The sequence below is a fragment of the Engystomops pustulosus genome, chromosome 4 (assembly GCF_040894005.1).
Source record: "Engystomops pustulosus chromosome 4, aEngPut4.maternal, whole genome shotgun sequence".
NCBI lineage: Eukaryota > Metazoa > Chordata > Amphibia > Anura > Leptodactylidae > Engystomops > Engystomops pustulosus.
The window spans coordinates 176,947,777-177,078,582 of NC_092414.1; the positions used below are offsets into that span (position 1 = coordinate 176,947,777).

General features: G+C 44.4%; 1 protein-coding gene across 5 annotated transcripts; it reads right to left on the minus strand.

Moving 5' to 3' along the window:
* Window positions 1–4,076: 4,076 nt before the first annotated feature.
* Window positions 4,077–93,998, minus strand: DENND4A (DENN domain containing 4A). 5 transcript variants are annotated; one of them, XM_072148680.1, is made up of 34 exons: window positions 93,849–93,998; window positions 51,691–52,023; window positions 48,743–48,992; window positions 46,190–46,259; window positions 41,299–41,468; window positions 39,853–40,094; window positions 39,543–39,609; window positions 36,835–36,893; window positions 34,267–34,411; window positions 32,059–32,234; window positions 30,887–30,987; window positions 29,159–29,377; window positions 28,888–29,033; window positions 28,345–28,383; window positions 24,405–24,538; window positions 22,693–22,822; window positions 22,281–22,487; window positions 20,813–20,941; window positions 20,354–20,498; window positions 20,133–20,261; window positions 19,903–20,016; window positions 19,307–19,447; window positions 16,511–17,580; window positions 13,207–13,411; window positions 13,034–13,128; window positions 11,755–11,930; window positions 11,563–11,670; window positions 10,758–10,962; window positions 9,261–9,509; window positions 8,324–8,441; window positions 7,830–7,856; window positions 6,943–7,105; window positions 6,537–6,601; window positions 4,077–5,812 (listed from the first exon to the last, which is right to left on the minus strand). In XM_072148680.1, exons 1-34 carry the CDS (start codon window positions 93,854–93,856, stop codon window positions 5,676–5,678), a joined length of 5,772 nt encoding a protein of 1,923 aa, XP_072004781.1. In that variant the 5' UTR covers window positions 93,857–93,998; the 3' UTR covers window positions 4,077–5,675. The 5 variants fall into 5 exon arrangements, with proteins under 5 accessions (XP_072004781.1, XP_072004783.1, XP_072004785.1 ...); XM_072148682.1 differs by lacking the exon at window positions 93,849–93,998 and adding an exon at window positions 78,656–78,769; XM_072148684.1 differs by lacking the exon at window positions 28,345–28,383.
* Between the last annotated feature and the right edge of the window lie 36,808 nt (window positions 93,999–130,806).

Here is a 130,806-nt window from a genome sequence, read left to right on the forward strand (position 1 = left end):
TCACCATAGAACTTCTGCTAGTGCAATGACGTGCAAAGCCAGAATCATGACTTTTGACTATTAGTTGCAAAAAATGGGCATAGTCATTCCAGCCAGGGGCGCAACTTGAGGGGGTGCACAGGGTGCGGTCGCAACCGGGCCCAAGAGGCTTAGGGGGCCCATAAGGTCTCACTTTCCCATATAAGAAGACTATTACTATAAACCATACATTATAGTTTGGGGCCTGGCACAGACTTTGCACTGGGGCCCATCAGCTTCTAGTTACGCCACTGATTCCAGCCCACTGCTGGTGTACGTGCTGAGACTTTTTATGCATTTTGCGCCTTTTGGAAGAAAATTCCAGGCCAAAACACCTTTAATGAATGATGAAGACAGGCGTATAACTGTCCCAAACCTGCCTAATGATAAATAACCCCCCATGGTACCTACGGTGCAGTGTCCACAACATGAATAATCTGTACATTATCACAAGAGAATTGTTCATTATTGTGTAGAGGTGTCTAATTCTCTGCCAATGACATTCCCAGGGCTGTATTTCCCATTAGTCACTCGTAGAACTGCGCCAAGGGCGTCCAGTGGCGAGCGGCGTTCTTAATGTTTAAGAATTTAAAAAAATAGTAATACTTCCCATCTGTATAGCTTTAGGCCCCTTTCGCTTTTTCAGACTTGCATTTTTTTTCATGCACACACACATTTTTTTATGCCTTATATGCGCGTTAAAAAACGCATAGCAAACACCAAAAAAAAGTGTGTGAAAAACTGAGACACTGAACAAACACTGACTGAAAACTGATTGCACTCTGATCAGACTCTGACGTGATCTGCAACGCAAGTGTGGGAGGGGCTTTAGATCTCTCATTAAATTTGCAATACCTGCATTGACCATAAGAAAAATGACCCTTGGGGATATCTTTTCAACAAAACCACTCTTAGATTTTTTTTTAGTCACTTTACATAATTTGGGGTCTCTTTCCAGATTGCCCTAATTTTTCTGGATAGTAAAGTTACATTTTTTTTTCTCATTTTTTATTAAGCAAAGCTTCTCAATAAGGCTTTCTGATACGTTTTTTCTAATTCTTTTTTCGCGTTCTAATGACTTTTTTTTTTTTTTTTTAATTCAATGCAGGTTTTGCAAATTTAATGAGCAATCGAAAGCTGTACAGATGGGAAGTATAACTACATACATGGATCCAGCAATTTATTAACTGTGAAAGCACTTGTGCTATATGTTATATTCTGCCCCTGTAGACGATTCTGTATGGGAAAGACAATTAGACACCTCCATATAAGACTCAGAGAACATTACAGGTCTGTCCCTTCAGGTAAAACATACTAGAGGGCTGGCAGGCAATCCGGATGTGCTCTCTGCGGGAATAGAACGAGGGCGATAGTTGGAGGACAGCTGAAGATAGTAGATAGATAGATACGAGTCAAGATGGATGATGAGGACCGAACACTTCACAATTCTGTGAATAATATGATTAGACTAAAGAAAGTGATATATATATTTCAATTGTGCATTTGTTTTATGTATCATAAATTGTTATTTTTCTTGCTTATAAATTTCTATACATTAGTCACTGGAGCACTCACCCATGAGCCCTGATTTCTCTCTTCTGGTCGCCTGCTCAAGTGACTAGGACACATTGCATCATGTGATAAATTCTAATTAGACGCAGGTTTCACTATTTAACTACCCGTGTTACATGGAATTATATGTACGGGTTAACGAAGCGCAGGCACATTGCCGAGAGTGCCGCCTGGTTTGTCCTCTGTTTATTTATTTGATGTCCGAATAAAGAAGAGTTTTGGCGAGTGCTGCAGTCTTTTTTTCTTCTTCAAAGGTTTGTCATAAGCTCTTACACCTCATGTCCCCGCTTCATCCTCATAGACTGTAAGCTCTTGTGTCCCCCTCATCCTCATAGACTGTAAGCTCGTGTCACCCCTTCATCCTCATAGACTGTAAGCTCTTGTGTCACCCCCTCATCCTCATAGACTCTAAGCTCTTGTGTCACCCCCTTATCCTCATAGACTGTAAGCTCTTGTGTCACCCCTCATCCTCATAGACTGTAAGCTCTTGTGTCACCCCCTCATCCTTATAGACTGTAAGCTCTTGTGTCCCCCTCATCCTCATAGACTGTAAGCTCTTGTGTCACCCCCTCATCCTTATAGACTGTAAGCTCTTGTGTCCCCCTCATCCTCATAGACTGTAAGCTCGTGTCACCCCTTCATCCTCATAGACTGTAAGCTCTTGTGTCACCCCTTTATCCTCATAGACTGTAAGCTCTTGTGTCACCCCTTCATCCTCATAGATTGTAAGCTCTTGTGTCCCCCTCATCCTCATAGACTGTAAGCTCTTGTGTCACCCCTTTCATCCTCATAGACTGTAAGCTCTTGTGTCACCTCTTCATCCTCATACACTGTAAGCTCTTGTGTCACCCCCTCATCCTCATAGACTGTAAGCTCTTGTGTCACCCTCTCATCCTCATAGACTGTAAGCTCTTGTGTCACCCCTTCATCCTCATAGATTGTAAGCTCTTGTGTCACCACCTCATCCTCATAGACTGTAAGCTCTTGTGTCACCCCCTCATCCTTATAGACTGTAAGCTCTTGTGTCACCCCTTTCATCCTCAGACTGTAAGCTCTTGTGTCACCCCTTTCATCCTCATAGACTGTAAGCTAGTGTGTCACCCCTTCATCCTCATAGATTGTAAGCTCTTGTGTCACCTCCTAATCCTCATAGACTGTAAGCTCTTGTATCACCCCCTCATCCTCATAGACTGTAAGCTCTTGTGTCACCTCTTCATCCTCATACACTGTAAGCTCTTGTGTCACCCCCTTCATCCTCATACACTGTAAGCTCTTGTGTCACCCCCTTCATCCTCATAGACTGTAAGCTCTTGTGTCACCCTCTCATCCTCATAGACTGTAAGCTCTTGTGTCACCCCTTCATCCTCATAGATTGTAAGCTCTTGTGTCACCACCTCATCCTCATAGACTGTAAGCTCTTGTGTCACCCCCTCATCCTTATAGACTGTAAGCTCTTGTGTCAGCCCCTCATCCTCATAGACTGTAAGCTCTTGTGTCACCCCCTTCATCCTCATAGACTGTAAGCTCTTGTGTCACCTCCTCATCCTCATAGACTGTAAGCTCTTGTGTCACCTCCTCATCCTCATAGACTGTAAGCTCTTGTGTCACCCCCTTATCCTCATAGACTGTAAGCTCTTGTGTCACCTCCTCATCCTCATAGACTGTAAGCTCTTGTGTCACCCCCTTATCCTCATAGACTGTAAGCTCTTGTGTCACCCCCTCATCCTCATAGACTGTAAGCTCTTGTGTCACCTCCTCATCCTCATACACTGTAAGCTCTTGTGTCACCACCTCATCCTCATAGACTGTAAGCTCTTGTGTCACCCTCTCATCCTCATAGACTGTAAGCTTGTGTCCCCCCCCATCCTCATGTCCCCTTTGATTTGTAAAGCGCTACGGAATATGATGGCGCTATATAAAGATTGTTGTAAGATTATTATTACAGGCTCCCAGCTGTCATGGAAAGCAATTGGCGTCCATATGGAGGGCACCCATATGCCAGGGGCCAGGATCATTGTGGGCAAGTTCCCCCTCCCCTCCCCTGGTGACACCCAGCTGTCTGTTATTCCTCTTATACCAATTTCAAGCCTAAATTATTGGGGGTTTCCGTCTTCTTTTCACCTTATGCTCCTCATAGTTAATTTCCAGACCATTATATTCCATTATTTATAGAAGAAGAAAAAAAAAAAGATGTAGATGTGAACTGAGCCTTAGAATTATTATTCTATTCTATTATATATGGTTATTATTAAAGAAGAATTCAAGTATTAACCAAAAACTCGTAACAAGAGACAAGCAACTTCAGACATATTTGTGCCCCCCGTAAAATAATGTGGAGTTTCTTAGCTGGTGCCTTATAATTCTCCCTGGAAATGTTCCTACTTAGTATTGGATGATAAGAAAGCGCTGGGACACTCTCAGCATGGATTGGACTGGGTCATGGAGCGTCGGGGCGGCCACTTCAATGAAACACAAGTCACAAAATCTTCCATTTTAAAAGACATTTAATTAAATAAAAGTAACACAACAAAAAGGTCACATGGTAAGAGCCAGGACGAGATGTTACGTGTCCCCTTCATCTATACGGTACCTACCAGGCAATGCTTTGTGCGCCTGTAGGTGGTCCGGGCAGTAACTAGTGCTCCACTACACGTCTCACCCAATCATCTCCAGAACCGAAATGTCTGACCAATGTAAACGCGCCTCTGACCAGAAAAATAAAAGGGATTTCTATAATAAACTCGTCTCTTCTCAGTATATTATTTCTGGGTAATATTACAAATCTACAGAATGTACAGCTCCAGACGCTACCGTAAGACACAAGGATGAGATGAAGAGCCACGTCTTCCACTGAAGCTGATGATGGCCGCTTCTCCAGTATGGAGGCGCCGTGTATTATTCCCTTACACAAGAAGGGGACAGTACTAAGCTTTATATACCGTTCTTACAGTATTTATAGTGCAAAGCAAACGCTTCATATACTCTATAGCATCGTCATATCGGGAATGTAACAGCATTAAGTGCACTAGGATCATCACCAGTGTGTAAACAAGGTGCTACCTGAGGGCATATCCACTCAGTGTTATATATGGGAGGATATCCAGTCTGAGGGGTAGAGACCCGCATGTTATTCTAAGGAGTCCTACAGGCTTCCAGGGATCATTAGTAAGTAGATTAAATCAAGCAGGAGGTCTAGTTTTACGACCTAGTCCATACCTGACCCTTTCAGACATAAAGGTAGGGTGCACTACACCCTGGTATATGGACACAATTCATCCCTAACTAAGTGGTTGGGTACCTATATAATGGAATTGAATCAAGTAGGTTTTACAGTCCCCAGTAGGACATCTGCCGATGTGTCAGATGTGTTACTGGGATGATTTACCGGTTATACCATCATGATCCGCATCTGTATAAGTAATAAGAAAGCATCCGAGACACAAGTTACAGTAACACATGGCAAAAACAGAGACAGATACTCTTACCTAGCTCCGGTGGGGACAATGAGCCACCATCATGGCCAAGCTTTACCACGTCAGTGTATTTATTGCTGCTCCAATGCAGAATTGATCCTCCGGTTCTAGTAATCCGGATGAAGATGCTGACAAATGGATAGATTTGTCTTTTCCACTGCAAATACCAACACAGCACCCGGGATTTCTAATAAATGAAGAGATGACGTCTACTGTAAAGACAAGGTGGTGCCTGCACATGAGGCACGGGAACGTATTGCCCTTAAGACATGTTCATCACTCATCAGAAAATATACAAAATGGAACAGGAAGGACCTACTAGGTATTTCTACCTACTGTACACAAAGGTGAATTATAAATATTCTGTGTAAACTACAACACTCGGAATGATGGAAATCTCTCGCCTTTCCACACACCGCAGGGACATGAACCCTTGGACAGACGAGGTTATGTAGAAAATCGACCCTGCCAGCCTCTCATCATCCACTTTACACACAGTCCCCATGCGAACATGAAACTCTCCTGTATTGCTTCTTCCCAATGCTGGATCTCGTGGAACACACATGTATGTGCTGAGATCTGGCTCCAGTATCAGTGGTGGATCACCAGGCCTCAGAGGAACGGCTGCCCAAACGTCTTCCTGCATTCTGTGACGCCTGTGCTCGGGGGACGGTCACAGATCTGGGTGCACTTCACCTGATCAGGGGTCAGGCGATCATAAGCCACTTTGTATTCCCGATCAAACACATCTAAGAAAATGGTAAAAGCAAATTACAGTCACAAACATGACCTATAGGTGGTGCTCAAAGGTTATGTCTAGAGAGGAGTGGATGGGTAGCTTCAGTTTGGGTTCAGCTGCGCGACCCAGATGTATTGCCGTATCGGTGGCTGAAAAGCCAATTCTGGCAAATTGACGCCCCTTGCTGCTAGTCATGGACTGGACACTTATGGCCAGGGCTAGCAGCAAAAGGATTCAATTTGCTGGATAGGGCGTTTGGTGCCAATCCATCCAGGTCACACAGCCTAACCCGAACTGAAACTATTGATCCGATCATCCCTAGTTGTGTCCAATATGAACCCATTTTAGCTTGGAGTAGAGGAGGATGCAATACTAGACTTAATATTAACATTCAATGGAATCCAAGGGAAACAGGGTACAAACCAAGAGGTAAGGAGCAATGGCCAAAGGTAATGTCCTCCTCAGTATAGGTTGTCCTATAGATAACATTGGTGGGGATCTCAATGACAGAGCTGTGGAGCTCCTCAAACCGGTTTTAGTTCTGATCAGAATATTTTATAAATATCGGATCCCATCACTTATTTGAGAGGTGGTTATCCCCCCCATCTCCCCCAGGGTTTTGTGGCTTCTAGGAAAGGATAGGTGCCGCTGTATATCCATCATCATCTTCATTGGCTTCTATGGGAGTTCTTGTCATGTGAGGAAAGGAATGACGATACAAATCAATCACTTACCTATGTCAATGTTCTCTCTCCCCAGAGCTACCAGGGTCAGGAACAGAATCTCCCTGTACAAACTCCTACAAAACAGAAATACAGAAAGAGTCAAATCACTTATCACATAGAAACAACTTCACATTAATTTCAATCCTAAAAACGTGAACACCGGACGATCCGACTGATTCGGACTGAGCGCAGGATTTAACTTTCAAATTGTGTCGCAACCCCAAGCACTTACATGCACCACTAAAAAGATGGTGAACTCTGTCGGACATGAGCGGGGAAGTGTCATGTGCAGGATATCGGGCGCACAATCTTAGTGATTCGCGGCACAGTGTATTATACACGGACAATTCTGTGAACTCCAGCGGCCGGGTATGTAATTGTGCCCCATTGTGTGATGCATCGCTAGTGCCCGTACCTCTGTCGTGAATTCTTTGGACTGTCCTGCAGGGCCTCCAGTATCCGGCTCATCGGACCGTACACGTTGTTGCACTTTATGCTCCTCACCAGACCTTGGAGAAATTCCTGGTTGAACGTCTCCTCCTGTTTATGCTGGGAAAGGGCCAGTGGGTGCTCCTGGGCTGCAGAAAGGAAGAAGAGAGGATTGATAGTCTAATAGAGAGAACATTGCTCTGCTCACACGTCTGCGACAATTTGTAAGAAAAGAATTAAATGTATAATAATCTCTAATAAACTACAAGACATCTCTAGGAGGAGATTCTCTATCCCCAGGTTTCGGTTATACATCTGTAATGCGGTGACACCCAACAGACACATAAAAACACAGTCATCATAGACACTGGGCCTGGAGTATGACAAATGGTGCAGGCCTTCAGGATCTCGCTCATCTACGGTGACTATCCAGAAAACCTGCTGGGTGAAAATGAGAGGCTGACAACAGAGAGTCATAGCGGGCAGAGCTCTACACCCGTGCAGACAGCAATCACAATGACACAACAGATCTGAAGCTTTTTAGAGCCTGTCCTAGTCCAGATCACTCATATTCATCTATAAAGATGCCACATGGATGCCAATCAGTCATGAAACGCCATCAATTTGTGTGGACATGTGAATATCCCCTAAAGCCAATGTTATCCATCGTGGAGATCCACTATAGATCCAGTGCTGATTGCATATTGGGTACAGCACAAGGTTTCCATATTATTAGGAAACATGTGGCCGTATTACATGAGGTGCTGCTGTGTGCATGGATAATCTACTCATTTTGGGAAGGACTATTGACAGTTCTCAAGAAACATAATAGCCATGCAAAACTGGACAACCCATCTAACAGCAGGGACTCACTCTCATAAACTACAGTGCAGTTCTGACCTGTAGGCAAGACAAGATTAAAAGTCATTACGACCTCAAGAAATAAGGAACATTAAAATCACTGAGATTTGGAAAAACTGAATTTTCAAAAATGACTTTATCCCTTGAACATTTCCTGTAGATCAGGCCACATGGCAACCGCAATGATAAGCTACAATCCTGATGTTCAGCTCACGCACATTACATTATGTAGCGAGCCCTGACTTCTGATGTACAGGAAGTGACCGGACACGGCTGGGAGGAGACTTGCCATGAGGAGCAATGCTCCAGGGTCCATTTTATAATTCACAGGAGCCGCTGACTCATTTCAATGTCATCATGCAAAGCATCTTACTACAAAAAAATGAGGTAGTACCATCAGTTTTGGGGGCAAGAAGTGGCTGACAGGTAGGTGCAGGAACACTTAGGAGAGGCAATAGACTCCCTTTTAAAAATCTTCTGAGTGAACGGAGTCCAATAAAACCTACTTAATGTGTTCCACAGTATGTAGAGCGGCTGCCGCGGGTCCTGGTGTAGCTTCAGATTGTCCCATAAGACTTGAATAAGGACGTGTTTGCTGTCTTCAGATATTGAGGTCCTAGGAATCTGTGGAGTCAAATACAAGAAATAATAAGAACTAGATGACGGCACTTGATTCCCAGATCAGCCACAATGGCTGCTGAATGATCTGTGACTGAAATGCAGATCACTATTTTATGTTATAGCATAATGCATGGCTGCCATTCAGGGATATGAAGAGCTGCAGTGTAAAGTATGAAGGATGGATTGAATACAATGAGATTTATCAGTGGTCTATTAGACCAGAACTGTTCTAGTTACCCACGATAACCAATCAGAGCTCAGCTTTCATTTTCCTACGGCTGCTTATAAAACTAATGCTGAGCTCTGATTGGTTTGTATGGGCAATAAGAACAATTTTACCTCAGAAACTTCTGCTATATCTCCCCCAATGTGACTAAAAGGCAGCCAAAGAGCCAAAATCGGCAACATTTACGAGTATTACTTGTGGGACAGTGACCTCAACTCAAATATTGCTATTCCCTCTTCTAAATATAACTTTTTATATTTAATAAATTAAGCATATAAATAAATTAATCTTTATATAGCACTATAATTTTCTGCAGCGCTTTACAAATCGTATAGGACATATACAAATAGACATACGACATAAGATAGTAATTACATACTCAGAGGAAACCTATAGGAGTAAGGGCTCTGCTCAAGAGCTTACAATCTATGAAACTGTAATTATCTGTTCACATTTCATTTTTTGTTTCAGCTTTTTTTTTTTATTTAGCACTTCCTGCTGGAGCTTTGCAGACATAAAGGTTAAAATGTAAAACAAATCTGTAAATGGCCCCTTAGAGCACAGGTACCAGGGTCACCCTGATCGTCTCTGCTCACCTTAGAATATCTGTTACAATGTTCTGAAGATAAGATTAATCCCGGCAGACTGCTAGGAAGGTCCAGTCTCCTAAAATACCACACCAAGTTCCAGAAAACAATGGGGTGATGGTCCACAAATCCTGGCACGGTAATAGCTGGGTCCCCTTCATTCTCCAGTAGGCTCTCCAGTTCTTTCCACACTACCAGGGGGCTGAGGTACGGGACAGTGATAGGCTCAGGGTGCGACATCCTCCATTCTGGAGACTCCTGAGGTCAGGGGTGAGAGTAGAAGTAATGTTACTTACAGTATATTATCTACATATACAGAGTGGCAGTAGTACAGACACCTCCATATGTTACACTACAGCAGACATTAGGAACGTTTCTTCTTCATCCTGTGTTAGTAAAACTGACATTTACTGACATAACTAAAACGATGAAGCTTTGATTCTATTGGCAATTAGAATACAATAAACACTTAATAGGTGCCTCATAACAAATGATCTTCCCTGGACCAAAAATGCATACAGTCTACCAGGCTCTCTCCATGCCCAAACGTAAGTAGTCACCAGATGTTACTGCATTAAACTACTTGGGTAGGGGATGAAATGTCCTTCCTACAGTCCCCTCTTTATGTCAAATCCCATCTCTTAACCTATATAAAATCTCCCCCAAAGTCAAAATAAGCAGAGAAGAGTTATCTTTTGAGAGGAGTCAAATTTAGAAGCTTCAGGGGAAGCATCAATTCAAACAAAACTCTTTGGTTCTATAGTAGCTAGTAATATTTTGGTGTCATACTACAGACAAAAATTCTTCTTTCACATCACATCAGACTTGTGATTATGTGATCTACACAACCAGAGAAACAGATGGGACTGAATGTTTATCTGCAGATCGGATTCCCAGCTATACTTTGACCATCTCTGGTTCTGTATCTCACAGATCCACAAACTTCATGTATCTACGTACTATAGAACTGAAGATCGATCTGAAGTGACTCTCCCTCTGCAGACTCTGATGTGACTCATTTCATGCAACTATGACTCCCTTCTGGTCCCGTTCATGTGACTTTGGAAGACATTTTTTTTTATAGGTAAAGGGCCTCATGCACACGACCCACAGATTTCTATTAGACTCGGGTGCGGTGAGGACATGGGAGAGGGGAGTCCATGTCATTTGAACTGCAACCAACGGCACATGAACTGTTGTTTGCAGCCCAAATTTTGCACATGGTCGTGTGCATGATGCTGAAGGGCAAGATTTCACATAAAAGTATGAATTCTAAGAAGCATATTTATTACCCGACCTGACGGGGCAAGCGGTGTAATGGAGTAAAACCTGGTAACACATTCCCTTTAAATGATACTGTGGAGACGATGACATCTTCTCTAATTCCTACGTAATACATTACATAAGATAAGTTGTGCTTCTAGACTGTGGTCAAACGTGTTAAGAGAGTGGGTGTGCAGACGTGATTATAGGAGAGTGTAATGGTAGAATGACAGGGTCACATACAGCGGATGTCTGAAGGTTAGTAGGCAGGCTGCCAGTGGAAACATGGCTCAGATTGCAAGATGGCTTCTCATCCAAAGGGCTGAACGTACTGATGCTTCTCACTACAGGGAGACTTGGAGATGTTGATTCGCTGCTATTATTCTTCCTCCTTCCAGTCGGGATCTGTATAATTCTGACATTAGTCTCCTCTGATTTTGTTTTGTTACTGAAAGTAAAACAAAAAAATATCTAAGTGGTGACTTATCTGACATATATATGTTTTGTGAACCCCCAGAAAGTGACTGCATTACTCATCCTAGTGCACTACCTCTTTATCTACTGCGCGATTCTGTATTCATCCCCCCTTTCACTACAAAGGGGCTGCACGTAGCAGTCAGACAGGTCAGAAGATGTGCAAAGTTAAAGAGGACCGGTCACACCCATATGGGACCATAAACCAACCATAGGTCTATATGGACCTGTGGTTTAGGTTCCCAAATCAGCCTGTATTAGGTTTCTACATGGCTCCAATGTTAAAAAAAAAAATAATAATTATACGTCCCTAAATGTGAGTCCGATGTGCCTGCAGCTGGGTCCAGTGCGCACCTCTTCTTGCAATTGTGCAAGTGCTGTACCCACAGTACATGCAGAGTGAAGCCGGGGTGTACTACTCTGGCTTCACTCGCAGCAGAGCTCAGGAGAGAAGGTAAGTACAAAGTACCTCAAAGAGTACAATTCAGGGAACTAAACAATAAGGACGTGTGGGTGGTTTAGGGTCACGAATTAAACCTTCCTCTTAATAGTTCTATTAATGCAAAATACCAACCTTGGATGTAGAGAAAATGTTGGACTAATAATTGCAGACTTGGGTCTTTGAGAAGAAGCAGAAGGAATCGGCATGTATTCAGCAGACGGGCTGGCTTTCACAAAATATCTAGTAGAGAGACAATGATCAGAATAATGGTTAGAACAGCAGACACATTACAGATCCCAGAATTTTCTATGACCGTATCCTTACCTTCCAGGACGGCGCAAATCTCGGATTTCAATATTTAGGAATGGTAGGAAAGGGCTGCCACAGAAGGGACATGTTGTGTTCAGATTGGAGTCATCTGCTGTCCAGCCTGCCATGATCTCTTCATCGTGAACAAGACAATCACAGGTCAGACACCGTGAACAGCTGGAGATCAGGACCTTCAAAAGAAAAGTGCAGAAAATTCTTAAAGTCAGGGTGGCAGATTATGCCTTTTGCTCCAGGGGCAGTGCTCCAGACATTTCCTCACTCTGCCCTTACTAACATAGACTCTCTTTAAATGAATACTAGTTATCTTCTGCGCTACTGCCGAGGAGGTTCACGTAATTACATTGTTGTTAACATTTGTGTTTACAAAATGCAGTGTCAATGCAACGCGTCAACAACATGTTAACATTGTGTTTAGAACTATGTAATTGGGCAAATTTTCTCTCTTCAGCTATTGCATTGCGCTTCAAAAGGCAATGTAAATGCAACGTGTGAATGCAGCCTAAAAGTGAATATGCGAATATATGAATTGATTGCGGTTTTCCTGAGGGTGCGTTCACACGTGGCATTATTAAACGCATGCATTTTTACTCGTTACTATTCATTTGGCCGGTTTAAAAGTATTTTTTTATTATTGCTGGAAGTGTAAGCAGCTGTGTTAACATTAATGAAGAAAAACACAGTAATTTGTAAAAAATAAAAAAAAAATAAAAATGCATCCAAAAACACCACATGAGATTGAGGTGAGGTCCTCAATCTGCTGGCTGAGTCAAATTTCATCTGTAAAAACCTCTCATGTGCTTTGAGGGTGCAGTCACAGGTTGAATTTAAGGCATGCATTTCAAAATGCACTGCAACAGCTGAAGAGAGATTTACCTAATAAAATAGCTGTTAACAATTGTGTTTACAAAATGCTAAAGTCTTGACCGCATGTGTTAACATTGCATTAACAAACCCATGCGTTATCGCTGTTGCAATACGTATTGAAATGCATTTGTTAAGCACCACATGTGACTGCACCCTAAGGGACTTCAGCAATTATTGAAGTTATCCTTTACCCACAGGATAAGGGATAAGAGGATGATCGGAGGGGGGGTTTAACCGCAGCCGATCACAAGCACAGGACATCAGAGTCCCCTTCTCAGTATTGGGTGGACCAGCAGGTGGAGGAAACGTTCTTCTGCTTCATTTAATACTATGGGAGTGTCGGGTATTGCTTAGCAGGTAAGTGATCCATGCGAGATCAGATAGATAAATATTACTTCTCTGAGCGTACCTCCATGGCATAGTTCTGGAAGACACTGGTACTGCTAGAGCTGCAGGAGGAATGAGGCTCAGGTTTGTAGTTTATTGTGATCCTAGAAGGAGAGCCTGCGTAGAAGAGTAAACAATGGTAAGTATTATTTTTACATCATCCCCTAGAGAAGCTTTCCCGTCAGTAGCGCTTACTATTGTTGTAGAGCTGCTTGCCGCTGCCCTCCTGGGACGTGTTGCTCTCCAGGCTGGTCCTACTCATCCCCACCGAGCTGCTGGCGGCGGTGAGGTCGTTGTCACGTGAGGAGCTGATGCCTTCAAAGTCCTCCTCATTGATAGAGCCCGATTCTACATCCCCTGCCCCACTCGAACACAGGCTCATACGGTCAGCGTTCTGATCCTGTGAGAATACAGTATACAGTAAGGATTTCAGTACACATGGTCATACTGAAAGATGCACCTGAGTTACTGTGCTGTTAACGTATATGCATAACGCCTGCAGATAGGAAAAAACATATAAATTGCTCAGTTTCTCCTGCTCTATAACATGCTGCCTGCAGATACGACACTGTACAATCTGCTGAGCTTCTGCTCTATAACATAGAAAAATACTTGTTTGTGGTGCATAACTTGCCCCCTGAGGAGCTACTCACGGCACAAGACCAATGCCCCGGAAGAAGCCTCACTGGCGAAACCCTGGGTCGGGCAAACAAGAAAGCTAGCGTCCCGCTATTTGAACTGTGATATGCACATTTTTAACTGACTCTTGTGAGTATGATGTACTTGAATAAATTTTAACTTTGTTGGAACGTACCACACCATCTGCCTGCATAACTCTTCCAGTTAAAGTTCTGTATAAAAGAATTAAAGGAGGATAAAGAAAGTGCAATGGTGGTAGTCTGAATGGTGGCATACTTTCAGCAGGAGGAACTAAGGATTGGTGCTGTTCACTGTCTGGTGGTTAAAGACAGAATAACGAGGGAGAAGAATAATATTTGGAGCTCCGGCCATCGTGAAATATTTCTTTCTCTATTACTTTGGATTGCTCTATAACAGTGGTGGCGAACCTTTGGCACGGGTGCCAGAGGTGGCACTCAGAGCCCTCTATATGGGCACCCTTGCCATCACCCCAGGGCAGGGTTTGCCAGATTAAACTCAAGGCCTCTTGCAGTCCCAGGCAGCCCAGGACCCTCGAAGGAAGCTACAATGATAAGCCAAACTTCCTCTCCTTCTTTCTACTGCATTGGTGTCCTCAGGTGCCTATACAATTTAAACCTGTGAAAGAGCAGGGAGTAATAAGTTACTGCTTAAATTGTTGCATTGGCACTTTGCGAAAAATGCGTGGGTTTTGGTTGTAGTTTGGGCACTCGGTGTCTAAAAGGTTTGCCATCACTGCTCTATAACATGCTGCCTGCAGATAGAACACTATGTACAAACTGCTGAGCTCCTCCTGCTCTATAACTTGCTGCGCCACAATCCGATCGCGTGCGCCAAAATCCCCGGGCAATACAGGGAAAATTGGCACAAATCGGAAATATTCGGGTAACACATCGGGAAAACGCGAATCGGGCCCTTAGTAAATGACCCCCCACTATGTGCAATCTGCTCAGCTCCTCCTGCTCTACAACATGCTGCCTGCAGATAGAACACTATGTACAATCTGCTCAGCTCCTCCTGCCCTATAACATGTTACCTGCATATAAAATGCTATGTACAATCTACTGAGCTCCCCCTGCTCTATAAAATGCTGCCTGCATATAGGAGAACATGTACCACTTGCTCAGCTCCTCCTGCTCTACAACATGCTGCCTGAAGATAACAATACATTGTTAGAAGTTTTTATGCTACAGAAAATCAGTCAGTGAAAGCACATTGCCATTCACCTGAACGGACCTTAGCTTAGGCAACACATTTCTTATTCCTCCTGTGTCTGTTTCTTCTAGTAGATTGTAAGCTCATGTGAGAGAGGTCCCATTTTATTTGTAAATGCCCTCCATGATTTGTTAAGCGCTGCGGAATATGCTATATAAATAAGGATTTATTATTATGCTGAGCCGTGCCAAAGGGATTCAGGCACTCTGTTCATGACAGGCTGTGGTCCCATTAGTCAGACCATTGGATGTGTAATATGTATTTTACATTATATATAACACATACATACACTCACCGGCCACTTTATTAGGTAAACCATGCTAGTAACGGGTTGGACCCCCTTTTGCCTTCAGAACTGCCTCAATTCTTCGTGGCATAGATTCAACAAGGTGCTGGAAGCATTCCTCAGAGATTTTGGTCCATATTGACATGATGGCATCACACAGTTGCCGCAGATTTGTCGGCTGCACATCCATGATGCGAATCTCCCGTTCCACCACATCCCAAAGATGCTCTATTGGATAGAGATCTGGTGACTGTGGAGGCCATTTGAGTCCAGTCACCTCATTGTCATGTTCAAGAAACCAGTCTGAGATGATTCCAGCTTTATGACATGGCGCATTATCCTGCTGAAAGTAGCCATCAGATGTTGTGTACATTGTGGTCATAAAGGGATGGACATGGTCAGCAACAATACTCAGGTAGGCTGTGGCATTGCAACGATGCTCAATTGGTACCAAGGGGCCCAAAGAGTGCCAAGAAAATATTCCCCACACCATGACACCACCACCACCAGCCTGAACCGTTGATACAAGGCAGGATGGATCCATGCTTTCATGTTGTTGACGCCAAATTCTGACCCTACCATCCGAATGTCGCAGCAGAAATCGAGACTCATCAGACCAGGCAACGTTTTTCCAATCTTCTACTGTCCAATTTTGATGAGCTTGTGCAAATTGTAGCCTCAGTTTCCTGTTCTTAGCTGAAAGGAGTGGCACCCGGTGTGGTCTTCTGCTGCTCTAGCCCATCTGCCTCAAAGTTCGATGTACTGTGCATTCAGAGATGCTCTTCTGCCTACCTTGGTTGTAACGGGTGGCGATTTGAGTCACTGTTGCCTTTCTATCAGCATCGAACCAGTCTGCCCATTCTCCTCTGACCTCTGGCATCAACAAGGCATTTCCGCCCACAGAACTGCCGCTCACTGGATGTTTTTTCTTTTTCGGACCATTCTCTGTAAACCCGAGAGATGGTTGTGCATGAAAATCCCAGTAGATCAGCAGTTTCTGAAATACTCAGACCAGCCCTTCTGGCACCAACAACCATGCCACGTTCTAAGGCACTCAAATCACCTTTCTTCCCCATACTGATGCTTGGTTTGAACTGCAGGAGATTGTCTTGACCATATCTACATGCCTAAATGTACTGAGTTGCCGCCATGTGATTGGCAGATTAGAAATTAAGTGTTAACGAGCAGTTGGACAGGTGTACCTAATAAAGTGGCCGGTGAGTGTACATATATACAATTGTTTATTACAGTCTTAATACAAAAACAGTACGATGCTTAACCCCACGAATAACCACTTAACACCAAGCAAACTAGTTAATGCAGCAAGACACATGACATTACCTTTCCTGGGCCGCTGTAGCTTGCGATCCTCGAGTACCATTTAGAGGCCTTCTCAGCAACTCCTTTTCCAGCAGAGAACATGCTACTCTTCAGCACATCGAGCTTAGGTGTAAGAATTGTGTCCAAGTTGAAAGACGTTGGAGACATCAAAGCTACCGTAGAGTCTGGAGGGTGCTCCGTTTTTGGACTTCCCAGTGAGTATGCAGGAGAGGACCAGAGACGGCCACGCTGCCGCTCCTCAGGTTTTGCATGGTAAGTTTTGGACTTCGTTAGTCTAGGTGGCTGTGGTGGGGTGGAGGGAAGACTTGAGCGTCGGCAGAGCGGTATAGCTTTAGAGCTTTTATACTGATCTGAGGCGTTCCCTTGTAGGTCCATGCTCGGGGCTCTGCTGGTCAACGGGCTGCTCATGTTGTTCATGTACATCTCAATCTCTTCTGCAAGGTCCCTTTTTGCAGACGTGGTCAGTAGGGTTTTGTCCGGCTCTTCCTCAGGTTCTTCTTCTGGCTCGGTCTCTGCTGCTAACATTGATAGAGGGTCTGATCCAACTTTTACATCTGTCTTCTCGACAGGCTTGGCTGGGAACACAGATACAGAGGAGCTGGTGCTCATGTTGCCATTGCTCTTTAGTGGTCGGCTTTCTACAGTGTCATTATCAAGATCTTCAAGGTCAAAGATAACTGGAGAGTCAGCCTTGTCCGTATACCCCTCCTCTAACACTGGGGACTCCTCATCACTCCACTCCTTGGTCATACTCACTATTTCCTTCCTTGGAGATGCCTTCTTGATGTCCAAGGTCTTTGGCCGGGGAATGCTTTTCTGTAGGGCTCCGCTGAGTATCTTAGCATCAGCTCCTAGTTTATGGAGAATTTTGCCAGCTTTTTCCTCCTGGCCACTGCCACCGATCAGTAACCCTGCAATATCGCGATTAGCTTCCCATTCTAGCTGATTATTCGCACTTGGTTCCTTAGCACTCTTGTGCCTCTTCCGTAAGCTCCAGCTTTGGAATATTTCCCTTTGGCTTTCCCTGGCGTCTTCAAACGAGGAGGAAAATAGTAGCCCAGCTGCATTACCTAAAGAATATGTACATATTACATTATATAATAAAATATTACATACAAGTTCAATTTCATTCTTCACTAATACAAAATTGTAGTCCGGCACCTGGATGATACTGATCTAACTATGGAATATGGGGCCTAGCTACCTTACATGTCCACAGACTGATGATTATTTACTACTGATAATTTTAGATTTAGTGAGAACCTCTGCAGTAAGATCTAAGAATGGGGTGCGTCTGTCTCCCAAATTAAGCTATGTACTGTGGAAACTGCTGTAACCACTTAAAAATCTCTGCACATGTAAGTCTTCATACATAACTGTCTATTTAGCACTATGACAGATGTCCACTAGAGGGAGCTGCCATAGGAACTAAGAGGAAACTGCACTTTTATATTACTTCTATCTATAAGTGGGGTACAAGTAGATTTTGTTTATTCCAAATACAGCAAGACAAAGCATTGCATTCACATGTTAGGTTTTATATATGTTCAAGGAGGATCTTACTGGAAACGGCCAGAACTAAAGAAATGCCTGATGACAACCTGAAAGCATAACCCCATTAATAAATTAGTAGTATGTACCGTCTTATTTAATGAAAAAAGTGTTCAATGAGATTCATAAGCTTAGAACAAAGAATTTTCATGGAAATGATGATATTATGTAGCATTTTCTAATTTCCCATTTTCATAAAAAATACAAAGAAATCAGAATACCAAGAATAAGTCCTTGATGTCAGAATGGTAATGCTAATCTTATGCATATGCTCAAAGTATGTAATGGACTGGGAGACTACTGAATAGAGGTGTTGAACTCTTTACTTGGTGTCTATCAGATTAATTTAGATACTGACCCCCGAATGTTTATTCAAGGTATTGTGCCGGATCTGGAAGTGTGTAACCTGACCACCCAAAAATTTTAAGTGATTTGGGACCAGTGTTTGTTCATTCTGGACTTACCATCTGGTCCTTTACTGGCAATTAAGAAGAAACCACTTTTTTCAGTACAGGATTATTTTAAAGGACACCCTAGGACAGTGGTGGCGAACCTATGGCACTGGTGCCAGAGGTGGCACTCAGAGCCCTTTCTGTGGGCACTCAGGCAATCACCACAGGACAGAGATCACCAAACAGGACTAAATCCACCAAATCTTCCAGCAGTCCCAGGCAACTTATGAGATGCTGCTCTCAGCACTATTTTAAAGCAACACTTCATTGGCTGTTTGGAACTGCAGGAAAACTGAGGTGGTGTTGTCAGAACCGCATTATCTTTGGAGGTCCTCCTGCTGGACCCACCATTCTTCCTCTACAGAGTTACTGCTTAAAATGCCGCATTGGCACTTCACAGTTAATAAGTGGATTTTGGTCGTAGTATGGGCACTCGGTCTCTAAAAGGTTCGCCATCACTGCCCTAGGACATTGGGACCATTTCTCTACAAGATGGATTCTATTGTCTAGAAAATCTGCTCTATTTTAGCAGCAGGTTTATGTCCTGAAGGATTGCCAGGCCAGGGACCATTACTATTATTTGTTCCTATTGTTTTTCATCTGTGACTGTATTTGTTTGGCTCTGGCTTTATGTTTATACCAGAGATGTAATTGTCTATGTGCACTTTGTTTATTTCCAAAAAAATGGAATTCTTTCTGCCTTAATAAAAATGAAGAAAAAAAAAGCCAAAAATACATAAAATGGTGCTGTTGGTCTTTCTGTGCACAGTATCATAATGTGAGCTCTACTTGCCTGTGCCAATAGTTTCAGCCATGTTGTCAGGTTTCACCTCCTTACGAACGATACTGGATGTGGATTTGGCAGCTTGAGAAACAGGGCTAAGGAGCTGGGGGAGGCCATCTCGGCTGCCCTTAGAGCTCTCGTTCTCAGATACTGAAGAAAAAATAGATATCAGGTTAAATCACAACAAATCAACAACCCAATTAAAGGGCTTTTCCCCCCATCTAGACTTCTTATAACATATTTAGAGGATATGTCATTAAAGGAACACTTCAAACGCCATGAGTTGTCTTCCCCTCAATTGTTCCTCCTCACTCAGGGAACCGGGGAGAGGTTGAGGGAGGGGAAGAAGGGTGAGGAAGAGAGAAAGGATTGAGGAGAAGATGACTTGTGTTGTGTAAACTGAACAGCAAAGATAAGACAAGAGACCAGGGAACCAGAGAAGGGGAGAACAAGAGGGAAATGATGCATACAGGCAGTCATAGCAAGAAAGGAGAAAACAAGACTGTCCTAGACATTCGTAAGAGGACTAACTACTGAAGCATGAAGAAAGCAGCCATGTTTTACTAATCCATCCAATTATTTGTAGAAGTTATGTGTGGACATACATGAGCTTGAGTCGCTCCCTCTGGAGTCTTCCTGTTCTTCTTGAATATCGTGCACGGCTCCTCTGCGGACCTCTTCCTTGGATAAGGAGCTGTATCCCAGATCAGACTGGCCACCTAAAGAATCAGCTGTTGTTTAGTCTAGATTGAGTTTAGTCTAGATTTATTTAGCTATTAGTGTACATCTCCAATGTCAGGGGAAGACACAGTGACCATGGTCCCCCACTACAGACCTGTGCTGGATCTGTCATCTGCTGGGTCGGTGCTGGTGACATCGGTAGTGAATGATGGCTGATCTACGGTATTCATGTCTATAGAACTGTCCATACTGCCGTGACTAACTGCGTCCAGATCGCTGCCATCTGAAGAGGACATATGGAGGGGGAAAAAGGGGTTACAGCCTGGATTTATGACTCCTGTGACGTTAATATGTGTAGTTAGTGCTCGGACGTACCTGAGGGAGTAGCGTGTGGGGCTGAGGACTGAGGCTTCTTCAGGGCTCTCTTAAACTGGGCCACACCATGAAGAACATTCCTGACCTTTATCCACAGGAAATAACCTCCTCGGTTCCCAGAGGGCCACACACTTTCCAAAACAGCCTGAAGAAGGATGAAAACTGTTACCAGCATAGACAACTGGAAATATACCGAAACCTGATATGTCCTACAAGAACTTATTCAGAAAAAACACCAGGTCCTCCAAGATGAAATTTGTGCACTATATTCACCTTGACATTCTTGTTTCGCACCTCCAGATGGGCAGCCGCACCACCATTACTTTGACAATAATTTTTATCCGAGTACCAAATGTACAAGCGAAAAAGTTGAGCAGAATACCATCCATATGAATATAGATATAAGGTACATAAATTTACACACCATCTCCTCTTTATAATCATTATTCCTGTACTTACTTTATTGTAGTATCCATAGGTGATGGCATTGGGCTGCACTCCTGCTTTCTTCATTTCAAATAAAACCTTTACAGCAAGAACAGGCTGACCGTACTGACCACACAGCTGCATGAGGACGCGATAGCACACCTAGGAGAGACAAATACTATCACATATAGTATGTTCCACTTGGTGTAGCTGTTTAAAAGACTTAGAGGGGTTACAGGAGCATTCCCACGAAGACAAGATTCCTGAATGTACTCAGGATAATGATATTACACATTCTCAAATTCATTGTTATTAGAAAAAATACAGCATTTCTCAGATATAATTCTAACCTGTCTCTATCAGTCCTGCTGTACACAATTTTGGTTGCCCCAGGATCCGACTATAAATCTTCTGACTATGGTTGGGTCATTCTTCTTCTGAATAGCTTCTCATGTCTGCATGCTGCAGTTTGATTTCTGCATCCTGCCCCTCCTCCTGCATTACAGGACCTGCTCCGACACTGAAACACTTCCTGCCAGAAAGCAGCAGTGTGCACAGACTTACTCTACAAACTGCATATAAGATAAGATCTTTTGGGGAAGGAGGTATAGCAGTGTTTACTGTGTGTTATAGTAGAGATGTAGCAGAGCTGAGAGTGACATTGTGTTTTATATCCATTTCATGGATCTCATCATCTCTCTTGTTCTATGTCAGAAACTAGTGAATGTTCAAAAGCTAAATGAAAGTGTAGATAAACCTGTACCCTGATAATCTAAGCACATTGTCAGCTCACAGCATCTCAGAGGGATCATAATGTGTCTGCTTTAAGAGTCCCCACTCAAACTATCGAATCTTACACTGACCATCACTGAGTTATAGGAGCTAAAACAGCAATAACTGAGTAAAACTGTAAAGTAAGGCGGTTAAAATTTGAGCATGGGATTTTCCAGTACATAGTGCAGATTTGCATGATGTAAATCAACAAAACTTGCCGATTCCAACACGATTGGTTGACTTGTCTGGAAGCGGCTTTCTGCCCCTTCCTTATTGAGAACACATGTTCTGTTGAGCCAGGTGTGCATGTGTCTGTCAAGCTTCTAGAAAAACCTGTGGCTATATAATGGGTATGGCCATGTTCTCCCTCAACCACACCGTACTCAAAAGGGTTATCTCATTATTAATCTTTATAAATATATAATTGGGTGATTGTGAGTTCCCCTGATCTGCTCTGTGAGCTTTGGCAACGCTGTTGGATGTAGCTCCTGCACGGACCTCTTTAGGACTTCCAGCGAATACCGGAAGCCCAAAGCAGATCAGGGAACGTGCAAATTTCCATTATTCCATTGCAGAGGGGGATTAAGCATAATAAAGGGATCTTGTAGATAGGACCATAAATAATGTCACATCCCCTTAAAAGATTTTTGAAATGTAACTACTATTCAAAACTACATTAACTAAGTGATACATTTTTATTTTTTTTTTAAATTCATACATCCGTTACCTCATCAGGAGAGTCGATTTTCTTGGCCTGCATCTTGCGCAGGATGTCGTAAGCGGTACGCAGGGCTCGGACTTTGGAATGACAGACCTTGACATAGGCAGGCAGGCATATAAACCACAGGCCGTAGCAATGCTTTAACAGACATCTGGACCACATCTGGGGGATGGACGCATACTGCTTTGCGATTTTATGCGCCGACTTGATCTCCTACAAAAGGGACATAGCAGAGTTACCTTCTTCAGACTTGCACCAGCAATAGGTCGATTGTCCTGATAACCACATCCCCACAAGTTATTCTAAAAATAGTGACCTTCAAGGCTTCCAATGGAGTTAGAGAAGTGACGCCTGATAACTTTAGGTCATTATCACTCCCCAAACTTAAGAACTGAAATGAAAAGTAAAGACGACATACCTGTTTAGTTCTCCTGAACATTGGAGAAGGACTGCAGGGTGCTGGAACTTTAGTGGAAAGGCGATGTGTTTTCAATAGCCCGTCTGGAGTGTCAAAAAGGTCCAATGTCAGAACAGGAAAACCGTTGTAGCTGAAGATCAGAAATAGGCAATAAATCAGATGTCTTATTATCAGATCTCAGGGGTTAAGGCACATGCAGAATATTCACAACATACTGTAATACACTTGGACCGCAGCATATTGTATGAGCAATCAGAACCCCAGGGTCATAAATAAACATGTTACAAAAAAAAGAAGCGTGAGGCAGCACTATAATGAAGACTGGAGTGCTACCTCGCACTTCTTTTTTGGATCATATCTCCACAAGATTCGATCAGTCTTCTTTGGACAAGCACCCAGCTTTCCTACATTGCATATGCTGCTCCTTAGAAACCTTTTAGTTGTAATAAACATGCTAGGTTATCTCTGCACCTCAAAATGTCCATAGTAACAAACTATGCTAATGATTATCCCATGCGGCTGAACGGCGTAACATCCAAATGTCAGGTATGCCACGCCTAGAAATATGAATAAACGTGATCAAAGGGTTGAACCCAAAATGATATTAAAAATGGCAGGCAGAATGAAAAAGTTAGAAGCCAATACAATATTTGTGAACAATGTATTAAAACATACAGAAATTAGGTATCTCCATGGTGGTACTGACCCAAGGAGTATAAGGGAGATGTCATGTGGATATAAATTAAGAATATGTTGCATATGTGGATTATTAATTGGCGTGGAGGAGGGCAGCAAATCAAAAAAGCAAGGGGTGCTTGAGTTTGAAAAAAAAAGCATCTTTGCATTGTCCGACTCCAATGCACTGAGCTGCAATTCACTAAGATCGTGCGCCCGAAATCCTGCATGTGTCACTTCCCCGCTCAGGTCCAGAGTTCACCATCTATTTTATGGTGCAGGTAAGTGTTTGGGCTTGTGACACAATTTGAAAGTTAAATCCCGCGCTCAGTCCGAAGCAGTCGGATCGTCCAACCGCACATCCCCTAAATTGAGTCGCATGGAAGTCAGCGCAGCTGTGCCAAAAATGGATCGCGTGCAGCAAAATCCTGAAGCAGACAATTGTTAAATACCTGTGCAAGCCGTGTAATCCCCGAAAAAAGGTGCACAGTCCGACGAAAGTGCGATCCACGACTCTTAGTAAATGAGCCCCATTGAAGTGATAAATATGGCTAGATGGTTGACAGAGCCGCTTTCCCTAAAAAGATTTTTATTGATAAACCATAAGGTTGAGCTTTGAGGTTTTTGATGAAGAACACAAAAGTGAATCATGTGGACAGATGCTACATGTCCTGCAATTACTAAGTGTTCAGAGGAATCTACAGCCAAAATGAAGCAAATGCATCAGACACGTCAGTCTGATAGAAGATCAGTTATGTCTGTGGTAAATGTTTGTGATCTTTTAAGTCACGTCACATAAGCCAAGCATTTACACTTGGCCAATGGGAAGTTGAAAGAATTTTGGGAATGCCGCAATACACAAAACAGATATAAGGAATGTCAGAGATCCAAAATATACCAGATCTTTACCTAAACTCTCTATAAAACACTAACTTTTATATAAATTAACAGGGAAGAGAAGTTCAATGACTTGAACTGAATATTGGGCTATAGAATAAACTAGATAAAATGACAATTTTTGTGAATGCAGTGCCTACCTGTATCTCTTTGGGTGCTCCTCCCCGTTAGGTAAGTGAGGGATCTCCGGGGGTGTAATAAACACCGTGTGCTCACTTCTGTGAGACTCATCCAGCTCAATGAGACGCACATCTCCAGACTTGTCTACATCCACCTGTAGGTTACAAGATAAGGTTATGTCACTGGTATACTGTATGTCACCCCCCTGGACCCCCATCTTATCACCATACAGGAGGGCAGATGGGTGGCACCAGGACAATGTGATCAGAGGGATTGCTTGTAGTCTGTTGTAGCACATAGGTATGTATGACAAACTTTAAAAGGAAATCTGTAATGTTGTGATGGTTATTTTCCCCTGTAAATAAGTTTAAAAAGATTATCCGAGGGTCCGACTGGCAAGCATAGCGCTCGGCTATCTCCGTCACTCTCATACTATTGAATAACGCGGGAGGACACCTGCTCAAAACCATTAGAGAGAAAGGAACCCTAAGTCTCCATATTACGGGGGGCCCATTCTCCTGATCAATGGGGATCCCAGAAGTTGGACCCTCAGTGATCACCTTGTTTCCACCATCCATAACTTCAAAACTTGGGACAGTCCTTTAAAAGTTTTAAGGGGTTTTCCAAGGTATTCACGCTAATGGCCTCTCATACTGAACAAAGGAGCCCAAAATAGAGAACAGTTGTTCCATTTCTTAATAAATAGCAATGTGTAGCCAACAGAACACAATGGGGCAGATTTACTTACCCGGTCCGTTCGCGATCCAGCGGCGCGTTCTCTGCACTGGATTCGGGTCCGGCCGGGATTCATCAAAGCAGTTCCTCCGCTGTCCACCAGGTGGCGCTGCTGCGCTGAAGTCCGCTGGAATGCCTCGAAATACACCGGCCTATCCAGGATGAAGGTGAGTGAAATTTTCGCGACACAATTTTTTTTTTAAATGCGGCGGTTTTTCCGAATACGTCGGGTTTTCGTTCGGCCACGCCCCCCGATTTCCGTCGCGTGCATACCGGCGCCGATGCGCCAAATTCCGATCGCGTGCGCCAAAAACCCGGGGCAATTCAGGTACAATCGGCGCAAATCGGAAATATTCGGGTAACACGTCGGGAAAACGCGAATCGGGCCCTTAGTAAATGACCCCCATTGTGGCTGGTCAAAGAGGACCAGTCTGTTCCCCTACTAATTTTAGGTGATATATGCACTGCCGAGGAAATAAATATTATGAAGCTTTCTCCATTGGAGAAATAAATAGTGTGACACCTGTTACCATCCTCCTGGACATTGTGTTGTACTTTCAGTACTTGACAGTATTAGACCATATGGGGAAACAACAGAGACCCAGATACAGGCAGTCCCCGGGTTACTTATATGAAGTAAGTCTGTAAGTTTGTTCTTAAGTCCAATTTGTACTTAAGTTGGGACTGGTATATTTTCTCACTGTTAACTCCGGACAATTTTTTTTGGTCTCTGTGACAATTGGAGTTTAAAAATGTTGGGTTGTCATAAGAACCAGGATTAACACTAAAGCTTCATTGCTGACACCTTTGATAACTGTTATAGCTGATCATTGTAGCCTAGGGCTAAAGTACAATAAATTACCAATATTCAGAGGTCCGTTTGTAACTAGGAGTCGTCTGTAAGTTGGGTGTTCTTAAGTAGGGGACCACCTGTATTCATTAATCAATAAACTGCTAGGAGGAACGACAGAGGAACATCTGAATAGAGTTCTTATATAAGATGCCTTTGTTTTCTGGAGTCTCTTTAATCCACGTTATTGGACAAAAAGCAAAACCTCTCTGCCAAAAATGTACCTCCTCTGTACCCTACTATCCAAGGGAATGTTTTTGGCTGGTCAGGTAATTGCTCTCCCGTCCCTGCATTGCGGGTAGATTACAAACACGTTCTTTTAATCTGGTGAATACCAGGAAGGTCACGGAGGACACTCTTCTATATTTCTGGAATAGATTTTCTCTCGCTGTAAAAACTTCCCTGATTAAAGGCAAAGATTCATTATGGACGGCCAGAGCATAAAATGAAGATGTAATAGTAATACAGAAGATGTATAACCTGGCTGGATACCGATTTTCTGAAAGCTGAAGTAACCCAGCAGAAAATCTATCATTTGCAGCTGGTTCTGCTCTCCTGTATTCTATACTGTAGACTTTTAGAGTTATGGATTATATAATCTGCATTAATTCTGGCCGGAAGGACAGATGGGTGACCCAGTTTTCAGGGAATCTAACATCATGGACTAATCCTCTTAAAACGTCTCTGTCGGAGACAATATACCTCACTCCTACAACTGAAGGGAGTTCAATAAATTAACTTTGTGCGTCCCATAAATATTAAATGACATATGTCAGCTACACTTCATCGTGGGAAGCCCTGAGCACATACAGTATCACCGCATGATCTATAGACAGAGATACCATAGATACAAGAGGAGGTGCTATGGTTGGCCAATGATTCAATGTAATATACAAACAAATGATTGGGCACTTGAAAATTTCTTTAAAATGTCCCGAAGTTTATTTTATATCCATATTGATCTTGACACAACGATTATCAGGTGCACTAAATCAAGGAAGCGGATCCATAGGATTTATACGCAGAAGTTATGGAGCCATGAGTAAGGACGCATTGCATTGGCGGCGATTATTAGACACTATCTATCCCTATGTCAAGATTTTTATGGATATGAAATAAACTTTGGAAAGTTTTACAGAGAATTTCAAGTGTCATTTGCTGGATCCTTGTATATGACTCCGGTATATTATGTTTTCCTCAGTTATATGCAGATTTATCGATAATGGCTTGGTGAGCAGGTTCAATTGTTTTTATGGATAAATGATTCAATGTAACCAGGACTCCTAGAGAAACCCCAAGAGTCCTGCTGTGACTACCAATACACTGGTGACTGTGGGATTTACTGACCGGGACGGGAGGATTGGTACTCAAGTTCTCGTTGGATGATATCCCTGATAATACCATCCAGCTCTATCCTATGCAGCTGCATACATTCATATGCAGCCGGCCCCAAACTGTAATGTTTATAACTTCTAGTAATTAAAATGCTGAATATGATGAGGCAACTGCAGTTGCTGGTAGTCTGAGACACTTCCCTTGCTCATGGATGGGCCAGTACTGATAACAAAAAGGGGGTCGTGTGTGTGTGTGTATCAGCCAACAGGATAAGCCACAGAAGCATAATAGCTTGTGGATGACACTAGAGCTCTCACCACCTATCGGGGATAGGGGGCTGCCGACTACCTATTGCGAGCAGAAGTCAGCTCTTTCTATGAAAACTAGATTTTTGCTGACAGGTCCCCTCTAGAGAGGAGCTGTAAGCTGTAACCTTAGGGTCCTAATGGACTAGTGGTTAAGGGTCCCAAATCAACCCATATAAGGACTGTAGATGGAGAAAAAAAAAAACGAAAAAAAAAAAACTTTTATACTTACCTAGATGCAAGTCTAATTTGACCAGCACCTCCTCTCGCGATACGGCACCAATCGCAACGCCGAAGGAAATGGGAGGCAACTTTAAAGGGGCTTTTTAAAGAAAAAAAATATACACATCCACTTAAAAAATAAAAAAAACCTACAGGACGTTTGGGACACGAAACCACCAGCCCACAAGGACCTGTGACTTACATGTTCCCTTTAAAGAGGATAAACAGCCAAACAGCAACGCAAGTCACACATGCTTAAGATGCGATTACTGCTTTTTTGCATTAAAATACAACAGAACATAATAGTTTATTTTAATAGTTAGCGTTAACTATATGGACGACACCTAACACTGCATGTAAAGATGATCTAAAGTATATTGTTTTTTTAATGTTAAGGAAAAAAAGAAAAAACTATACAGTGTGTAATACAAATGGGGTGGGGGTGGGGGGTGAATGGATTGAAGCACGGTAATTATCTAGTGTACCAAACCCAAATGCACAAGGTCCGCTTACCTTGACCCCTTTCTCTGCACAATTCCTCTCTGAGAACAGCTTGTTAATGAAAGAGCAAAGCAAATATCAGAAAGTAGCCCCGTGCTGCAGCGTGCCAACATTTCATAAAACATGTGTCTCCTCTCATATCTGCTGAAAAATTAAACTTGCTATATAGAAATGTGATTTTGGCACTAAATTTGGGGAAAATTAATGGCAAGTGCCTGCCATCAAATATATAGATTTCTTCTCTTCTTCTGCTCTCTATGGATAACACAGTATTAGCCTCATATTGTAGCTCATTCCCAATGTACAGAGCTGGTAAACAATAAGGAGGATGCAGTGTGGACCTTTAAACCGGATGATACACAGAAGTCCTACATGTCGGACCCTCCATCGATCTCATACTCATGGCTAATCTTAAGGTTTGTCCCATTTTTAATAACCAGGGAATACTCTACAATTACACTAATGCTCATGCAACTCCATTCTCATTTTTAATTGAAAAAAAATAAAAAAAAATACTCCAAAAACGGTAAGCTTTAGTGAATCTCCATCACTTACCTTCTCCACACAGTCATCAAAGAAGGCCAGGCTGGCGTCCTTATCACTAACAAATGAGCACTCCTCAATGAAACGGATGAACATCTGGGTTTTGGTCATCATGTTGTAGAACTTGTGATGGGAACGGTCCCGGCTCTTTAGAAAACCTAATAAAGAACAGAACAGATGATAATGCTATCCCTTAGACTGGACTCACCCCAAGCACTTGTGAGGGCACTTGCATTTGTTTAAAGAGCCATACAGCAACCATAAGTGTGATGTACATTGTTACCTTGGAGCTCAAAAAGGGAGCTGGCATCTGTGGCCGTCTCAGAGGGGGCCTGGGTAATTGGTCGGAGATAGGCTCTGTAGCCCTTCAAAATGGACGCCATGAAGCATAGAAAGGCTTCCTGGATCTCCATATCCAGCTGATGGAGTCGCTTTCCCGAATTGAAGTCATAGTCGTTCATAGCCAGTTCAAGCAGAGCATCCTCTCTGGGTCTTTGCTGTACTAAGAAGCGAAAAAATATAAATTTATTGATCCACTCAAATCACTCCAATGTAAATGAGACAAGGAAGCCACATAAGACGATGATGTACAGTAGATGTGAGCACTGTGCTGCTCTATGTAAAGGGATGGGGCTGCTCACCTATTAGGGAAAATAAAGCACAACTGATGTGCTGTTTGGTGTTTAAAGGACATCTACCACCAGGATGAAGGATTGTAAAGCAAGCACACTGACATATTGGTGTGTGCCCTCTTTGGCAGGATCTGCTCTTCTTTATGCTTCTTATGCCCTTGTTTTTAGGAAGAAAGGCTTTAGAGATAATGCAAATGAGCCAAAGGGGCTCCAGGCTCCTTTAACACCTATGGAGCATGTAGCCCCTCAGGCTCATTTGCATAATTTTAAAAGCCTTTTTTTATTAAAAACAAGGGCATAAGAAGTGTAAAGAAGAGCTGATCCAGCTAGAGGGGGGACACACCAATATGTCAGTGTGCTTGGTTTACAATCCTTCATCCTGGTGGTAGATTTCCTTTAAGAGTGAGTGATAAGAGAATACAACGGGACCTTGTGTATCAAAGGGTCTGGGAATAAAATTGTATATGGCTGAGGGCGGCTGTAAAAATAATAAACCTGAAACTCGCCTCTTCTCTGCTCCTGTATACGCACAGCACCACCTGTCACTGCTAGGTCTCTGTTGGCATACAGAGACCAGTGGTGGCATCTGGACCACAATCATGCACCGTTTCAGGAAATAGTCAAGCGGTGGTCTAACGGCCTTTGTATACAAAGAGATCGGTAGTGATGAACAACGCTGCTGGTGAACAGTAGTGCGTATCGAGGTTTACAGTGAAAGACCCATGTCTTTCCCACACTTAGCTAGTAATAGTTGTGTAGGAATATAATGAATCAGATAATCAATGGAGGGAAGACATATGTATTCATGATATGCAGCTTTGCTTTTTCTCCCTCCACCTTTCCCCTCATTACCAGAATTGGTAATAACTTACCCTCAGTGGTTGGAGGAAGGAGAAGAAGTTGCATATTGTGAATATATCCCATTCTAGAACAGAACTGCTCTCCATAGTGACTTCAGGCCATCTACATGCTCGGATTTGGACTGAGCGCTGGATTTAACATTTAAATTGTGTCGCAAGACATACACTTTCATGCACCAGGAAGAAGAAGGTGAACTCCTGCATAACTGAGCGGGGAAGACACACAAGCAGGAAATCGGCCGCACAATCTTAGTGAATTGCGCCGGAGTCCATGATCGTCGGACAACACACAACGGAGATCGCGGCAGGACAGAGGAAGTAAATGTGCCCCAATGTGTTTGAAATGCATCTCATTCCCTGAAGACAGACGCGTTAAGAGCTAAACGCCTGCGTTTGTGAAGTAGCAATGCGAGTTCTGCAATGTAAAAACGGGCAAACACACATTCCAGGACGCAATTCAAGTGCATCATGTATATGCGGCCTTACAGACAGCATAGACAACATATTCTATATGCTTACACTCTGCCAGTTGCTGATACAGGTTGCTGAGGGTATTCAGGAGGTTCTTGCAGGCCTTCTTAGGAAGAATCTTCCAGCTGACATTTCTCTTACACTCCGATCTGTAGAATTAGAGATCCAATGATAAATCACAGACATAAATGCTACGGTATTTCTATATCAGAAGACAAAAACATCCTAAAACCTACAAAATAAACAATACAAATACATCATAAAGATATAGGCAGGTTGTAAATCCTAGAAGTTATTTATGTCTGTTTTTGTGGTGGTCATATTTGCACAAAAAAAATTTGCAACTTTGTTTTTGGTGCATAATAAATTAAACAGCAGAAAATCACACAAAGTAATTGTAGAACAAAATGACACAATGACAAAATGGTAAGGATAAGACTTTATATAAATTTGGTGAATCTTCCTGTCGCGCCCTTCCAGTTTAGGCACAGTTCACACCTGCGTTCGTCTGTTTCCCCTTCAGTTATGAAATAGCAGAAAAATAGCTATTTTTTGTCTGCTGTTATATTGGAAGTGAAATGGAAGGCAACCTGCCAGACATCGAAGTCACTGGCGAACAGAAGGTAAATGGAGACTTACTGTTCACATTCCGTTTCTTGTTCCGTTACGCACCCCTAAAAAAGGAGAGTGTAATGGAAACCCCTGACGCGGGTATGAACTGAGCCTTAGATGTTTCTAAATTGCTGCTAGGTCCATTGATTTCTCACCATTTTAAGCTGAACACCAGAGCCCATTGCATTTTTAAATGCAATTTATTCCCATTGAGATGGAGTTAAAAATAGACAAAATATGTGTTGCCAGTTCCCAAATGCAAGAGTTAAGGTCTAAACGCATCAGCGTCTGGGAGTAGCTCCTGCCCCATGAGCTTGAACTGCTTCTCAAAATGCAATTCAACCAAAATGTATGAGCGCAACCTTACAGGAAAGACCAGTAACACATATTACAGTATACCTATTAGACTGGAGACCCCGTTACAGATTCTGCATTTTTGGACCAGGAGTGCAGGTTGTTGCAGCTTAACCCCCATAAATGAATAAGTAATCCTTCCTGGCCCCATGCACACTCCTCAGTATATGAATCCAACTCATGCTGGAGGGTTTAATGTATGGGAAATAACATAACAATCTCCTGCCGTGGTAGAATAATGAAGGAAAACTTACTGAGAGATGGTGTTGGTATCTAGGTCAACGCAGCTCACATCCGGAGGGGGCTCATACAAATCAAAATAGCGAGAATCAATTCCCACAATGAAAGGACATGGGGCACTCAGCACGTCCGCCAGGGCCAAAGGGCAGAGAGGAATATAGGGGCATGGCCAATGGAAGGGGAAGATCATCTTTGGGAAAATAAAGAAAGAAAAATGTTATTTAAGTTATTAATGTTGTATAGAAGACAAATATTCATAGTCCAGACTTCTTCAGCTGCCAGTATATGTCTATGGATACATTCAGCGTACACGCCAGGAGCTTTCCTGAGCATATTTAAAAAAAAAAATATGGAGGTGTAAATGTAACCTAAAAAGATTTAATTTTGCACAAAGTAAAACCCATCCTGAAAAGGTTAGCTGTGATCGCCTCATATACCCTGTGTAAATGAACACTCCCTGTTCCCGGGCACATGACAATATGTCACGGTTACAGGTTTTAAGCAGTGGATATTATTCTGGCTCACAGGAACTGGCTGTGAATTCTATGAACTCTCTGCAATATGCTCCGGCATGAGAAGTAGAACAGCGAAGCACCGATAAGCTCCTCCGCCATATGCCTCGTTCACGCATACTTTACAGGCTGGCTCAGGAATACGCCATTTGGATGGAGTCCAGTAACAGGAGCCCGAGAGCAGCCAGTTAATGCCATGTAAATGAGCCGCGGAGCGTCTCAATCTGCTTCTAACATAACCGTGCAAGCATTGCAGGAAATACCTGTGGGATCAGGAGATGCACAATAGAAAGATACTTACACTGGCATAGGGTGCTGGAACAAGGATGCGAAAAACCTTGCACAGCTAAAGCAATACACATAAAAGAGAAGCCAGGATCTGCTCTGCATGTAGATAGGACTAGCAGAATTGTTACACAGGTCATGGAAAGTCAGTAGTGTCCTTCTCATGGATTGTTATGACTGTCACTAACTAATATGACACATAGACTATATGATGACCACATTTCACGTACCCAGCACTGCTATGGGGACAGAATTCCAAGCATCATAGATATGTGTGATGAGAGGAGTCCCTGCATCCTCGCCGCGTCTTACTAGATACAAGATTACATTACTGCCCAGAAGTCCAGTGGGAATGCAGGGATCTCCTTGCATCACATACAACTATGATGCTTTGGCTCCCACCATGCACAAATGTCCGGTCCATTAAATGGGACCACCATATAGTGTTTCCTTGATTAGATGTCAAATGTATCTAAAAGGTAAAGGGCGATAGATTGTCAAATTTGAGCTTTGTCAGTATAATATTTTTGGTGCTTTATTTAAGACAACGATGGAAATGACAGACAGAACGGGTCATGTTGTCATCGGGGCCTCCCAATAGCTCCGGACTAGTATTTTTCTTAAAGGGAACCTGTCATCAGCAATTGACCTAATAAACCACTACCAGATTATTGTCAATCAGCGCAAACCCTTCTAGTTATTATTTCTTTCACGACCCAGTGTAGTGAAATCATCCAGAAAATCTACTTTGAACTGAGAAGTAAATTGGTTTTATAAAGTCAAGGAGGAGGAGAGTTTAACACTGAAGTCGAGGTTGGAAGCTCTGAACGCCTCCTTCTCTGTGACTGACATCATTCATCAGACTTCAGGAGATCTGGTTAGAGAGGTCTCTGGATGCAGGGCCATTCATTACAGTGATAGGAACTTTCTGAGAAAGAGAGAACTTGACTTCAGTCTTAAAATATCCACCTTCTTGACTTTTACTTTGAAGTGAGATGTAAACTGATTGTATAAAGTCATGGAGGTGGATATTTTAAGACTGAAGTCAAGCTCTCTCTTTCTCAGAAAGTTCCTATCACTGTAATGAATGGCCCTGCATCCAGAGACCTCACTAACCAGATCTCCTGAGGTCTGATGCATGATGAGGAGGAGGCGTCCAGAGCTCGACTTCAGTGTTAAACTCTCCTCCTCCTTGACTTTATAAAACCAATGGATGATTTCACTACACTGGGTCGTGAAAGAAACATGATCTGGAAGGTGTTCAGCTGCTTGACAACATACTGGTAGTGGTTTATTAGGTCAATTTCTACTGACGGGTTCCTTTTAAGTCTAAGCATAAACCTCAGGATGAACACCAAGATCTTTTTTTTCTTTCTTACTGAAATGGAAATTTTTTTTAATGGTATTTGGGTAAAAGCCACTTACAGACACCAAAGCTTCAGTCACACTGGTGAGAACAGACGGCCGTAAGGAATGGATGAGAATCTTGTGTTCTGTGACAGCGAAGACCAGGAGAGTGACTGCATTCTCAGGGCCCAGATTCTGCAGTAGTGTAGAAAACCTCCCTCCACTGTTAAGGACAACATAAAGATATAAGGAGGCACAATATGCAATAAAAAAAGCCACATGCTACGCCATCCACAGCCACTTTGGCTAATGTTACATTGTGTGTTGCACAGAAGTAAAAGAGAACCCGTCAGGCAAAATAACCCCCTAAACTAAATATATTTTCCCAAACTGCCATTAGAGAGCATTGGCTCTATCCCTTCATTGTCCCTCTACATGCCTGTAAACCTAAGCAATGAGGTCCTAATGCTGTATGCAAATGACCTGTGAAATGTCCAATGAAGCATTAGCATATTCAAGCTGTCCACCTTATTCATGAGTGGGAGGTACAGCCACACCCCCAGTGCTTGACTGACAGCCTGTATAATGATGTGCTTCCTGGTGCTGGCAGTCCCTGCAGTCTGTGTGTGTGTGTGTGTATAGGAGAGATACAACAGCTCCAGGCTGCAGCCATCTTATAGCAGAACATGGCAGGTACTTGTCTCACATGTGTATTAGGAGGATGCAGCATGTCAGCAGATGCAGCACACACACTAGCCATGCTTTACTATACATTACACACAGACATGAGCAGGGGGAGGAGAGGGGAGGGGTAACAGGGGTGACCTCACTGCCTCTGACCATGTGACCAGCCTCATTTACATAATAAAGAATAGATGATTTTACAATGAATAATGTATGAAATAACTAGATAATGTCTGGGATGGGATCCGTGTGAGCTGCTCCAACAGGTAGTAGTGACAGGACAAGTGACACAGACCTGATGACAGGTGTCCTTTAAGTACATGTGGTCTCATGGAGATCTGGGACGGCTGATTTTTTGTTCCCTATAGTCACAACGTGACCATATTTATTACTTTTAGGTGTAATGTAGTAGCTCACCCTCATATATAGCACAACTTATAGCATTCAAATGTGAAAATGTCCCATTATGATTATCAAGGAAGAGGGAGCACTCTGCTCATGAATACATGGGACTCATGAGATTGTGTCTGATGTATTCGCATATTTTTTAAGTCACAAGGTATATAATGAGAGATGAACTGTCCCTGTATCATGTAGTGCCAACTATACATACTCCAGCGACTGATAACAAGTTAATAGTGTGACATTAGAACTAAGACAATTTGTTACACAATATTCCAGCCAGGTTAAAGTCTAGTTTTTCCTTTAGTACCATATTTGCTTAAAGGGAACCTGGTTACTATATTTTTATCCCACTAAAGTAGCAGCACCCTCAGGTAGGGGATGAAATGTCCTTTGTAGAATTCACTCTTCTACATGAAGTCTTACATTTACATATAAAAAAATCTCCTGCAAAATCTCCCCGTTGGTCACACACAAGCACAACACACACAGCTCTGCTACATCCATACACTCACACGCAGTCTGTTGTATCCATTTATTCACACACATAGCTCTGCTATACTTATTCACACACAGCCTGTTACATCCATACACTCATGCACAGCTCTGCTACACAGATTCACAACACGGCTTGTTACATCCGTTCATTCACAAACAGCTCTTCTACACCGTTACACACACACAGCTCTTCTACACCGTTACACACACACAGCTCTTCTACACCGTTACACACACACAGCTCTTCTACACCGTTACACACACACAGCTCTGCTACATCCTTTCTTTAACACACAGCTCTGCTATAGACAATTGAATCACTGTCTTCAGCTTATTTATGTATTTAACTGCCTGTATCTCTGGTTTTATAGATCGCAGACCTACTTTCCCCATGTGATCTGAAAGCTGATATTGTTATCTTTAATATGAAGAAATAAAAAGCATGTCTTCTAGAAAAGAAGATAGGCACATGTGAATGACACCACCCGTGAAGCCTCTAAACTTGACTCATCTGAGGCAAAAAGTGACTTTTCTTAAGCATTTTCACATGGCTTTGGAGGCTATAACAATAGTGACTGCAGCTAAAGAGTAATTAAACAGGAGGTCTGTACGCGGCCAGTGAAGGTCGTGAGACCCTGCTTGGAACGACGAGCTACCAGAACAAATAATAATAAAAAAAAAAAGATAATTATTCAACACTAATTAATTTCCCAGCAATTAAATGTAAATGTTACAGCTATTATGCAGCAGAGGAGAGTGACAAATCACTGTCCTTTCATTTCTTGGCTGGTTCTCTAATGAAGGGCGGCTTACAGTCCCCGGCTGGTCCTAGCGCTGCCTCCTGTGACACAGTGTAAGGGGAGAGACGTCGCACTGCGGGGGAAGAGGTTGCTAAAGTAACCAAACTCTGACTGTGCCGGCAGGCTTACAAAACATGGCCGACACATGACAGCACCCATCACATTCAATTAGCTCTGGTGCCGCAGTGTTATGCAATGCTAATCCGCATTAGTCTCCTGCACCTGGATGTGTCTGCGCGGGCACAGAGTGATGTGCACTTACCTCAGGGGAAGCGGTGAGGACACAGGTTGGCTCAGGATCAGGGTATCGTGCGGGGACAGCTATTCGAGGAGACAGCACATTGTGTTTGATCAGCAAAGCAAAAGAGCTTGGATTTACATGAGAAAGATACAAAGCACCAAGCACAACAGACATTTATTACTGGAATTATCATTGCAACATCGTGAAGAGCTACAGCAAAAACAAACCTGGGGAGATCTAACCTAGAAACCCTTCCATTTATCTTCCAGATATAATAAAATGCTGCCTCGGGACTCAATCACTGAGATGTTTGGGGACATCTACCATCAGATTGACTGATGGAAGACTAGTCCTAGTCACAAGCTCCTCCGGAATTCATCTCCTCGGAACTTCTTTTATTGTAATCCTGAACAACACAATTTTTCCCAAAAATATGCAAATTAGTCTGGGGTGCTCCGGAGCACCTTGGCTTATTCACTCCCCCTCTTTCATCCAGTCCCATCTGGTCCCCGACATCAGAACAAACCGGGACTGGACGAGTGAGGAAGAGTAAATAAATTAGAAGATGATGTGCTCTGATGACGTGATCCAGAATGCTTAAGACTAATTAGCATAATTTTGCATGACTATTTTATACAAATGTCTCCTTTAAGGATTTTGATAAAAGAAATTCCACGAAAAGTAATCCCGAAGGAGCTTATGTGTAGGACTAGTCTGCTGTCAATCTGATGGTAGATATTTTGTAAAGGGGTGCTCCCCAATAGCAAGAGGATCTGATTGTTGTTTTGTCTGACTGCTGGGGTTCTTACAGATCCCAACATTAGAGATCCCGAGCCCTCCAGTCTAGCAAGACACTGCATTTAATTGTATAGTGAAGTACAGGGTGCAGATATATTCTTTATTTTTGACTTAGGACCCGTGATCAGTCAGGGTTCTCTGCTGATCAGACACTTTTCTCTTGTGGCAGGTTCACACCTTGCTTGTAATAATACATAAGTATGGGATAAGTCTTGCTGTTCCTCCCCTATGAAAGCGGGAGGAGAAGGGAACACCGTCAGTGATTGGCTACTGTCAATGTTCATGGTTAATGTCATTGTCCTTACACGGACAGTCACATCACTGGGGACCTCCCAAAGTGCATACACAGCGGAGGTCGGGTGGTGGTTGCAATACTTTGCATCCGCCTTCCCCCACTGCCTCCAATAGCCTCTGCCGAGCATAGTCACTCAGCAGGAAGGAAAGATACAGCTCCACATACATTGTTCTTCTTATCTTCTAACTCTATGGATAGTACAATTATTTATCTATTGTTAGTAATAAATGAGTTCATATTTAATCATTTATCGACTACATTTATTTATTAAGCGATCATGTAAGGAGAGTCCATGGATTGTCTGTACATATTAGTCTTTTCGGTCTGACACATAAAAAGTGCCTGTGTCTTATCGTCCAAATGTAAGGAGATTTCAGCACTGCCAGACCCTCCTTACCGCTGTCCTGGAGATCGGCATTTCCCCCATTCCCCGAGAGAGAACAGAGCGTCTGCACTGCTCTACCTCTCCTGGCATGAATATTACAGCAGGACCTAGTGTAATGCATGTAGGAAACATGCCACTGATCACATGCTATGTATGTGAACGAACGCATGCAGCAGAGCCGAGTGTGAACGAACGCATGCAGCAGAGCCGAGTGTGAACGAACGCATGCAGCAGAGCCGAGTGTGAACGAACGCATGCAGCAGAGCCGAGTGTGAACGAACGCATGTAGCAGAGCCGAGTGTGAACGAACGCATGCAGCAGAGCCGAGTGTGAACGAACGCATGCAGCAGAGCCGAGTGTGAACGCATGCAGCAGAGCCGAGTGTGAACGAACGCATGCAGCAGAGCCGAGTGTGAACGAACGCATGCAGCAGAGCCGAGTGTGAACGAACGCATGCAGCAGAGCCGAGTGTGAACGAACGCATGCAGCAGAGCCGAGTGTGAACGAACGCATGCAGCAGAGCCGAGTGTGAACGAACGCATGCAGCAGAGCCGAGTGTGAACGAACGCATGCAGCAGAGCCGAGTGTGAACGAACGCATGCAGCAGAGCCGAGTGTGAACGCATGCAGCAGAGCAGAGTGTGAACGAACGCATGCAGCAGAGCCGAGTGTGAACGAACGCATGCAGCAGAGCCGAGTGGGAACGAACGCATGCAGCAGAGCCGAGTGGGAACGAACGCATGCAGCAGAGCCGAGTGGGAACGAACGCATGCAGCAGAGCCGAGTGGGAACGAACGCATGCAGCAGAGCCGAGTGTGAACGAACGCATGCAGCAGAGCCGAGTGTGAACGAACGCATGCAGCAGAGCCGAGTGTGAACGCATGCAGCAGAGCAGAGTGTGAACGAACGCATGCAGCAGAGCCGAGTGTGAACGAACGCATGCAGCAGAGCCGAGTGTGAACGAACGCATGCAGCAGAGCCGAGTGTGAACGAACGCATGCAGCAGAGCCGAGTGTGAACGAACGCATGCAGCAGAGCCGAGTGTGAACGACCGCATGCAGCAGAGCCGAGTGTGAACGACCGCATGCAGCAGAGCCGAGTGTGAACATGCGACTGTGTCTGAGCAATAGGGAACTTTCAATTGATTTTAAATACACTTTTCCTTTTTGGATGACTAAATCTGGGGTCAGTCTTATAGTCCGAAAAAAATTCATTAGTTTTAGTCCATACAACAAAGTAGCTTTAGATTTACCTGTACTAATATTCGTGGTCTCTGCGGAGAAGGAAAAGGAACTTTATGCATGAAGTGACAGATGTGTCTGGACGAGAGAAAATAAAATAAAATCCATTACATTCACATATAAAACAGAAAACATTTACTTCTGCTGAATGAAGAACGGGCAGTAACAATCATGTACTGTACTGAAAGTGGATACGGCAGCGTGTACAGTAAGTCATGGGTGACAGCGGGAGTCAGGCTGCTCAGTACAGCGTGTATTCATGTGAGCAGACAGAACACAATGGCTGTGAATTATTTACAGCCTCCAGTAAGGATAACTTACTTCTCTATTGGGAGCACGTGAGGTCCGGAGATGGAATAGCGATAAAGGAAAGTGAGAAATTTCTTGAACGCATCAAAGAAAGGCCAGTGAGACAGGAGGCAGATGCACTTGCTGACATGGATGCTCTTAGATGTATCCAGCTTTCCCTCTGTCCGGTTTGTAGGTCCTAATTGTACTTTCTGTTTCTCCGTCAGCTGCTCGTGACCATATGGCTCGTAGAACTGTATGGCCGCTCCGTACACCTGCAAAAAATGCAATCTGTGAAAATCACCCAGAGAAAAGAACAAGACAAAGTAATAGGAACAAAGAGAACTTTTCCTATGCTGCAATTTGGATGATCACTCTACTGAACTGAAGTTATAGCAATGGACATTTAACTTATGTTGCCTATGGGAAGACCTATAGGGCATGAATTCAGCCTTTCCACTTGAATAAGCTTAAAGCTTAAGGCGGGAATCTGCCTTAAAGGGGTTTTCCCATGAAGCAAGTTTGCCCATTTCCACAGGATAGGGTCTAACTTGCTGATCGGTGGGGTTCTCAGTCATGGGACTCTCACAGATCACCAGAACAGGGGTCTCATGTACACCCGTTGAACCCTGTGATGACCGGAGCATGGGTGGACAGCCCCTTTCATCTCTATAGAGCTTACAGAGATTGCTTGGCAATCTCAGTCAGCTTCATAGAGACGAACAGGGCAACCGGGGCATGTGTGACCGGCTGCTCCACTCATCTTGGGGTTTGACGGGCATACACCTGTTCCTGTGATCTGTGGGGGTCTCAGTGATGAGACTCCCACCGATAAGCAAGTTAGGCCCTATCCTAAGGATAGGGCCTGTAGATAGGGCCTTACTTGCTTCACGGGAAAACCCCTCTAAAATAAGAAAGTTCCCATGTATTATTTATCGAGATCAATGACCTGGTTTGACACTGCCTGCAGTAGAACAAGATCCGCGTTCACCACAGCGTTTGAATTGCATTGCAAAACGGGATTCATAGGCAGCGAGGAGGAGCTGGATCTAATCGCATACGTGTTCACACTAAAATGCTTGCAACTGGGAACAAGGACCACGTTTTTCCAATGTTGACATGCAAAATGTAAGGACCCATCACAGGCCCCATATAGTCATGTGCATTGGGCCTTATTGACTGTTCAATTGAATGAGTTGCAGTAATGCTTCCAGACCACTACATAGTGTATGGAGTAATCAGCTTCCAGCTCCAGACACGATGCTCATATTAGCCCATGTGTCTGACCTCCATCAATCTCCAATTAATGACCTCCACAAGGCCGTAAATGACAATTAAAAACTCAGCTGTGTTAGGGATGTATAGTAGCTAATAATCTCCATTATTCTTATCTATATGTAGATACCTGTATATAAGCATAATGAGTACCAGTATATATAATACACACATACGGGCTGAATGTAATACCTCTGTTCATACCTTTTCAGCAGACGCCCCAGTTAATACAAAAGTAGAAAAGACTGGAAGCGGATAGTTACTGTTGGACGGCCAGGATTCTATGGTCGCCCCCATGGGCAGGCAGAAGAGAGGCACAGACTCTGGCAATGGAAACGACTCGTAATCCTCTTCTGGATATCTGCATATCAAACCTGCACAAACAGAAACATGGTGAATACTGGAAACCAATACACTGATGGCAGGATGGACTGAACCATCTGTCAATGGGAATTTGTTGTTAGGAACTCATTTGATCATGTATAACTCACATCTCCTATGCAGATATTTCATGGTTATTATCCATCCAATTTTGGAAAACCCATGAGCTATGGGGTTTTCATAAGAGGCGACATGCCTCTAGTCACTCTGTACAACTAATGTAAGGAATTGGTTCTCATTGCGGAGATCCAGCTTACAGCAATACAACAAGGGAAATAGTCAAAATAATCCCAATTCTAAATGGAAAAAAAAATATTATGCTACAACATCAAAGTGAATGTCCAACCCATCAAACCCTCTTAAAACATGCCTGTCCTTGGGGGACAGTGGCGTCTGCAGAGCCTCTTGCCAATAGAGGAAGCTGGCTATAGGTGGCACTAGAAAGGTGTTGTAAGTAATAACAAGGTGAAAATCTGACTGTTGGGACCCTCACCGATCACTACAAGGATAAATCTACTCCATTTAATAGTATGGGAGTTTGAAAAATTGCAGAGCACAGCGCTCGGGTATCTCCAGCACTAACAATTACTGCCTAAATAAATGCCATAGCGCTGTGCTCTGCAAATTCTGACACTCCTATACTAGTGAACGGAGCGACAGGATGTATACCCGTGTTCTCTGGATTGTTGCAAGTCCCGTTCTCCTGATAGGTGGTTGTTCCAGCAGTCAGGCCATCACCAATCACCTGGTTATTTCATACCCTGGTTAAAGGAGATAACTTACTAGCTTGGTACAAGGAGAAAAGGCAATGCTGCATCCCCTCTAAGGCATCCAAAAGCCTCCTAAAAAGCTTTACAACAACCTACTTTAGTATATGCAAAGCTAGAAGAAAAATACCCAATGGTATAGATTGGCTTCCTCTGAGTAATGTATAATATATATATATATCTTCCCGAAAGAATAAAAACTCCCATATAATCTTGTATTATTTGAGATAAGTTATAAAATTACACTATAGTATTTCCCAGGCAATCACAGCTAATAAGAGGAGCGTTCACCTCAGCCCGGGCCTGATTACCCTCATTACTGTAACAATGGGGAATTAGCTCAGGATAGTAACAAGCCTTCCACACCTACTTAGCTAACACTCTAATTGCTGCTTTAAGCCTGAAAAAATTCATTTATGATTAGCATTATCCAAATACTCTGCTGGCAAAGGCACAAAACCAAAATTAGTAAGGTACGGAATCACAGATACGATTCTCCCCAGACAGCGGGATTATACGGTAGGTCCCACAGCATGTTCAGACATACGGTAAGTTATTTATACATGGGAAGAAATAATCATTGTATTTTTATACATACATACATACTACTCATTTTTTCTGTATTCAGGGCAGTGGGGCATTACAAAGGAGGACGCAAGGAGTCATGTACACGACACTATACATGTCAGACTTACTGATCCTGGCAGCTCTGTGTGATCACCTATTGCACTGGTGGCGAACCTATGGCACGGGTGCCAGAGGTGGCACTCAGAGCCCTTTCTGTGGGCACTCAGGCCATTGTCACCAAACAGGACCAAATCTTCCTGCAGTCCCAAGCAACTTAAAAGATACTGCTCTCAGAGCTATTTTAAAGCGACATTTCATTGGCTGTTTGAACTGCGGGAAAAGTGAGGTCAGTGGACAGAACTGCATTATCTTTGGAGGTCCTCCTGCTGGACCCACCATTCTTCCTGGATAGAAGCTATAGTATAATGATGGTTTGAATTTGCCCACCTTCTTTCAACTCTACTGGTTGTTTTTAGGAGAGCCAATACAATTGAATGTTGGTAGCAGTAAGTTACTGCTTGAAATTCCATGTTGGCACTTCATGGTAAATACCGTATATACTAGAGTATAAGCCGACCCGAGTATAAGCCGAGGCCCCTAATTTTACCACCCAAAACTGGGAAAACCTATTGACTCGAGTATAAGCCGAGGGTGGAAAATGCATTGGTCACAGCCTCCCAGTATACAGCCTTCCAGCCCCCAGTAGTACATAGCCAGCCAGCCCCCTTGAAGTATACAGCCTGCCAGCCCCCTTGAAGTATACAGCCTCCAACCCCCTTGAAGTATACAGCCTCCAGCCCCCTTATGTATACAGCCGCCAGCCCCCTTATGTATACAGCCGCCAGCCCCCTTAAGTATACAGCCTCCAGCCCCCTTAAGTATACAGCCTCCAGCCCCCTTGAAGTATACAGCCTCCAGCCGCTGATGACGTCATCAGCGGCGACACCGTCGCGCGATATTGTGCGCCAGCCGGCAGATCGCGTGGACGCGTGTCTGCCGGCTGATACAACACAGAGAAGACCGGAGACCGAAGACCAGCTGCGGGGAAGGCAGAAGAGGAGCCGCTGAACATTGGGCCTCCAGAGGGTGAGTATGGAAGTTTTTTTGTGTTTTATTGACTCGTGTATAACGCGAGGGGAGGTTTTTCAGCACATTTTTTGTGCTGAAAAACTCGGCTTATACACAAGTATATACGGTAAGTGGATTTTGGTTGTAGTTTGGGCACTTGGTCTCTAAAAGGTTCACCATCACTGACCTATTGTTTGCAGTAAATGTTTTGGGAGACCAAGATCAGATGGTGAGATTTTAATAACCAGCTGATCCTCTGTGGGAAATCAGCCCCAAGCAGACCTTTTTTGCTCTCCCCATTCATGATCAACCAAGTGTGCATGTGACGACCTGGCATCCGTTTTTTTACGGATCCCCATAAATAGTCTATGTGTTATCCGTGAAAAACAGTATCGTCTAGGACTGTGATGGGCAACCTTTTGAGCTTGGTGTGTCAAAATTCGTCAAAAAACCGAGCATAACTCGGGTGGTGTGTCACGTTGACAAAAAAAAAAAACATAATTTTGTGATATTTATAGTTTAAATAACAAAATGTATAATTATTTAACTTCTTGGGTACTTTAACCCTAGGTTGTCTGATTCATCCTACCATTTACTGCCATACTACAGTATGGCAGTATATGGGGATTTTTCACATCATCTATTACTATGTGCAAATTGCACATTGTAATAGATTGGTTACAATCAGACACGTGTAGAAATGCTTAGTAACCTGCAAACTTTCAGTCATGAAAGTTCACAGGTTATAGTGAGTCGCAGGTGCCGCTGTCTGCATCTCCTTCATGAGGAGCAAAATAATCGCAATGTCTGGCGATTTGCAAGGCGTTCAAGGCGTTGCAATTATTTCAGGGCTTGTATGTGACAAAACTGACACACAAGCCCTGATAAATGTCTTCTATCATACAGTCACTGACCTTACTCACTGTATGATGAGAGTGGTCCCTGCTGAGGATATGCTCAGAGTAGAGGTGGCAGCTGCTGGGACATCACATGAGGCAGCAGCGATGTAGCATCTGTCTGTGCTGCCACCCTCCCCCAACCACAACTATCAGGAGCTACAGAGGAATTTCGTGGAGTTAATGGCCGGGTCACCTCTCCTGCTGAGCCCCGGGATGATAACTGTGCTGACTGGACACATGAGGCACAGCTCACACAGGGGGGAGGGGCTGGCCAGGGGGAAGAAGATGAGATGGTAGTGCTGGGAGCTCAGTGCCTGACAATCTCTCAGCCTCCCGGCTACTGCACCTGAGGATGAAACTCAACTCTCCGGCGGCCGTGTGTCACTGTAAATGGCTATGCATGTCAGCACTGACATGCATGTCATAGGTTTGCCATCACTGGTCTGGGACATGCTCTAACTATTAACACATTGGTTGTGCGGTCCATAAATAGAATGGTAAGAGCATTGATGCATTTAAAAATGTAGCATTTATTGCAGTTGCGTGCCCTCTGAGTGCCGCTGCCTTAAGAGATAAATATGTGTTATAGTTATATCAATGTTAGGTGAAAAAAAAAAGCGATCAAACATTAACAGGCTACTTACACCATTTATTAAAAAGACACTTTGACCACCTCACACATGTAGGGGTGCAACACAGATTTAGAGACATTTAGAATTTTCTTTCCAGCCCCCATGGGCGAGAGATCAGTCCTGGGATCAGACCATTGTAATCCTCTCCAGGAGATGCTGCAGCAGGGGAGGGGGCGTGTGTTAAGCTAATCTTCTCTGACAATGTTTAATCAGTGACCGTGTCAGAGAAGCTGCTGTGCATGTGCACAGTGTGATCTCTCCATGCTCATCTTGTGACGCTGGCTGGTAAAGCTGGGTGCTCCAGCCTGTGCTTTGTGCTCCAGATAGGACTGTGTCACTAGATAGAGACACCTGCTGACAGGAGCTGGGAGCACCCTGAAGAAGAGCATGAGATAGACACTAACATCAAGGGACTAAAGAGCTACAGTATAGAAATTGTAATTTAACAAGCATATTATGTACAGCAATCATTGCTGGAGCAGGTACCTAGGCCACAAACATGTTATGAAGCAGTAGCCCACTCATTGCCTATCTAGCTATTGACAATGTCTGCTGCTGATTGGACAGTGTCAGAAAAGATTAGCATCGCACACGCCCCTCCTCTGCTCCAATGCCTCCTCTCTGACAGAAGAGAGGATTACAGCATTCAGATACCAGGACTGATATCTCAGCAACCATGGTAGTTGTAAAGACGGGTTGTGCATCACATGTGTTTGGTGGTGGAAGGTCCTCTTTAAATATATCAGAATATGAAAAAGACATAAAACAGATGACTACTTACCTGCTTTATAAGATACCGCGTTGGCTTTCACCACAGACTTTTTATAACACAGGTACACTGCTGAGCCCCACTGCAACAGAGAAGATCACACTAAATCATATTAGAAAAATCCTTCCAGCGCATTCTCCTGCACTATAAATAGCGCCCCTCATAAATAAGTCAGGCTCGGCCATTATTATTATATGGAGCAGGTTGTACAGGCGGCAGATGCTAAATCTCTACTGTTAAAGTGGGAAAGATCCAATCTGTAACTTTCCATTAAAAGTGTAATACGATGAGGAGTGATATAAAGCAGAGCTGGGTTATTACGCCAGCATTTCATTATACACACAACCTCAATATTTGGATAAATTGTGGACTTCTAATTTTACTATAGATTTTTAGTGTTTATATAAAGATCTATTTTTTGGGACCTTGAGAAATTTAACCCCATCCACGACATACTATAAGGTCTGCATTTCACTGATCAGAACCCAAACTTTCAGCTACTATCAATGGAGGTGGCTCCAATGTTTCTGTATCACAAATATTGTATCTGCTGATTTGCAATAAACGTGAGACTTTTTGCAAACCCAAATCTACTTTCGACTTTAGAAAAATAAAGCTGACTCTAGATTTGATCACACAAGTCCGAAAAGATTAAGGAAGTGTGACTTTGTGAAAATTTCAGAGCGAATCCACACCAGTCCTCTCCCGGTTTAGGAAAAAACACAAGAACAAGTTGTGCCGAATTTGTGACTTTTGTGCAACTAAAAAGTTATGAGGCTTTCCTTCTGTTATTCCCCTTCCAATTGATTTGATTATACACCTCCAGCCAGGGGGTAAGGGGCAGAGTACACATAACCTTGGGTTCTCATCTAGTGACTGCTAGATAAGGTCATGCCTGAAACTTTGCTAAGTTTGTTCTCTTTATTAGATATATTTGTGCACTTTTTAATTTAATAAATATTTCACGCTGCGAGAGCTTGGCACCCGTTATGACTGTACAAGAGGATTCAGTTGTGTTTACTATCTGAACATGTAGATACTCTTTGCTTTGTTTTCACATTGTTATATGCAGGATTCTGTACATATATTGCCCTGTTTCCCCGAAAATAGGACAGTGTCTTATATTAATTTTTGCTCCTAAAGAGGCATTAGGTCTTATTTTCAGGGGATGTCTTATTTTCCCATGAACAAGAATTTACATTTATCGTTGAACAAGAAATCAATTTCTCTAACATCCTTATAACTCTCCAAACTCTGAATTTCCTGCTGTATTTCTTGTGACTCCATTTCTATTGGAATCATTGGCCCCAATCTCTCATGTTTAGTAAAAGCACTTTCCATAAATGACCCTTCTTATCCTGGCGGCTGCTGGGATCACATTTGCAGCACAACAGCCGGTAATTTACTTCCATGAATTCTTCCCCATGTCACAACCTTCTGCAGCGTCTAAAAGATTTACGAATACTAATGTATGGTGTGGGGGGAGCTGCTGCAATGGCTGCCGCTAGGTCTTATTTTCAGGGGAGGCCTTATATTTCTAAGCCTGAACAAAATTGTACTAGGTCTTATTTTCGGGGATGTCTTATTTTAGGGGAAACAGGGTATTATGTGCGGTGTGATTGTCTTAATTTTCAATAAACAAAAAAATAAATAAATAAAGTTGCATAACCATGCATAGTGCATCCGTGGAGAAGGCCAGTGGCAGCCTTGCACGTCTCCTGGGATTACAAACAGGAGGAGGATGTCACCAAACTGCGGGCTGGTTAAGGATTGTGAGCAGTCGAGCGGAGGCGATGCAGAGAGTCAAACTGCCTCCACTTGGCCGCTCACAAATCTTGGGGCAACACGACTGTATGGCCGATCCCCCCACATCTCTTACAGGCAGCAATAAGACGGAAAAGTTATTTTTTATGAATGGTGGCTACAGTAATATACATAAAGGGATCACTGAAAAATAATTACAACACACAAATTGGTGTTGTTTTTGGTTTATGGTGGAGATCTGTGGTGAACGGTTCCTTTAATAAACTTTATTCCCCAAGTTTGCCATTATCCTTTGCTCTAATGGTAAACGATTTAGTTACATTTTAATAAAACCAAGGGAAATCCAGAAGATATTAAGAGGACTACTCCTTAAAGGAAACCTACTACTACGGATCTACCTATTAAGGCTACTCCACACCCCAGTAGCCTCTTTGATCTCTCTACCCTGATATCTTCAGTGCATAGCTACAAGGAGCTGCGCGCCCTCATCCGCGAAGCAGGAGTTCTGCGCATGCACAGGCTGCGCTAAAGATACCTGGGTAGGAGGATCAAAGAGGTAACTGGGGCATGGAGTAGCCGTGCCGTGTAATCTCAGCTCCTGCTACTCCACGCCCCAGTAGCCTCTTTAGAAAATTAGCATATTACCCTGATTAAAGATTAAAAAAGATAAAGGAGACTAAAGGATTAGCCTTAAAAAGGGATATCCTTACGTACATTAGACGCACCTACCACCACAATATCTACCTTAATAAGTAGATCCATAGTATTAGGTTTCCTTTAAATGTACGGCTGGAATCTTACCATGCTGCTATTCAGGTTCTTCTCCACCTTACAGAAGGTATGTGGCGGGGTCTCGCCTTTGCTGGGGATGATGATACAAATATCCGTGACGGCCAAGGTATTCTGGGTCATGTTTTCCGAGGCTCTTCGATAGGTGATGTAAGCTTTCTGCGAGGAGGTGCTACTGCTTATATTGGCAGGCCGACCGCACGGAGTAGTCTGGATGATGTGACAACCCTGTTTCAGCCTCTCTTTCCATTCATACAGGACCCTGAAAGAGAAATCTTAGGGTCAGATCTCTACCGCCTGGGCAGCCGATGGATGGCACTGCCAATCCCCTGATGCTATGTTAAAGATAGATGCTGGCATCATGCCCTCATTGTGGTTGGCAGGAAGCACCATCTCCCCAAGGTTACCCAGATGGTACAATCTCCTCTTCCAGGATTTTTTTCTTGTCAATTTTCTCACTACTGTGTGCAACTGATCACATTGTGAGTGCAATTATGGCTCTTGGAACACACAAAGAATGGCCGGACCATTATATAAGCTCTTATACCTCCTGTCTTCCCCCACATCCTCATAGACTGTAAGCTCTTGTGTCAGCCCCTCATCCTCATAGACTGTAAGCTTTTGTGTCCCCCCCTCATCCTCATAGACTGTAAGCTTTTGTGTCACCCCCTCATCCTCATAGACTGTAAGCTCTTGTGTCACCCCCTCATCCTCATAGACTGTAAGCTCTTGTGTCACCCCCTCATCCTCATAGACTGTAAGCTCTTGTGTCACCCCCTCATCCTCATAGACTGTAAGCTCTTGTGTCACCCCCTCATCCTCATAGAATGTAAGCTCTTGTGAGCAGGGCCCTCACTCCTATGTCTTATTTTATTTGTATTTGTCCCCTATGATTTATTCTACAGAATATGATGACAATATATAAATAAAGTTTATTATTATCATCCATGGACTCCCAACACACCCAACAGGTCTAAAGGGTGTTGTATTTTATATGACTGGGCTAAAATCATATACAATCCATGTCAGATCACCACCTAATTATAGTATAATGAGATATGAAGGGAGAAGTACAACTCCATTCTCCGTGTAATTGATTTTTACTGCGCTCAGCCACTATACAGAGAATGGCGCTATGCTTACATTAAATAAATCACTGGCAGCTGTTAGGAACATCTGAGAGATCAGGATGCTGGGTAGCGGACCCTGTCATTCTGATACAGATGTTCTAGCTTGGTCCTTAAAGGGGTTGTCTATTTTCAGTAGATAATAAATGTTTTCCTGGTCCCGTGGGCTCATACCGGTGCGCGGCTCGTTATATCCCTGGTGACGTGAGGTCACACAGGTGCATGCGTCATTATATCCCTGGTGGTGTGATGTCACACAGGTGCACGGGTTGTTATATCCCTGCTCATGTGATCTCACAAACGCGCACAGCTCGTTATATCCCTGGTCACGTGACGAGCTCTTATCCCAAGTGGATAGTTCGTTAAAGAGTTGTGTGATATTATGAGCAGTACACCAGTGATATACTGTGCTGTGCACCTGTGTAATATAACTAACCGCGCACCTGTGTGACATCATATGATCAGGGACCAGTTAATTATCTGGGAAGAATACAATGAAGCTTCCTGTTGTAAAACAGAACCAGAGATGTAGAAAAACTGTGAAGAATTGATACAAAAAAGTATGTTGGAAAATTATTTGCTAAAAGGGGACAATCCCTTCAATCTCAAAAACTAGGCTATACCTCTTTAAATATCTGGGTTTTCTTCTATTAAAATGCATGCATGCAAAACTGAGTTTTAGCAAATCTTATGGACATATGTAGCGAAGCTTTGATCAGTAGGGTCCAGATATTAAAGGAAATCTAACATCAGGATTATGGATTATAAACCAAGTACACTTACATGCTGGTGTGTGCCCCCTTTGTCAGGAACCGCTCTTCTTTAAGCTTTTTGGGCCTTTGTTTTTAATGAAAAAAGGCTTCAAAATGAGCCTAAGGGGCTCCATGCTGCATAGAAGTTAATGTAGCCTAAAGCCCCTCAGGCTCATTTGCATAGTTTTTAAAGCATATTTTCTTAAAAATCAAGTTCATAAAAACCAGCATGTTAACGGTATTTGGTTTATAATCCATGATCTTGATGGTAGATTTCCTTTAGATTGTTGTTCTGTACTGTGGCTGGTATTGGAGCTCAAGCTCACCTACCAAAAATTAGCCATTAATACCATAGTATCAAAATAATTCAATGATAAAGGGGGGCTAATTGTTAGACCTTCATGAAGACCCCCTGAAGCCAACCCAACACCTAGCTATCCTACAGAATAAACCTCTGACTCTGGCTTAGATATCGGGTACGTTATGGAATTTGCAGAGGACTGAGGGCAGAACACATATTACTGCATTTCAAGCAAACACATGTTCTGTATCAATAACACAAGACAATGGGGCAGATTTACAGACGTTCTCTGCGGTGGATTCGGGTCTTCCGGCGAGTCACTAAGGTAGTTCCTCCGACGTCCACCAGGTGGCGCTGCTGCGCTGAAGTTCCCCGAGGCCCGCACTGAAGTTCACCAGCCTATTCCTGGTGAAGGTAAGCGCGAGTCCCGCAACACTTTTTTTTTTTAAATGCGGCGGTTTTTCCGAATCCGTCAGGTTTTCGTTCGGCCACGGCCCCCGATTTCCGTTGCGTGCATGCCGGCGTCGATGCGCCAAAATCCGATTGCGTGCGCCAAAATCCCAGGGCAATACAGGGAAAAAATAAAAAAATAATCGACGCAAATCGGAAATATTCGGGTTACACGTCCGGAAAACGCAAAACGAAAACCTTAGTAAATAACCCCCATTGTCTCTGAGAAAGACACAATGACTAATGTGTTACTTCTCTTCCCAACCACATAAACCGGCCATACAATCTTGTTTGTAGTTTTAAGATTATCCTGACATTACGTGGACTCACCCCAGATCTGTTAGCGGTGGCTTGTCTCTTCCTCTCCTATAACACAAGTATATCTGAGGGCCTCGGATGCTCCCATTATTGAGGTCTGCTGACAGGCCAGTGGGAGTAGTGTCCATACATACATATCCCTGCGGCACCTCTTCCCCCAGGGATTTAATGATCACAGTAATATCTGTGATGGGTTCCTTTGGTTTGGCTATCCTATGGCAGGCATCATTAAAGTGGATTTCTTCCTCAAGTGGTTTTGATGAGTCTGTTAATCCCGCAACGACAAAGTAGTCGGCAACACGGGGACCTTTGTCTTCCATCATCTTCCGTGATGGGACTGGACAGCTGAAATAAAAGGAGAAAATAGTAAATGGTATGATCCGGTTTAATTGATATGAAAATTGCAAAAACTAACCTAACCATAAATATATAACATTACTGTATTTTTTGGACTATAAGGCGCACAAAAAATCCTTTGATTTTCTCAGAAATCAAAGGTGCGCCTTATAGTCCAGTGCGCCTTATATATGAACCTTACTTACAGACAACAGCCTCCTTGAACTGTGCACAGGTCTGCCACCTGCTGGTCATTCATCCTTATAATCAGGTGCGCCTTATATATGAACCTAGACGTTTTAGCAGGCATTTATTGATGGTGCGCCTTATAATTTGGTGAGCCTTATAGTCCAAAAAATACGGTAATTTCTCAGATTTATTATGTCTTAACTGTGAATTCTTCCAGTTTTCTAGAGATCAGGCTGAATAGTATGAGAAGGCAACTGGTGGCCACACAACGGTTATCCTATACATATACATAAGTTAGGCCCATGAATATTTGGGCAGAGACAACATTATTCTAATTTTAGTTCTGTACATTACCACAATTTGGGAAAAAACAATTCCAATGCAGTTTAGACTTTTAGCTTTAAGTCAGTAGGTTGAACAAAAGGACTGAATAAAATGTGAAAAACTAAAGCATTTAAAAAAAACCCAAAAACTATCCCTTAATTTCAAGGGCTCAAAAGTAACTGGAGAAATTAAATAAAATGTAAATTTCTAATACTTGGTTAAAAAACCCTTTGTTGGCAAAGACTGCCTTAAGTTCTGAACTCACGCCACTGGCAGCCATGCCCAAGCTATCACACTTCCTCCACCATGTGCATACACAGGATCTGCTATGCTTTGGATCATGAGCTGTACCAGGTCTTGCAGATTATGCAGTGCTGCACAGACTTTGCCAAATAGGTCCCTGTCCCCAATGGGGCTCACAATCTAATCAACCTACCAGTATGTTTTGGAGTGTGGGAGGAAACCGGAGGACCAGGAGGAAACCCACACAAACACAGAGAGAACAAAAAACTCTTTGCAGATGTTGACCTGGAGGGGATTTGATCCTAGGATATTTCAGTAAACAAAAAAGTAAAAAAAAAACAACTAAATATATGTTTCAGTGTCTGATATTTATGGACCTAACTGTATGTATCCTGATGACTTATCCAGAGGATAATGCTGAGAGCAAATAAAGAATATAACGCAATGTTTCTACTGGAAGAAGTCTCTTACTCATCAGTAATGGGACGACCGAGGACAGAAAAAAAAACCTAAGACAAAGCAGTTTTAACAAACCAACTTCCGTTTTCTTATTTTCAGGAAAATTTGAATCATATTTTGCAATATATATACCAAAAATATATACTCTACTTCCTTCCCCATCTATCACAGTAAAATATTGGTACGCGTTAACAATTATATAACAAACAAATAGAAAATTTCAGTATAGCAAATACTAAAAATACTTTTTAGGGGACCGCTTGCGTCCAGCCAGACCTTTTTAGGGGACCGCTTGCGTCCAGCCAGACCTTTTTAGGGGACCGGGTGCGTCCAGCCAGACCTTTTTAGGGGACCGGGTGCGTCCAGCCAGACCTTTTTAGGGGACCGGGTGCGTCCAGCCAGACCTTTTTAGGGGACCGGGTGCGTCCAGCCAGACCTTTTTAGGGGACCGGGTGCGTCCAGCCAGACCTTTTTAGGGGACCGGGTGCGTCCAGCCAGACCTTTTTAGGGGACCGGGTGCGTCCAGCCAGACCTTTTTAGGGGACCGGGTGTGTCCAGCCAGACCTTTTTAGGGGACCGGGTGTGTCCAGCCAGACCTTTTTAGGGGACTGGGTGTGTCCAGCCAGACCTTTTTAGGGGACCGCTTGCGTCCAGCCAGACCTTTTTAGGGGACTGGGTGTGTCCAGCCAGACCTTTTTAGGGGACTGGGTGTGTCCAGCCAGACCTTTTTAAGGGACTGGGTGTGTCCAGCCAGACCTTTTTAAGGGACTGGGCGTGTCCAGCCAGACCTTTTTAAGGGACTGGGCGTGTCCAGCCAGACCTTTTTAGGGGACTGGGTGTGTCCAGCCAGACCTTTTTAAGGGACTGGGTGTGTCTAGCCAGACCTTTTTAGGGGACTGCTTGCGTCCAGCCAGACCTTTTTAGGGGACTGGGTGTGTCCAGCCAGACCTTTTTAAGGGACTGGGTGTGTCCAGCCAGACCTTTTTAGGGGACTGGGTGTGTCCAGCCAGACCTTTTTAGGGGACTGGGTGTGTCCAGCCAGACCTTTTTAGGGGACTGGGTGTGTCCAGCCAGACCTTTTTAAGGGACTGGGTGTGTCCAGCCAGACCTTTTTAAGGGACTGGGTGTGTCCAGCCAGACCTTTTTAGGGGACTGGGTGTGTCCAGCCAGACCTTTTTACGGGACCAGGTGCGACACCCAATTCTTTATGGGATGAGCCCCGTCCGCCCAATTTTTTACGGGACAGGCCACGTCCAGCCAGACCTTTACAAGGGGGCCACGTGGAGACCTTTACGGGGCACCTTACAGGACGAGCCCTGATTAACAGCATGAACCTTACATGTTCCTTAAAAGGTTTTGTTAGGTTATTGTTAGGTATTCCATTACTATTGCATCAACTAACAAACCTACACTTATCCAATATTCTAAAAATGATTATTTATTATGTATATCAAAAGGAATACTCTGACTGTCAGGTATGTTTGTGGTGGATGATTTGTGAAACGGTAAGAAGCGTCCTCATTAAAATAACCTCAAAGAGCTGCCAGCTATACCAGGTGCTGCCAGAGTACGCAGGTGACAGCATGCGCTCTACAACCTGCCAGCGCTCCGGATCCTAATAAAGCTTGTGCTTTTCATCTGCCTGAGACAGTTTCAGGATTTCCAGACTAGCAATGAAAAAGGAAGGGATTTTTTACAGAGGAGCCCGGGGTGATAAATGGAATCTTACCGCTGACCGCGCACTGGTCACAGGGAAGGACTGTAATTTCCAGAGCGCCGTATCATTACCACTGCCACATCTCCTCCAGCTGCAGGAGCCACGTCACATATGTCATCCTAGTCCCATCACAGCCATCACTGACAGATTTATCAAGACTGATTAAAGGGATGACGGAAAAGCCACCAGGATCCTATAAGAAATTGTGACCTGTCCCCTGGAGTGTTTTTATAGCAGTACCCCAAATCCCCCTCTTGGTGAAACAATGAAGTGGGGAGGGGACGACAGTAATGTAGGTCCATTAAAAGATAAATATCACTAGAATTGTTTTTTGTCCAAAAAACTGGACTTCTATTAAATATATAAGAAATTACCCGTACCCATCCATCAAATCCCCAATGTCACGTCCTCTCTGTTCCCTACAGTCATGTCTATCATTTACAAGACTGATGCTGATTATCACTTGCCTTCGTGCCCTGAATGCAGGGGATTTATAGGGCGAATATAGGTTACCCAGATCTGGCTCCTAATGAGTGATGTGTACTTATGATCTGGTAGGATTGACTTTCCAGGTTTGCAGCATGTCAGACAAGCGGAATAACAAACAAGCTATACTTACCTCCCGGCGCCCTAGTTCAGTGTGGCGTCCCTGTTGAGCATACCCACTATAGCGGGGAGCGGTTGTAGTGGCTGCGTGGCCGTCAACAGATGTGACCTCTAAGACTCTGTATACAAACACACCAGCGATGACAAGACATACCATGCTGGACCAGAGCACCGGAAGGAGGTAAGTGTATCTAGTAAGTTATTCTTATGACCCCTCCCATATATCCAAAAAAAACCTGATCTGGACATTACTTTTAAAAATATGCAGAAGTCAAAAGAAAAATTTTAAGACTCAAAAGGGTTGTACCAAGTATTGTTGTTATTCCCTATCCACAGGGGTTTCAATCTAAAACTGGGGGTCCGAATGCTGGTACCCCCACTAATCACAAGAACAGGGATTCTCACAGAGTGAATTAAGTGGCAGGTCAACAATGTGTCTTGACGCTCCACTATGTACTATAGTAGCATACTCAACCTGCTGCTTCATTATATTGGTGAGAATTAGTGGGATCCTTGATCTCCGGATTGTTGGGGTTCACTTAAAGGGATTTTCCATTTCAGCAAATTAATGTTATTGTTTGTATTATAAAAGGTTATACAATTTTCCAATATACTTTCTGTATCAATTCCTCGTGGTTGTCTAGATCTCTGCTTGCTGTCATTCTATAGAAAGCTTCTATGTTTACATCGAGTGGACAAAAATCTGACCATGGTCACACAGGTGCACGGCTCGTTAGTATCACGGAGAATAAGCAGAGCTGTGTGATATAATGAGCCGTGCATCTGTGTGACCATGGTCAGATTTCTGTCCACTCGAAGTAAACATAGAAGCTTCCTATAGAATCACAGCAAGCAGAGATCTAGAAAACAATGAGGAATTGATACAGAATGTATCACTTTATAATACAAACAATAACATTACCAATCACATTAATTTGCCAAAAACAATATTATGGTAGATTGTTATGCCCCATGTCAAAATCTTGCAAATTGTCTTGATTACAGAGAAAAGGATTCAGTTTTGAGCATACAGTCCTCAGACCTAGGTGTCATGGTAACAGACAACAAATAAATCCCGCGGTCATGAATACAACATATGAAAGCCATGACCCCAGGGGGATCGGAGCCTAAGATAATGAAGCCGGATTACAGAACGTCTTATAACATATTGTAAGAAGTTGAGCCAAACCATGCTACAATATCAGAGGAGCACACTGCTCTCTCATAGACTATCCAGTCAATAACAATAAGAGGATTGAGGATGAGCCAGTAACTAAGTAGGTGCTAGGAGGGTCTGTCCAGCTCCAGTATGTGGGATGGATTTCCGCCATCTGGTGCACACATTCCAGTAATGACACTACAGGACGGGTGGATTACAGGGGCTGCACAGACTGTACTACTCACACAACATGGACAAGACATATAGTGACCGGCCAATGTCCTAATAACATCCCGCCAAGTGCAAAATATCCACCATTCAATGGAATGACATTTATACATATGAGCATTTAGAATTAGTAAAATATAGGAGCATCAAATATTCAGTAAATCTTTGTAACACTCTAATAGAGACCTGACCATATGGTTAGCTGGGATTTTTGTTACTTTGTATAGATTTACTTCACTATGTTAACACGCAGCATAAGGTAGCACTGAATGAACAGTCTGCTAAAAACACACACAGTCCTGCGATCATGGAACATGAAGAGACCTGTGTCACGGCCTGACCACACTGCAGGAACGGGAATCCTTGCATTATATCGATGCACGATACAGCTGTGTGTCTGTGTCTCAGTCTCCTCATGTATTCTCTCTACTCCCCCTCCCTCCCCATGACAGGGGGAGGAAGCTGGATACAGGCACACAGGCTGCTGAAGCTGACCCCCACCCATCCCTCAGGAGCCCAGTAAAATAAAATAGAGTTCTATAAACTACTGAAATGATTCAGAATGCTGACATAGGCATTTTTAAAATCAGCATAGCATAGGCTATAGGTACCTGTCACCAGAGAAGAATCACATTAAGGGCGTGAAATCCCCCCAGATGGAGGGAGCGTTCTGGTTGTGCAGAATATTACCAGTGATAACTTGTTCTCCATTCATGCCATTTTTTCTGCTGACCTAGAAGTTATTGTTTGTTGGCTGCCCATCGCCTTGTGTAGACAAGCATCTGCCCGCTGTCTGTAATGGAAACAGCACAAGAAGCAGAAAGACAAGCGGCAGCACAAACACAAGATAGAAAGAAACCTACACATGTACACGAAGGTCCAGGAGAGTTTACAGAGTATCATAATACAGATCCATCCAGTTCCATTTATAATCCTGAAGTACAAAGGACCCACCGAAAGTTCCTTCCTAAATCAGAATAAATCCCGGGGTTAAAGCTCCATCTTCACAAATCTAGTGACTATACCATGTGCTAGGATTTCCCAGTCATCCAGGAATCTACTAAACTTAAATGCAATATCTCTTCAATATACAGGCAGTCCCCGGGTTACGTATAAGATAGGTTCTTTTGGTTTGTTCTTAAGTTGAATTTGTATCCAAGTCAGAACAGGTGTATTTTATAATTGTAGCTCCAGAGAAATTTTTTTTTGTCCCAGTGAAAATTGTATTTTTAAAATGTTGTGCTGTCATGGGAAGAACAATAATCAATAAAGCTTTATTACAGACTCCTTACAGCTGATCATTGCAGCCTGGGACTAAATTACTGCATCAAGAGAGCTGCACCAGAGGTCACAGTGGGCAGAGGGGTCCGTCTGTAACTAGGGGTTGTCTGTAAGACTGTTCTCTCATTGTCCTTAAGAATTTGAGTCCATGAAATTGGTAAGACAGTCTCCCATTATGAAGTGATGTCGTCTACTTGTTATGGTTACAGGCCAAGCTTTAGAATGCCCATTAAACGATTCTATAGCCTCATTTCTGCTGATTTAGCTGAAACAGTGTAAACATTATGGTATATTGAATAATGTATTCTAAAAAAGTATACTTTTTATTAGAAAAGGATTTTAGTTTATTTTTTTACCGCTTTAGTACTTTTTTTTTTTTTACAATAAAAGCATGCATTAACTGCATGCCGATATAGATCGTCCAAATGTCACAAAAGCTGGCTAATGATGACGAGTTATCTCATCCGCTGACTTCTACCAGTTAAGGAAAAACATCACTGAGTGCAGCTGCCTTCCATCTGCACAACTTTATGAGCACTTTATGTTTTCTTTTTTTGTGGAAGGAGTAGTTTCAGGGCTGTGGAATGGATTATTTTTTCAATAGACTCTGTGAACCGCAAAATGCTACCAATAAAACCTACAATACTATGGGTACGTGTCAGTTGTGAGGAATTTCTCATGGAAGAAACTTAGACTATGTTGACACAACATTTTTTTTCCCCCAATACATTGAAGGGACACGTGGGGCAGATAACCGATGTGCCTTAAAACATATGGCACAGACGTATCCCATTGTATGGTAATACGTTGAAATACGTCGCCTGGTGACTCCTCCTCGCCCCTGAATGCGGAGGGAGGAGTGAAGAACAGCAGAATTTGGCGATTGTCTGCTGCCAATGTTACGCGGCATTTCCCTGGTGGTGTCACTGTCCTTATATGGACAGTGACATCACCAGTGTCCTCCCTCTTGCTAAGTGACGTATCCACTCAGCAGAGATAAGGAAAGTGGTATCCACTCTCCATAGGCTTCTGTTGTCTCTGTTAATTGTATACGTTGCTCAACAGGAGGGAGCAGGATGGAAAGATGTAGCTTGCAGGTTTTCCTTGAATTCTATTACAAAAAAAAACAATTTCATCTAATGGGTTAAACCTCCAGGATCTGAATGATGTCACATCTTGGAAGATGTGGCTGCTGAACTAAAGCAATGGTCATAGGACTGATCACAGAGAGGACTTCTGTGTGCACTATGATTATGGGTCATCGAGGGGTAGAAACACATAGGTACATAAAAAGAATAAATAGAAATTGTGATTTTTACTACAAACTGGTGTCTGCAAACTGCTCCAAGTACCGTATATAGTTAGAAAGGAGATTTACAGCCGATCTGCTGCATTTATGTTCCATATCTTCCTCTTCAAAGAAAATATGGTTCTAATAAGAAAGTCATGACTTCTGTGTTTTCTCCTCTTTTATCCTTAAAAAAAATTTCCTACTATCTCAAAAGTTGAAAAACACTTCACATAAATCCTAATTTCCGACAGACGTTGAGAACTTTAATCCAGACGTTCCTGGATGGCTCATTTCCTCCCAGCAACTTCTGCCTTACATCTTATTTTTACACTAGGTCTAGTTTCTAGACAAGAATACGCTTACACCGGAATTCACTGAGCCGCGCTCCAGAGAACATGTCAGCGACACTTGGGTAGAGGACGAAGAACATGTGATCCCTCCTGAATCCTCCTCCAGCTGTACTCTATGGCAGCTCATAGGTCAGCTCCAGGAAATGTGCGACACATGGTCTCCATCCTCGTCACATGCCACATCAAGGAGGAAGAGCTCAAATACTTCACCTTCACAGTCATATTAAAATAAAGAATGGAGGATTAACTGAAGTTTAATTTATCCCAATGACATGAATTTAAATTTTATGCCGTCCGTTATGGTCAGTTTGGCATGGAACAGAGCATCCGTAATTTTTTTTTTTTACTTCCAAGAAAATGCATGGATGACTGATCCCTGCCTAATTGGAACATAACGGATGACAGAAAATTTACATTGATGTCAATGGGATTTTAAATTACCCGTATATACTCGAGTATGAGCCGACACAAGTATAAGACGAGACCTCTAATTTTAACACAAAAAACGGAGGGAAGGAACAGTAGTGCGAAATGTTAAAGTTTGTGGCTGTAACTTACAATAAGGAAAAGTTCAAGGCGTACAGGTAGATACCTTTGCAACCCACTTAACATGAAGACCCTAAATACTGCAAGCAAGTATGTAAAACACATCTATATAGCACTCCATAAGTATCAAATATACACAAAACGCAGACTGTGAAAATTATTTCGGAACAGAAATAAAGTCAATCAATACCTTCCCAGAAGCATTGTCCATTCAACTTACCAAAACCAAAATCATACTCTAAATTATAAGAAAAGACGCCATTATACCAAGTATCATCACCAGAATTACCAAACCCCCTTTCTCCTCCATTTCTCAAACTGATGACCACCCAGGAGGACTACCCTACCTGAACGCCGAACTCAATCCGATCGAAAAAATTCAGATCCCAATGTAGACAAATACACCGTATTGAGTGTAGAGGGAAACAAGGGGTTAAAGAAAGGGTGAAGTTCAGTAAGGGAGAGGGATACGACCTCTACAAACACAGTGTGACAACATACACGCTGTTACATTTGTACAAACATCACCTGTACTGAACCTGCGTGTATATTATTGAGGTGCATAGACAGAGCCCAGACAGAAAAGTAAGTGCCCCCCACCCGGGGTAGCCGCTATATATCCACAGCATCACACACGGTGCGGTAAAGTGAAATGTGGGCCATCATATCATATAGAATGAGGCTGGAACTGGATTTCATTCTTTAATAAATCCTAATATATCCTAAGTCATCATCTTATAGGGCCAGTACACGTTATTATTATGTTGTTGGAGGTCTATAGACCGCAACCCCCATGATCACAAGAACATGGGAGACATATCCCTGTTTGAGCATGGCAGCAACTAAGCAACTACAGCTCCACCAGAATATCAGGAGACTGACAAAAGATACCCGTCTACATGGATAGGCTATACATACAAGCAGGGGCACGCAACACTATTGACACATCCAGATTCTTTGTAAAATAATACAAAAAGAAACATACACAATACATCACAGAGAAGACTCTGATTGCCAATTTTAAGAATGAAATAGACTCCATTTATACCCATACCCAGCAATCTATGTCCTATCCACACGGTCTAGATGAGAGATGCTTAGTACCAGAACACCCCTTTAAACTGGATAAACCACATTCATATCATACATCATTTACTATCTGAAAGACAGAAGATGGTTTTAAACAGAACCTATAGATAACCTTGTAAGATTACAGTATCATAGTACAAAAGGTTAGAAAAAGACATCAGAATTACTCCCTGGATTAACAGAAACCAACAAAAAGTTTTATTCCCATACAATGTTATGTTATTGATCTATAGAAAGTCATCCGGGCCTCTCTTGAACAAGTACATAGAGTCCGCCATAACAACCTCCTGCGGCAGAGAGTTCCATAGTCTCACTGCTCTTACAGTAAAGAACCTTTGTCTATGGTGATGCTAGAACCACCTCTCCTCTAGGTGTAGAGGATGCCCCCTGTCTATGGTGATGGTAGAACCTCCTCTCCTCTAGGTGTAGAGGATGCCCCCTGTCTATGGTGATGGTAGAGCCTCCTCTCCTCTAGGTGTAGAGCATGCCCCCTGTCTATGGTGATGGTAGAGCCTCCTCTCCTCTAGGTGTAGAGGATGCCCCCTGTCTATGGTTATGGTAGAACCTCCTCTCCTCTAGGTGTAGAGGATGTCCCCTGTCTATGGTGATGGTAGAACCACCTCTCCTCTAGGTGTAGAGGATGTCCCCTGTCTATGGTGATGGTAGAACCTCCTCTCCTCTAGGTGTAGAGGATGCCCCCTGTCTATGGTGATGGTAGAGCCTCCTCTCCTCTAGGTGTAGAGGATGCCCCCTGTCTATGGTGATGGTAGAACCACCTCTCCTCTAGGTGTAGAGGATGCCCCTTGTCTATGGTGATGGTAGAACCTCCTCTCCTCTAGGTGTAGAGGATGTCCCCCGTCTATGGTGATGGTAGAACCTCCTCTCCTCTAGGTGTAGAGGATGCCCCCTGTCTATGGTGATGGTAGAACCGCCTCTCCTCTAGGTGTAGAGGATGCCCCCTGTCTATGGTGATGGTAGAACCACCTCTCCTCTAGGTGTAGAGGATGTCCCCTGTCTATGGTGATGGTAGAACCACCTCTCCTCTAGGTGTAGAGGATGCCCCCTGTCTATGGTGATAGTAGAACCTCCTCTCCTCTAGGTGTAGAGGATGCCCCCTGTCTATGGTGATGGTAGAACCACCTCTCCTCTAGGTGTAGAGGATGCCCCCTGTCTATGGTGATGGTATAACCACCTCTCCACTAGGTGTAGAGGATTCCCCCTGTCTATGGTGATGGTAGAACCTCCTCTCCTCTAGGTGTAGAGGATGCCCCTGCCTATGCAATGGTAGAACCTCTACTCCTCTAGGTGTAGAGGATGCCCCCTGTCTATGCAATGGTAGAACCTCTACTCCTCTAGGTGTAGAGGATGCCCCTGTCTATGGTGATGGTAGAACCACCTCTCCTCTAGGTGTAGAGGATGCCCCCTGTCTATGGTGATGGTAGAACCACCTCTCCTCTAGGTGTAGAGGATGTCCCCTGTCTATGGTGATGGTAGAACCACCTCTCCTCTAGGTGTAGAGGATGTCCCCTGTCTATGGTGATGGTAGAACCTCCACTCCTCTAGGTGTAGAGGATGCCCCCCATCTATGGTGATGCTAGAGACGCCTCTCCTCTAGGTGTAGAGGATGCCCCCTGTCTATGGTGATGGTAGAACCTCCTCTCCTCTAGGTGTAGAGGATGCCCCCTGTCTATGGTGATGGTAGAACCACCTCTCCTCTAGGTGTAGAGGATGCCCCCTGTCTATGGTGATGGTATAACCACCTCTCCACTAGGTGTAGAGGATTCCCCCTGTCTATGGTGATGGTAGAACCTCCTCTCCTCTAGGTGTAGAGGATGCCCCTGCCTATGCAATGGTAGAACCTCTACTCCTCTAGGTGTAGAGGATGCCCCCTGTCTATGCAATGGTAGAACCTCTACTCCTCTAGGTGTAGAGGATGCCCCTGTCTATGGTGATGGTAGAACCACCTCTCCTCTAGGTGTAGAGGATGCCCCCTGTCTATGGTGATGGTAGAACCACCTCTCCTCTAGGTGTAGAGGATGTCCCCTGTCTATGGTGATGGTAGAACCACCTCTCCTCTAGGTGTAGAGGATGTCCCCTGTCTATGGTGATGGTAGAACCTCCACTCCTCTAGGTGTAGAGGATGCCCCCCATCTATGGTGATGCTAGAGACGCCTCTCCTCTAGGTGTAGAGGATGCCCCCTGTCTATGGTGATGGTAGAACCTCCTCTCCTCTAGGTGTAGAGGATGCCCCCTGTCTATGGTGATGGTAGAACCACCTCTCCTCTAGGTGTAGAGCAGTGGTTCTCAACCTTTCTAATGCTGTGACCCCGCAATACAGTTCCTCATGCTGTGGTGACCCCAAACCATGCAACTCGCAGTAAAAACACAGTAAAATTTCGGCTCCGATGGCTTTAGGCGACCCCCGGTTTTGGTCGTTCGACCCCCAGGTTGAGAACCACTGGTGTAGAGGATGCCCCCTGTCTATGGTGATGGTAGAACCTCTACTCCTCTAGGTGTAGAGCATGCCCCCTGTCTATGGTGATGGTAGAGCCTCCTCTCCTCTAGGTGTAGAGGATGCCCCCTGTCTATGGTTATGGTAGAACCTCCTCTCCTCTAGGTGTAGAGGATGTCCCCTGTCTATGGTGATGGTAGAACCACCTCTCCTCTAGGTGTAGAGGATGTCCCCTGTCTATGGTGATGGTAGAACCTCCTCTCCTCTAGGTGTAGAGGATGCCCCCTGTCTATGGTGATGGTAGAGCCTCCTCTCCTCTAGGTGTAGAGGATGCCCCCTGTCTATGGTGATGGTAGAACCACCTCTCCTCTAGGTGTAGAGGATGCCCCTTGTCTATGGTGATGGTAGAACCTCCTCTCCTCTAGGTGTAGAGGATGTCCCCCGTCTATGGTGATGGTAGAACCTCCTCTCCTCTAGGTGTAGAGGATGCCCCCTGTCTATGGTGATGGTAGAACCGCCTCTCCTCTAGGTGTAGAGGATGCCCCCTGTCTATGGTGATGGTAGAACCACCTCTCCTCTAGGTGTAGAGGATGTCCCCTGTCTATGGTGATGGTAGAACCACCTCTCCTCTAGGTGTAGAGGATGCCCCCTGTCTATGGTGATAGTAGAACCTCCTCTCCTCTAGGTGTAGAGGATGCCCCCTGTCTATGGTGATGGTAGAACCACCTCTCCTCTAGGTGTAGAGGATGCCCCCTGTCTATGGTGATGGTATAACCACCTCTCCACTAGGTGTAGAGGATTCCCCCTGTCTATGGTGATGGTAGAACCTCCTCTCCTCTAGGTGTAGAGGATGCCCCTGCCTATGCAATGGTAGAACCTCTACTCCTCTAGGTGTAGAGGATGCCCCCTGTCTATGCAATGGTAGAACCTCTACTCCTCTAGGTGTAGAGGATGCCCCTGTCTATGGTGATGGTAGAACCACCTCTCCTCTAGGTGTAGAGGATGCCCCCTGTCTATGGTGATGGTAGAACCACCTCTCCTCTAGGTGTAGAGGATGTCCCCTGTCTATGGTGATGGTAGAACCACCTCTCCTCTAGGTGTAGAGGATGTCCCCTGTCTATGGTGATGGTAGAACCTCCACTCCTCTAGGTGTAGAGGATGCCCCCCATCTATGGTGATGCTAGAGACGCCTCTCCTCTAGGTGTAGAGGATGCCCCCTGTCTATGGTGATGGTAGAACCTCCTCTCCTCTAGGTGTAGAGGATGCCCCCTGTCTATGGTGATGGTAGAACCACCTCTCCTCTAGGTGTAGAGGATGCCCCCTGTCTATGGTGATGGTATAACCACCTCTCCACTAGGTGTAGAGGATTCCCCCTGTCTATGGTGATGGTAGAACCTCCTCTCCTCTAGGTGTAGAGGATGCCCCTGCCTATGCAATGGTAGAACCTCTACTCCTCTAGGTGTAGAGGATGCCCCCTGTCTATGCAATGGTAGAACCTCTACTCCTCTAGGTGTAGAGGATGCCCCTGTCTATGGTGATGGTAGAACCACCTCTCCTCTAGGTGTAGAGGATGCCCCCTGTCTATGGTGATGGTAGAACCACCTCTCCTCTAGGTGTAGAGGATGTCCCCTGTCTATGGTGATGGTAGAACCACCTCTCCTCTAGGTGTAGAGGATGTCCCCTGTCTATGGTGATGGTAGAACCTCCACTCCTCTAGGTGTAGAGGATGCCCCCCATCTATGGTGATGCTAGAGACGCCTCTCCTCTAGGTGTAGAGGATGCCCCCTGTCTATGGTGATGGTAGAACCTCCTCTCCTCTAGGTGTAGAGGATGCCCCCTGTCTATGGTGATGGTAGAACCACCTCTCCTCTAGGTGTAGAGCAGTGGTTCTCAACCTTTCTAATGCTGTGACCCCGCAATACAGTTCCTCATGCTGTGGTGACCCCAAACCATGCAACTCGCAGTAAAAACACAGTAAAATTTCGGCTCCGATGGCTTTAGGCGACCCCCGGTTTTGGTCGTTCGACCCCCAGGTTGAGAACCACTGGTGTAGAGGATGCCCCCTGTCTATGGTGATGGTAGAACCTCTACTCCTCTAGGTGTAGAGGATGCCCCCTGTCTATGTGATGGTAGAGCCTCCTCTCCTCTAGGTGTAGAGGATGCCCCCTGTCTATGGTGATGGTAGAACCACCACTCCTCTAGATGTAGATGATGTCCCCTGTCTATGGTGATGGTAGAACCACCTTTCCTCTAGGTGTAGAGCAGTGATGGCGAACCTTTTGGAGACAGAGTGCCCAAGCTACAACCAAAACACACATATATGTCGCAAAGTGCCAATATGACAATTTAAGCATTAACTTGTATCACCGGTTTTAATCGTATTGGCGTCCTGAGTTTACCAATACAATAGAAAGATTATGGAGAAAATTGGATTGTAGCTTTTCTCCAGGGTCCCCTGAAGAGGGAGAATCAGGGAACCCAGAGCAGGAGCTCTAGTGACAATCCATCTCTATCCACACCTTATCATTCCTCCTGTAATTCTGGTAGCCAAGGATGTTGCTTTAAAATAGTGGTGAGCATGGCATATCCTGGTCTGTGTTGGATCACAGGAGAAAGTCTTGAGTCCTATCTGGCAAACTCTGTGTTGGGGTCATTGCCTGAGTGCCCACAGAAAGGGCTTTGAGTGCCACCTCTGGCACCCGTGCCATAGGTTCGCCACCACTGGTGTAGAGGATGCCCCCTGTCTATGGCGATGGTAGAACCTCCTCTCCTCTAGGTGTAGAGGATGCCCCCTGTCTATGGTGATGGTAGAGCCGCCTTTCCTCTAGGTGTAGACGATGCCCCCTGTCTATGTTGATGGTAGAACCTCCTCTCCTCTAGGTGTAGAGGATGCCCCCTGTCTATGTTGATGGTAGAACCACCTTTCCTCTAGGTGTAGAGGATGCCCCCTGTCTATGGTGATGGTAGAATCTCCTCTCCTCTAGGTGTAGAGGATGCCCCCTGTCTATGGTGATGGTAGAACCACCTCTCCTCTAGGTGCAGAGGATGCCCCTGTCTATGGTGATGGTAGAACCGCCTCTCCTCTAGGTGCACAGGAGGCCCCCTGTCTATGGTGATGATAGAACCTCCTCTCCTCTAGGTGTAGAGGATGCCCCCTGTCTATGTGATGGTAGAACCACCTCTCCTCTAGGTGTAGAGGATTCCCCCTGTCTATGGTGATGGTAGAACCGCCTCTCCTCTAGTTGTAGAGGATTCCCCCTGTCTATGGTGATGGTAGAACCTCCTCTCCTCTAGGTGTAGAGGATGCACCCTGTCTATGTGATGGTAGAACCACCTCTCCTCTAGGTGTAGAGGATTCCCCCTGTCTATGGTGATGGTAGAACCCCCTCTCCTCTAGGTGTAGAGGATGCACCCTGTCTATGTGATGGTAGAACCACCTCTCCTCTAGGTGTAGAGGATTCCCCCTGTCTATGGTGATGGTAGAACCTCCTCTCCTCTAGGTGTAGAGGATGCCCCCTGTCTATGGTGATGGTAGAGCCGCCTCTCCTCTAGGTGTAGAGGATGCCCCCTGTCTATGGTGATGGTAGAACCGCCTCTCCTCTAGGTGTAGAGGATTCCCCCTGTCTATGGTGATGGTAGAACCGCCTCTCCTCTAGGTGTAGAGGATTCCCCCTGTCTATGGTGATGGTAGAACCTCCTCTCCTCTAGGTGTAGAGGATTCCCCCTGTCTATGGTGATGGTAGAACCGCCTCTCCTCTAGGTGTAGAGGATTCCCCCTGTCTATGGTGATGGTAGAACCGCCTCTCCTCTAGGTGTAGAGGATTCCCCCTGTCTATGGTGATGGTAGAACTGCCTCTCCTCTAGGTGTAGAGGATTCCCCCTGTCTATGGTTATGGTAGAATCGCCTCTCCTCTAGGTGTAGAGGATGCCCCCTTGTCCTGGTCACAGGCCTAGGTATAAAAAGATCTTTGGAGAGATCCTTGTACTGTCCGATCAGGTATTTGTACATTGTAATGAGGTCTCCCCTCAGTCATCTTTTTTCTGAGCTGAATCTGTCATTGTATTCTAGTCTCCCCCCCATTGCCCTAATAATCTTGGTTGCTCTCCTCTGCACCCGTTCCTGTTCTACCATGTCATTTTTATACACTGGTGCCCAAAACTGTGCACAATATTCCATGTGTGGTCTGGCCTATTCACTCTTGATACATCCCATAATTTTATTCGCAGCTGCCTGGCCCCTGTTATCAAAATCACGTTTATCATCCACCAATACCCCCACGTCTTTTTCTCCATCAGTTTTACCAAGTAATTGATCATTTAACACGGAATTATAATTTTTATCTCCTCGACTTCACATTTATCTACATTAAACCTCATCTGCCATTTGTCAGCCCAGGCCTCCAGTTTCCACAAATCCCTCTGTAATATTAAACCATTCTTCTTTGTATTAATGACTATACACAGCTTAGTGTCATCTGCACATATTGAAACTTTTCATTGTAAACCCTCTAAGGTCATTAAAAAATATTTTTAAAAATGGCCCCAATACTGACCCCTGTGGCACTCCACTGGTAATGTCAACCCCACTCTGAGAATGTGCCATTAATGACGACCCTCTGTTTTCTATCACTAAGCCAATTACTTACCCAAATACACAGATTTTCCCCTAGTCCCTGCAGTCTCATTTTATATACCAACCTTTTATGCGGCTCAGTGTCAAATGCCTTTGAAAAGTCCAGATATACAACATCCACAGCGTCCCCCAGATCCAGTCTGCAACTAACCTCCTCGTAGAAGCCAATCAGATTAGTCTGCAGGACCGATCTCTCATAAACCCATGCTGACGCTGGGTTATAAGGTTATGTACAGTGAGATACTGCAGGATAGCATCTCTAATAAACGCCTCAAATATTTTTCCAACAGCCGATGTTAGACTCACAGGTCTGTAGTTTTCAGGATCACTTTTTGATCTTTTTTAAATATTGGCACCACATGTGCTATGTGCCAGTCCTGTGGAACAGAACCTGCATTTATTGAATCTTCAAATATTAAAAATAATTGTCACAGTACATAATTCATGCAGTACCCAGGGGTGTATACCATGTAGGCCCAGTGATTTGTCCATTTTAGAGGTGTTGAGGCAGCGACGTACGTCTTCCTGGGTTAAGCAGCTGGGATTAACTGGGTAAAGGAAACTGGTAGGGAGAGGCAGCCCCAATTATATATAGAATTATTTGAAATAAGGAATTTCATTTTATATACCCGGACTCTGGCTAAGTTACTGACTTCTAAATGGCAGTAATAGCGTTAATGTCCGTATTACTAGTATGGAATGTATAACATGTATAATCCTCCAACAATACGTGATCTCACAGTTAAATCCCCATATGCTAAAAGACGGCTTGTGTTATGTATAAGAGGCCTATTCCCCAGCCCCCCCCCACTGTACCTCAGGTCTATAGGTGCCCATCAGACACTTCTGCTTTCTATACATCTGGCAGGTAGGATAATGGGGTTCTGAGCTAAACAAAGGAGGGTTTTTCTAGTCACGTCTACAGTAACTGGCCATAGGGTTACTCAGTTGGAACATACACCCCCTGATCACAGAGATGCTGTTTACCTGTTACACTGCAGATTTAGGTGTGTAAATTGGTCTTCCATCAGGAAACCACAGTCATGCACTGTATGACCTCCTTGCTGACAGTCTCCTTACACTTTGATCCTAATAAGGGGGCAAGGACAGGCTGCTGTGCACCTTTTGCTGCAATTTCTGATACTGTCCCCTTTGATGTGAACACAATCTACTGTGCATCAATATATCATTATCTAACATAAAGGGACTGTTATCCCCAATCCCCAGGAGAGGACATAATAAGCTGATAAGGGGGGTCAGACTGCTGGGATCCCCAGGGATAATGAGAACAGGGGTCTCATTATCACCAATTGATGGAGCGGCAGGTTGAACATGTGTCCTGCTAATATATTCAATTGTAAGGGATTGCTGAGCGCAGCGCTCAAAGTACACAGTGGTACTCACATGGTAGATACTCGAGTGCTGTGCAATTTTCAACACTCCCATAGAGAGTGAATACCTGACCTGCAGCTCCATCAACTAGTCAGAATGGGACCCCTGGTTATGGATAGCGGCGTCCGTTCTCATGATTAGAAATTCGGGTTATCCCCTACCCAACAATCAAACTTGGTACAAGCGGGCACCCTGCAGTCCTCATCAACCAAGGGTGTGCCAGAACTGCCCTTGGCTATAACACACATGTTGTAGCATTGACACATTGACAAACACCTCCTCTTGGGCACCCTGTACATTCAGAGATTGGGTACCCGGTACCGGTATTTGCCAAAATAAGAATGCTGCTTAAAAATAAGACAGGGAACGTGGGATCTCACGTCACAATGTCAGAGGCACCAGGACAATGCCCCCCTAGCTGGTCTTGGGCACCCTGTCACCCTTAGAGGCTGGGTACTGCTCTCTGGTGTCAGCCTGCACAGTGATCATTTTTCTACCTCGGCCGAGGCCTTTTACACACACTCTCAGAAGGAAAGTTTTTGGCTATTTCATTAGATGTGCTGGGTTTTATTTATAGCGCTATCTTGTGATGAATCATTAGTAATAATATGCTAAAACCACAAGGGCTGAACTTCCCATTGTCACTTCTACAAAAGAAATGAATAAAGTGTCCAATATATCTGTAAGTAGAGTGAACATACAGATCACATGGTGTCCCCCGCACCCCTTGCTTATACCGTGCCTATGGGTCCACAGGCTGTGTGCATGTCGTAATCCTAAATCCGTAACATATGACCGCAGCCTATAAAACGAAGTTACTAGGAGAACCGTAACCTTTCCCAGGAGCTAGGAGGTAAATTGAAGTCCCGCTGCTCCATTATCACTGGTGGGAAGTTTATTTGACACTATTAACATCTGACATTTACCAAGAAAACTCAATATCTCACTACCCAATGTATTGGAACGATACAAGGACACTTGGCAAGTAGCGGAGACATCATTACTGGGACACTAAAGAGGCTCAATGTTCATTCTACAAGATAGGAAATATTATAAGGACTGTACATTCACATCATTTTCAATATCTAATGAGTGGGGGGGAATCCAACAATCCGGCCCTGACCATATACAGTGGAGGGAGACATGTACAACGGCCATGACCAACTCAGCTGCCAATCAATTTAATAGGATCCTAGCCCGCAGTAACACAGCACAGCCACTGCACAGAGCATGGGGCTACTTGCTTCTGCACACTATAAAAGGTCCAGGATAGACAATTCAGCTCAACTCTACTGAACTGAAGGGTTTCTATAGTTATTTTTTTTTTAATATTTCCATGAATGCAAATTGTCATATTCACTGACTGGTGACAGAGAACACAAGGCTGCCCTGACCGGCTATGTGCAACACCCCCCTGACAAGAGGCTAAACTAATGCTGGATACTACAAGCTGACAGCAATCACAATGGTCCATAGGGACAATGTATCAGAACTGTACACGCACTGGATGCCATCCACTTCCCCTCCCTTCATGAAGAAAGAATTCTCCCTGCGCCTTCCCTTAGGGTCCATTTATATGATCAGACAAATTACCCGAAGTGATCAGTGATATAAACAAATTAATATATGTATTCATTTCAAGTTCAGCTTTCACATCAGTCATGGAAGAGGCAACCAGCTTCTCCTAGATCTGTCAGCTTCGACTATGCTAAATATCTTAGGAAGAGCTGTCAGCTCTCCTGACATGTCAATTTGTGTCCTGAATAGAGATGAGCGTATCTGACAGCCCAATTCAGGTTCGGCCGTGGCCGGATTGGTGGCCAAACAGCTAATCCGGCAAAATGACTCCCCCAACAACCAGCCATGGCTATAATTGGCCAGGGGGGAGACCCGGGAACGTCTCTTCTCTAGTCCCGACAGATCTATTTGTATTGTTCCTCTTTTACTCCACCAGTAAAATGTGATTATAGCTCCATAGTATGAAGACAGACCCTTTTCCTTAACAGGGAGATTGGTTTCGTTGTGTATTACTTGCTATACAATGCAGTCAATAGTAAAAAAAAAAAACAATAATAAAAAGGATACACAGCAATTATGTCCATCACACCCATCATCAAGCACATTTATGTAGAGATGAAAAACTATACACCCCAAATGTATCTTTACACTGACACCAAGTGTCCAAATATCTATCCTGGATGTCCGGCCTGATGCAGAAAGCTCCTATGTTATATTAGGTCAGCTGCTCGCCTGCGACACATAGAGTGTTTCATTGGAGCTAATTGGCAAGATCAGAGCACATGACAATCATGAGGCCTAAGGAACTACCCAAGGAGCTCAGAGAGAGAATTGTGGCAAGGAACAGACCTGGCTAAGATTCCAAAAGAATTTCTGCAGCATCCAGGGTTCCTAAGAGCACAGTGACCTCCATAATCCAAAGAAGTTTGGGACAACTCAACTCTTTTTCAACCTGCCATCCAGCCAAATTAAGCAATTGTGGGAGCAGAGGCTTTGTAAGAGAGGTAAAGAAGAACCCTGAGATCACTGTCACTAAGATAACATACAGTTAGTAAAAAAACACATGAAGGACTCCCAGACTATGAGAAATAAGATTCTCTGGTCTAAGGAGACGAAGATTGAACTTTTGGTATTAATTCTAAGTGGTATGTGTGGGAAAAAAAAAAAAAAACAGGCCCTGCTCATCACCTGCCAAATACAATCCCAGCAGCGACACATGGTGGGGGCAGCATCAGGCTATGGGGGCATACATAGATGTACAACATACTCCCAGAGAACTACTTGTCTCTATGGTAAGGTTACGAATATACATCACTGAGCCCATTAAGGAATCTAAGTACAGTAATTTTCCAGTAACATAGTTGGCAGTTTTCCCATTTGAGAAATTACAGTAATCCAAAAGAAATCAGATTCCAAAGAGTAACTTCAAGAAATCCTTATCAAAGATGCCGACTGATGGGAGACAAGCGATGGACATGGGTGTCTGAACACTGCGTGGGTGGTAGACCGACAAAGAGAGTCCTGGACATGTACAAAACCAAACACAGTGGTCACAGGGTCTTTTGACCACAAGACAAGTCCAGGGGAGGTGCAGTAACTGAGGAAAACCTCATACAAAGCATCCTACAACACTGCAGGATAGAGGCCGCAATATACACAAATCTCACCCGTTTACCTATAAAAACAAATCCCCTCCAAAGTCATGTGAAAATGAGCAGAGAAGAGTCATATTTTGTCTGAGAGGAGTGACGTTTAGAGGCCACAGGGTAGGGTCATATCAGAAGCCCATATCTTTGGGTTCTATAGTACCTGGAATCAAGCTTTTGGTGTCACATTGAAGATAGAAATCTTTGAAATTGGGTTTATGGTTCTGCGAGATACAAAACTGGATCAATAGGCCCATAGCACAACAAGCTTACGTGATAGATGAGATCCTTATCTTAACTATGATATCAAAAGCATGTTTGCAGGAACAGAAGATAGGGAAGTCTAATATGACGCTTCCCGTGGCCTCTAAACTTGACTCATCTCAGGCAAAACATGACTCATTTTCACATGACTTTCGGAGGAGATTTTTTTAGCTATGTAAACGGATATTTCACATAAAAGAGTGAATTCTAGAAAGGACATTTCATCCCTTACCTGAGGATAGGGGGGGGGGGGTAGTAGTTTAATGGGGTAAAAACTGGTCCTGCTAATGGCTCATATGAACACATTTAACTTTAGGGGCAATAAATATCACATGGAGCCTTGTACTGCTATATATATTGGACTCTCAAGATCTCAAGGAGTAATGGGGACACAACCAAGTTTGTGGTTGTTCAGAAAATCTCATCTAGGAAAAAAGTAAGAGGCTTATTCACACTCGGGAATGTAGGCATCAATGTAGTCAGAATCAGGAATGGATATGGATAAACATATTTCCATTATATTTACAACGTATTACTAAAATCTAAAGTATTAATTTTAGAAACGATCATTGTCCAGTTTCTTTAATTATAAAAACCTGATTATGGCGGATTCTGCAGTATTATGCAGCCTGTAAGCTCCAATCCCTCAGGTACAGAAGTGTGAACACTGCCTAAGCCCTATACAGGTCATACAATCCCTACAAATAGGACAAGGATCATTGCTGCCGCCCATAGCTTTTTGCTATAAAAAATAACATCCTATTTATTGAGAGAATAACATCTCTTATTGTATTGAGTGTCTGCCCCCGACATAATCCACTGTATATATATATATTCCATGAGAACCTATAAAAGGTCCACACAACAGGCGCTGGTCACAGTAGGGACAGCAGAGCTTCCAGAAGGGACTAGAAGCCGTTTTATACCCAAATAACATTGATTGTTATATTATGTAGAATTGTTTCCGCTCCCTTTCATGGTTGAAGTGTCTTTATTAATCATATAATCTATGCACCTATGTAAAACACACTCTTTACAAAAAGATATTTTGGCAGGCCTGGCTGAGTGAACACGCTGTCCCCTTATCAGTTCTGTACTGTCAGATTTCAGAGGTTTTCATCATTTACGCTCTCTCTGAGCACATAATACTTACTGGCAGCGGCTAGGGAATACTCCGCCAGGCTGACTTCACCCGTCTATCTGTGGCCTATGGCAACCTGAATGCACTTGTTTCCTTCTAGACATTTCAGTAAAAGTGTCTGACAGATGAGTGTAGAAGTCCCAAAACTGAAAGGGGGGGGGGGGGGGGGTGGAGTCTAAAAACTTCTAGGAAGGCAGGTCCTATCCATGCCCGTGTTTGCGGGTCTGCCCTCCTATACAAGCCTATACAGATGCAACACAGGTGTCATCCGTGTGCCGTCCGTATTTTAGGTGACAATCATGTGAGACTCCAAGGGGCTGTGACAAGCTTCTCACATCATTTACTAGCTTTCCGATTCTTGGGCAGTTCCTTAGACCTCATGATTCCCATGGGCTCTGACATGCACTGTGATGTCACATAGGTAGTTGTGTGCCTTTCCTAATCAAGACCAATTAGTTTAACCGGTTAAGGACCAGAACCTTTCCTGTTTTTTCATTTCCATTTTTTTTACTCCCCACCTTCAAAAATCAATAACTTTTTTTATTTTTACACTTACAGAGCTATGTGAGGGCTTGTTTTCTGCGTAACAAATTGTACTTCATAGCGCTGGTATTTATTATTCCATGCTGTGTACTGGGAAGCAGGAAAAAATTCCAAATACAGTGAAATTGGTGAAAAAACGCATTTGCGCCACTTTCTTGTGGGCTTGGATTTTACAGCTTTCACTGTGCTCCCCAAATGACATGTCTACTTTATTCTTTGGGGTGGTACGATTACAGGGATAACAAATTTGTATAGGTTTTATAATATTTTCATACATTTAAAAAAAAATGTAAACCTCCTGTAGAACATTTTGGGGGGGGGGGGGGGATTTTGCCATCTTCTGGCACCAATAACTTTCATACTTAGTTGTACAGAGCTTTGGATGGTGTCATTTTTTGCGAGTTTTGATGCTGTTTTCAATTATATCATTTTTAGGACTGTACAACCTTTTGATCACTTTTTATATTTTTCAAAAAGGCAAAAAAGAGCTATTTTCGACTTTGGGCACTATTTTCCGTTATGGGGTTAAATGCAGTGAAAAACCGTTATAATATTTTGATAGATCAGGCATTTTCGGACGCGTCGATACCTAATGTGTTTATGATTTTTACTGTTTATTTATATTAATATCAGTTCTAGGGAAAAGGTGATTTTTTTAAATATATATATATTTTTTTAACTTTTTTATTTTTCTTTTTTCAGACTCACTAGGGTACTTAAAACCTAGGTTGTCTGATTGATCCTATCATATACTGCCATACTACAGTATGGCAGTATATGGGGACTTTCCTCCTCATTCATTACAATGTGCTGATAGCACATTGTAATGAAAGGGTTAAAACGAGACAGCCTCGGGTCTTCAGAGGACCTGAGGCTGTCATGGTGACGGATCTCCGCTCCCCGATGACATTACAGGGAGCCACGATCCTCGGCAAGATGGGAGGCGCATGGGCTAGCACCGATCGCGGGTGTTACCGGTAAGTCTTTGCTGCAATTTGCAACTTCCACACTAGCGTTGCATTTCATGTCAGGGTGCAATGCGTGAAAAACTGACGTTTTTGGCTGCGTTTTTGTTCCATTTTTCCTTGGAGTCATTAGCGTTTTTGCGTTTTTCACGCGCGTGTTGTTCACGTTTTTGGTGCGTTTTTCACATGCGCTTTTTAAGTCAATGGGACTTTTTCAAAGGGACCATGGTTCGGGAATAAAATGTTTTATTTAATTGAAAAAGAATGTCTTCAGATAAGTTAGCAGATGTATGCAAACATCTGTGATCTATTCTTCACTGTTCCGCGTGTATATCATCTCCCGACAAGTTAGCAGATGTGAAGAACAGTGAAGAATAGAATAAAAACGGTGAACACGGTGAACATAGGATCATTTAAGATAAAAACACAGTGCAGAACACAGTGCAGAATAGATTACAGATGTTCGGCACATCTGCTTACTTGTCGGGAGATACGCGCGGAACGGTGCGAAAAAAATAGTATGTGAAGAACAATATATATGTGTGTGAAGAACACATTGCAGATGTATGGAAACATCTGTTTTCTAGCCCTACAGACATTAACACCTTCTGTGCCACATTTATCAAGAGGTCTAAGCCACTACAAAAAATTTGATGCGTAAAAGACTCCTAAAACACGAGAAAACCGGAGTAAGATTCGAGTAATGGTTTCTGTTACAAGCAATGACATTTTCTCTGTATATAGCGACCATAAGAATATGTTCATATTGCCGAAATACACACTAACTGATTTGGGAGATCCCCCCTTAATATGACTATTCCTCCAAAAACCTGAATGTGTGAACAGACCCCTGGGCTCGACCCTTGGGCTCTGGGGATTTCATGGAAAACTGCCCTGACCAGGAGCTCTCCATGGTGCACAGAAAGTGCTTTTATTTTTAATGGCCGCACATTGTTGCTCCCGTCAGATCTGTGAAACACACACACGGCCATCAATAATGCAGGCGCTTTCACTGCACTTGTGTGAAGACATTGCCAAGCTCAATGTACATGTGGTTTTCTGCGCCATCACGGGCTCACTAAGACGTTGGGATTCCAGTGCTCTGCCCCTTTTAAAGAAGATCTACCATCAAAATCCATCCCAGGGACACTTACTCATAGATCTGGGCACAGTGACTGTAGTAATCTTCTTATATTTGTTTTCCATGGTCAACTTTGAATTATACTAATGACCAGAAGTGCTATGGGGGGGGTACCAGAATCCGTACTGTAGCTTTACAGGCTGTTATACTGTACAGGAACACTGTGTGAGATTACAGCTGGCAGAGGGAGGAGGGAAGTGCTCCTGCACATTGTGTATGTGATGTCTGAGACAATCTCCGGCCACATCTGAGCCTACACCAGAGGAAAGAGCCGATAAAGCCCCCCACCACCAGTCAGTTAAAGGGGTTGTTGGGGGGTAGAAAAACATGACTGCTTTCTTCCAACAATAGCTCCATACCAGACCACAAGTAGTGTGCGCTATTCCAACTCAGCTCCATTCACCTCTATAGAGCAGAGCTGCAATACCAGCACAAACCATGGTCAGGTGTGGCGCTGTTTTCAGAAGACATTAGCCATGTTCTTCAACCTACAGACACCCCATTCATTACCAGTTGTATAATAAAGTTCTGCCTCCTAACGGAAAACCCGTTTTAAAATCACATGTATTAATAAATTTGGGGCTTCTCACCCCCTCCGTGTCCTCCAGCTACAGGGTAATAGGAATCACTGAATATACTTTCTGTATGCAACATACATATTGTATAGATTACATACAGTACACAGCATTTGATTACATAAAGCACACATATATAGATTACAAACACTGTACATATTGTATACATTATATACAATATAGATACCGTACACATAGATTATATACCATACACATAGATTAAATACTGTACACATAATATAGATTATATACAGTACTCATAGATTATATACAGTATCATAGATTACATACACTGTACATATTGTATACATTATATACAATATATACAGTACATAGATTATATACAGTACATATCACATAGATTATATACAATTTCTCTGTATACAGTAAATTCATCACACGACCAAAGGTCACGTCCCATACAAGTGGGGTTAATTGTGGCAATCACTAAAAGGTCACAGGTTTGCTCAAAATTGTGCAACTTTTTTAAATTTCTTTTATAAATCCCATCACCATAGTGATGGTAGCAGGTTCCAGGACCGGACATCTCTTTGGGACGTGACATATCAGAAGGTGAGATACGCCAAGGCTTGTGTGCTGGGAGCTGCCGTGTCAGTATGTGCCCCCTGAGCGGTGCGCCCCCCTCCGGCGGCGCCCATCACCACAGGCAGGAGAGCCGCACCTGATACTCCGCGGGTAACACAGCTGTTACAGGGGGCGGGCGGAGGACACATAGAGATGTCAGCACATCCAGTGACAGGACACGTCCCGTTATCCGCAGCCTCCTCCTCCTCCCTCTCCTCATATCTGATTATTATCACCTCTCCCCCTCACACACCGGACACTGTCCTGACCCCGCCCCTTCTCCCTGCATGCTCCGCGCTCTCACCTCTCCCGGGCTCCTCTCCCGGTGATCAGCGTCTCCCGCCGCCTCCCCCCGCCATCTTGTGTTTGGACCAGTGATGGGAGGGGACAGGCGCGTCACGTGACGCTGGGGCTGGAGCCACGTGGCCGCTGAGTTCCCGCATGACGTCATCCGCTGTATGTGATGTGCTGGAGGACTGACACACTGTACCGAATACCTGCATATCCCCTGTGTACAACTCATCACCAACGCTCATTAGCCTCAGGGATATCATTTATCCCGACAAATAGTGCTCTTATCTATCATATAACTATATATGTCCACCCATCTATGTGTATATATAGACATTTCTGATAAATTTCCCCCTATCTCTGTATAATCATCCCCCCTATCTCTGTATAATCATTAGGGGAGATTTATCAGAAGTATCTGAGGTAACACTGCTCCAGTTGCCCTGTAATTTCATAAACAGCTGTGCAAAAATGAAAGCTGACCTCTGAGAGACAGGTTAGAGACAGTCACTGAAAGTGACGGTCAGAGAGAGAGAGACAGTCAGAGAGTGATAGATACATATAAAATATTTTTAGTTGTAGCTAAGAGCTGTTATTTTTTAACCCGGGCAGCCCTGGGATCTACAGCTAGTATAGTATAGTACAACATCCAGATACAACCATATTGACCATATAATACCCTTGTATTACCATACAGTTTCCATATGAATAGGATACAACAAAATATAGAACACTGCCATATATAATATAATTTATCTTCCAAATTATAAAACAGTGCCCTCATATAGGGGATATATAATGGGACACTTGTATTGTGTAATGGGGCACACTTAGCGCCAGCGTATGATGAATCCCCTCCGTAACAAACTGGATTTTTCATAAGGCTCCACAGCTGTGATGTGCTGTACTTACGGGGCAATTTAAGGCCAAGCCTGACTTCTACGCCAAGGCTATAGGCAGGGCACAGAAGTGTAACATCACATCTACATAATACCACCCAGTGTCTACATATACCATGTGTGTGTGTAATATATATATATCTATATACAGTATATGTGTATGTATTTCTAAATCCAAGGCATACTACAACACTTACATCATTCTACACCCAAATAAAACCACAAGATGAGCATATATTTAGTGTAACACCACACCCAAGTAATGCCACACATATATACAATCTAATGAAACAAACAAGTAATACCTGACCATGTAATGGTCACACATGTAATGGTCACACATGTAATGGCATACCTCCCAACTTTTCACAAATAGAAAGAGGGACATTAACCACGCCCTTAGCCACACCCCATTCTCGCTGTTCAGCTGAATTTTACAAAGGTGATCACATAATTTTTGAAAGCCTGAGAGTGCGGTTACATGTACCACTAGCGCTACATTTACAAATGCAACGCTAGTGTATTGGGCGCGTCTTGGCTCAATCGCATTTGCGTTTCCAATGAAAGCATGTGCAACACCCTCGCCGATGCAATGGCGAGGTAGTGCTTGCGAATACGTCCCACCTGTAGGTAACACCATATTACACTACATGGTCCTTATAGGATCAAGGGGAAATTGCAGTGGTTAATCCTGCCTGGCAAGGCAGATGTTAATGTATGATGTAATTATGTCAACCAATGTCTGTGTTACATCCTGTGCTTTGTGAGCTGAGATGTGATTGGAGGAGCAGCCACCACCTGACCAAAGGGAGGTAATAAAACCTCTGGCCCAGGAATGTTCTGGGTCTTTCCAGAGTTCTTTCAGCAAGCACTCTTAGAGAGTTAGACTGAGAGAAGTCTCTCAGTCTATGTAGTGAGTGAGTGAGTAAATCTCTGTCTAGCCCATACCAGAGCAGGAAGAGCCTAGCCCCTGCCTCTGAAGAGTGGAGCTATTAGACTAGAGTTAGTGTAGTGAGGAAAGGGGTATCATTCCTACCTTCAAGGGTGATACCTGAAGCTCTACAGGACAAGCTGAAGCTTCCTATAAGGACACAGCTGCCTCCCAGCCTGCCCTCTACCATCCAGGCTGGTGAACCATCTCCTGAGGCTCCCTCCAACTCACATCTCGGCACCCTACCTACCTGTTAAAGGCACGTTTTCTGCAGTTCCTGCCGGTTACAATAAACTGTAAGTTGTTTGCTTCAACTTCTGCCTCCGTCTGGTCCCTGCTAATACGGCTGCCTTCATCACCGGCACCCTGTCCATCACCCAGAGACTCACACTCGGGACATTAAGGGGTTGCCCCAGGGAGATCCGCTATAGCAGCCGCTCCCTCATCTTTTCTTGCCAACACCACCCTGCTGGAGACCTGCCAGGCTGTAGGACAGCCCTCCGGTTCCCCCGTACCAAGCACCGTGACAATAGCGTGCTTAGGCCGCAACCGCCAGCCACTCCGGTACAGCGGGCCCCGGCTGTCTCCAGGCCTCACCTCAAGGGCTAGGCCCCGGTGGGGGATGTTGCAAGTGGCGTCACGAACAGGATATATACTTCTGTGCCTTATCCTGGCACTAAAGACTGTACTTTATTAAGAAAAAGACTGTGCTGCCTAACCCTGCTGCCATCCGGGTTTAGGCCCAAGTAATTGTGTGTTTCTGGATTGAACTGTGTTAATGCTGCCACGTGCTGTCGAGCGCCGCTCCAGCACTCAAGAGGTTAATCCTTGCAAGAACTGTGTCAGCTCTGCTACATCCGGCGCTGCAGCGCCTGAAAATTTACCTCACGAAACTGTGGCGCAGCAAGTAATTCCAGCCCGCCAAAACTTTCACTGGCGGGAAACCCAGAGACATCGCTAAGCTCCGCCCCCTGCGCGTATGGCGCGAATCCTGCCTCAGCGCGCTGTGGCGCAGCAGAAAATTCAGCCCGCCACAGCTCCTGGCGGGAAAGACTCAAGCTCCGCCCTCTGGCGCGAAACTCTCCCGCGCTGCAACGCCAGTGAGAGCCCACGAGGTTCCTCAGAGTCAGCGCAGCCGCCATCCAGCATCAGAGAGGTTAATCGGCCATCTTGGATTTCTCCACGTGCTGTCTCCTGTCCTGCCGACATGCCGCACAGCCTTCGAGATGAAGAACCAAGTGTCGCATGGCTTGCCCACGAGCCTCGGGCCCCTTCCTCTGCTGCACCGCTTACTGCTGTCTCCCGTACGCAGTCTTCAATGGCGGATTCTCCACAGCGGCTGCCTCCTCCGATGACGGACCTCCTGAGGACCACCGCGGATGTGAGTACCATGGCCCCCAGGGCCTATATCACAGTGACTGTGACTATATCTCCCTTAGCCCCCTCTGTGCCCCAAAACATCTGTAGTCGAGCCGAGGGCGGCTCTTTCAATTGCCCCCGGGGTATGCAACACCCTCGCCGATGCAATGGCGAGGTAGGGTTTGCGAATACGTCCCACCTGCATGTAATCCCATTACACTACATGGTCATGACAGGACATAGGGATATTGCAGTGGTGAATCCTGCCTGGCAAGGCAGAGGTTAAGTATTTTGTATAATGCAAGATGCTGTTATCCAATGATATGTGTTACATCCTGTGCTCTGTAGCTGAGATGTGATTGGAGGAGCAGCCACCACCTGACAAAAGGGAGGTAATAAAACCTCTGGCCCAGGAATGTTCTGGAGCACTCTTAGAGAGTTAGACTGAGAGAAGTCTCTCAGTCTATGTAGTGAGTGAGTTAGTAAATCTCTGTCTAGCCCATACCAGAGCAGGAAGAGCCTAGCCCCTGCCTCTGAAGAGTGGAGCTATTAGACTAGAGTAGTGTAGTGAGGAAAGGGGTATCGTTCCTACCTTCAAGGGTGATACCTGAAGCTCTACAGGACAAGCTGAAGCTTCCTATAAGGACACAGCTGCCACCCAGCCTGCCCTCTACCATCCAGGCTGGTGAACCATCTCCTGAGGCTCCCTCCAACTCACATCTCGGCACTCCATCTACCTGTTAAAGGCACGTTTTCTGCAGTTCCTGCCGGTTGCAATAAACTGTAAGTTGTTTGCTTCAACTTCTGCCTCCGTCTGGTCCCTGCTAATACGGCTGCCTTCATCACCGGCACCCTGTCCATCACCCAGAGACTCACACTCGGGACATTAAGGGGTTGCCCCAGGGAGATCCGCTATAGCAGCCGCTCCCTCATCTTTTCTTGCCAACACCACCCTGCTGGAGACCTGCCAGGCTGTAGGACAGCCCTCCGGTTCCCCCGTACCAAGCACCGTGACAACAGCGTGCTTAGGCCGCAACCGCCAGCCACTCCGGTACCGCGGGCCCCGGCTGTCTCCAGGCCTCACCTCAAGGGCTAGGCCCCGGTGGGGGATGTTGCAAGTGGCGTCACGAACAGGATATATACTTCTGTGCCTTATCCTGGCACTAAAGACTGTACTTTATTAAGAAAAAGACTGTGCTGCCTAACCCTGCTGCCATCCGGGTTTAGGCCCAAGTAATTGTGTGTTTCTGGATTGAACTGTGTTAATGCTGCCACGTGCTGTCGAGCGCCGCTCCAGCACTCAAGAGGTTAATCCTTGCAAGAACTGTGTCAGCTCTGCTACATCCGGCGCTGCAGCGCCTGAAAATTTACCTCACGAAACTGTGGCGCAGCAAGTAATTCCAGCCCGCCAAAACTTTCACTGGCGGGAAACCCAGAGACATCGCTAAGCTCCGCCCCCTGCGCGTATGGCGCGAATCCTGCCTCAGCGCGCTGTGGCGCAGCAGAAAATTCAGCCCGCCACAGCTCCTGGCGGGAAAGACTCAAGCTCCGCCCTCTGGCGCGAAACTCTCCCGCGCTGCAACGCCAGTGAGAGCCCACGAGGTTCCTCAGAGTCAGCGCAGCCGCCATCCAGCATCAGAGAGGTTAATCGGCCATCTTGGATTTCTCCACGTGCTGTCTCCTGTCCTGCCGACATGCCGCACAGCCTTCGAGATGAAGAACCAAGTGTCGCATGGCTTGCCCACGAGCCTCGGGCCCCTTCCTCTGCTGCACCGCTTACTGCTGTCTCCCGTACGCAGTCTTCAATGGCGGATTCTCCACAGCGGCTGCCTCCTCCGATGACGGACCTCCTGAGGACCACCGCGGATGTGAGTACCATGGCCCCCAGGGCCTATATCACAGTGACTGTGACTATATCTCCCTTAACCCCGGCTGGGGTACAGTCCGGCCTCCCTGCAGAGGGTCAACATCTCCCCATAGGAGGCCCGGCTACAAAAGGGACTCTCTTAAAGGGGCCTGACCCCTTATCTAATGCTGCTGATCGTCCTGCGGAGTATCCAGGACCACCTGCTAAGAGGCCCAGGCTGTCCGGTGAGAACGCCCTGGCAGCTACAGAGGTTACCACCGCCAGCGCAACAGCGCCCCCAAGAGCTACAGGTCAGTCCAGGAACAACAATCTTTCAGCTGTCAGCAGTGAAGAAGTTACAGCTCCTGCGGTCATCATCATGCGCTCCACAGCGCCCCCAGCTACAGAAGGTCAGCCAGAGAAGTGACTGTCTCCATCCTTTGCTGAGATGCCTGCCGCCGCAGATGACCTCCCTGCTGTCCCAGCTCCAGCTTCTGGGTGTTCCATGTCAGCAGTTCCAGTTTCTACCACCAGATGTCTTCAGGTGACAGATCTCAACACTGCTTTCTTCACCCAGGCTGATGATGTCCCTGCTGCAGTTCCTGCTTCCATGCCTGCAGCCATTGCTCTTGAGCAGCAAGATTAACCCCTGAAGGGCTGTAGCCCACTTCAGGTACTGTACATATTGTATATTTCTGTCCTTACCCCAAAGAGCCAGAGACTTTCCTGAGACTCTTACCCTTATTTATCTCAGTCAAGAGACATACCTTGAATTGATTATTACCATGTGCTATGATAGCACCTTTCCTCTGCCACAGCAGAGATGTCATCAAAGGACTCTGTCCCTCTCCAAATAGAGGAGACCCTTTGCTTCTTCATTGCACTTTTCCCCACATCAAGGGCTGTACCCAGAAGATGGACTTTGTCAGTAGAGACCTTCTGAGAGACTTTTGCCAGATACTCCAGGGAAAAGTTGCTATTGCTATTGACTACTATTTTGCACTTAATGCCTTCTTTTTAGGTATGGACATTCTGTTTGCACTTTTTATGCCTTTTCTTTGCAGGAAAGAGACATTTGCTACCGTGCTACTCTGAGTAGCCTATCTACTTCTGTAACGTTGTAACGTTTAAGATATGTACCCATTGGGCTCCTAAGCCAATGTGAGTTTACAAAAATGTTTGCACACTGTCATATCTGCCAGTAGTCTGCATTAACCCTTTCATAGGCTTTTCAGGTTGTAGTGTGGCCGTGTCGGACCGTCTTTCTATGTAAAACACTGACCGCTACCTGATCCCTCAAACTGAGGTTTGCACATGGGGGTAGTCCGTAAACTGCGGGTCTTTAGGGGACCGGGGGTGTTACACAGATAGCACCTGGATGCCCACCATACATGGGTAAGGTTGTCAGTCAGGAGGTACTCGTGTCGCATATGCTCATGCAATGCAGATAGACACCTTATATAATTGCCGCCAGGGAAGAAGCGTTGATAAAACAAATATACAGGCCTTGGTGCAAGGAGTGGATTACAGGACATGACACCACACCTTTCCTACTGTACAGTTCGGTTTAATGGCGTCAGCGACCAACTGTCATACAGCTCTTACATATTACAGCTACATTTTTGTCTTAGTCCGACACCAACCCAGGTGCCTGTCTCCAGGACCATGGGCGGTTTGTCCCTACACCTCACATAGCCTGCACTTCCCAGAAGTGCCCTTAGCCCCCTCTGTATCCCAAACCATCGGTAGTCGAGCCGAGGGCGGCTCTTTCAATTGCCCCCGGGGTATGCAACACCCTCGCCGATGCAATGGCGAGGTAGTGCTTGCGAATACGTCCCACCTGTAGGTAACACCATATTACACTACATGGTCCTTATAGGATCAAGGGGAAATTGCAGTGGTTAATCCTGCCTGGCAAGGCAGATGTTAATGTATGATGTAATTATGTCAACCAATGTCTGTGTTACATCCTGTGCTTTGTGAGCTGAGATGTGATTGGAGGAGCAGCCACCACCTGACCAAAGGGAGGTAATAAAACCTCTGGCCCAGGAATGTTCTGGAGCACTCTTAGAGAGTTAGACTGAGAGAAGTCTCTCAGTCTATGTAGTGAGTGAGTGAGTAAATCTCTGTCTAGCCCATACCAGAGCAGGAAGAGCCTAGCCCCTGCCTCTGAAGAGTGGAGCTATTAGACTAGAGTTAGTGTAGTGAGGAAAGGGGTATCATTCCTACCTTCAAGGGTGATACCTGAAGCTCTACAGGACAAGCTGAAGCTTCCTATAAGGACACAGCTGCCTCCCAGCCTGCCCTCTACCATCCAGGCTGGTGAACCATCTCCTGAGGCTCCCTCCAACTCACATCTCGGCACCCTACCTACCTGTTAAAGGCACGTTTTCTGCAGTTCCTGCCGGTTACAATAAACTGTAAGTTGTTTGCTTCAACTTCTGCCTCCGTCTGGTCCCTGCTAATACGGCTGCCTTCATCACCGGCACCCTGTCCATCACCCAGAGACTCACACTCGGGACATTAAGGGGTTGCCCCAGGGAGATCCGCTATAGCAGCCGCTCCCTCATCTTTTCTTGCCAACACCACCCTGCTGGAGACCTGCCAGGCTGTAGGACAGCCCTCCGGTTCCCCCGTACCAAGCACCGTGACAATAGCGTGCTTAGGCCGCAACCGCCAGCCACTCCGGTACAGCGGGCCCCGGCTGTCTCCAGGCCTCACCTCAAGGGCTAGGCCCCGGTGGGGGATGTTGCACATGTGATCGCTAAGCAATCACATGGAAATGCAAATGAGATGGGGCCGAGGCATTCGCTCATGCGCTAGTGTTACGCGTGTAAACACTACCCTAGTGATGCGTGTGACCGCACCTCGATGTGTATACATGCAATATGCAATAGTGTCCTCAAGAATGCCCACACGTGCCCATCTGCTTCTTGGCACCATCTGAATGGTGAGCAATAAGCTACATTCACACAATGTATGCCCGCTGTAACGTAGTACGGCGGGCATACACCGGCGCTGGGGAGAGGAGCAGGGCATGAGCACAGCTCCCCCCCGCCGCTCTCCATAGGGATATACAGCGCCCGGCGCCGTATCACATAGAAAGATAGGACATGTCCCAACTTTCTATGGGCTACGGAACAGTATGGTGCCGCACGTGTGCTGTACCGTAACGCTCCCGTACAGGGCCGTGAGCCCATAGAAGTGTATGGGGGACGTATATCGGCCGTATATATGTCCCCCATACGTTCATGTGAATGCAGCCTCAGTCTGGTGTGGAGTTAGAGACATTAGTTTAATCCTGCATTATTAATGGCCCGTTTAATTTTTGCATTTTTCAATCCTGAGCTTTTTATATTTCTCCATGTACAGAGCTGTGTGATGGGATACCAAATTTGTAGGTTTTATAATGTTTTCATACATTTACAAAAATGAATCTTCTGGCGCTAAGAACTTTTTCATACTTCAGTGCACGTGTTTGTGGTCGGGGTCATTTTTTGCGAGATGAGATGCCATTTTCAATGCTTCCATTTTTAGGACTGTAAGACCTTTTGATCACTTTTTATTACATCTTTAATATTTTGCAAAATGGCAAAAAAGTGGCATTTTTTGACTTGGACGCTATTTTCCGTTACGGAGTTAAACTCTGGGAATAACTGTTATTATATTTTGATAGATCGGGCATTTTCGGACGCGGCAGTACCTAATGTGTTCATGATTTTTACTATATATTTATATTTATATCAGTTCTAGGCAAAGAGGTGATTTGAATATTTATGGGCTTTGTTTATTTTATTTTTTTTACAATTTTTCAGATTATCAAGGGTACTTTAACCCTAGGTTGTCTGATTAATCCTACCATATACTGCCATACTACAGTATACTACAGTATGGCAGTATATGGGGATTTTCCACATCATCTATTATTATATGTAAATCACACATTGTAATAGATCGGTTACAATCAGACAGGTGTGGAAATGCTTAGTAACATGCAAACTTTCAGTTATGAAAGTTCACAGGTTATAGCGAGGGCGCAAGCGCCGCTGTCCACATCTCCTTCATGAGGAGCAAAATAATCGCAACGTCTGGCGATTTGCAAGGCGTTGCGATTATTTCAGGGCTTGTACGTCACAAAACTGACACACAAGCCCTGATAAATGTCTTCTATCATACAGCCACTGACCTTACTCACTGATGGGAGTAGTTGTCCTCCCTGGTCCCTGCTGTGGAGATGGTCAGTGTAGAGGTGGCAGCGATGTGGTCTCTGTCTGTGCTGCCACCCTCCCCCTCCACAGCTATCAGGAGCTGCAGAGGAGTCTCCTATGGCCGGGTCACCTCTCCTGCCGTGCCCCGTGCTGATACCTGGAGACACAGGAAAAGCTCACACAGGGGAAAGAGGAGGAGGAGGGGGAACAAGCAGGAGCTGCAGGTGAGTCTCCTATGGCCGGGTCCTGCACTGACTCCGGACAGCTCTCACAGGGGGGAAGGAGGAGGGGGAACAAGCAGGAGCTGCAGAGGAGTCTCCTATGGCCGGGTCACCTCTCCTGGAAAGAGGAGGAGGGGGAACAAGCAGGAGCTGCAGGGGAGTCTCCTATGGCCAGGTCCTGCACTGACTCCGGACAGCTCTCACAGGGGGGAGAGGCCGGCCCGGGGGAAGAGGAGGGGGAAGTGCTGGGAGCTGTCAGCTCACTTCCTTGCAGCCGCGCTGCTCCAGAGCCCGTGTCTCTGCATCTACAGCAGTGTGTCCCGGGACCAGGAGACGGGACTTCGTCTCTCGGTCCGGGACAATGGCAGGAAAAGCGTGAATATCTCTCAACCGCCCGGGGCAGCGGGACATTGGTGTATAACCGTGAATGTCACGCTGAAACCGGGACGGTTGGGAGGTATGTGTAATGGTCACACATGTAATGGTCAGTTCAGGTTTTCAGATGCCATTTTTGATGTCCAAACCAGGGGTGGAGTGTAAAGAGGAGGAGTAGTGTCTATGTTCTCACTTATTATAAGAGATGTCCAGTATATGGACATGTGTGTGCACACATACATAGGAGAATATACATACACATCCATATTACTGATTTTTGTTACACTCCGCGCCGCCTGCAGGAGGATGCCGATATCCCGTGCGCTGTGTTTTATGGCTCTGCCATAGACACAAATGTACCGGCGGCATCCCGAAAGAGGAGCATCAGGTCGCCGTGCATCGTGGGAACGGGAGGTGAGTACAGATTTATTATTTTACTGGGGACTTGTTATGAATTATGGGGGCTGTATACACAACTGGGGGGCTGTATGTATAACTGGGGGCTGTATATGCATGGGGGGCTGTATATTCATAGGGGGCTGCTTTATATTATTAGGGGCTGTATATTCATGGGAGGCTATATGTATAACTGTATATTAATGGGGGGTTCTGTTTATTATTGAGGGGGCTGTATGTATAACTGGGGCTGTATAGTCATGGGGGGCTGCTATATATTATTGGGGGCTGTATGTATAAATAGGGGGCTGAATATTCATGGGAGGCTATATGTATAACTGGGGCCTGTGTATTCATTGGGGGGCTGTATGTATAACTGGGGGCTGTATATTCATAGGGGTCTGCTGTATATTCATAGGGGGCTGCTATATATTATTGGGGGGGCTGTATGTATAACTAGGGAGCTGTATGTATAACTGGGGGGCTGTATATTCATGGGAGACTGTTTATTCATAGCGGGCTGCTGTATATTATTTGGGGGCTGTATGTATAACTGGGGGGCTGTTTATTCATGGGGGTTGCTGTATATTCATGGGAGGCTACTGTATATTCATGGGGGCTATATGTATAACTGGGGGGTTGTATACTCATGGGGGCTGCTGTATATTATTGGGGGTGTATGTATAACTGGGGCACTCTATATTCATGGGGGGCTGCTGTATATTACTGGAGGGCTATATGTATAACTGGGGGCTGTATATTCATGGGGGGCTGCTGTATAGTCATGGGAGGCTACTGTAATTCATAGGGAGCTGCTGTCTGCTATTGGGGGGCTGTATGTATAACTGGGAGGCTGTATCTTCATGGGGGGATGCCATATATTCATGGGAGGCAACTGTATATTCACAGGGGGCTATATGTATGTTATTGGGGGGTTGTGTGTATAAATGAGGGGCTGTATATTCATGGGAAGCTGCTGTATATTACTGGGGGGCTGTATATACATCTGGGCGATTGTGGGCTGTATATATAACTGGGTGGCTGTATAAATAACAAGGGGCTGTTTATATAACTAGAGGGCTGTAATTATAACTGTGGGGGATTTATATATATATATATATATATATATATATATATATCTCACCAGAGGGCTGTATAAATAACAGCGGGCTATATAACTGGGGGGCTGCATATAAAACTGGGGGCTGTATCTATTAATTACTGGGGGCTTTATATCTATAACTGGGGGCTGTATCTATTAATTACTGGGGGCTTTATATCTATAACTGGGGGCTTTGTATCTATTACTGGGGGCTGTATCTATTATTACCGGGGGCTGTATATCTTTTAACTACTGGGGGAATGTATATATTCTTTGTAATGTAAATTTATGAATTAGAAATGGGGACTGTATATATTATTACTGGAGGCTGCATATATTAATTATTTGGGGATGTATGTTTATGAATTACTGTAGACGTCTATGTCAAATTGTGTGATCATGGTCCCATTTACGTTTTTGTGCATGATGCCTAAGGGGGAAACCTGTCTTACATGGATTACTGACTAAGGGGGGGACCCCACCTATTATATGGATGCTAAATGTGTACCCTGTCTGGGCTACATTCTGTAGTGGGGCCCCCACCAGGTTTTGCGCCCAGGGGCCCCCACCAATCTTGATCCGGCCCTGGTCTCTGTACTCGTAGGTTTTTGTCTACAGTATTATGGCTGGTTACATCTCTTGTCATAACACATAATATTTTACAATGAGTTAATTGCAGAAAATAAATGCAGCATCTAATGCTCCACTGAAGCAAAGTGTGTTCTGTGTCGCCTCTTACTAAAATGAATGTACTAACGGTAAAATATTTCAGTGAACCTGCTGCTACGATGAACAAGCTCCTAAAGCTAAAATGATAGGAAGAAACTGGAGCTTACCGGGGGTACTTTTTAAATTATTACCAGCTTACATATTAAATTATACCAAATAACAATTTATATCACACAGGGTTCTTAATGCTAGCTATACGTAGTATAATAAAGAGACAAGGGGGACTGTAGCCACAACTGTCCCTTGTGATCCTGGCCAGACATTACTGATTTCAGGAGTCTCTCGTTTCATGGTTGTTGTGAGACAGTTGTCATTTTGAGCAACAATGAAATAATGCAGGATAGGTCCATATAGACCTCAGAGGTTCCCTTTCAGATATTCTCTTAAAAAACTAAGAAATCCTGAATGTAGGACTCTTTCGTATGGCAAAACGACACCTGGAGAGAAGTCTAAAGGACTATTATCATTTGAAGGAATTTTTTGGGACTTGGTGCCTGTCATCCAGTGCAGTCTTATTTAGGCTACATTCACATGGACGTATGGAGGACATATGTACACGGCCAACGCATATACGCTGTATACACTTCATCCACAGACTGCAATGGGCGCACCGTGCTGTATGAGAAGTGACATGTTCTATCTTTCCCCATAATACGGCACTTTGCACCATATATCGCTGTGAGAGGGGCGAGGGTGAGCAACACTCACTCCCTCCTCCTCTCCCGGGCGCTACGTGTGCCCACCGTGCTACGGTACAGCGGGCACACAGTCGCGTGAATGTAGCCTTAATCTCAGATTTGTCATTATCAAACGTGTCTAAGAGCTGGCGTGTTCTAATTGCCCATGGCTACCAATCACACCTCAGCTTTAATTTTATAGACAGCTGTGGGAAAGTGAAAGTTGAGCTCTGATTGGTTGCCATGGGCAACTAGAACAGTGCTACTTTGATAAATCTCCCCCAAAGTCTATCAGTGATCAGCAACCTACCCTAGTCTGAAGCCTGTTCTTTGCTCACAGTGATGAGATACCAATCTAATACTGAATGATTTTGCAAAAAAAGGAAGAAAAATCCATCCGAGCTGAGACTGGTAGAAAATATCCTTTTTTGGCCACTATTTATAATCTTTTTTGAATCTTTTTTTATAAATAAATGGGTGATGTTTCATATAAAAGAGGGAAAATACATTTCATACCCTACCTGCACGCTAGTAGTTTAATGGGGTAAAACCTGGTGACAGGTTCTCTTTAAAGTAATTTTTGCACCAAACAAGTTAGGTCCATTGGACCCCTCATTGCGCACCACGATGACTGGAGCAGACAGCTGCACTCAGAAATCTCCAATAGCTCCATAGAGGTGAATGGAGCAGAACAGACATGCACGGACGTCTCCTCCAGTCATCTCCGGGAGTGTTGATCGGTCCGACATAGGTACCGTGGACCCCCCCTTTCTCAAGATCTGTAGGGGTCACATCACTGAGACCCCCACCTATCAGAAAGTAACTTATTTGGTGGTAAAACCCCTTTAAGGGAAGACAGGGTTTCTGTGTTCTCAAGATTTTGGAAAATAAAAAGTATCTTATACCTAAATTGCAAAAACACAAAATTTGCTGTTATAGTATCAGGATAATCAATCATTTGGATGATGAAAACCAATGTTATGAATTCTTAAAGCTCACAGGAAGTCACACAACAGTCAGACAAATTCTCCTTTAAATTTTGCCAAGTAGATGAGGTGATTGTAGAAAAAGAACATGACGGAAGCAACAGCAGGAATTCATTAACCTTTGGGGTGACTAAACTACAGGGTGTAAAGGAAACCTGCTGGATATTTTTAAAAAGGATTTTGGATCTTTGATCACAGGGACCCGATGTGCTGATGCTAGAACATAGTTAGAGGCTATGTAACCAATTCATTTATTGCCCCCTTTACAAACCAAAGTGTTGACACAAAATCATTGCAATATTCTTTATCTACAGATTGTCATGTAATACCCTCAAGAATTGGAACAGGGCAAATAATTCAGAAATAAACCCTTTGGTGACCACATTCACCTATACTACCATATACTTTATACATATACGTCAGTAAGGGTCTGACTGCTTTTATCCCACCAATCACTAAAATTGGGGTCCCAGTCCTTTGGCTTAATGGAGTAGCTCAAGAACTGCTGCTAGTGCAACACCGTGCAAAGCCAGATTCATGACTTGAGACTTTTGCAAAAAGTCTTATAAAAAGTCTCATATGTACTCCAGTCCCCTGCTGGTGTATGTACTGGGACAAGTCATGTATTTTTAGGCTTTTAGCAAATAAATCTCAGACAGAAAGTAGACCATAAAAACATTTATTAAAAGGCCAAAGCCATTTTAATGAATCTGATGGGCAGAGGAGCTCCAAAAATAGACATAGAACTGTCCCAAGCCGGCCTAATGATAAATAACCATCGTTATGTTACACAATTACAAAGGTGAAGAGCCTCAATTAGAGATGAGCCAATCTATTCATTAGTTTGTAGATTTGGTACAAATCTCCCATTTCTCATGCACCAAAGTGAATCCAAAGCTTTTCTGCTTTCTTAAGGACAAATCTTTTCAAATCTATTATCATTCATCCCTAGGCTTAGAGAAGGTTGAAAAAAATTGGTAAAACGAGACTTTGCATGAAAAAACTGTTTTTGAGTACTAGAGGGGAGCATATGTATATATAAATTTCCGGGACATTTGGAGAAATATTGGTTAAGGTCTGAATTGATTTGAATAATTTGTCAAAGTTTCAGCAAATTGAATCTTGGATAATTTTGCTCAACCACTTGTAATCCCCCACCATAAAACTCTTTGGATTCCTGTTTTAACGTTATCTCCAGTTCAGATATTTGAACAAAACCAAATGACCGCAAACTCTGCATATTTCCTGTACGTAACCTGGACTGTTACATTTTCTGGATGTTTTACATGCTGATATATGCTTTGTAAATTGGTGTGTGAACATAGCCATACAATAATCTGAACTTCACAGACAGAAGAAAGGCAGAAGTGTGAAATGACAAAAAAATGACATCAATGTTTGCTTGTAAAAGCTAAATAAAAAGTTTTTACAAAGTTTAAAAAGTTTGTTAAGTTGTCTATTATCAGCATTAGTTTACCTGTTCATTGGAAGAGTGGTAAGGGTCCTGGGTGGCAGTGATCAGCCCAGCTCTCCTGGGGACTCAGCTCTGAATGAAACGTTGGTCACAGTTCCCTGACAGCCCAGCTAAGTGATGGGGAAACCCTGTGGTTAGATGTACATGCACCAGGTCTTTGTAACATGCTGAGATTATAGTTGGGAGGTGGAGGAAGTCTTCAAGTACACACACACATGCCACTTTCTGCTCATGTTCTTGGCAAGTAGTCCAGGTCCATGCTGGGCTGGTTCCTGTCCATGTCTCAGGAATGTTCTCCTTGAAAAACAAAGGGGAACAGCTGCTAAAACTCTTAGCCGGGTGCTGGGAGGAAAGAGGCAGAGGTTCAAACAGCTGAAAAATTTTACAATGATATATTACCATTACCATAGAGGAAAAAAAACATGGCTGAGATGTCAACTGGGTCTGACTGAGAAACCATCAGAGAGTTTGATACAATTTATATGCAGTTATAATATATCTTTGAATCTTAAATAATTTGAATTTAATTAAAATCCCTTCAAGATGCAGGATGCACAAAAGTGGCAAAAACTGAACAGGCCCATTAACTACCTGAAGCCCAATACAAGTATGACTAAAGGCATTCGGCCACGTTTATTAAAGGGACCTGTCACCGCTGTTTGAAAAAATCCAGTTGCGGGCAGGTTCCCATAGAGCCCTTATAGCACAAGGGCAAGCTTTCTTAAGGTAATAAAATTGCTGCTCCGAAAAGGGAAAAATGAACACTTATTCTCCGCCTGTAACCAGGCAGAGAGTCTAGCGAGTCGAGGTGGGTGGATACATACATGCGAGTCCCGCGGTTTGCTCACACCTCCATGCCCTACGTCCCCCGACTGTCGGCTCAATTATAACACAAATGCGTAAGGTGCATGCGCGGCTTCACTGCTTAGCTTTCTGCTTCTGCGCATGCGGCGTAGGCATGTGTGTTATAATTCAGCCGACAGCCAGATGACGTGGGACAAGGAGGTGTGAGCAAGCCGCGGGACTAGCATGTTTGTATCCGCCCACCTCGACTCGCTCGACGTTCATTTTTCCCTTTTCAGAGCAGCGATTTTATTACCTGAAGAAAGGTTGCCCTTGTGCTATAAGGGATTTCTGGGTACCTGCCCGCAACTGAATTTTTTCAAACAGCGATGACAGGTTCCCTTTAAAGTGTTTGCGCCAGTTTTCTGTCTGACTTTGCACTGAAAAGAACGTACAAACTGTTTGAACATGTATTTATAACGTGTCTGCTCCAGTTTTGTGTTGCGGCTGCTCTGTGTCCGACATGACAGAAAAAAGTGCAGGGACGTCAGACCATGCGTCACATTTATCACTGACACGCGCCACAATTCTGTCCGCGGCACAATTCTGGAGCATGAATAAAGTGCACCATAATAAAATGGTGCGCACTTCCTGAGAAGTGCAGGGGGCACCAGATTAATGAAGACCATGCACCAGTAATTCTATTTTTAATTTATATACAATTTCCTGTATATATTTTAACTTTTTTGGTGTGAAGGTTTTCTATGGTCGCACATAGGACTGGCAAGATAAAAATTGATAAGTGCCACTTAAAAGATTTCTATCATATTGATTAATTCTATTTTTATACATCATATGTGATGGATCCATTTGGATTTAGATGACTGGTTTATCTTGGTTCATTAGAATCGGCTTTTTACTATCCCTATTGACTTATAATGGGTCTCTTAAGTTTGCAGTGGTAAAAGGCAGAGGTACGGTAGACAGCACAATGTTTTGGGAGGAGGGGGATGGTACCTTTTCATTGAAGTTATGTTATATCGTATCTATTCTGCCACTGTTAATGAGGTTTCCAGATGACAAGAGCTGCCTGGTGGGATTTTGTAAAACTGCTTACCAATAAAGGAGAATAGATTGAACTGAACAATCCCGCTGTCTAATGAGTCTTCCTGCACAACTATATATAGGATCATTATATATTTATGAAGCGCTATCATGATCAGTAATGCTGAACTAGGGCAACCAGAGGAAAGCTATTGACAGTTCATTGATAGAAGTATAATACAGATTTAGAACTCATCATGCTAGGCTTTGTCTGCTCTGCAAAGGTAACCCTAGTCACCAGCATGTTCGGTGTAGCCCCAAAAAGTCAAATAATATACATAGATTGGGTTCTTGTAATAGAATCCATCATTTTAGTAACATTTTACTGTTAAATGGTATAGGCAATGAGCCAGCACCCACAACTGAAAGTGAATACTGATATAAAAGTAGTTAACATAGACTTCCAGACTACTACAGCTACATACAAATATGATCAGAAAGCTATGCAATGTCTCCTCTTCTACAATCCTTACTGTTGCCATTTAGATATAGATATGTGCTTACTGCTAAATTAAATTAATACAATTATTTTCTATGATAGAGTTACATTGGATACATTTAGACTGATACATTAGCTTATTTTTTACAGGACAAATGGATATGATTGATCTGATACAAGTGCAGACAAGTCTTGAAAGTGGTAATAGGTTATGGGTTGGACCTACAATCTCTACCTACCCTCTAGATGAAACTGAGGGCATCTACTTATGTCAACATACCTAGTAAATCCTATCCCCGGTTCATTTCTAATGGTATGAAGTTCTTATCCTTAGCTTTAGTCAAACTTATGTTATTGTATCTTAATCCTGTGACTCACAGTATACAAAGGGTCCAATCAATGGTACGTTCGCCTGAGCGGTCCAGTGTATTCATGAGGGATCTGTCCCCTTCTCTTCTCCTTACTCCCTGTGCCACCACTCCCCTGTTCTTAATCTTCACGCTTGTGCCCTAGGTGGCTGCAATGATAGCATCCAACGCATGATGGCTTCCTGCCAGCATTCATCTCATGTGCCGCTGCCGCCAGCTTCAATGAATGTGAACATCCCTTAGAACCAGCGACACAGGAGCTACTGCACATATGGTAGGTTTGAGATGTTAGATTTCCTATAATTTTCTATTGGGTAATTATAAGTATGGTGACTCAGTGGTTAGCACTACAGCCTTTTAGTGCTGGGGTCCTTGGTTTAGGTCCCATCCAGGTCAACATCTGCAAAGAGTTTGTATTTTCTCTCCGTGTTTGTGTGGGTTTCCTCCGGGTCCTCCGGTTTCCTCCCACACTCCAAAACATATTGGTAGGTTGATTACATTGTGAGCCCCATTGGGGACAGGGAATGATTTGGCAAGCTCTGTGTAGCGCTGTATAATCTGTGTGCTATATAAATAAAGATTTTTTATCATTTTACAAATGACAAATATCAAGCTATATGTTGGCTTAAACTTAAACAGGGAATAAACCTACCTGCCAAGTCTACACATAATATACATTGGATTGTTGCTGTATGCCATTTAGATGTAGATTTTTTTTTTTTTTTTTACAAATAGTAACTTTGATATATCAAGGCAAATACTATAGGACACAGACAGTTTACCATGGTGACCACAATTTCCTTTTACTCTTGTAGATGATCTATAGTGTTAAGGTTTGTGCAATCCGTCTCCTATGTAACATCTTACAGCCCATATGCAGAATCTCAGGAAGAACGTGTCACTGCTCTTTTCACAATTTCTCAAAAGTCATTGTAATGCTTATGAAAGTGATGGAGAACCTTTTAGAGATCGAGTGCCCAAACTACAACCAAAATCCACTTATTTATTGTGAAGTGCCAACATGGCATTTTAAGCAGTAACTTATTGCTACCTGTTCTTCCACATCTTTCAATCGTGTCGGCCCCCTGAGGCAACCAATACAGTTGAAAGAAGGTGGGCAAATTCAGACTCTCATTGTATCTTCTCTCCAGGGTCTCTGTACAGGAAGAATGGTGGGAGCAGCAGGATGACATCCAGAGATATTGCAGTTCAGTCCACACTTCCTAATTTTTCCCACAGTTCCAAACAGCCAATGAAGTGTTGCTTTAAAATAGCGTGCAGAGCAGCATCTCTTTAGTTGCCTGGGTCTGCAGGAAGATTTGGTGGATTTGGTCCTGTTTGGTGAACTCTGTCCTGGGGCAATGACCTGAGTACCCACAGAAATGGCTCTGAGTGCCACCTCTGGCACCCGTGCCATAGGTTCGCCACCACTGGCTTATGACATTGATTTGTGAGTAGTGTTCAACCTAAAAATCCCAAACAAAAAAGTCCTATGCAGATTTCTTTTTTATCCAACGAAATGAAAACCCCTTAAATGGAAACTCAGTGGACCCCATTCTAATCAATCTTTATGGCACTGATGGTGTATTTCACTTTTACTATGCAAGACTTATTAGGCAACATCACGTTTTGCCATACGTTTTAAGGATACGTTGGAAAGTAGCCGTACATTGTATGGCACAGATGTGGGATACGCCGCCTCGTGCCTCCTTCTCCCTGAATACCAAAGGAATAGTGACATCGGCTGTAGCCATTGCCTTTTATTTACAGAGACATCACTGGGGTCCTCCCACCTGCTGAGCAATGTACACACTCAGCGGAGGCCGGGAGGAGGTGCAGTACTGCTGCATCCGCACCCCCACATAGACTTCAATTTGCATCTGCTGGAAGTACACATCACTAAGCAGGAGGTAGCATGATGGAAATATGTAGCTTGCTATGTATTTCACAGTATAGGACGTATACTGGGCAGACAGAGGCAAAAACTATGAGACTTCCTGGTGTATAGACAGCGTACATATAAAACGTGGTGTGAACCTAGACTTACTACCATTACGGTATTTTTGCTCTAATTGTTTTGAGGTTTTTCTTTTACTGACATTTATTCCCTTTGCACAGGAAATGGAATCAATATCACCTGGGAATCATATTGTTACAGGGCTCTGCAAAATGCCCCTGAGTGGCCAACGTCAATTGAGCGGAAGGGCATTGGCATAGCTACCCGAAATACACAGCTTAGAAACAGTACATTATCCTGAGTAAATGATTTCTGAATATTGTTACTTTTTACTAGAAGAAACATGACATATAACACTGTATTGTGGTGACCACTAGTTTAATAATATGACAAGTATATATGAGTATATGGTATTCTGTCCCCCACTGCACATCTGCTGTAACAGTGATAAGGAGGAGACACAGAACAGCGCACTGCAATGTATCACTTGACATAAATCGGATGTAAGTCACTTCCTGCCCACTTCCTAAAACGTCACAAGTTTAACTCTGAACACTACCATGGATACAAAGTAATAAAAAGTGCTCCAACAAAAATAAACACAGCAGTTACCAGTTCAGTTTTGGCTTGTGCCACTATAACCAAGCAACAAACCATTTTATATTTACCTCAATACACCTCTGGAGATAGAAGTTTAGACGTTATCATACATGTTATTTCAGCCACCATCAAAGTAAGTCTGTCAATCACAGATCTGCTGTTTCTGGAATTCATAAACCGACTCCTGGGCCGGAACATCATCATAGCGAGAAATGATGATAGGTGTCCCCTCTTCCTTGCTGTAATCTGCAGAGAAGCAGGGACTACTCTATATAAAAAAGGATAGTTTTCTAAAATTAGATGGAAAAAACTGTTTTCTCAACTTTATTAGAGAAATCAATGCGCAAGGATGACATCCATGTGCTGTCCTTTATTTTGCAAACATATTGGAGGTTATTTATCAAAGTTTGTACACCAGTATTCTGAAATAATCTCAATTTCCCCTGCTACAGCTCCTCCTATTAAGCAGGCTCAGAGATGTAAAGAAAGCTGCATAGAATGTCTGCACAGTGCTGCTAAATCACTTGATGAACATTCAGGGATAATCCACAAGGCAGTAAAGGCAAATGGACAATTTATGCAAATGAGTGGCCAACCCCTTTAACATAGCAGCCAAGTCCTGCAATGTAGTCAGTCTATCTACTTACAAAGAGAATGCTATATATGCACCTCATCAAGGCAGCCTGAAACTTGTGCTGCCATTCTGCATTTGTTCATGCTGTGTATCCTATAATTGACACTAAATGAATGTCTCTCGCTGTTACAGTTTACGTTCATAAAAGTATCTAGACCTGAAACCATCAAATAGAAATATAAATCACAAATTCAGATACTATTTGTTAATATTATAGCTCTCACTAGCTTTTGTAGAGCAAAGGACACTTCCAAATACAATGGTATTGGAATATGCTAAAAATGATAAAGGAAACGTATTTGTTATGGCTGAGTTATAAGGCTGGGTCCACACAACTCCGCTGCTTATTTTTCATCTGGAGCTACTAGAATTAGGAAGCCCCATGCAGGGGGTCAAAAAACCACAGGTAGCTTCTAAGCCATTGTACAGTAAATATATCAGCTGAATTCTCTACTTCTTGTAGAACCCATGGGAATACCAGCTCTTCTAGGAAATGTTGATTGCATGGGGAACGTGTATTACTACTATTTGTATGTGTATAGCCCTAGTTACATGATTTGCACTTGTCTTCATATCTGGATTGTGATGTTTTTAGCTGGATAACACTATAGGATAAAGTGGTAGGTTCTCCTCAGTATCGTCTGGAACAGTGGCATGAACATACTACCAGTCAGATCAAAGATACTCCTCATCTCACTTCTTCAAACCTGAAGTCATGGGTAAGGAATATGCAAATACTGGATAGAAAAAAAAGAAAACTACAGGCAGTCCCTGGGTTACGTACAAGATAGGGTCCGGAGGTTTGTTCTTAAGTTGAATTTGTATGTAAGTCGAAACTGCATATTTTATAATTGTAGATCCAGATGAAAAATTTTGGGCCCCAGTGACAATAGGAGTTTAAACATTTTTTGCTGTAATGGGACCAAGTATTATCAATAAAACTTCATTACAGACACCTTACAGCTGATCATTGCAGTCTGGGACTATAGTAAAGCATTCAGAAAGCTTCACCAGAGGTCAGAGGGGTCTGTCTGTAACTATGGGTTGTCTGTAAGTTGGGTGTCCTTAAGTAGGGGACCACCTGTTTACATCCATTTACATCAATAGCAGATTTTCAGGAAGCCTAGTGATCTGATATGGGATAATAGACAAACATGTGATTTTCTTTCAGAAGAACTCTAGACAGCACTTTTTCAATGTCATTGCTTCTTCTCAGTACAGTGAAGGGTACAGGTTTGGAAATCTGATGTGGATCAGGAAGATGGTTAACCATGAAAACTGCAAATGGATAATTTTGTAGAGAGATCAGGAATACATCAGATATTGTAAAAATGACACTTTGGCTCATAGAGCCTGCGAGGGTCATATGCTGTAATTCATAAAATAGCCATGTCCACATATATATAGGAATTTAATCCTCCAGCACACATTCCCTCTAATACTTTATGCATATTGGAATTATAGGCTTCTGAGCACTTTGTACTCACTGGGGCACATTTACTTACCCGGTCGAGTTCCCCAAAAGTACAATGTCTGCGAGTCACTAAGATTGTGCGCCCGATATTCTGCATGTGTCGCTTCCACTTCCAATTTATGCAGCTGTGACAAAATCTAATCACGTGCGACACAATCCCAGCACAACCCCCTGTTAAATACCTGTCAAAGCTGCGCAAATCCCGAAAACTACAAACAATGCGAAGACAGTGCGATCCGTGACCCTTAGTAAATAATGCCCACTATCTTTAGTTATCTTAAAGGGGTTGGTTGGGGAATTTAAAGAGATATTTGGGTTTTTCAAAAATTAACCCTGTCGTTTTCTTTGTCAGAGTTAATGCAGAGAACACAAGACTGGGTGTTAGGTGCAGTATACTGATAAATTATATTTTAATGTAATAATTTAAATTTAATGGATCTTCATTGGGGCCACAAATAAATATTTATTTCTCTAAACAACCCTTTTAATGTCTTTCATACATATAACAATGCAATCCTATTTTAAGTGTCGCAATACTGTAATTTAATGCCTAAGAGGTGGAAGATTACCTGGAATACATCTACATATGATGCTTTTCCATGAAGAAACTTGATTGACACAATATATTTTAGTCCCTGGTCTCAAAATGACAATGCAGAGGAATCCGGTAAGAATACACAGGGAACACTAGTTTCCTGGGCAACCAGAATAATCTCTCTCCTTTCCAGAATCTCAAGGAATACAGTCAATACATATCATTACAGGGCCAGGCTCACACATTAATATGGAGCAGTGAAAACTTGCACCCCAAAAAATGTATATATATATATCTCTATACCTGTTACTATATAGTGCTGCCTACATGCTTCCCAATATGTGCACACACGGTTTTTCAAAGTTTGAACAACTTATGAGGAAATTCTAGCAGTCCCTGAGTCAGCGTTATTTGCAGGATTGCTAAGCCACTACCTGTATGTTAACCCCTTAAGGACACAGCCATTTTGTAGCTTAAGGCTCAGCCCGATTTTTTGGATTCTGACTTGCGTCTCTTTATACGGTTATAACTTTTGAACACTGTTACTTATCAAAGCGATTCTGAGATTGTTTTTTCCCCACATGTTGTACTTCATTTTAGTGGTAAATTTTGGCAGATAAGTTTTGCATTTATTTACAAAAAAAAAGAAAATATGATAAATTTTTGGAAAAATTTGCCATTTTCGAAATTCAAAATCATTGCGTTTTCAGGCAGATCGATTTACCACCTAAATAAGTTGCTGAATAACATTTCCCATTTGTCTACTTTACATTTTCATAATTTCTGAAATGTCTGGATAATTTATTTTGATGTCACGCGGCTTGCAAATAGAATATCGCTTTTCCGGATTTTCAGAATTGACTATTTTGGGGATAAATACAGTTTGGAATGAAATTTTACATATTTAGCATCAAAACCCCCTATATAACCAACCCATTTTCAAATCTGCACCCCTCAAGCTATCAGAAACAGCTTTTACGAAGATTGTTAACCCCTTGAGATCTTCATAGTAATTGAATCAAAATGGAGGTGAAATTTAGAATGGTCATATTGTTCCCTTATACGTTCATTTAGCCCTAAAATTTACACATTTCCAAAAGATAAAAAGAGAAAACCCACCATACAATTTGTTCTGCAATTTCTCCTGAGTACAAAGACCCCCCACATGTGGCTGTGACTTGTGTTATGGGGGCACAGCGAGGTGCAGAAGGGAAGGAGGGCGCTGCAGCTGCCAGGATTTTAGTTTCCTCATTGGCCCCTTTTGAAGGCTATAAAATTTTCGCTTTTTCGTTATTGGGGCCATGTGATGCCATTTTTTTTTTGCGGGATGAGATGCTTTTTCCAATGTTACCATTTTGGGGTTTGTATCACCTATTGTTGAAAATTTAGGAACGTTTTTTGAGGACAGGAGTAGAAAAGCATCAATTCTGTACTGGATTTTTTACTTCTTTTTTTTTTGGTGTTCACCGTATAGACTAATAATCATGTTATCTTTATTCTATGGGTTGATAAGATTACGGGGATACCAAACATGAATATATTTTCTTACGTTTTACTAAATTTGTTAAACAAAACCCTAATGTGGGGAAAAATCTATCATTTATGTATTGCCGTCTTCCAAGTGGCATAACGTTGTTACTTTTTTGGCTACGGAGCTGGTTGATGGCTTGTTTTTTGCGGGACATGTTGTACATTGCACCAGTATCATGTCGCAGTACATATGGTTTTTTGATCACATTTTATAGCATTTTTTGTGGGATTGAAAAGGTAAAAATCATAATTTTTGGAGGGTTTATAACAGTTTTTTTTACGGCGTTTATCGTGCGGGTTCAATAATGATTTACTTTTATTCTACGGGTTGTTACGGACGCGGTGATACTATATATGTGGGGTTTGTGTTATGATTTAGACTTTTTTTTGAGTTATATGTCTCTTTATATGTTTTGGGGGTTTGGGGCATTTTTAGTGATTTATGACTTTATTTTTTTATTGAATAACTTTTTTTTTTACTTTTTCACTTTTATACCATGGGACATGAAGAAGCAATCATCTGATTGCTTCTTCATGATAATATTCTGCAATACTCATGTATTGCAGAGTATTATCAGTGTCAGCCTATGCACTTGCATAGGCTGGCACTGTGCCAGTAAGATGACGTCACAGACGCCATCTTACTGGCAATTCTTGCAGGTAACTCTGGGGTCCAGATCGGACCCCAGAGTTACTATAGCAACGATCGGCGCACCCCGAAAACGGTTCGGGGGGGCCGATCGTGGGGGAAAGATCCCCCAGATACATGTTAGATGCCGCGGTCGCGCTGACCGCGGCATTTAACGGGTTAAGCACCCGCGATCGGAGACAACTCCGATCGCGGGTGTTACACTGGGGTGCCGGCTATCAGTCACAGCCGGCACCCCGTCTTTCCCGATGCCGGTTCGGCTCAGATCTTGAGCTGAACCGGCATCAGCTCAGCGTCCGATATATCGGACGCTGAGCGCTAAGTCACTGCGCTCAGCGTCCGATATATCGGACGCTGAGCGTTAAGAGGTTAAACTACCACTGAGATGCAGCTAGCCACAGATAGCTGAACATAAACAACGTTAGGGCTAAAACACAAATGAGCATTGTCCGCCTTCCATGCAGTGCCCTGTTTCATGGACCAACCACACTGCTGAGGATGGGACTCCGTGTATCACAGTGATATATGATATAAGGAGTCCCTGCTTCCTTGCTGCAATCATGGTTACAGTTCGGTGCTACTGTTTAGCAGGGACTGGCTACTGCAGGTATCATTTTGTGACTACTGGGGCATGGGGCAGCACTGTTCCTACTGGCAGCAGGATTAGCTATTGGGGGCAGCACTCTGTGGCTACTGGGGCATTGGGCAGCACTGGCTATTGTGGGCAGCACTGGATGATGAGGCATGGGGGCAGCACTGTGACTACTAGGCACTGTGACTACTGGGGCTTGGGGGCAGCACCGCCTATAGAGTACTGGGCGCAGCACTGTGGCTAAAGGGGGCAACATTGACTACTGGAGACAGCAATGGCATTAATGAGGGCAGGTATGTGACTCTGTATTGCCACCGTATGGGCACAGGGCCGAAGTCAGCGACTTAGCTCAGCTCTGTGTCTCTGTGTGCAATGCGCAGCGGCCCGTGGCCGCCCTCAACGCACATAGGGGTCTAGGATGACAGCTGTGTCAGTGAGACACAGCTGCCTTTGCTGGGGGAGATCGCCGAGATCGCCATTTTCTACAGGGGGCTGGTGGCTTTATACTACAGGGGGCTGGTGGCTTTATACTACAGGGGGCTGGTGGCTTTATACTACAGGGGGCTGGTGGCTTTATACTACAGGGTGCTGGTGACTGTATACTACAGGGTTCTGGCAGGGTATATACTACAGGGTTCTGGCAGGCTATATACTACAGGGGTCTGGCAGGCTACATATTACAGGGGTCTGGCAGGCTATATACTACAGGGCTGGCAGGCTATATACTACAGGGGTCTGGCAGGCTACATACTACAGGGGTCTGGCAGGCTATATACTACAGGGGGCTGGCAGGCTATATACTACAGGGGGCTGGCAGGCTATATACTACAGGGGCTGGGGAGGCTGTATACTACAGGGGGGCTGGCAGGATGTATACTACAGGGGGGCTGGCAGGATATATACTACATGGTGCTGGATGGCTATATACTACAGGGGGATGGCAGGCTATATACCACAGGGGGCTGTCAGGCTATATACCTCCAAAAACATTGTTGGAAGGGCCCCCACCAGTTTGCGCCCAGGGGCCCCCACCACCCTTAATCCGGCCCTGTATGGGTATAACTGTGACTTCTACGGAAACAATCGAACACTATTACATTTGTCATAAGAAGGTGGAGGAGAGGATGATAAAATGAGGGAACTTACTTTGTTGTGCGCTAAATCTTCAGAGCTGGTTTCTGGCTGGCAGAAGCTGCCATATCTGAATCGGGAGACATTCCTTCCCGCTGTGCTGGTATTGAGTTCCTTAAAGTAATTCAAAAGAACTGTGTAATACAGTTTTTAAACGAATTCTAGCAGAGGATCATTGGAGAGACTCTTCCTGGCTCCAGCCCTGCTCTCTTCTAGTAATGTGCTGGGGGTTTGGGGGTTTGGGGCTTTAGCTTGGCCGCACCAATAGGTGGCGTAAGCACTGAGAGTGCACTAAGGGGCACATTTACTAAGGGCTGTGCCTCCGTTTTATGTCGGACTTTGCACTTTCTTTCTAGTGTAAACTACTTGCACAGGTATTTAAGAAGTGTCTGCACCACAAATGTGTTGCACACGACTGTTTTGTGGCACAGCTGCACTGGGCATCACGCGAAACAAATTAGGGGGCGTTCTGGTGCTCAGTCGGACTATGCGCCAGATTTAACATGCAAGTCTGACAGCAGTCGCATGCCCTATGTTAAAGATAGGCCATAAAAAAAGGGGTGCACTCTGTCGGGCCAGTTCAGAGAGTGCCAGATTCATGAAGAATGATTGCCAGAAATCATAAATCTGGCGCACCCTGCATTATAAACAGGCAAGCCACACTTAGTGCATTTTGCATAATTCTTAGTAAATGTGCCCCTTAATGTCTATACGTAAGTGTCCCTGGTTTATCTGTGCTTGATTTTGATGGTAGTTTTCATGTAAAAAATAAATAAATAAATTTGGACCTCAGATTCATGCCAGTATACTTGAAGCTCTTTTTGGTGGAGGTTTCGTTTCCAATTATTATTATATGATGATTGATGGGAGTAATGGCCTGGGGACCAATCAGTCCTGTAAGTGTCCACTTGTTTTATCTGCTGCTGTCATGGAAAAGGAAAACAGAAACATTTTGTAAATGACAAGTATATCACTATACATACTAAAAACATAAAGTACATCAATTCAGATGTTGGTATCCTGACCCAATGAATTTACTTTTACAGGAGATGAGATGTCTCTGCTCTGTAACTCTCTGTGTATTTACTGTATCTGGAAGGACATCTAGTGGGGAGATGGAGAATAAACGTCAGATTTAGGAAGACGGAGATAAAGAAATCAGGTCAGTGATTAAATATTCATTCTTCATGAATACTAGATGTTAAATAACTTTTGTTCAGCTTCTTTCCTAGAATGTAAAATTTAAGCATTGGATGGGATTTTGTAAAAAAAAAAAATCCATCTGTTACTAATAAAAGGTTACAATGGTGATCAATTATTTTTTTTACTTTTGGCAAGTATAATATTTTGGTTTTATGTTTTCTTTTCATTTTCTGTCTTTTATTCTGATAGATTTTCATTAACAATTTCTGGTTACATTAATGTAAAAGTTTTTATGTATGTAGTTCTGTGCTCAATTATGAAATTAACCCCCACTACACTCTTGTACAATCCATTACATCATAGGACTAGTAGGTCACATCACAGCCCATTGTACACTAATCTCTAGACCTCTCCAGGCCGCCTTACCACACAGCCCATAGTGATAGCTTCTCACAACCCTCTGGGCTGATGACTCCTACTAAGCGCAAATTAATACGAATGTGAGCCCGCCGTACCACATTACGGCGAGCACACATCGGTGCACGGTAGAGCAGGAGGGGGTTAGCGCTGCTTGTCCCTCTCCAAAGAGATATATGGCGCACAGCGCCGTATTCCGGGGAAAGATAGTACATGTCCTATCTTTTCCCCGGGTACAGAACAGTACGGTGCCACACGTGTGCTGCCCGTACCTCTCGGTTACAGCTCTGTGCGCCCATTGGGGACATATATATGACATATACATATACAGGGCGGCCGTATATACGTCCCCCAACGGCTGTGCGAATGCAGCCTTAGGCTAGCTAAAAGAGAAGCTAGAACATACTTTGGCTGCCATTTGTTCTGAGATAAAGTATCTTTTATGTACAAGAACAGGAAGCGCAACCATAATCCCTGATCTCTTTTGCTCACTTTCACCTATGAATTTTTTGGGACATAATCCATGATCAAAATCAGGGAATCTGCAGCAGCCTTAAAGGGATTGGCCACTTTTCAATAAATCTCTTCTATTAGACATGTCTCCGCATGTGTATGTACCTGTGTCTTTGAAAGCTTCTGATTTTTCCTGTTCTCAGCATTTGTGCCCTCTGCAAACACACACAGCTACTGTCTCTGTCTTTGCTTCCAGACATCCATGTGACATCGCCCTCTTGCTCTCCTCACAGTCCGTCTTTACTGACACAGACAGGGAGAGGATGATGAGTCATACTATGCTGCTGCAACCCAACATCTTCTGCTGGGCTAAGAGATGTAAAGAAAGAAGTATGGAGGGTCTGCATGCAGTACAAAAGTAAGTAGCATGACTTCTAAATCACTTTATCGCAACATTCAGGAATTATCTACAAGGCAGTAAAGGTATGTGGACAACTTATGTAAAAGAGTGGCCAACACCTTTAAGGCTCACACATTGCCTACTCAAATTTATCATAAGTATTCTTATATTCTATAACAGTGCTTTCCAAACTGTTCTACAATAAGAGGCTCCTCTCTGCCCACTCTGCTTACAAGCTCTCAAAGAGATACTGAGAGGATCCTGAAGAATTATATAATGTCCTTTTTGGGTGGTCACATGAGGTCCAAGGTATGAGCGTACAGAGTAGATTAGATTTGGGGTTGTATGTTATAAGACATCTAATCTATTTCGTACGCTTACACCAACACAGCAGGTAATGGGCTGTAAACTTTCCTTCCTATAGGTACACATACACAAGGTGTTGGATTGGTTGGCTTTGGATCCGGAGTTTGGAGCGTACTTTAGCCGTAGTCCAGTGATCAGGTGACTGCCTACTAGGAGCCTGGATTGGCTTTGCTGCTTGGGCATCAAGGTAGCAGTCTCTATGGAATTAGCATACTGAGACGAAGGCAACAAAGAGGGAAGGGGAAAGTAGCAAGACTTGAGAGCACTGGCCCAGAAATTCAGTCAGAAAGAGAATTTATAAACTGTCTGATCCATGGGTTTCCATGGTGCCAACCAATGACCATCCTGGGTTTTGAGAAAAAGATTAAAAATGTTTCAACATTATATTAACATTACATGTTAACCCTCCAGTGGTATACAGTACTGCAGAAGGTGCCAGTGAACCTTAGGATTGAGGAGAGTATTTTTTTTGTTCTTTTTGCTTATAAGAGAGAGACTTTTAGGTGGGATCAGTTTAAAGATGGGGGCACTAAATGGAGATTCACTTTCAGGTGGGGGGGTTCTATAGATGGGATTTCAAAGAGGAAGGCATTGTAATGTGGGATTTTTCGGGAGCAGACACTACTAAGTGATTTATTTAAGAGGGTGACTATATGGGGGATTTTAATGGAGGGGGATTTTTTTTTTTTAGGAGGGGACACAATAAGGCAGATTTTTAGGTGCGGCACTATAAGGAGACACAATAAAAGGTATTTTAAAGCCACTGTAGGGGGTAATTTTATTTGGGACAAGGTACACGATAAGGGGCAATGAGGTTGGCTGTGGGGAGACTGCACTGTGGTGCACATGTGTGCAGTTGATGTAAAAACTAGAAGCAAATATGTCTGTTTAGCCTCATTACTTTTTTAAAGTCAGAGGGTCCTTATGTCTAAAGGGGACCTGGACTCCCATTTCATATACTATACTATACTAATGAAATGTTATCCTGTACCAAGATATTGTACATTCCCTTTAAAGTAATTGATTGATGGATTAGACTGCATTTTCTCTGTTTCTATTAAAGAAAACACAATAAAAATGCAAAAAATAAGGTGTTTATTAGTGTCCCGGAAAATGTCTTTGGATTATCACCAAAACAAACATTTTATGGAAAAAAAACCAACAGTAAATTCCATGTTGTTGGTAATTAACATAGCAAAAATGGAAAATAATCCATCAGTATCTATGTCCATTGTGCAAATGATCAAAGAGAACAATAGGGTCTCCAGGGGTAACAACAGATATTTCCTTCCTGATTCCTCTGTGAGTAGAGCCGCTGATATTGTCATGTACACTGATGTGGCAATAGGAAAAGTTCAATATTCCGTGATTTCGTAGAGAGTGACAATTCTTTTGATAAATATGTCAGTATTCTGTCTTAGTTTACACTAAATTCATATGTGTTGTTTACATTGCATTTTAAAGGCGGTGTGCAGGAGATTAGCCTAACTGCATTTCGTTAACACTTTCTTAAAGGGGTTTTCCCACAAACTAAAGTTGGGCTGAGACCCCCATAGATCGCTCCGTCAGATTAATGGAGCAGACTGCTGTGCATGACCGTACTGCTTCATTAATCTCTAGGGAACTGACGGAAATCTGAGTGCTGCGCTCACCGATCTCCATCAGCTCCACAGAGATTAATGAAGCAGAACGGTCCTGCACAGCCGTCTACTCCATTAAACTGACGGAGTGACGAGGGATCGGACTCCCACTGATCAGGAAGTTAGACCCTATCCCATTTAATGTTGTGTTCATGTACATGCAATGTTAACTCAATGCAATTAGGCAAATCTCCCCCAAACAGCCTTTCAATTGCACCCTTAGGCCGCGTTCACATGCTGCATTTTTGTTACTGCAAAGGCATCATAAATATAATCAATTTATGTTTACAATGGGGCAGACTTACTTACCCGGTCCGTTCGTGATCCAGCGACGCGTTCTCTGCGCTGGATTCGGGTCCGGCCGGGATTCATCAAGGCAGTTCCTCCGACGTCCACCAGGTGGCGATGCTTCACTGAAGTTCCCTGAAATGCAAAAGTTCACGATCCTATCCTAGATGAAGGTGAGTGCAAGCTCCGCGACACAATTTTTTAAATGCGGCGGTTTTTCCGAATCCGTCGGGTTTTCGTTCGGCCACGCCCCCCGATTTCCGTCGCGTGCATGCCGGTGCCGATGCGCCACAATCCGATCGCGTGCGCCAAAATTCAGGTAATTCAGGTACAATCGGCGCAAATCGGAAATATTCGGGTAACACGTCGGGAAAACGCGAATCGGGCCCTTAGTAAATTACCCCCAATGTGTTAATATTGTGCATAAATTGCATGAGTTCTTGGACCTTTTTTGGACCGTTTGTGAACAGACTGAAAGTGCATGCGTTTTTGAATGTTTAACCTCTTAACGCTCAGCGTCCGATATATCGGACGCTGAGCTCAGTGACTTAGCGCTCAGTGTCCGATATATCGGACGCTGAGCTGATGCCGGTTCAGCTCAAGATTTGAGCCGAACCAGCATCAGGAAAGACGGGGTGCCGGCTGTGACTGATAGCCGGCACCCCAGTGTAACACCCGCGATCGGAGTTGACTCCGATCGCGGGTGATTAACCCGTTAAATGCCGCGGTCATCGCGACCGCGGCATCTAACATGCAATTGGGGTGTCTTTCCCCCACGATCGCCCCCCCCGAATCATTTTCGGGGGGCACCGATCACTGCTACGGTATCACTGGGGTCCGATCTGGACCCCAGTGTTACCTGCAGGAACTGCCGCTAAGATGGCGTCTATGACGTCATCTTACTGGCAGAGTGCCACCCTATGCAAGTGCATAGGCTGACACTGATAATGCCCTGCAATACATGAGTATTGCAGGGTATTATTATGAACAAGCAATCAGAGGATTGCTTGTTCATTTCCCATGGTGGAAAAAGTGAAAAAGAAAAAAAAAAAATTATTCAATAAAAAAATAAAGTAATAAATCACCAAAAATGCCCAAAAGCCCCAAAACATATAAAGAGACATATAACTAAAAAAAAAGTCTAAATCATAACACAAACCCCACATATATAGTATCACCGCGTCCGTAACAACCCGTAGAATAAAAGTAAATCATTATTGAACCCCCACGATGAACGCCGTAAAAGAAAACTGTTATAAACCCTCCAAAAATTATGATTTTTACCTATACAATCCCACAAAAAATGCTATAAAAAGTGATCAAAAAAACATATGTACTCTAGAATGATACTGGTGCAAAGTACAACGTGTCCCGCAAAAAACAAGCCATCAACCAGCTCCGTAGCCAAAAACATAACAATGTTATGCCACTTGGAAGACGGCAATACATAAATGATAGATTTTTCCCCACAATAGGGTTTTATTTTACAAATTTAGTAAAACGCAAGAAAATATATTCGTGTCTGGTATCCCCGTTATCGTATCGACCCATAGAATGAAGATAATATGATTATTAGTCTATACGGTGAACACCACAAAAAAAAAGTAAAAAAACCAGTAGAGAATTGATGCTTTTCTACTCCTGCTCTCAAAAAGAAGTTCCTAAATTTTCAACAATAGGTGATACCAACCCCAAAATGGTAACATTGGAAAAAGCATCTCATCCCGCAAAAAAAATGCCGTCACATGACCCTAATAACGGAAAAGCGAAAATTTTACAGCCTTCAAAAGAGGCCAATGAGGAAAGTAAAATCCTGGCAGCTGCAGGGTGCTCCTTCCCTTCTGCGCCTCACTGTGTGCCCATAAAACAAGTCACGGCCACATGTGGGGGGTCTCTGCACTCGGGAGAAATTGTAGAACAAATTGTATGGTGGGTTTTGTATTTTTATCTTTTGGAAATGTGTAAATTTTAGGGCTAAATGAACGTATAACCGGCACAATTTGACTATTCTAAATTTCGCCTCCATTTTGATGTAATTACTATGAAGATCTCAAGGGGTTAACAATTTTCGTAAAATCTGTTTCTGATAGCTTGAGGGGTGCAGATTTGAAATTGGGTTGGTTATATGGGGGTTTTTGATGCTAAATATGTAAATTTTCATTCAAAACTGTATTTATCCCCAAAATAGTCAATTCTGAAAATCCGGAAAAGCGCTATTCGATTTGTAAGCCGCGTGACATCAAAATAAATTATCCAGACATTTCAAAAATGGTGAAAATGTAAAGTAGACAAATGGGAAATGTTATTCGGCAAGTTATTTAGGTGGTACATCTATCTGCCTGAAAACGCAATGATTTCAAATTTCAAAAATGACAAATTTTTCAGAAAATTCATCATATTTTCTTTTTTTTGTAAATAAACGCAAAACTTATCAGCCAAAATTTACCACTAAAATGAAGTACAACATGTGGGGAAAAAACAATCTCAGAATCGTTTTGATAAGTAACAGTGTTCAAAAGTTATAACCATTGTGAGACACTGAAGGGGTTAACTGTGGATGGGCGGTATGTTTCCCCAAGGTTTTGCTTCTATGCAAGGCCTTAGTGCTGAAGTGGGTTTGTCCAGCACCTTGGACACAGGTGATGGGAACAGCCCAATTAGCTTGCATAAAATCACTTAGCAGAGCTGGAAATGTTGTCTCTCTGTGGAAGGAGGCTGAGAGGACACAGCTCTGACCTGTGTGTCTGGAGCAGCACGTGAATTTTTGTTTAGTGTGAGTTAGTGAACTCAGTGTATAGTTAGTACCCGGACGGGTAGGTTATTATTTTGTTTTATGCCTGAATGTAAAGGCTGTTTATTTTCCTGCTGAAATAAACACAGGCGAGACCTGTTTGGACTATACTTTGGTGTCACTGTCGTGAACTGCATCACAGCACCCCGCTACCACGGTCTCTACTGGGCCAAACCCCCACATATGGTGCTTCGGATTGCGGGCAGTTCAAAAGACATACACCCGACAGGCTCGCTACATCCTGCAACAGTGCATGGCCTGGGTGAAAGCAGCAGGCAAAGTGCAGGATAAAGCCAAGATGGAGGACTTTATTAAAGCCATGCTCCAGCAGCAGGAGGAGAGATCCCGCCAGCAGCAGGAGGAGACCAGGGCTAATCGGCAGCTGCAGCAAGCCATGCTCCAGCAGCAGGAGGAGAGGTCCCGACAGCAGCAAGCCATGCTCCAGCAACAGCAGGAAGAATCCAGAGCCATGTTCCAGCTGATGATGGAGAAGTTTTCTGGCATGGTGGCAGCACCGCAGGCGACGACTGCTGAGGGGTCCCGTACTGGTCTGCAGGGGTACCCGGTGGTCCAGCATTCCGCACGGGCTGCGGTACAGAAGGCTTTGCAAAAAATGGCGACGACCGACGACGTGGAGGCGTATCTCACGGTGTTCGAACGAACAGCTGAGCGAGAGGAGTTACCGGCTGAGCAGTGGGCAGATGTCCTGGCACCGTTCCTGACCGGCGAGTCGCAGAAGGCTTACTACGACCTGAGTGAGACGGAGGCCCGTAAGTACCCCCAGCTAAAGGCGGAGATTCTGGCTCGTCTTGGGGTCACCGTTCAAGTCCGCTCCAGCCGGGTCCACCAGTGGGCTTACTCAGAAAAGTTACCCCCACGCTCCCAAATGCATGACCTGATCCATCTGGTCCGGAAGTGGCTGCAACCAGAGGACTGCACCCCCGCACAGATGGTAGAGAGAGTGGTCCTCGACAAATTCACCCGTTCTCTGCCCTCTCGGCTCCAGCGGTGGGTTGGACAGGCCGGCCCCACAAAAGCTGAGGATCTTGTGTCCCTTGTAGAGAGGTATCGGGCTACAGAGGACCTTCTACTTACCTCTCCCTCACGTAGCAGTGCCAGTGACAGGGTCACCAAACCAGCCGGTAAGACTGCTACTGCGGAAAAGGGGAGATATGCCAGGTTGGGAGGGGGTTCATTGGGGGGCGTGGATACCCAGAAACCCAGTGAGGCTCGTGACAGAGGTCATGGCCGTGTCCAGTGCTGGCGGTGTCATGAAATGGGCCATATTGCTGCCAACTGTCCACTGTCAGTGGAGCCAATGGACTGCAGCCAGGCCCGGCGAGTGTCGCTGTTTGCCCGACCGGTTCTGTCGGCGGAGTCAGTCACGGGTGCAGAACCCCAAGTATGCATGGTCACGATCGGTGGTCACACAGTGGAAGCCTTGCTAGACTCCGGGAGTCTGGTCACCCTGGTGCGGGGAACTTTGGTTGACCCAGGACTGTACAGCGGGCGGAAAGTGGGCGTGTTATGTATCCATGGGGACACTCGCGAATATCCCACTGCCGTCGTCAACCTACATACCCCTTGTGGTTCTGTTACCCATGAAGTGGGGGTGGTGGGGACCCTTTTTCATGAGGCTATTATCGGCAGAGACTTACCAGTGTTTTGGGACCTCTGGAGCCGAAGACCCACCACAGGAACTGTTGCAGATAATGGACATCAGGTATGTCCGGCCTTGGCCCCTGAACCCTTTGAGGCCGATGTACACACACCAGCAGTAGGGGTGACCCCATGTGATGAATTCTCTCCCCTAGAGGTCCTTGCTGGTGAGGTCGAGGGCCACGAGGAGGTGGCCGACATGCTGGACCTTGAGATTTCCCGGGACAATTTTGGGGCTGCACAGCTACAGGACCCTACCTTGGTTAAAGCACGGGAGAATGTCAAGGTGATAAATGGGGTACTCCAGATACCAGGGGCTGATAAAATATATCCCCGAATGGTGATTATTGGGGAACTGTTGTACAGGGTCGACCAGATACGGGGTGAGGAGGTTGAGCAACTTGTAGTACCCCAATCTCACCGTAGGCTGGTGCTAGAGTTGGCACACAAACATGTGTTGGGAGGGCACTTAGGTGCTGAGAAGACCCGAGAAAGGATCCTGCAGCGGTTTTTCTGGCCCGGGGTATGGGAGGAGGTAAACCGGTATTGTAGCTCCTGCCCTGAGTGTCAACTTACTGCCCCGGTCTCCCACTTCAGGAGTCCTTTGGTTCCCCTTCCGATCATAGAAGTGCCCTTTGAACGGATTGCAATGGATCTGGTTGGCCCCATAGTTAAGTCCTCCAGGGGGCACCAATACATCCTAGTTATCCTGGATTACGCTACGCGGTATCCCGAGGCGATTCCACTAAGGAACACCTCCTCCAAAACTATTGCTAGGGAGCTGTTCCAGGTGTTCTCACGCACAGGCCTCCCCAAGGAAATCTTGACTGACCAGGGTACCCCATTCATGTCTAGGGTGATGAAGGAGATGTGCAAGTTACTACAGGTAAAACAACTCCGCACCTCTGTGTATCATCCTCAGACAGATGGCCTGGTCGAGAGGTTTAATAAGACCTTGAAGGGGATGCTTAAGAGGGTGGTCAGCAAAGATGGGAAGGACTGGGATTGTTTGTTGCCCTATTTGATGTTTGCCATACGTGAAGTTCCCCAGTCCTCCACGGGTTTCTCACCCTTTGAGCTGTTATATGGCCGTTCCCCACGTGGGCTTTTGGATGTAGCCAAGGAGACCTGGGAACAGGAGAGGACCCCCCACCGTAGTGTGATAGAACACGTCTCCCTTATGCAGGACCGCATAGCGGCGGTAATGCCCCTTGTAAAGGAACACATGACAAGGGCACAAGAGGCCCAGTCTAGGGTCTACAATAGGACAGCCAGACTCAGGACCTTTAACCCAGGTGACAGAGTGCTAGTTCTAGTGCCCACCGTGGAGAGTAAATTCTTGGCCAAATGGCAAGGGCCATATGAGGTCATGGAGAGAGTGGGGAAGGTAACCTACAGGGTATCTCAGCCGGGGAGGAGGAAACCCGAACAGATATACCACGTGAACCTCCTAAAGCCATGGAGGGAAAGAGAGTCCCTGATGGCCGTGGGAGTAGAGAAGGCGTCTGTCTCCAAGAAGGGGACACCGGAGGTAGGTGTACCCGTTGCCAAGGTGCCTGAAGTACGGATCTCGGAGTCCCTCTCCAGGGCCCAGATTCAGGAAGCGAAGGAGTTTGTGCTCCGAAATACGGATGTGTTCTCTAAGTTACCGGGACGTACTTCAGTCATCAAGCATGACATCATAACCGAACCCCACGTCCGGGTACACCAAAAACCTTACCGGGTCCCTGAAGCGCGCCGGCTTGCCATAGCCGAAGAAGTCAGGCAGATGTTAGACCTGGGGGTTATCGAGGAGTCTAAAAGTGACTGGTCGAGTCCTATTGTGTTGATTCCCAAACCGGATGGTTCCCTACGGTTCTGCAATGATTTTAGGAAGTTGAACGAGGTGTCCAAATTTGATTCCTATCCCATGCCCAGGGTTGACGAGTTGATAGAACGACTTGGACAGGCTAGGTTCTTCTCCACCCTTGACCTGACGAAAGGGTATTGGCAGGTACCCCTGACTGACAGGGCTAAAGAGAAGACCGCTTTTGTTACCCCTGATGGGCTTTTTCAGTACGTGGTACTCCCCTTTGGGCTACATGGGGCTCCCGCCACTTTCCAGAGGTTAATGGATCTCGTGCTAAAACCTCACCGGAGTTATGCCTCGGCATACTTAGATGACATTATAGTCTATAGTAACGACTGGGAGAGTCATCTGGCCAAGGTGCAAGCAGTGGTGGACTCCCTGAGGGCAGCAGGGCTGACAGCGAACCCCCAAAAGTGTGCACTGGGTCTGGAAGAGGCCCGTTACCTGGGGTACCGTATTGGGCGAGGGGTCATCAAACCCCAAGTAAACAAAGTAGAGGCGATCCAGCAGTGGCCACGACCTTTGACCAAGAAGCAAGTGAGGGCTTTTTTGGGCATAGTGGGCTATTATCGCCGATTTATCCCCGACTTTGCGACAATAGCGGCACCTCTGACTGACCTGACTAAGGGTAGCAGGGCGGTGATGGTAAAGTGGAGTGAAGAGGCTGAGGGGGCGTTTCAGCGACTTAAGACGGTTTTGTGTGAGGGACCGGTACTGATCACCCCTAACTTCACCAAGACCTTTATTGTGCAGACTGACGCTTCTGACGTGGGCTTAGGGGCTGTCCTGTCCCAAGTAGTGGAGGGTGAGGAACATCCTGTAACATTCCTGAGCCGCAAGCTCACACCTCCTGAAAAGAACTATAGTATAGTTGAGAGGGAGTGCTTGGCGATCAAATGGGCTCTGGAGTCCCTAAGGTATTATTTGGTAGGGCGGCAGTTTACACTGGTGACCGATCACTCTCCTCTAACCTGGATGAGTCAGGCCAAGGAGAGGAACGCCAGGGTCACAAGGTGGTTCCTAATGCTCCAAAATTTTAAGTTCACGGTGGAACATCGAGCAGGAAAATTGCATGGGAATGCCGATGCCCTATCCCGTACCCACTGTCTGATGGCCAAAAGTGTTCGTCCCCACAGGGTCAAACAGAGGGGGAGGGTATGTGAGACACTGAAGGGGTTAACTGTGGATGGGCGGTATGTTTCCCCAAGGTTTTGCTTCTATGCAAGGCCTTAGTGCTGAAGTGGGTTTGTCCAGCACCTTGGACACAGGTGATGGGAACAGCCCAATTAGCTTGCATAAAATCACTTAGCAGAGCTGGAAATGTTGTCTCTCTGTGGAAGGAGGCTGAGAGGACACAGCTCTGACCTGTGTGTCTGGAGCAGCACGTGAATTTTTGTTTAGTGTGAGTTAGTGAACTCAGTGTATAGTTAGTACCCGGACGGGTAGGTTATTATTTTGTTTTATGCCTGAATGTAAAGGCTGTTTATTTTCCTGCTGAAATAAACACAGGCGAGACCTGTTTGGACTATACTTTGGTGTCACTGTCGTGAACTGCATCACAGCACCCCGCTACCACGGTCTCTACTGGGCCAAACCCCCACACCATATAAAGCGACGCATGTCAGAATCCAAAAAATGGGACTGAGCCTTAAGCTGTAAAATGGCTGCGTCCTTAAGGGGTTAACATGTGTTTGGCTGGTTTTAATTAGAGATGAGCGAGCACTAAAATGCTCGGGTACTCGTTACTCGAGTAGAACTTTTCCCGATGCTCGAGTGCTCGTTTTGAATAACGAACCCCATTGAAGTCAATGGGAGACTCGAGCATTTTTCAAGGGTACCAAGGCTCTGCACAGGGAAGCTTGGCCAAACACCTGGAAACCTCAGAAAATGATGGAAATAGGAAACAGCAGGGGCAGCATGCATGGATGCCTCTGGGGCTGCCTAATCGCACCATTATAGGGCAACAGCATGGTGATGACAGAGTGACCGAGTGAGGCGAGATAGCATCTAAAACACCCAATAATTGACCCTGACAATATAGGGCAGTGGTGGCGAACCTATGGCACGGGTGCCAGACGTGGCACTCTGAGCCCTCTTAGTGGGCACTCAGGCTGTTGCCCCAGCACAGAATTCACCAGACAGGACTTGAGGGTTCCTCCTGCAGGCCTAGGTACCCAGGACGTGAAGCATCTGGGTCTACCTGAGACTGCAAGAAGAGAAGGTGTGGACATGGTCAGATTATCATTGGAGCCATTGAAGCTCCTGCTCTTGGCCCCACAATTCTTCCTGTTCAGGGAAGCGCCAATGGCAATCTGAATTTTCCCACCTTCTGTCAACGATATTGGTGTCCTCAGGATCATTGAAATCTGAATACCACAGATACCAAGAAGATTTTAATAATTTAATGCTAGAATTGCTGTGTTGGCACTTTGCAATAAATCGGCGGGTCTGGTTTGCATTTTGGGCACTCGGTTTCTAAAAGGTTTGCCAACACTGCTATAGGGGATGGCATGCGGAGGCAGCAGCAGCAGCGGCAGGCTAGAGAGTGTCATGGCGACATACCTCAAATGGACTCAGGCTTCAAACCAATTTCAAAAATTCCTTTTGGCGAGGATAACGTGTAGCACTGTACGTATCAGTATTTGGCCTGGTTATGGCGGCAGAGAGGAGCCAAAGGTGGTGAGCAAGAAGCGCTGAAATGATTTCCTATGTCAACAAAAGGTTGACTGTATATTTAGTCAATAACACAGCATGGTGGTGACAGAGTGACCAAGTTCCATAACGTATCTGGTGAAACACCCGAAAAATGAACCTGGTCACAGCCCGTTTGCTAAGGGTACAACATGTGGAGGCAGCTATGGAGACGACTTTTGGAGGCAGCTATGGAGACGACTTTTGGAGGCAGCTATGTATGGAGACGACATGTGGAGGCTGCTATGGAGACGTGTGGTGGCAGCTATGGAGACAACGTGTGGAGGCAGCTATGGAGATGACATGTGGAGGCTGCTATGGAAATGACGTGTGGAGGCAGCTATTGAGACAACGTGTGTAGGCTGCTATGGAGACGACGTGTGTAGGCATGTGGGGGGGGGGGCGCGCACTCAGTCATACAGCTTTGCATCCATTGTCAAAATGAGTGACCCATATAAAACAGCAGAAAATCTCAGCCGGTAAAACACCCGAAAATGTAGCCTGACACAGCTCGTTGCTAAGGGGACGACGTGTGGAGGCAGCTATCCAGACGACGTGTGATGGTAGCTATCGAGACGACGTGTGGAGGCTGCTATGTAGACGACGTGTAGAGGCAGTGGGGACGGTTATGGCACCCGAGGTGAAAGCAAACTGAAATGCAGATTGCTGAATGTCCCGGTACTAATGTGAACAAAAAACCGTATTAGTACGCTTCGCTGGCAGAGAGAATGTGGATTGGGATTTCTGGAGACTAGCTTGCTAAACAGTTGCAGGCGGACTAAGCTAGATGAAATTGCATTTGCACCGCTGACAGCACACAAAAGGATTTTGTGCTGTGACTTTCAATTTCCCTTTTGAAAAAAAAAATTTTAAAAAATCGGCAGACTGTGCCTAATTGAATCAAACCCCCAATAAATTGTCCCACTTAGCTGTTTGAAATGGATATGTGTGTCACTAAGAGCCAAAAATAACGTTTGCAAATCTCCCTGCAAATTCGTCAAAATATAGTAGTAGCTGCACTACTAGTGCCAGGACAGCCACAAGCAAAGAAAAAAAAAAAATAACGCTTTCGTAGCCCTAACAAGGGCTGTTGGGTTATTGTAGAATCACTCCTGCCCAACACTATTCTAATAGAACACCCTAACACTTTCCCTGACCAGCAGCAGATCTCTCCCTAACGGCATCCAGACAGAGAATGATCCGAGCAGCGCGGGCAGCGGCTAGTCTATCCCAGGGTCACCTGATCTGGCCAGCCAACCACTGCTATCTACGTGTAAGGGTACCACGTCATGCTGGGTGGAGTGCAGAGTCTCCTGGCTTGTGATTGGCTCTGTTTCTGGCCGCCAAAAATCAAAACGGCGGGAGATGCCATTTTCTCGAGCTGGCGAAATATTCGTCCAAGCAACGAGCAGTTGCGAGTATGTTCGCTCATCTCTAGTTTTCATCCATTTCACAGCTGCCTACATTCATTACAGGGGAGACTGCAGCACGGGGCATTTCATTAGGGAGAAGGCTGCTGCATCGGGCATTACATTACTGGGGGAGGCTGCTGCACGGTATATTTCATTTCGGGGGAGGCTGAAGCACAGGGCAGTACATTACTGGGTGAGGCTGCTACATGGGGCATTATATTACTGGTGGAGGCTTCTACATGGGGCATTACATTACTGGTGGAGGCTGCTGCATGGGGCATTACATTACTGGTGGAGGCTGCTGCATGGGGCATTACATTACTGGTGGAGGCTGCTGCACAGGGCAGTACATTACTGGTGGAGGCTGCTGCATGAGGCATTACATTACTGAGGGAGGCTGCTGCATGGGGCATTACATTACTGGGGGAGGCTGCTGCATGGGGCATTACATTACAGGGGGAGGCTGTGACCAATGCATTTTCCATCCTTGCCCTATACTCGAGTCAATAAGTTTTCTCAGTTATTTGTGGTAAAATTAGGGGCCCCGGCTTATACTCGGGTCAGCTTATAGTCGAGTACGGTAACACTACATCGTGACCATTACTATTACACACAGACCAGTATTTACCATCATTTAGTGACCATATAGTAGTATAGTCCTGCACAGAGGCTGCAGTGTAATCCAGTGATTTACAGATGACATCCCTAATGTTGTCTCTTCCCTCAGGTCTGATCTTCAAGCCATGACACATCTCTCGGGGTTTATAAAACAGACATAGTTGGCATCATCCTATATACTCCTCACACCTGACTCCCACATATATCATATATACCCTTCACACTACAACTGTTCACACTGGGCACTTCTATGTATCATATATATCTTTCTAACCACAACTGACCCCACTGTGCACCCATAATCCATTAGACAGCCCCCCCCCCTTAGTAATTCATTAGGCAGGGTCCTCCCTGACCTAAGTAATTCATTAGGCAGGGTCCCCCTTCCCCTTAGTAATTCATTAGGTAGGGTTCCCCCTCACTTAATTAATTCATTAGGCAGGGTTCCCCATCCCATTAGTAATTCATTAGGCAGGGTCCACCTCCCCTTAATAATTCATTCGGCAGGATCCATCCTACCCTTAGTTATTCAATAGGAAAGGTCCCCTTAGTAATATATTAGTCAGGATCCCCTCTTAGTTCTAAGGAATTTAAAAAGCAGGGCCGCCTTTAGTAATATATTAGGCAGGGCCCCCCTTAGTAATTTATTAGGCAGGGTACCCCATAGTAATTTATTATGCAGGGTCGCCCTTAGAGAATTAATTAGGCAGAGCACCCCCTTCTTAGGAATTTATTAGGCTTGGCCCCACTTAAGTAATTTATAAGGCAACCCCCCATCATAATTTATTAGGCAGCCCCCCCTTAGTAATTTATTAAGCAGGGGCCCCCTCAGTAATATATTAGGGAGGGTCGCCCTTAGTAATTCATTAGGCAGGGCAAACCCATAGTGATTTATTTGGCAGAGTCCCCCTAAGTAATTCTCCCCCTCCTCCACTTCCTAGTAGCCAGCACCGGTGCTGGCTCCTCTACATCCTCTTTCCACGCAGCTTGGAGTGGATGACGTACCAAAATGCCCCAATAGTGAAGTCGCCAGCTGTCTGCACGATCGATTGATGGGTGGGACCAAGTTGCAATGTGCAGAGATGGGGCATAGATACAAAAACAGCTGGCAGAGTCAAGTGCCTTAAGCTCATTTGCATAATTTTATCAACTCATTTTCTAAAGATTTGTGCCATTTTGGGATATCATAAAAACGTTCCAACCCTAGAAGACATAACGAGCAAGTGAGTTAGTGCAATCTCCTATCAGTAAAGCAGATGGTAGATGTCCTTTTAAAGGGGTTGTCCAAGTTTTGAAAACTTGAAAACGGTGCCCTCCGGTATCCAGCGCTGCTGTCGCTCCGGTCCGGGCGCCATGTAAACAAACATGGCCGCCGGAGCAGTGCTGGATTCAGCTTCCGGCCGGACCCGACAACCTTCCGGCCCCCATACACAATGCTGTGTATAGGGACGGATAGGCGTACCCAGCCACGGCCGGCCGGAAGCTGAATGCAGCGCTGCTCCGGCGGCCATGTTTGTTTACATGGCGCCCGGACCGGAGCGACAGCAGCACTGGATACCGGAGGGCACCGGAAGGTAAGTACATCTTTATTGTTTTAGGCAGCCCGCTCCCGGCCACATATAGTTTTTTTTTTTAAAACTCGGACAACCCCTTTAAAGGGAACCTACCACCCCAATTCTACCTATAAAGGTAGAAGGGGTGGTAGGTGGATGAATGGGACGTGAGGATAGCCCTTTTTGGGCTAATCCTCACGTCCCGGCTATCTTTTAAAAAAGTTTATTGCGGGCATATGGAAATTTATTTATGCGGCTACTGGGGCGTGGAGTAGTCGGACATGAGGCTACTAGTCGCGGCTACTCCACGCCCCAGTAGCCACATTACTCCGCATACCATTTAATCTTCAGCGCGCAGCTCCTCGAAGATTAAATGGTAGGCGGAGTAATGTGGCTACTGGGGCGTGGAGTAGCCGCGACTAGTAGCCTCATGTCCGGCTACTCCACGCCCCAGTAGCCGCATAAATAAATTTGCATATGCCCGCAATAAACTTTTCTAAAAGATAGCCGGGACGTGAGGATTAGCCCAAAAAGGGCTATCCTCACGTCCCATTCATCCACCTACCACCCCTTCTACCTTTATAGGTAGAATCGGGGTGGTAGGTTCCCTTTAAGCACCTGACCAGCAAAAGATCCCTTCTGTGTCTGTAGGGGGCAGCATCTTTGCACAAATTGACCTGCTGCTTCAGTAACCTAAATTCAAGAGCTTAATGTTTATATAGTAATAGTATAGAGCAGAACCTCAATTTACGGCCCTCAGGTCATAGTGAAGCAGCAGCAGCAGGACCTCATCTTGAGGCATAGCAAAGCACTGTGGGAGGGGGTTGATAAAAAGCCCAGCCAAATTTTACTGTGTTTTTGCTGACCTGGGGGAGCTTGCTTTGTAAGACCTGTGGGGGCTTGCTGTGGGAGGAGGGGGACCAGTCTTGGAGGAAGATTTACTGGGGCTTATTTACTAAGGGTCCCACGGCCGCAATTCCGTTGGGTTTTCTGACGTTTTCGGGGATCGTGCCGCTGGGACAGGGATTTAGAAGGGGATTGTGTCGCATGCGATCGGATTTTGGCGCATCGGCAGCGGCTTTTATGCGACAGAAATCGTGGGGCAGGCCGTCGAACGGTCCGACCAATTCAGACAGAGCGCGGAATTTAACTTAAAAATTGTGTCGCAAGACATACACTTACATGCACCGGGAAGAAGAAGGTGAACTCCAGCGGACCTGATCAGGGAAGCGACACATGCAGGATATCGCTCGCGCACAATCTTCTTGAATGGCGGCACAGTGCATTGTCGTCGGACAATGCACTTTCGGGATCTCCTCCGGACTGGGTAAGTAAATGTGCCCCACTGTTTGAGGGGGGATCAGACTTTGGGGTGGGCATGCTGTGTGAGGAGGGGGACCAGACTTGAGGTGGACTTGTTGTGTGAGTAAGGGGGAACAGACCTGGGAAGGCTTATAATATCATAAGATCTGGGGGATATCTGGTATTATTGTCAACTTGGGGGTTTCCAGTAATATAGCCTGCTTTGGGGTCTTTAGTATTATAGTTTCCTCTGGGGGTCTCCATTATTACAAATATCTGCCCAGGGGTCACAATTATTACACTTCTGCCCTGGGGTCTCCAGTATTATATGTGCCTGCTTCCTTTTTATTATCTGCTTTAGACAATTTCCATCATTGTTATTATTGGTTCGGTTTAACTCCAGTTAGTTTCCTAGTCGGCTGGAGAGGGTTTGGCTAGCCCTCCCATAGCACCTTTAAACTTCCTTCTTTTAACAGCAGTATATCACGCCTCCTACTGAATGGTTAAATGTGATATTTATGCAACATTTTTTTATCTGTCGTGCAGAATCCCAGACGGCGATAGGTTGGAAGTCTAGTCTAGTTGGTCTTTCTGCATTTTCTTCATTGAAATAGCTTCAGAGAGATACATTTTTGCATTCAGATTGCTGCCCAAGCAGCAGAGCAAACCTGGCTTCTACTGCAAGCCTTTTAACCACTGGACCAAGGTACTCGTAAATTCCTACTCCACAATGGAATCATCAACATAGCCAACCAATTCACTGCTCTGTGTGCCTCCAGGAAGGATCATCATCAGTTTGTTAACTACTGCTGTGTGGACTATGTATGCCATTAAAGATTCCTGTTGTCAAGTGTGATCACTGGCCTGCCGCTAACATCACAGGACTCCCCTTTACCACCTGCCTGGGGATCCATTACCACTCACACATTGGGAGTGCCTCAGGAGAATCCCTGATCTACATCGGAGATACACTAGATGCGGTTGTGCACCCCTGGTATAGAGGAATATTGTGCTTCTGCTTTTATAAGTAAGCCATGGCCAAAGGCTAGTTCACTCATTGACCAGGGGGTTAAATTTCAATCGAGCTATGTATCTCTTTCCATCCGTCTCTCTCCTGCTAAGTGTTACAGTATTGTACAGTTCAGAGCCACAAATGCATGCATTATACTGTGCGATCACACTAGATGGTTGAGTAACAGTGAGGCTTAGCGCATGCCCGCACCCTTAAAGTTGGGACATATGCCATAGGGACTATTTTTATGGTACTGTGATGTCACTATATTTTCTGTAGTGTGGCATCACTGTGTGCATTAAGAAGTTAAAATAAAAAAATAAAGTCTCACTTTTCCAATGTTTCCAAAACTTTAAGCCTGGTCCCTATCGTTATCAGTTGTTGCCATACACACTTTAATTGTATTGGTTCAAACAGGAGGATCAATGGGGATACAAAATATCATGTCAGTATTAAACCTGCTGGAAAGTTTGTAAAGACTACATCTGCACACAGCAGGTGACTACTGTGACCAGTTATCAGCTGCAGTGGGGACTTGAACACAAACAAAAAGTCACTGGGGCACATTAACTTACCCGGCGGCTTCTCCGACGAGCGTTCGGGTCTTCCGGCGATTCATGAAGGTCATGCGCCCAATGTCCACCAGGTGTCGCTGCTGCGCCAGGGTCCGCCGAGGTGCGTCGGAGTTCACTGATCTCTTCCTGGTGCATGTAAGTGTGGCGTGTGCAACCAATTTTTTTTTACAAATCCGCCGGGTTTTCTGACGGACACCCCCCCCCCCCCGATTTCCGTCGCATGCAACCCGCCACGATTGCGCCGAAATCCAATCGCGTGCGCCAAAATCACGGCACAAAACGTAAAAAATACCAAAACCAGAAAAACGCGAATCGGCCGTTAATAAATGTGCCCCATTGTTTTTGGCAGAAACTGGGCTTCCAGCCCTGGAATAGGAGACATCTTAATTGATTTTCCAATAAGAATTACACTATCTAGGAGGTAAGTAACAGAATAAAATAGTATTGACTTTTCCCCTGGCCCTGTACCTCAACTCCTGGTCTCCACTGTACTACATGTATAGGTTTCTCCCAAAAAATTTGTACTGAATTCTCCCAGCTAATCTTGCTGAAGTAAAAGTTGGAAGCCTGATCAACCTGCTGCTGTCTAAACTTCAGGGAACTTTCTAAAGGAAAACCCAGCTAAAAAGCCTCTAAGCTGACTATAAGTATAACAACAGTGCCATTTAATGCCCAATACAGTTATTTAATATGTAATACTCCTTATTTACATATTTTATTATGTATTTTTAATGTTTAAGAATTCATGTCACCTGGTGGTAAGCAGGCTGTCTCATGGGCTGGTTCCACAGAGCATTCCAGAGGTTAACTCCAGGTCTGAGTCTCTTATTATTATTATTATAGAGGATTATAGACGGAAAGGAGACTGCTGCATGTAGCCAATCCAAGAAAGCTCCGAGTATTACCTATCCTGCAGACTGCAACAGGAGAGCTATAGCCCCAACATTAAAAGGGAAATATGCATGTAAAGCTATCCTTGCACTGCTAGCCTTTGAGGCAGGCATATTTAATCTACTGTTACTACTATTGGACAATAAAGTAACCGTGAGCAGGAACTTTCCATTTCCCTGGCTGTCCCTAGGTAGGTATTACTATCACCCACCTCCCTGTACCATCGCAGTCTGGGAGAACCTTGCACTGTGAGACCCCCTCTTTCTTGATATAAATGCAGCCATCCCCTTGGTTTGCTTCTATCTTTGTACCCCTACTTCTCTTCAGTCCCGTCTATGTGCAGCAATGGACAGAAATCTCAGCACGTGCTGTCTTCAATGAATGGGGAGTCTATTACAGTACGGTCTGCTTATCTCTGTCCCGATGAGGGATATCTTTCTCTTTTCAACAAATATGCATAATTAAGACATGTTCTCTGCAGAGCACGACCTTTCTTGTTGTGTCCCAGCTAAGGGCAGAGTGGGTTGTTATATAAAACAGTGTAGGGCAGGAAAAGTTTATGCTTATGTTGTCATTCATATTCAGGTTGGACATGTTTAGGAAAGTTCTAAGGTACAGCTGAACTATGTTTATTGATAATTTAAGGTCTGGGGTCAGAGGTTTATTTTGTATATGGGCCTAAGTGAGTATAAAAACAAAAAATACTTATACTTATACTTACCTTGCTACAGTAAAACGCGGAGCCTCCCATCAACGCTTGTCTCTGTTTGTATACATAGCCTCAGGGGTGGCCTCACGTGGACAGCACCTGCAGCCTGTAGCCAGTGCATGGTTTGTGGAGGGGCTGCTTTTGTCTTTGTTGTATGTAGTGCCTAGGAAGAGAATGGACCAGTTTTACCTTCCTTACTTTTAAGGGTATATCTTGCCTATGGAGAGTGTCAGTAAATGACTGGATTGCCCCTGAGATTTGTTCTGTCACTTACTCTTCCTTTGATGATACAATGGGATGGAGCCTTGGGTGGAAATGAACTTTGAGGCTGCTTTTTGCGACAGTTGTGTTGCTATTGGCATAGACCTTATTATGTAGATTGTTGCTTCTCTGTAGGGCTTGCTATTTTGTGTTTGTTGTTTTTGAAGTAGGTTTGATGGTCATACAAGCTGAAGCAAGTACAGATTACTCTGAACTTTTTTAGTAGGCTCCTAACTGTTTCTACATTGGGGTGTCCTTTCTGTTTGGGAGGTTTTGAGTGATCTCCAGGTCCTTTCGGATTAACATCATGGTGTGTTCAGATCTGGTCATTGGTTTCAAAGGTTTTTTTTGGAGGGCAGTGGAGTGCTGCATGTTGGACAACTTAGGAGCAAGATTCATTTTGCTTAAGTTGTTGTAGCTTGAGATATTTAGCCATGTGGTGTAGGTGTTGGAAAGGTGATCGTTTAATTCTCCTCCAGTTGAGGTTATTGTGATATCTTGTGCTATGCTTGCAACTAAATTGTTGGGTGACTGGTGCATGTACTGGATGGGAATAAAAAAGTGGCTGATGTATAGTTTTTAGGGAAGTGCTTTCAGGCTCTGATGCTGGAGGTGGCCCAACATGGAATTGTCTGGTGGATAGTTCTTTTGGGGTAGTGGGTGGGTTGATTAAGTTATCCATGAGTAGATCGACATAAAAAGGTGCATATATGGGTGTGGAGTAAGACTAATTTGTTGAGATGGTAGAGCATGGTGGACAGGACGTTTTGAGCATTTTTCTATATTTTCTTCACTTTGTCCGTTGAGGCGGAGGGAAGGGGGGTTGTTTGCACTGTTGGGCGACCAGCTCTCTTTCTTTTTCAAGTTGACAGGTGTTTGAGATTGGAAGACGTCCTTGGATGTCATTGGAGCAGCAGGTAGAGAAAGGCTTTGAGGGCACATGGAATATTATATGAGGAAGGGTAGGGTATTTGTTGTAGCCTTTGCTGTTGGACCAGTTAAGTAAGGGGAGGTGAGTGGTGGTGTTTGAGCTGCTTGGGGCAAAAGTGGTGTTTTGACAATGTTTCTTGAAATGTTAAAACAAAAATAATCCCTAGATTTTTCCGGATCTTTGGAGTATGCTTGAAATATAAGCCATAGATTTTTCAGGATCTTTAAATATTCTTGAAAAAATAAGCCCTATTCAAAAAATAAGCTCTAATTACAATTCATTAAATAAGTGTCCATGTAGCTATACATGTAAAAACCTTAAAAAACAGCAGGGCAGATATAGTAAACTAATCACAAAGGAAACCATATACCCCTAAAGAATTGAACCGCAAATGAAATCAGACCCCCCAAAATCCGCTGAAATGTGTTAACATGAGACCTTACCCATATTTTATATCTATAATAAGATAAGATCCTGTCTTATTTTACCACAGGGGTATGCAATGGGACAGGGTGGTCCAGAGTTTTATGTGTGCATAGATCAGATGTAAAATATGTTTGTATTACATGCATTTTTAGGGATTTGGACTCCTTTCGGTCCGAGGAGTCTACCGAAAGTGCTTTGTTTGATGATAATGCACTGTGCCGCGATTCACTAAGATCGTGTGCCCGATATCCTGCATGTGTCGCTTCCCCGCTCTGGTCCGACACAGTTTGCCGTCTTCTTCCTGGTGCATGTAAGTGCATTCTCTTGCAACACAATTTGAAAGTCAAATCCCACGCTCAGTCCGAATTGGTTGAATTGGCCGATAGCATGCCCCCCGAATTGTGTCGCATGAAAGCCAGCGTAGCTGCGACAAAAAAAGATTGCATGCGACACAGTACTCTAGCATTGCAGACATCTAAGGGTTACTCCTTCCCGTCTCACAGCTTCAGCTAACATCACAGACTGTCTGACCATCCGTCACTGTCCAGTCACTGTCGTTCACCTTACAAGTGATTCTTTGCCACATTATAGTGAGCATACTGTTATATATGGACATTTAAAGGCGACCCAATCCCAACGCAGGCAACGGTTAAATACTTGTCAAAGCCGCGCGAAACCCGGCAAAGCAACCTGGCAAAGCAACGCAAAGTTCGACGAAAGTGAGTAGCACAACCCTTAATAAATAAGCTCCAGTGTATTATAAGAGGGAAAGATATCAGGGCACTCCTGGACACTATATTATAAGGATAGAGGGGAACTAGGGCACTCCTGGACAGTGTTTTATAAAGGGAGGGGGGCACTGGGTCACTCCTGGACAGTATATTATAAACGGAGGGATATATTATAAAGGGGAGATAATGGCTTCTGGACAGTATATTATAGGGGGAAGGGGGAAATGGGCTCCTGGACAGTCTAATAATAGAAGACTGCTGGACAGTTGGCGGTTGCTAGACAATATATTCAGGACTGGGGGTTGCTGAACAGTGTATTTATTAGCTAAATTAACTGCATTAACTACTTAAAGGAATTGCTATGTTACATATTAATTACTGGGGGCACTGCTGACTACATATTGATTGGTGAGGGGTTGGTGCAACTTTAATTAATAATGGGCTTCAGGGTTACAGATAAATTAATGGAGATACTGCTTTGCTAAATATTAATGAATGGGAATAACCATGAATTAATAAGAGGATGCCTATGCTGTATATAAATTAGAAGAGTTTTTATCTATGTGACACTATACTGTAAGTGACTGTGGTATTTTTAGGTGCACAGTTTCAGGATAAGTTGCACGGAGATATTTGGTAGGAAGCCATTGCTGGAGAATGTTAGAGCTACGACTGAGTTATACAGTGAGTAATGTCTATATCTGCCTTATGGAAAAACAGTTTTTGGCACTATATAGTAATGTGCAGTATATTTCCAGCTGGTATATATTTATGTATGTGGTATATTCCTTACTCCAATATTATTAGTATTGTACAGGTAGGTGGGTATTGCTGTGGATATATATGTGGTGTGTATGTAATTGTATGTGTATTTATAGTGTATAGCAGGGTCAGACTGATCCACAGGTGTGTCATTGAAAGCACCGGTGATCCCCAACACCTGCTGGCTCTGTCCCCTCGTCGTGCCGACTCCGCCCCTTTTTCCCGTTGGCACTTCAACTCTGTGCCAGACAGAGTAGCAAGCAATAATGATGCAGAGAGCTATGA

Coding starts and splice junctions, on each gene's coding strand:
- DENND4A (XM_072148680.1), bottom strand. Junction 20,262..20,353: donor CCCACACGCTACTCCCTCAG/GTACGTCCGAGC, acceptor TGTCCTCTTCAG/ATGGCAGCGATCTGGACGCA. Junction 13,412..16,510: donor GCTACAGCGGCCCAGGAAAG/GTAATGTCATGT, acceptor GTATTCTCACAG/GATCAGAACGCTGACCGTAT.